The sequence below is a fragment of the Oryza glaberrima genome, chromosome 1 (assembly GCF_000147395.1).
Source record: "Oryza glaberrima chromosome 1, OglaRS2, whole genome shotgun sequence".
In the NCBI taxonomy this organism is placed as follows: domain Eukaryota; kingdom Viridiplantae; phylum Streptophyta; class Magnoliopsida; order Poales; family Poaceae; genus Oryza; species Oryza glaberrima.
The window spans coordinates 23461009-23600738 of NC_068326.1; the positions used below are offsets into that span (position 1 = coordinate 23461009).

General features: G+C 43.4%; 15 protein-coding genes and 1 pseudogene across 21 annotated transcripts; 10 read left to right on the top strand and 6 right to left on the bottom strand.

Annotated features, from left to right (window-relative positions):
• Positions 1-5604: 5604 nt before the first annotated feature.
• LOC127754658 (uncharacterized) lies at positions 5605-6921 on the top strand. Its single transcript, XM_052280228.1, has one exon. The coding sequence runs from the start codon at positions 5702-5704 to the stop codon at positions 6446-6448; it is 747 nt and encodes a 248-aa protein (XP_052136188.1). The 5' UTR covers positions 5605-5701; the 3' UTR covers positions 6449-6921.
• Positions 6922-16846: 9925 nt separating this feature from the next.
• Positions 16847-29545, top strand: LOC127763679 (carbonic anhydrase, chloroplastic-like). 3 transcript variants are annotated; one of them, XM_052288467.1, is made up of 9 exons: positions 20914-20990; positions 24182-24455; positions 24841-24902; positions 25020-25068; positions 27822-27938; positions 28061-28114; positions 28575-28660; positions 28820-28925; positions 29116-29545. In XM_052288467.1, exons 2-9 carry the CDS (start codon positions 24276-24278, stop codon positions 29248-29250), a joined length of 789 nt encoding a protein of 262 aa, XP_052144427.1. In that variant the 5' UTR covers positions 20914-20990; positions 24182-24275; the 3' UTR covers positions 29251-29545. The 3 variants fall into 3 exon arrangements, with proteins under 3 accessions (XP_052144432.1, XP_052144420.1, XP_052144427.1); XM_052288472.1 differs by lacking the exons at positions 20914-20990; positions 24182-24455 and adding an exon at positions 16847-16865; XM_052288460.1 differs by lacking the exon at positions 24182-24455 and having other exon boundaries at positions 20717-20990.
• Positions 29546-31417: 1872 nt separating this feature from the next.
• On the top strand, positions 31418-35340 carry LOC127763664 (carbonic anhydrase, chloroplastic-like). 2 transcript variants are annotated; one of them, XM_052288441.1, is made up of 9 exons: positions 31418-31865; positions 32075-32323; positions 32416-32477; positions 32565-32613; positions 33301-33417; positions 33530-33583; positions 34463-34548; positions 34769-34874; positions 35071-35340. In XM_052288441.1, the coding sequence occupies exons 2-9, from the start codon at positions 32174-32176 to the stop codon at positions 35296-35298; spliced, it is 852 nt and encodes a 283-aa protein (XP_052144401.1). In that variant the 5' UTR covers positions 31418-31865; positions 32075-32173; the 3' UTR covers positions 35299-35340. The 2 variants fall into 2 exon arrangements, with proteins under 2 accessions (XP_052144401.1, XP_052144409.1); XM_052288449.1 differs by having other exon boundaries at positions 32145-32323.
• Positions 35341-37985: 2645 nt separating this feature from the next.
• On the bottom strand, positions 37986-43305 carry LOC127782172 (E3 ubiquitin-protein ligase WAV3-like). The gene is made up of 3 exons (XM_052309277.1): positions 41593-43305; positions 38662-38800; positions 37986-38150 (listed from the first exon to the last, which is right to left on the bottom strand). Exons 1-3 carry the CDS (start codon positions 43287-43289, stop codon positions 37986-37988), a joined length of 2001 nt encoding a protein of 666 aa, XP_052165237.1. The 5' UTR covers positions 43290-43305.
• Positions 43306-50150: 6845 nt separating this feature from the next.
• Positions 50151-53332, top strand: LOC127762170 (probable glycosyltransferase At5g03795). The gene is made up of 4 exons (XM_052286558.1): positions 50151-50525; positions 50633-50763; positions 52072-52420; positions 52512-53332. The coding sequence occupies exons 1-4, from the start codon at positions 50193-50195 to the stop codon at positions 53196-53198; spliced, it is 1500 nt and encodes a 499-aa protein (XP_052142518.1). The 5' UTR covers positions 50151-50192; the 3' UTR covers positions 53199-53332.
• A 169-nt stretch (positions 53333-53501) lies between these two features.
• Positions 53502-56184, bottom strand: LOC127762175 (CASP-like protein 4U1). Its single transcript, XM_052286574.1, has 3 exons — positions 54947-56184; positions 54144-54279; positions 53502-54036 (listed from the first exon to the last, which is right to left on the bottom strand). The coding sequence occupies exons 1-3, from the start codon at positions 55885-55887 to the stop codon at positions 53848-53850; spliced, it is 1266 nt and encodes a 421-aa protein (XP_052142534.1). The 5' UTR covers positions 55888-56184; the 3' UTR covers positions 53502-53847.
• Positions 56185-56787: 603 nt separating this feature from the next.
• LOC127765032 (uncharacterized) lies at positions 56788-61215 on the bottom strand. The gene is made up of 8 exons (XM_052289832.1): positions 61006-61215; positions 60806-60908; positions 59887-59984; positions 59682-59812; positions 59478-59586; positions 58793-58984; positions 58567-58703; positions 56788-58254 (listed from the first exon to the last, which is right to left on the bottom strand). Exons 1-8 carry the CDS (start codon positions 61177-61179, stop codon positions 57978-57980), a joined length of 1221 nt encoding a protein of 406 aa, XP_052145792.1. The 5' UTR covers positions 61180-61215; the 3' UTR covers positions 56788-57977.
• A 2031-nt stretch (positions 61216-63246) lies between these two features.
• Positions 63247-67522, top strand: LOC127756219 (serine/threonine-protein kinase STY13-like). The gene is made up of 6 exons (XM_052281619.1): positions 63247-63839; positions 65264-65385; positions 66087-66283; positions 66384-66558; positions 66869-67003; positions 67118-67522. Exons 1-6 carry the CDS (start codon positions 63512-63514, stop codon positions 67325-67327), a joined length of 1167 nt encoding a protein of 388 aa, XP_052137579.1. The 5' UTR covers positions 63247-63511; the 3' UTR covers positions 67328-67522.
• Positions 67523-67896: 374 nt separating this feature from the next.
• On the top strand, positions 67897-71908 carry LOC127756229 (uncharacterized). Its single transcript, XM_052281629.1, has 8 exons — positions 67897-68318; positions 68722-68846; positions 69021-69058; positions 69246-69356; positions 69448-69527; positions 70939-70975; positions 71382-71423; positions 71507-71908. The coding sequence occupies exons 1-8, from the start codon at positions 68037-68039 to the stop codon at positions 71587-71589; spliced, it is 798 nt and encodes a 265-aa protein (XP_052137589.1). The 5' UTR covers positions 67897-68036; the 3' UTR covers positions 71590-71908.
• A 529-nt stretch (positions 71909-72437) lies between these two features.
• On the top strand, positions 72438-81765 carry LOC127756240 (polyubiquitin 11-like; annotated as a pseudogene).
• A 1348-nt stretch (positions 81766-83113) lies between these two features.
• LOC127760247 (uncharacterized) lies at positions 83114-88006 on the bottom strand. Of its 2 annotated transcripts, none has more exons than XM_052284470.1 (9): positions 87619-88006; positions 86252-86372; positions 86057-86139; positions 85386-85511; positions 85190-85307; positions 85013-85097; positions 84280-84393; positions 84149-84188; positions 83114-83556 (listed from the first exon to the last, which is right to left on the bottom strand). In XM_052284470.1, the coding sequence occupies exons 2-9, from the start codon at positions 86340-86342 to the stop codon at positions 83404-83406; spliced, it is 810 nt and encodes a 269-aa protein (XP_052140430.1). In that variant the 5' UTR covers positions 86343-86372; positions 87619-88006; the 3' UTR covers positions 83114-83403. The 2 variants fall into 2 exon arrangements, with proteins under 2 accessions (XP_052140430.1, XP_052140431.1); XM_052284471.1 differs by lacking the exon at positions 87619-88006 and adding an exon at positions 87119-87576.
• A 6225-nt stretch (positions 88007-94231) lies between these two features.
• LOC127767725 (AAA-ATPase At3g50940-like) lies at positions 94232-96789 on the top strand. Its single transcript, XM_052293162.1, has 2 exons — positions 94232-95305; positions 96068-96789. Exons 1-2 carry the CDS (start codon positions 94331-94333, stop codon positions 96632-96634), a joined length of 1542 nt encoding a protein of 513 aa, XP_052149122.1. The 5' UTR covers positions 94232-94330; the 3' UTR covers positions 96635-96789.
• Positions 96790-98232: 1443 nt separating this feature from the next.
• Positions 98233-106110, top strand: LOC127756662 (probable isoprenylcysteine alpha-carbonyl methylesterase ICMEL2). Of its 3 annotated transcripts, none has more exons than XM_052282033.1 (13): positions 98432-98693; positions 99980-100056; positions 100538-100607; positions 100688-100768; positions 100848-100922; positions 101030-101131; positions 101571-101708; positions 101865-101969; positions 102600-102665; positions 102746-102886; positions 103677-103767; positions 104406-104566; positions 105620-106110. In XM_052282033.1, coding segments are annotated over exons 1-13 (1335 nt in total). In that variant the 5' UTR covers positions 98432-98466; the 3' UTR covers positions 105621-106110. The 3 variants fall into 3 exon arrangements, with proteins under 3 accessions (XP_052138001.1, XP_052137993.1, XP_052137985.1); XM_052282025.1 differs by having other exon boundaries at positions 98434-98693; positions 104406-104570; XM_052282041.1 differs by lacking the exon at positions 101865-101969 and having other exon boundaries at positions 98233-98693; positions 104406-104570.
• An 11437-nt stretch (positions 106111-117547) lies between these two features.
• On the bottom strand, positions 117548-119376 carry LOC127769902 (protein MIZU-KUSSEI 1-like). The gene has a single exon (XM_052295565.1). The coding sequence runs from the start codon at positions 119253-119255 to the stop codon at positions 118341-118343; it is 915 nt and encodes a 304-aa protein (XP_052151525.1). The 5' UTR covers positions 119256-119376; the 3' UTR covers positions 117548-118340.
• An 11102-nt stretch (positions 119377-130478) lies between these two features.
• On the top strand, positions 130479-133468 carry LOC127782243 (G-type lectin S-receptor-like serine/threonine-protein kinase At2g19130). The gene is made up of 2 exons (XM_052309397.1): positions 130479-130486; positions 130582-133468. Exons 1-2 carry the CDS (start codon positions 130479-130481, stop codon positions 132842-132844), a joined length of 2271 nt encoding a protein of 756 aa, XP_052165357.1. The 3' UTR covers positions 132845-133468.
• Positions 133469-134563: 1095 nt separating this feature from the next.
• Positions 134564-136422, bottom strand: LOC127760430 (single-stranded DNA-binding protein, mitochondrial). The gene is made up of 4 exons (XM_052284687.1): positions 136102-136422; positions 135776-136002; positions 135157-135257; positions 134564-134866 (listed from the first exon to the last, which is right to left on the bottom strand). Exons 1-4 carry the CDS (start codon positions 136378-136380, stop codon positions 134793-134795), a joined length of 681 nt encoding a protein of 226 aa, XP_052140647.1. The 5' UTR covers positions 136381-136422; the 3' UTR covers positions 134564-134792.
• Between the last annotated feature and the right edge of the window lie 3308 nt (positions 136423-139730).

Consider the following 139730-nt stretch of genomic DNA (forward strand, 5'->3'; position numbering starts at 1 on the left):
TCGTCTCAGCGGAGTGTCAATCCTCTTACACACACCATTAAGAGTAACACCCAGAGTATCATCTAAAACCACAACTCCAAGAAGAAAAGAACAACAGACATACCACAACGAACAGAACATACCATAGTTGTGAACACCTCCTACAAGGAGCGTTCTTTTCCCGGCCTTTTAAAAAATAAAAAGGGACACCACAACAGAACAGAAGTCCTTGACATTCTTTGTTATTCCAACCTTCTGGTTATCAATTTTTTTTCTTTGAAATGAACAGCACAAGATAGTTCGAGTTTCACGTATTGATACAACAGGAGAAAAATATAAATATGTAGTTCTAGAAGACCATAGACAGGGAAAAAAAGAGAAAAGAACAACCACACCGCGCGTCTATAACACCCGCTATGAGAGCGAAACTGGAGGTCTTCGAGACGACACCTCCAAGAGATGACACCTCCAAGAAGAGAATGACACCACAAGGTTTTTACCTGAAGAAAGTAATTGGGAGCAACAAGAAAATGCAACAACACCCCAAGAGAAAAGCAGCACCCGCAGGCGTCGTCGCCCAAATTTTCGTCCCCCCCAAGAACTAAAGTCCTGCACACTCCGCAGCCACCACCATCGAAAACCTTCAACGCATGGCTACCGCATCGGCGCCACGACGCCGGCCGACCATTAAGGGGGAGCTCGACTCTCGACACGCTCCGGCTCCATCCGCGCAGTTGGGTTGGATGGGGAGAGGGTGAGAGAGAAGAAAGGATCCCCTCTCCCCCACACTAGCCTGCCCGACGCGGCCATCTTTTGTCGGCAAAGGCGACGTCGCAAGAGGACAAAAGCCTGGATTAGGGCCCATGAAGGACCGCGGCTCCCCCTTAACAGAACAAGCGCCGACTCCGCCATGATCCTGTTGTCTGCGTCACCTCGGGCCACTAGACCGTTTCGCTGGCGCCTTGCCACCCTCCGTCACAGTGCTCCCGCCATCCAAAACGTCGCGGAACTGGAACGTCCACCGAAGCACGATGCTCTTACCCCTGATCCGGTGGAGGGGATAGGGTCTTGTCCGGGGAGAGGCCGAACACCCAACACGCGCCAAAATTACCATGTCCAGCGCCAGCATATATTTGATAATCCTGGTATCCATGATAGTTAATAGTTAAAAAAACAATAAAAAATTACTCAAAAATATTTTTTTAATTTATCTGAACTTGGTGGGATTACTAGGCATTTATCATTATCTCACCCCAGTAAGCCAGAGTGCTGTGCAGAACCAGCGTTAAAGAAAAGCACGCTGATTACACACCTGATCTAGCCATATCTTGATCCATAACATTCATTCATATTTTTTTCCTTTGGTCTATGTAAAACACAGAGCGAGAGAGAGAGTGTGTGTGGATTATATCAATGTAAGACATATTAACCACTTAGATTATGAAATAAGGACTGTTAAACAAAGGGATTATACTGACTAGTTTAGAGTGTGAAACATGTGTGTGTGTGGTACTACTATCTTTGAGTTAATTAATTTTAAGGATCTGCTCTGATTGGAGGATTGGGACAATAGTCAATATTTAAGATATGGTAGCATGTTACCAAATTAATCAAGCTGGTGCATAGTCAATGTATACGATTTAACATGAAAGCGATACTAATAGCTGGGAGGTGTACTTCTGGAATAGCCCTCCGGAATCTTACTATTTAAGAGTATTAAACGTAGATTACTGACAAAACCGATTCCATAACCCCCAATATACCTCGTTAGATTCGTCTCGCAAAATAGCCTAGGGGTTATGGAATCGGTTTTATCAGTAATCTACGTTTAATAATCCTAAATAGTAAGATTCTGGAGGACTATTTAATAGACCGGAGGATCCAAACAAGGCCATAACAGTAACACCAATCCGAATGACACGGCGAGAGAGCTAGGGAACCTTCCATCACGTGAATTTGGATGCTAGACTGCTAGAGTGTGAGAGGCAGAATTTGCCTTACAGTTCAATATTAGTGCTGATGCAAATCCCTCTCGCTGCATATTAAACTGTTTTATTTACAAAATAAGGACCACACCTATGCATGGAACATGAAGTATACAGACAGATCTAGAATGCGAAGCCCACATGTAGGGCCCCTTTGAATCGCAAGATTGAAAAAATATAGGAATAGGAAAAACGTAGGATTTTGATAGGAATGTAAGTATAAAACAGAGGATTGCAAAACGCAGGAAAAACACAGAAATTGGATGAGAGAGATAGACTCAAAGGAAAGTTAGTAAGAGGTCGAAGCTCTTGCTAAATTTTCTCCAAAATCTCTATAGGATTGTCCATTCCATAGGAATTTCAAAGGATTGGATAGGATTCAATCCTTTGTTTCAAAGGACTTGATAGGAAATTTTCCTATAGAATTGAAATCCTCTAAAATTTCTATGTTTTTCCTCCAAATCAAAGGAGCCTGTAGTAGTATCGCGTAGTAGAGGATTTGCTGGATCGGGGGATTAGGACAAGATTCAATATTTTAATTGGATTGCAATGCGTTACCAAATTAATTAATCAGTGGTCAGTGTACAAATTTAACAACATGAAAGTGATACTACTGTTTTGCACCGAGATACATATACAATCATAACACGATGATAGCCATGAGACGTACCTGACATAATAGCTACCGATCGAGCGACATAGGCTGTGTGTTTAGATCCAAAGTTTGGATTTAAACTTCAGTACTTTTCCATCATAACAACCTGTCATATACATATAACTTTTCAGTCACATCATCTCCAATTTCAACCAAAATCCAAACTTTGCGCTAAACTAAACGCAGCCATATACGGGAAGCTACCTGGCAACTCGCATAACGCCAACACGTAAATTTGAATGCTACAGCACTCTCTCCGTCTCAAAATAATTTTATTTTTATCTACTTCACACATAACAATACAAAACTAAAAAAATAAAATATTCTTATTTTATCAAACTCCGATGCAATTCTTTCTCACTTTATCTATTTTCAATGTATTTATCCTATATATTTATAAACTCCAATACAATGATTACTCACCAATAAAATTATTCAGGAACAAACAAAAGAGATAATGAAATAAATTTATTCTGGACGGAGGGAGTAGTAGAGTAATAAGAAGAATTGATTGTTACGACAGGAGCTATATATATACATTTTGCTCTTTCATTATCTATAAAAGAACACACGATTGACAAAACATCGACGCGACCGTCACGGCAAGCCACAGGCGAAGCGGCACGATGTAGAGGTGCCGAAGCAGAACGCGCTCCCTTCTCTCAGAAGCTTTCTACAGATTTACGCGGCTTAACCCTCAAATAAAGCGAGATCAGAGGCGTGATTTCCTCCTTTAATAGCCTTCCAATGAAACTGAACCATTTCTAATCAAGAGTCTTTTCCAAGTTTTGTCTCTACTGTACAGTGATGTACAGATGTGATAGATAGCTTAGCTGGGGCTTTAACGCGGTGAGACTTTGATATATACTCCTTTCATCCTAAAATGACGAAATTAGACTCATCTTAGGCAGTTGTCTGGTCTCATTCTAGATTATACTCTCTATATTTTATATTATAAGACTTTCTAGTATTATCCACATTTATATAGATTTTAATGAATCTATACACATATATGTCTAGATTCATTAACATATGTATAAATGTGAGCAATGCTAGAAAGTATTATAATATGAAACGGAGGGAGTAATATTTTAGGACGGAGGAATCATCTAGCAATTGAACGGAGCTCTCGTCGACTCGTTCCTCTTTCAATCGATTACATCGAATTAAGTTTTACGAAATGGGTGTACAGGATTCAGTGCTACCACTCATGCAGACGACAACAAGGGGGTGAGACACACCCTCACTACGCCCAATTAGGCGTGAACCAAATGAACGAACAACGCTGCTTCAGCCCCACATCTGTAAATGTCGTCGTCACCATCAACTTCATCACACAATTGCCGAAAATGATTCTGATGAAGCATGCTAGAAGAGGTCGGCTTAGGCAGCTAGTATTAGGGGTAGACAAAAAGCCTCAAAACTCGGGACTTGGATAGGCTTGTAGTCAGCTTGGATCGGATGAATTGGCTTGGAGTCATAGTTTTAATTAGTTAGCCTTTTAGCTGTAAGCTTAACGAGCTACCTCGCTAGCTGCTCGTTTAGCTCGTTAGTACAAGATATCACTATACCTTTATATACTTAATACTTTCTCCGTTTCATATTACTTCCTCCGTTTCACAATATAAGTCATTCTAGCATTTTCCATATTCATATTGATGCTAATGAATCTAGACATATATATATATCTATCTAGATTCATTAATATCAATATAAATGTGGGAAATGGTAGAATGACTTACATTGTGAAACGGAGGAAGTATAAGACTTTCTAGCATTGTCCACATTCATATATATATATTAATGAATCTAGACATATATGTATACCTATATTTATTAACATCTATATGAATATGGGCTAGAGCTTAGTCTAGTAATTACATTAAAACTATTTATATTTAGTGTATTCTTTATTATTTGATGTTTATTATTATGGTAATATGTAATAAAATGATAAATTTGAAATTATCAATATATAATAAGCAAGATAAATAGCTCGGTAACGAGTCTAACGAGCCAGCTTTTGAGCCGAGCAAGATAGCCTTTTAGCTCGTTAACGTTAAAATAACGAGCTTGAACAAGTCAAGCTGGCTCGTTAATCCACCCCTTAAGCAAGATTTAGGGTCTGTTTAGGGAGTTTCTAGCTGCTGCACCTTCTCCTAGAATCTCCAGGTCCCCAAACAGTCCACCCAGATTTTGAGAATCTGTAGTTGTAGAATCCAGAAAGTGAACTAGAGTCCAGAAGCTGAAAAACCCAGCTTTCTAGATTCTCAGAAGTTAGCTACCAACCAGCGGATTCTCAAAATCTTCCCCAACCTAGGCCTTAGAGGCATCGAGGATGATTGCATTTTGGAGTTGTTCCAGAATTTCGAGACGCGGGTCGAATGGAATATGAACTTGAAATGATCATGACCATAGCTACTCGCAGAATTCTTTTGCCCCGATTCGGAGAATGGCCACGCGTCCCTCGCCACGTCCGATTTCCTGCTGGCCACGAAACCAAATAATCCCCCCCCCCCCCCCCCCCCCCCCCCACGAGATGCGTATTCCGAAACCGTACAAACGCCGGCCTGCCGCCCTGTGTGATCCTACGAACCGACCGAATTAACTCCCCAGCAGCTTCCAGCTTGCTTGACAAGCAACCACGTCGATCGACCGTCCGTCGTCACGTCTCGTTGTAGGCAACCGCCAAGCCTCTTCCAGAAATATCGTACTAGTAGCAAAACATGTGTAAAACCGAAAAAAAAAAACAAATAACCCCCGTTCACACGGAAACGGGAACCTTGCCAACGGCACACCGCGTGCCTCACGAGTGACGTGTTCCGTCGCCACCTCGAAGCCCAAACAGCGCAGCGCAGGCAGGGGATCGAGATAAAAGCAGCGAAGTGATGAAGGCGACCTTCGAGAAGGTCGCGTCCCCCCTCGATCGATCGCCTATATAAACGCCACGCACCGTTGGCTGACTAGTTATTAGTTGGTGATCGCTTGGGGCAGCTTCCTTCCCTCCCAAAATCCACCTCACAACCACACGAGACGAGAGCCAACCGCGACGCATCGTCACATCACAGAGGAGGCGGTGGCCATGGAAGAGAGACCTCGCGATCGCACCGTCGAGGAGGCCGCGGCGTTCTCCGGCGATGAGTCCGATGGGGAATTCGAGTTCCCGTTCGTGAGCAGGGAGACGGACGCCGGGGGCGTGGCCGACGAGCTCTTCGCGGACGGCCGCATCAGGGCGTTCTACCCGGTGTTTGGCCGCGTGCTCGACGACGTGGCGGTGACGCCTGCGGCGGCGGCGGCGGAGGACCGGAGGCCGCCGCTCGGGAGGCTGTTCCTCGAGGAGGGGCGGAACTCGTCCGTCGGGTCGACGTCGTCGTCGTCGTCGTCCACGGACATCGCCGAGCTGGACGGCGTGTCGCCCGACAGCTACTGCGTCTGGGTGCCCGGGTCGTCGCCGGCGTCCTCGCCGTCGCGCCCCCCGCGGAAGAGCGGGTCGACGGGGTCCATCGCGCGGTGGCGCCGCATCAGCGAGCTCGTCGTCGGCCGCAGCCACAGCGACGGCAAGGAGAAGTTCCGCTTCCTCTCCGCGCCGTCGTCCCCGGCCAGGGATCACCCCAAACCGAAGCCCACGACGAAGGGCGGCGCCGCCGCCGCCACCAAGCTCCACACCGAGCTCGACACCATCGCCGCCGGCCACCGGCTGTCCTACTCCCCCAACCACAAGGCGCACGGCGGCGCGACGCGGCGGACGTTCCTGCCGTACCGCCAGGATCTCATGGGCATCTTCGCCAACGTGAACGGCCTCAGCCGGACTCACCACCGCCCCTTCTGATCGCCGGACACAAGCCGTCACCGTCAGGGCGAATGACCACTTCAACTCAAAAAAGTGAGAGAGAGATATCGAGTTTGAATTCTCCGGGATTTGAAGTTTCGAACCTTTGACTTGAAGCCTACTGCAATTTGAAGTTTGTGTGATTAGCGTAATCTATAGCTTTGCTATTGCACGGGGGATTAATGAAGTCAAAATTGGAGGCGTGAAGTCAGAACAGGCGAAATGTGGGGGATTCGCTGAGGAATACAGCTCTGCAAGTCGGTTTATTGCGAACGACATGTGAAGTTGTGAACGTGGTAGGGAATCACACACGGGGAAGTTGTGAGAGAAAAAAAAGAAGAGCTTCCATGTGATTATTTGTACTTGTACATATGTGTATGTGTATTATTGGATATGTAGATTGACAGGAGTCGTTTTTTTCCCCCTTGTTTGCACAATCTAACTACTGGAGTAGTAGTGTTGCTTTTTCTGCATACTTTGTTTGCCCTGTATTTCTTTCTCTGTTGGGTTTCCGACAATGATTGGGCGTGCGATTAGAATAACTTGTGAATTTTCGCCTAATGAAATGGTATGAAGAGCTACATGCGACTATACGAGTAATTGATTGCATGGAAGGTGAACCGCATTCATGCCACCAATTGTTTCAATCTTCTCGTGATCATCTAGAACATTGACCTTTTTCCCTTTGGAATTGACAGAACTAAAAAAATCAGGCGATATTTTGTTTGCTAAGAGCAATTTCAATAGTATAGCCAACTGCTGACTAGGGCCTGTTTGGTCCAGCTCCAACTCTTAAAATTAACTTCAGGAGTTGAGTATGGAGTGGAGTTGTTGAGCTGCCTAAACCCAGCTCCACAACTCTAGTATATTTTGTGAGAGAGCTCCACCCAACTCTACTCCCAGTTTTGGTGGAGCTGAAACTGTTTGGCTGAGCTCCAGCTCCAGGAGGGGTGGAGCTGGAGCTGGAGCTGTGCCAAACAGGCCCGTAACAAATCATCTGTAGCTAATCTAATAGCTCATTCATTCAATAGTTACGTATAAAAATATACTACACCATTAATACCAGGTCCTACCTCTCATACACACATAACGTCTTGGAGTCCGTGTTGCAGCCGGCTACAAATCTGTAGCCTGCTTTCTTCTCTCTCTTCTCTTTTCTTCTCGATACGTGGTTATAGCTTGCTTATAGTTTGCTATTGTACCTGCTCTAAGATTCAACAGGCACGTACTTTTATTTTATTTTTTTTTCTTCTTTTGCTCTTTTCAAAGAACCCACTTAAAGTACTGTCATTCAATTATATACCGACATCTTTGGCTCAATTTGCAGGCCTGGTTTAGTTTCTAACTTTTTCTTTAAATTTTTAACTTTTTTATCACATCAAAACTTTTCTACACATATAAACTTCCAACTTTTTTCTTCAAACTTTCAATTTTAGTCAAACTTCTAATTTTGACATGAAACTAAACACAGCCAGTTGTTTTCCCCGAGTGTAATTGCTCTCTCTCCAGATGTAAATATGCTTCAACATTTCCTTATCTTCTCTTTCAAGTAGATAATAAATTATTTTTATTCTTAATTCTCTTATACATTGTATATTAGAAAAATAATATATTTTTTCGAAAAGAAGAAAATACAATGTAAATTTTGAAACTTACCATGTAACTGCAGAGTAAGTTTTGAACGTTATATAGTATAATTCTAATATAAGTGGATCTTCAAGAGTGGCTATTTTTCTATCAGAATGCACAAATTACATAGCCATATTTATGTTTCACTACGACAGTATCTATAATCTCTACATTAAACTGTTCAATCGAACAATAGATCCCATTTGTTAGACTCTCTTTATTTATTCTTCCTCTCTCTCCATCTAGATCTTTCCCCTCGCCAACCACTCCACCCCGCCTCACTAGTGAGACGTACGCTGGATCGAAGGCCGACGGCCGCGATGCTGATAGCATCATTGCAAGATATGCTGCAGATCATGGTCCCCATCGGTTGATCTAGTCTTATTATAAGCCATAAGGCTTCTTAGCGATTACAAAATGATACGTGAGTAAAACTTTTGTATATATGTTTTTAGTGATTGAAAAGCCAAAGTTGAAAAAAACTATGTTGAAAAAAAATCAAATTCAAATTCAAGTTTTAAAATTTAAATTTTGGTTTTGGCTTATAAGCCATAAGGCAAACGATGAGGCCCCATGCTGACGGCGGTGCTTGGCAGATGGGTGAACGGCCGGATATGAAAAGCGTTGGCGAGGAACCGAAGCTGCCTCAGGTCGTGGCACCCACCTTTTGGCAAAGCCGGAATAGATAGCAAGCTAGGGGGAGTGGTTTGGCTATCAAAATAGCATGTTGCTTGGAGACATGTTTCTCTATAGACTATATGTTTGCCAAATTTTGACATGGAGAGTCAAACAACAACTCTCCTGGAGTTACTTAAAAACTAGCAAATGCTAGCTTGAAAAAAAGTTACTTAAACATGTCACCGATAACCCATACCTCCATTAGCTTTTCAGAAATGACCAGAGGAGCCTCTTTTGTTCAACCCTCAAGTATAATCCACCTCTAGGAAAAAGCAACAAAGAGTACGGCAGTTTGTGATGCTTACAGATCACAAACTATGAGTCCTATCTATTCCTAACAGTTCCATTAATCTAGGCGCATGATTAATTTGAAAAGTTGGGTTCTAAGCATGTGAATGTTGTACCCAAAATATTTCACATTTCGTGGCATGTGAATTAACCACTTGATTGGGCACCCTCATTTCCAACTCTCCATTACTACGGGGAGACGGGACACCTGACCTCCCCGGAAAAGCGGAGCCCCTCGTCCTATCAGACGGAGCCTGGACGCAGCCCGGACTCTAATCCGTCGCCTGTTGCTTGCTCCCGACTTCTGCTGCAAAACGAGCGCTGCTGCATCGCGGCATGCGTCGATGCATATCTGAGCGCCTGGTCAGGCAGGTTCCACGGCTGCTACGGCATCATCCAGATGATGCAAACAGCCTCTCAATCCAGGGAGGAAAACACAGAGCGTCCCGATGTTACAGCCTGAAGAAAGAAAAACAGAGAAGTGGATACTCTTGCAGTTTTCCCCAAATCGGACGCAACCTGCACTCAATCACGAGTTGTTTGATCAGTGTAGTGCTAGTAACGCTCAGCTGTAGAGTCCGAACTGATCAATGCCATCTCCACGACGACATGATCAGTGAGAATTGATGGGTGTCAAACGTATTTGTCAGTTCAGTTTTCAGGTCAGGTGTGCGTCTGTCTACGTTCAGTGATCAGGGTGTTCAGGCAGGTATTTTCCATCACCTGTGTCCGAATGGTGGTACATCACTACATCAGCAGCAGCCAAATTAATTCCGAAAGCCATTATGCACGGGTTTGATGTAAATCTCTCGCAATCACATGCTCTGATAATTACTCTCCATCGTCATGTGTAATTTCAGGGTTTGCCTAACACCCAAGCACCTAACAGTTAGGCGCATATACACTGACCCTGCAGCTAGCTTGTTTAACCCGAGGAGATGACACACGTTAGCCGTAATCCTCGCCTCATCCCAAGCTCACGAAATCAACTGCTGCAAGAAAGCACCATCTCATTACCTCTGAAACTGCTCCTGACCTGAGCTGCTCGAACAGAGAGCAGTGACTAGCTGGTATGAAATGTCAATGAGTATCCGTTGCCGTTTCAGCGTCATTCTTTTTCTTCAGTTCATTTATCCCGAAATTAAGCATGCCTGTTTGCTTACGGATATACATGTATGCGGACATGTGGATTCAGTGGATATATGCACGTACGTCATCTTGGACTGGTCAGTTTATTGACACGCCGATAATGCATGCCTTAGCTCACTAGCTAGATTGTGGTTGGTGTGATCCAGGTTAGGTTGGTTATTGGTAAGTACTAGTAGTACGTACTAGCTTACGCTAGGTTTGTGGCTAATATAGATCAGAGCTTCATGAAAAGGCAGAAAAGGACATGTGCTAACACATATATTTCTCACAAGATATTGCAAGAAAGAACATGTCAAAGTGAACAGCTGGAAGCTAGTAACTGCCGGATTACAACATCAGCAGCGGGTTTCTTGCGATCTACGCGCTCGAGATCTTGATCGATCTCGCGGATAAATTCAACGGCAGATTAACTACAGAGAGTCGTGTGATCCATGCGTTCGCACACTGCGCATAGTGATTATCCCACGGGAGAGGAGGAAAGCATCGTCATCTCGTGCGATTATTACATGGAGCCGCACGTAAATGAACACGAAAAAGAATGTTATTCTAATCCATAGACAATTTTGTTCTGGTGCAGTGCGTTTTGCGTAAGTACGTGCGTGATATCAGAGATGAGAAATGTTCAGCATCCGGAGAGAGTTCAGACATGTTTTTTTTTTATTTTCCTTTTTAGCATGACTGTTCTTTGTTTGGTGGTGATTAATTGTTAATGTCCTATGTAGGTCAGTATGCACTACAAATCTATCTATCTATCTATTATATTATTAAAACAGCTTTGAAAGAAGGCACCACGTTCACTGTGGAGGCTAGAAAAAATTACCACATTGATCGTAGAAAAAGAAAAGTAAATTAACCATTGGATTGTGATAATTGGATTGTGATAAGTCTAGATTTTAATGTCTAAGATTTATTGGAGGTATGTTGGATCAGAATCGTACAGAGAAATACCGCTAATAATATATGAGGAGTTAGAGTAGGCTGATGAGTTAGGAATGGATACGGACGTCATTAAACAGTACGGACTTAAAGCACGGATTAGAGTAGAACTTGAAGATGGATACATCCAATTCAAAACAGTATGCGCATGTAGGCGAAGGCAAAGACCAAGACAACTCATGCGTTCCTCAGCCAAAAATCGAATATACCATGCATGAAAAAGAAAAAAAAATGACTAACAATGTGGAAAAAAAATCATTCAATGAAGAAGATCATTTGCAGATACACTGTAACTAATTAAAATGTACAGCGGTATAAATAGATCATGGATATATATAAAATATTGTTATATTTATTAATAAAAATATACAATGACGTAGAAAGGTTGTCAGGATCAGGATACTAGGTAGTATCGTTTTGTTCAAAGTAATATCGTATCGTAGGATCGGGATACTATGAGATTTTTTAAAAAAATTAATTAATATTTATATTAATTATATATAGACATTCTATATAAAAAATATAGTAATGATATATGTCATTCAAATAGAGACATTTATTAAGAGAAACCACGTTGGTTTTGATATATTTAACTGATTTTTATATAAATTTGAGCATATTTATTTATATTATAAAAATAACGAAATTCAGAAAAATGAGAAGAGTTCAAGTAGGAATATAATTTAAAAATAACTGAAATTTGAAGTTTAAAATAAGAAATATTGAAAGAAGAGTCCATACAAGAATCCAATACGAGATTAATTAAAATTCGGAATAAAAAAATAAAAAATCAAAATTAGAAAAAAGGATAATAAAAGAAGAGTTAAAGTAGGAATATAATTTAAAATTAACTAAAATTCGGAATTAAATATAAGCAATATTGAACCAAATAGTAGATTAATTAAAATTTAGAATAAAAATAACATAAAATCCGAAATTGGGCAAATTAAAAAGAGAGTTAAACTAGGAATACAATTGTAAAATAACTGAAGTTGAATATAAAAAATAAAAACATCAAAAGAATATAATACAAAAAATGAAATAAATTTAGAAATTAGAAAAAGAAAAAAAAGATTTCAACGAGAATACAATTTATAAATAACTATAAAATAATTAAGACTATTGAAAGAAAATACCATCTAAAACACATGACGAGATTAATTAAGTAAGAGGCCTATAGAGGAGCAGAGTGGTGGCGGTTGATGAGATATCGAAAAACAATTAATAAAACACCAAGTAGAATCCTAATGATGATTAAAAGGAAAGACGACGGGCATGTCGTGAAGCAATCGGTCAATGCGGTTGGAGAGGACTTCTAGAAAGTAAAAAAATAAACCCCAATGATAAACATATTTAATTTTTAAAATCTCAATTACAATAAAAAAGAGAGGCTGTGGGCGGGTCGTATAGGAATAAAATGGCAGAGCCACCGATGGTTGGTGGGTCTTCTAGAAAGTAAAAAATGATTCCAATGTTAGTTATGTTCGATTTTTAAAATTCCAATGACAATAAAGATGACAATAAAGAGTATGCGGCGAACGGGTCGTAGAGGAGTACAGTGGCAGCGTTTGACGATATTTCTAAAAATTATAAAAAACATGAAACTCAACGAGACAATAAACTCAAAAACTATAAGGTCCAATTTTTAAATGTTCGTGCTTCTAAAAAGTAAAAAAAATAAACCACAATGATAATCATGTTTGATTTTAAAATCTCAATAACAATAGAGAAGGACGGCAGCGGGCGAGCCATAGAGAAGTACAGAGACAAATCGCTGGCGTTTTGGCGAAACTTCTAGAAAGTAGAAAAATGAACATAAACGATAATTATGTTTGATTTTTAAAAATATAGAGAAGATGCAGTGGACGGTCATAGAGAAGTATAATGACAGCGTTTGACAGGACTTCTATAAATTATAAATAAGAAGCCCAACGTGATAATAAACTCTAAAAACTTACTATAAGTTTTTAGATCCAATTTTTAAAGGTTTCAAGGAGAATGAATAGAAACAGTACGGTAGATTGGGTAAGCTAATAAAGAATAATATGACAGAAGTAAAGGGTAGCAACTGGTGTGACTTTTAAAAACTATAAAATTAATTAGAAACACAACGATGATAAGGTTTGATCTTTTAAATCTTAAGACAACGAGATAACTATTTAATAAATTTTAAGTAAAAATATATTAAAAATATATAATTTTATATGGGTGCTAGCCGCGTAATTACGCGGGCCACCCAGCTAGTTGATGTAAAAGTAGAGGTTATTTGGTCAGTTTTGGGTTTGACGGATCAATGTCAAACCGTTCTTATTGGTTAAGAAGCTTGTGATGACACGGAAATGGAACACAGCGCCTACAAAATTGCCGGGGAAAGGCAAGCTGAGAGTCGTCCTAGTAAATAAATTACGCTCCGACCTCTTCAAATATTTGACGTGATGGTCCATGTTTGCATTCGTGTTAGATAAAGAGCAGAGTGTGCTTTTACCTACTTCCTTTGAGATACACTAGGGAGTGCAATGGGTGTAAGGTTTCAACTCCAAAATCCAGTTGTTCAACATGAGATTAACTGAGCACTGTAAGATTTGGTCCCGTTTTCTCTTTAAAATGTAATATCTTCTTCTTATTATAAAGGCAAAATTTGCTACAGGACACCCAAAAAACACGTAATTAGCTGAGGGACACCGAGAAAACGTGGAACTGCTCCAGGACATTACAAATTTTGTAAAATTTGCCGTAGGACACCGAGCTTATTATTTTATCATTTCCCGACTGACAGTGGCGAGTATTTTTTTCAAAATACCTAGATTGCCCCCGTGTCCCAAACTCGGTCGCCACACACCACTCGGCGGACTGCATCACGTAGCTCGCCGCCGGGGAGTCCGCACCAACGTGCTCTTCTTCGGCTGCCAGGACGCCCACAGGACAAGCGGCACCACCGCGGCATCACCGCCGCCGTTTCGCCACAGTAGTCGGGACACAGCCGAACTTACACACAACAACCGCCGTACGCCGCCTTCCTCCCTCTCTCCCTCTCTCCTTCCTCTCTCCTTGTAAAAATACTTGCTCCAAACGCCATCCATCCATCCATCCACCCACCCACACACAGCCGCAATCGCCACCTCATTCTCCGCACGCAAAGCCGTCACGTCCCACCACATCGGCATTTCGGCGAACACCTCACGCGTGCGCTCCTCTGGTGTCGGTCGTCTGCCTCGCGGCGGGCTGCAACGTCGTGACACACTCCTCCTCCCATGGCCGGTGCCAGCGGCGAGCGGCCGGCGAGCAACTGGGACTGGTCAGACTATGACGCCGCATTCACCGAGGAGGCCGACGGGGCGATTGCCGCGCTGCAGGACACAGGCGGAGACGGGCTCGCCACCAAGCAGCTCCTCGAGAGGTACCACGCCTCGCCGCTTGCCCACACCATCCTCGCGCAATGGTACTTCGCGCGCGCGGATCAGCAAAAGCCGACGAATCACCTCAGGAGAGCGGCATGGATGGCCCCGCGCTGCCTGCACATCGCCTTTGCGCTCGCCTTGGTGCTCATCGAGATGGGCTCCTTCGACGAGGCAGACATGGTGTGTGCCCACAGCCTCCTCGTGCCGGATCTCACCGACCCGGTGCACAACTTCATCTCCCCGAAAGAGCAGGTTGATGCCATTATCACCTCCAAAGCTCCAGAGTATAGATTGGGACGCGGGGCAATCTGGGCATTTTGAAAAAATACTCGCCACTTTCAGCCGGGAAATGATAAAATAATGAGCTCGGTGTCCTACGGCAAATTTCACAAAATTTGTAGTGTCCTGGAGCAGTTCCATGTTTTCTCGATGTCCCTTAGCTAATTACGTGTTTTTTGGGTGTCCTGTAACAAATTTTGCCTATTATAAAACGTCGGCAACAGCCTGGCCGTTCGAAAAAAAAAATCTCATGTTCAACTTCTAACACACTCACAATTTTTTCTTAAAAATTATTTGGAGGATGTCTCTCCCCCTCTAAATCACCTTGGAAAGGTTAATTGTTCTTTCTTAAATCAAGTTCGGTGGAATATTCCGACCACAGAAATACGACATTTTGTGCCAAATCTTGATCCAATTTTGGTCAAATTGCATTGTTTTGAATTTGAATTCTCGAAACCAATCTAAATTTCATTCGGTATTAACATTCTTCCTGCCTCTAGCTTAAAATTTTGCAGTTAAAACCATGCGGTGCATACCCAATTACAGATGATAAATATATTGCTCCGATCTAGCAAAAAATATCCCGATGTACCAGTACCTCACTATACTAAATCGTTTCCTATAGTTGGATTTAACTCCAAATCGTTTCCTATCGTTGAATCTAACTAGGCAGAATGGCCATTGTTAGATCCTAATGATCGAAAATAATCTTGGTACCAAGAGGTACTGTACCTCGAGCTATTTTTTATTGGATAGAAACAAATCTTAAATATCAATGTTTAATGTTTCTTAACAATATCTGGGCTGCAAATGAGTCGAAATGACGACTGAACTAGAACCTTTCGACCCATATCCCCGCCAAAATGTAATAGAGCCGGACAGCCGGTAGGGATTGGGCCTGGATAGGCGCCAAAACGAGGCATGAATTGGGCCTGATTCATACACACATTGGTAACAGAATAAGGCCCAGGTGTTGATAAGCCACACATCCTCATCTGGTACTCCATCGTAGTAGGCTGTAGACTTGTGGTGTACCAAACCAAGAAAACAAGAAAAAAATGTTGTATTTTAAAAGAGTGATTTTACAATGCTTGAAGAGGTACCGGGATTATAATTTGGGACCTCACGATATCTTCGGCACTATAAGTTCCGAAATTTGCATTAAAATTTTGGTAAATCTAAGTACTTATTAAGGACTATAAAATTACTTTTCAAAAAGATAAAGTACTTTAGCAAATTCTCATCACTCCCAGCGTATTCAACGGATTCGGCTATATCCATTTGGCCCTGCTGCAGTTCAGAATAAGGGTTGAATTTATTCAAATATCATAATATATAAGTAGAGACTATTTTTAGGGCATATACAATAGTCTTTATTAGTGATCTCTCTCTATTGTTATGTAAATAAATTTGATGACATAAAAGAAAGAGAAATGAATATGGTTATTATGCATGACAACTGCTCAGAGTTGACTCTTAGCATTTATTAGAGCAAATTTTGTTGCATGGTGATGAAAGAAAGGAAAGAAGAGTAAGAAAAAGTATTTTTTATACATTAATGATTATAGACCATATTGTCTCTAACTGTTGTAGGATGCTAGTATCTAGATAATATAAATCTCATATCTAACTGTACCTTTGTACATGCACTTAGGTCGTCAAAATTGGGTTACATTGAATGAGACGGCCGAGTTACGGTGATGCCATCTTGGCTATTTCCCATGGCTTCTCCGCTCTACTCTTGTCCCTGTTTGGATGACGCCGTCCAGACCAAGACATCAAAACGGGGCGACACTGTGAGGTTACGGTGTCGCCATTCGCCACAATGAGCTCACCATGTCACCTTGTCGACATTTCGCAACATACAAGTCGCTGTGCGACCGCCAGGTGGGCCCCACTGTGAGCAGCACGAGTGTGGCGCGTATATAAATTTGTCGGATGGAGAGGCAGCTGAAGGTTTTTCGCCATGGCAACTGCGTCCTTCGACATCTGCGCGAAGGTTGGGCTCGGAATTTCGACAGGATACTCACAGCGAAATCAATACTCTGCTATGGCAAATGGTACGCACTCGTTTCGATTGTTCTGCCTTCTTCTGTTTTATTTTTTTTCCCGTATGTAGCTGTAGCTGCTGATAAACGTGCCATGTATTCCATCTCGTTCTTGCAAGCAGTTTCTTAGATGAGTTAAAATATGTATTCCATGTCAACTGTTCACTTTAGTTAGGTAGAACTTTCTTACATTATGATTAATTATCTAGTTACTCCCTCTGTCCGATAATAATTATCGCATTGATTTTTTTATAATGTTTGATCATTCGTCTTATTAAAAAAAATTATAGAATTTTTTTATTTTAGTTGTGACTTGCTTTATTATAAAAAAATAATTTAAATATGACATATCTTTTTTTATATTTACACTAATTTTTCAAAAAAGATGAATGGTCAAACGTTACACGAAAAAATCAAAGCGACCACTATTTTAGGATGGAAGTAGTACCTGTAGAGAAAAATTAAATATTAGTTCTTAAGTGAGTGTGGACCGAAAAAATTCCTTATTTATCATGAACACGTTTTCCAAACTTTTAAATGATATGTTTTTTTAAATATATAAATGAACATGTTCTTTCAAAAATCAAATAAATCACTTTTTCAAGTTTGTACTGATTAATACTAGACTAATCATTTGCTAATTGTTTATATTGTTTTACTTGCCATCATAACTCATGCCAAATTGCTTTTCCAAACCCACCATTAGCCGCTGTGGCAAGCTCAGTTGCTAGCTTGAGGAGGACTATACAAAGTTGCACACACGCCATGGTACTAACGAGAACTGGAAAATATGTTGACTGGAAAAATTGTATCAGTTCATATTAGAAACAAATTACTGTCAGAATGAGGAAAAACTCAGTCCATGCCACTAAAGGCATCAGATGCGAATTGGCACTCCTTTCTCCTTTCAAGGAGTAGGCATAAACATAGGCTCTGCAGTAGTTTCATCTGAAATTTTAAGATCAGCTGAGGTCTTCCAAGAACCCATGTTCTTGGAAATCACATGTTCAAGCTTTAAAATGCATTGATAAAAGGCGGATATCATGGTAGCGACCATTTTAAAATGCATTGATAAAAGGTGGAAAGAAAAAAAAAAACATCTCCAAGTGTACCTTGGATTGTGAGAACGATAAATATTCTAACAAAAAATTTGAATGCTAGAACGACAAGTAAACTGAAACAAAGGGAGTATTAGTGAAGATTCAAAGCAGTAGTAAGTAACTAATTTGAATGTTCATAATGATGATATTGTAACATAAACAATGATAGAATATAAGGTTTAAGGTTAAGTTTTCATAACACACTATACCATTTATATTTCATTTCCGGAGTCCAAACATTACCGAATCGGAATAAAATGGTCCTTACAAAACGGGGACAACCTATACGGTCAAAAATCTCAATATGGTTTTCATTCATGTTTTAGGTTGTGTTCTTTTGGCAGTTGAGAACATTTTCCTAGCACGCAAAACGAAGCAATGGACAAACGTATGATTAATTAAATATTAGCTAAAAAACTTAAAAAAATATATCAATATAATTTTCTTAAACAACTATCTTATATAATTATTTTTTAAAAAAAACACATCGTTTAACTGTTCAGAAAACATGCGCACGACTAATGAATATAGAACTTGGGAAGAGGGAGTATAGAACACACCTCTGCTACCGTACGTAAAAGTGGCGTAGTGGTAGAGGCACTACTACAGAAAGTGTTTTTCCAGTACAAGGGGGTTATTAGTTTACATGCGGGCGGCTTAAACCTTATAAATTTCTGTACGAGGGGGTCATACTAGGGTGGCCAAAATCTATCTATTAACTTATAAAAGTAATAGAAAAAGGAGGCTCCAAGTTCGCTCTTATAACTTAGAAATTCTCACATTAATTAGAGAAAAATAAAAAAAAGAGTCCATATTAAAATACATTTTATAAATAATTAAAATTTAGAACTAAAAAAATAAGAAATATGGAAGAGAAGACTAGAGTCCATGTAGATATACAATTTAGAACTAATTAAAATTTAGAATTAAAAATAAGAGATTAAAACTAGAGTTTAGAGTCTATATACAAATATAATTTGTAAATATCTAAAATTCTAAATTAAAAATAAATAATATTGTAAGAAGAGTCTAGAGTTCATGTATATAAAAAAATTAAAATGGCTAAAATTTGAAACAAAAAAGAAAATATTAAAAGATGGGTTTAGAGTCCTTAAAGAAATATATTTTACAAATGAAATAAAAAAAGAGTCCATATTAAAATACATTTTATAAATAATTAAAATTTAGAAAAAAAAAAGAAATATGGAAGAGAAGACTAGAGTCGATGTAGATATACAATTTAGAACTAATTAAAATTTAGAATTAAAAATAAGAGATTAAAACTAGAGTTTAGAGTCTATATACAAATATAATTTGTAAATATCTAAAATTCGAAATTAAAAATAAATAATATTGTAAGAAGAGTCTAGAATTCATATATATAAAAAATTAAAATAGCTAAAATTCGAAACAAAAAAAGAAAATATTAAAAGATGGGCTTAGAGTCCTTAAAGAAATATATTTTACAAATGATTGAAATTCGAAATGAAAAATAAGGAATATTAAAAGAAAAGACTAGAGTCTAGGTATGCAATTTAGAACTAATTAAAATTCTGAGATAATAAAAGAAAAATAAAAGTAGAGTTTAGAATCCATAAAAAATACAATTTTTTAAATACTAAAACTCAAAATTTAAAAGTAATTAATATTGGAAAAAGAGTTTAGAGTCCATACAATAATAGAATTTAGGAATAGCTGAAATTCAAAATTTAAAAAGTAAAAATATTGAAAAAGGGGTTTAGAGTCCATATGTCAGTGTTACGGTCCACCTTAGGATTTAGGAACATAAACTGACACATCACAGGTGGCCATCTTAAGCTAATGGGCCAGCCGCCCAGCTCGTTTCTATCTGCAACATAAGGCAGAAAACCAAGGCCTTGACATTTCTTTTAGGACACACGGGCTGGAACGGCCCCGGCCCAATTAATTAAATCCTGCTATTGAAAAAGGGTTCTGTAATTAGAGTTCCTACTACTATACATACTTCCGCAAGGTAATCTAGCACCCAAATCAAACTACAGCCAACGTGTATCATCAGTAGATTCCACCCCAAGATCGTGTGCCCGCTCCGATCGGCAGAACCTAATCACGACCAATCCGTCGCCAACACAGCCACAAACCCACAATTACGCGGCGGTGCATTCTCGTTGCTTTGACGGCTTCGCTAAACGAAAGATATTTACCGTGGCTAAGCTAGGCTAAGCAAGCCCTGATCACACGTTCCACACCTCGCAGCGCCACCACATCCGAGCCGATCGACCGGCCCAACCCCCCCGTGAGACAGACTCCAGAGGCCGCGAGCGGTGGCATCGTCATCGCAATATCAAATCCACATCCACATCGCCATCGAGCGATCCACCCACAACCTGCAACGGCGCGACCCAACCGCAAAGCCGCTCGCATTGAAACCCGCGTAGGTTGCCTTCGTTTTCCGCCCCGCGGCGGCCCATCATCCGCGCGCGTGTGGACCAGGACGCGCGGGCGGGGAACCGTTGGCCACGGCGCCGCGGCGCGTTATCGCGAGCCTATCCGCGCGCGTGTGGCGCGCTGGGTGGGTGAGGCGCCGAGTGGCCCGGATCCACCCGCCCAGCCGGGCCGCACGCCCCCCCTCGCCCCAGCCACCCGGCGCCGCGAACGACCCATCACCAGTCACGTACGCACCGCTCGGCGCTCGCTAGCTGCCACCCTCTCCCTCCCGCTGTCCGGGGGCGCTGGTTGTCGGCACGCGGGGGCGCGGGCGTCTATTTGTTGCGCGCGCGGGCGCGGCGGCGAGACGCGTGTGTAGCTACTGCTATAAGGAGCGCGCCGTGCACCGCCTCTCACAATGTCGACCGCCGCCGCCGCCGCCGCTGCCCAGAGCTGGTGCTTCGCCACTGTCACCCCGCGCTCCCGCGCCACAGTCGTCGCCAGCCTCGCCTCCCCATCACCGTCCTCCTCCTCCTCCTCCTCCTCCAACAGCAGCAACCTCCCGGCCCCCTTCCGCCCCCGCCTCATCCGCAACACCCCCGTCTTCGCCGCCCCCGTCGCCCCCGCCGCGGTACGTGCATTATGCATGGTCACGCCACCCCTGCAGCTAGCTGCATGCATATATACACGCCGCCCGGCACCCTTCGATATCTCAAGCTTTTTTGACACGTTCGGTCTCATGCTAATTTAGCTATAACAAGGCTGCATATACATACACGATACGTGCATGCACGCGCCTCGTGCTGCATTAGGCCCGACACATGCACGGGTCGTACGTAGCTTGCATTCCTGCCGCTCTCTCTAGCTCTACGTACACACAACATGTCATTTGGTTTCATCCATACCTGCAAACTGTGCAAGAATGGCTACATGCATGCATGCACTGCAGTGTTATATCTAAGACTAATAGTCTAATACTGTGTGTCTAATTGTCCATACCTCGAAACATAGTTGTTTATCCGTCAATCCCACGTACCATCATCACACACACCCCGCAACTCGGCAAATTGTCCAACTAAGCACTGTTCCGTGACCACCGACTCTCTTAGTTTTTTAAGCAATCATTGAACAGTGTACAGCAAAAGAAAATGTATGTTCAATTTTTAATCAACACTCTGACAACATATAGGAGTATATATTGCATATTGCCCTTCTTATGCATTTTTCCCAATTTGTTTTCTGTCAATCAACGTGCACGTCAACAAACTCTAAATAGAATATTCGGGAGGAGAAAAGGTTCCCAAACAGTTGGCCAATTATATTGTTCATTAGAGATAAGAAAGCGCTTTGGATATAAAAGATACCCCCAAAAGTCTTGAGTGGAATGAACAAAGCTCCAAGTACATTAAAAAATCAAACATCTAGGCGGCTTTTCCCTCAAACGATAAGGTAAAGTTCTAGCAGGGACAGATAGTGTTCGTTTTCTACTTTGTTTCTTTTTCGCTTGAGGAGAAGCGTCCATGATTTAGCTTTAGTAATGGACTGTCGAGTCACTATCAACTTCGTTATTTTAACAATTATATATTTTCCATTTTATTTTGAAAAATGATACGGAGTATTGTCTTTAGTTTCTCAAGCCATATAAAGATCATAGTATCTAGTATATACAGAAATGCTAGAAAGGTCAAGTTTGCTGTTTTTCTAGGCAATTTTTTATTTCTCCAAACATTAAAAAGGGAATTTCACTGTAAATGGTTGAACTCAAAATATTTTTTTATATTAATTTTATTTCGTACGTGGTGATCTGACTTGTTGGGGTAACCAGTACAAGCCCTGATTTTTGTTGCAGTCAAGGTCAGGCTGAGCTTGACGTTGACCCTCACCAAAAATTGAGTGGTACAAAACCATTCAAGACCATTAACTGATGTTAGATGCACAGATGAGATGTCAACAAGAAAATCCACCGGTTATCAAAACCGGTTTGAAATGTTTCCTTAATATTTAGGGAAATTGAGCTTTCATTAATCAATACCGGCGAGGGTACATCCAACATGAAAATATATTTTTTTTATTTAAAGAGTCATATTGGGAATTAATTTCTATCAATTAAGCTCTACCAAAATTTGCCTAACAGTACTGAAATTCCTGGTTCATGTATACAAGACAAGCCCCAACATTAAAACTAGCTTGCAATACTGATTTGTCAACCTATACAGTCATACAGACGCATACCCGAAAGAAACACCTACTCTGTAGGAATATGCCTGTGGTTGCAGTTAACGGATTAGGGACCAAAACCTTCCCATCTTGTGGCGAAAAGCTAATTGTACCTTGCATGATGTACTACTAGTAGGGGACCTCTATGCCATTTGTGTTTAGTCAAGTAATATGGGCGCAAAGATAAGGAAGATTCCGCGAAAGAGTAGTTGGCCGATTGGCTCTTCCAGCTTGCAAAGCGACCTCTCGCCTTGCCGAAAACTTACTGTTCCTTTTCAGATCAGCCTAAGTGCCTAACTCTCCCGTTAACTGGGATGGCTGCATACTGATGCATGCAGAGTAGTTAGCAGTTGTTTTTGTCTAAGTACTGCAGATAGATGGATAAACAGAAAAACTAACTGCTGAGTAGTGACAAGATCAGTTCCGGATTAACGCGCCAGATTGCGCAAATCCAGCATAGATTGTGTAGCTTGCTCCCGTACTACTGGTACTGATATAGTAGTTATTCAGGCATATGGGATACTATGAAATGGTTCTTGGTCTCGTTTGGAGCTATTGTTTCTTGGATCACGGAGCCAGTAGCTGCTCCATGTACTTTGGTCACCTGATGCACCAGGCAAAACGGCTCTTGAGATGTGAGGATGCAGTAGAAAACTGCTCAACCTGGCAGGCATCCTGCTGACGCTTCCGAGGCCCAAACAGCGAAAACAACTTGTAGCACTTGGATCACCCCAGAATCCCAGATAAATCTTGCTGCTGGGTTCATGCATGGTGAAATCTGCATCTGATTTAGATAATCTTGTATTTGTCTTGCAAACAAATCCACTTTCAAGATTTGTCTGATGCGTGACATAAGTATAGTAGTAAGAGGTTGTCAATGTCTGCAAAGTAAGAGAGGAGGAGAGCTGATGATCGAATCAGAATTTTGTGAGGTCGTGAAGTTGCTTCAGCTTTAACTTCAACTATCAACAATCAGATACTCCACAAAAGAAGTGCCTAACGAGGCAACCCTACTGCTAAGTACTAGCACACACAAACACTAGATCAACCTGAACCTTTTTCCTTAGCGCGCACATGATATAATCAAAACAACTGCCATTCTTCCACAATAAGAAAGCCGTGCACGCACACATGCTAGTTAGCTAGTAGTTTCATTTCTGGGATCAATAGTATAGCCGTCACGAGTCAAATTCAAAAAGAAAAATAAAGGACGATCCACACGACCGTTTATATGTGTATACACACTAGCCAGGAGTTGTTGATCATCTGGATGCATCGACTTAAGGAAAAAGGCATATGACCATTTCGTGTGACTAATCATACTCCCTTAAAATTAATCGATCTCCATTTTTGTAATCATAATCCTGCATCATGCAACCCCATTTCTTACTTGCTCTGCCAAAGGAAGGAAATTAAACAAAACCCGCAAAATTATGTTTGGCTGAACAGCATACCAAAACAGGGGGAGGGCTCTTGCCATTCCGATCGGCCATTTATTTTGGCCACAAAACCAGCCCCTCCATCCATCCATCGCTGCTATATTTTTACCTCTTTGCTAGCTGCTCCAACTCACCGCGTTCCACGTGGCGCATGCATGTTTGCTAGTGATCCGGGAGGCCGCGACGACCGCCAGCGAACGGAAGGGAAAAAAAAAGTCAAAAACTAGAGCCGATCGTTTGATCCATTCGATATAGGCAAGATGAGTGGATGCCTCTGCCTCCCCCGCTATAAAAAGGCCCCAAACGGGACGCCATCGCCACCACCACCAGCATCAGCGGCCGAAGCGGAAGCAGCAGCAGCAGCAGCGGCGACGAAGCCGTCCATAGATTCTTCTTCCTCCCCGTCACTCCTCACCAACAACCATCCCCCACCCTCCAAGGTCCGTCCCCCTGTCTCCTCCTCCTCCCGCACCATCCGTCATTACAGTTACTGCTCTCATCATCATCCATCCATCCTCTTCTCCTCTCTCTCTCCCTTTCTTGATTCATCCGTCGATCGATTCGCGCGGGCGTGGCTTCCTTTTTTGTTGGGCAAAGAGAAAAAAAAGGGAGATCCTTTGCATCCGCTTTAGATCGCCTTTTGTGCATGCCTCGCGTGGGCGCAGGGAACCCACAACGACGGCGATATCCTCCTCTCTCGCATATTTTCATGATGCATATGGGTGTATTAAAAATTTTCACGCGTTTTTGTGTGCGTGTGTTTTTTGGTTTGGGATTGGGATGGCATGAGAGCTGATCGGTGTGATTAATTATTTTTGCTTGCAGATGGACGCCGCCGTCGACCGCCTCAAGGATGGGTTCGCCAAGTTCAAGACCGAGTTCTATGAGTAAGCCCCCCTTGCCTATAGATGGTTAATTTGAGAAGAATTTGGGTAGCCGCGCGCGCGGCGTGAGATGAAACTGGCATGATCACCTTGCTGTTTGTCTTTTTGTCTCCTCCGCAGCAAGAAGCCGGAGCTCTTCGAGCCGCTCAAGGCCGGCCAGGCACCCAAGGTACGCTGCTCCGTCCATTTCCTGCTCAAAATTTGTTCTTCTTTGTCTACTAGTGAGCCAACCCAGCCAGCTGGAGTTTTACGGTTACTCCTCCATGGCCGCTACACCGTCCATCCCTCAGCTCGCAAACCTCGTCAGCAAAAGAAAAGCCCCAACCTTTTACCCCCGATCTCTGCGGTTGATTTGGGGATTCGTGAACACACCTTGGCCCACAGATTCCTACCGGTCTAGATACTACTGCTACTCCCAGTCCCAGGTAGAAAGTACACGCATGCTTGCAACCTGCAAGCAAGGCAACCAGGCAAAGCATATAGCCTTGTGTTTGCCCATCCGGTGTACACTGTTTACGGTGCCCACAGCATATATGGCCATCAAGGTCAAAGTGGACAAAAGTTAGCAGCAACTGGCCTGTTCAAGTTGCCTGGCCAAAGTTATATAAGAGGATGAACAGCTTGTCGCCGGCCTGTTAGGCCGGGGCTGGCTGATCAGTTATATACGAGGATATGATAAGTACAACCAAGATTATAAAAAGAGAGAGGGAGATTAGATTAGATTAGATTAGAATGCTCCATTTGGCAGGCGTACGCAGCGCAATCTTAATTAGTAGCTCGGGTATTGGTAGGCCAGGCAAAGAAGCTGCTGTAGTAGTGGAAATCCTTCCTCATAATGCACGCACCCACCACCGAAGAAGACGAGGCTCGCACCTAGTAACATGCAGGATTTCTTCACCGTCCCCCATGTGCTTGCCCATGTTGTGTTTCCGCCGAGATGTCGCCTTCCTCGTATAGGGTTTAGCATCCATCATCACTACTGTTTTCCTTTTGATTTCTTCGTTGCGTCCAGCTTAATTTTAGAATAGCAAGAGCAAGTTTAATATTACAGCCAACTACTAACTCCAATTCATATATAGCTAATCTAGAAGCTCATTTATACAATAGTTACATACTACACTATTAATATCTGATCCCACCTGTCATACACACACTGTGTCTTGGAGTCCGTGTTAGAGCTGGCTACAAATTTATAGCCCGCTGCTTTTCTCTCTTTTTATTTAGCTTCTTAAAATATATTTACAGCTAGCTTATAGCATGCTATTGTACATGCTCTAATAAGCTAATTAGGTCGTCGATCGAGGCTAGGGTCTCCTGGCAGCGCCTCGGTCTAAATTGGCGTACGTCGTCCTAACAATTTGGGTACAAAAATTTGGACCGGCCGGCAACCTCGCTGTACGTGTTGATGAATTTCAAAGTTCATTTGGACACGGCCATTCTCATGGGGATACTGCAATGATGCCCAAATTAATTTGGGCGATATCATCGTCTTTGCTGACCCCACACAAGCTAGAACGTACCGTGAACCACAAGTTCTCTTTTGTTTATAGCAACGGAGAAGAAAGAAACAGTGGATAAAGCCTTGCAGCTTGATATACTCCATACTATGGCAACATATCCTATGCACACATGCCCTCACGTGTACACACGTGCACACCAACTAAAAAATGTCACCAAAAAATCTAGAAAAAATCATACACATACTTTCAATTGTATTACACCTAGGGTTAAAATCTTAACGTCAAATTCATTATATTTTAGCCGTAACAAAAAAAACAAAAAATCTGACAGTTTTAAGGTTGCAATTTTGTCAGAATTTTATCTTTTTTGTTATTCTCTATGTAGAATGAATTTGAAGATGCGACTTTGCACGTAGATGTAATACTATTGAAAGTACATGTATAAATTTTCCTAGAATTTTTTGTGATAATTTTTAGTTGGTGTACATGGTGTGTACACGCGAGGGCCTGTGTGCATAGGATACGCTCCCCCATACTATAGCTGTAGCTAAGCAAAAGCATTTCCTGTACGACATGGCCCGGAGGACATCACATAATTGTGGTCCCAGCAATCACGCATTTGTTTGCACGTCCAACTCAACAGCCTTTAACGAAAGTTTAGGCGCATATCCAACCTTTTGCTTACACTAGCATTTTGGCATCTGCCTCGCTATACAGTAACTTGGATTGGCCAGCCACACGCATTGATGAGCAGGTGCAAAAGTCCAGCAGTTTGCATTACAACATGCGTACATATATACTTTATTAATATCAAATCTCCTCTCCCGGAAAATGATGGCCCCCATCCAAAAACATTAATCTACGCCGCAACTGACTGCCTGCTGCTGCTGCTGCCGTAAGCCCGTAATCGATCGGCCCCGGCAATTTGCTAAAGGGTGGGGCCTGATCGCCATGAGCATGCTTTGGATGCGTCAGCTCGCGTCTTAATCTAATGCTCGGTTATTTGGCCGTTTTTGTCTCAGTCGGCGTTGTCGCCAGTGGGATCGTTAGTTCATTAGGATTAGTACTAATCAGCGCAACAGTTATATGCCCCCCATGGGCCATGAACTCATACTCGTCCGTTTCGTGGGTTATCCTTGCGTATCCGTTCTGTTTTCTGGGTGGAAAAAGTGGTCAGGGAAAACAGAGCAGACAGGTCAAAAGCTGGCAGCTTTTGGGGCAAGAGAACGGGAAAAAAATGTCAGATTCCTGTGGGGGTTGTGGGCACTCGGATACGCCTATCAGCATCTGCTGCCTCCTTATCGATAAGAGCAGTAGTGGTAGTACTAGTAGAACGGATGCTAATCGCCTAATCCTAATATGCTTATTGATCTCCTGATATGGCTGTGTAATCGCAAAATTACTACTCCGCTACTAGTTAGTGTGGAGTAATGAACTGAGCTGATTGTTGGGACAAATGCAGTACATGGTGTTCTCGTGCGCCGACTCTCGCGTGTGCCCGTCGGTGACCATGGGCCTGGAGCCCGGCGAGGCCTTCACCGTCCGCAACATCGCCAACATGGTCCCAGCTTACTGCAAGGTAACCAACTTCATCGTACGCGTTTTCGTCGCCGGCCGGTCGATTGGTAAGCTAGCTATTCCGGTCGGTCGCCGCGGTTTGCATTGATTTTGACCCCCCTCGTGTGTGTGCGTCAACTGCAGATCAAGCACGCTGGCGTCGGGTCGGCCATCGAGTACGCCGTCTGCGCCCTCAAGGTCAACTCTCTCTCTCTCTCTCTCTCTCTCTCAGATAGTGCTCTATTATGTCAACTATATAGTACCCGTTGCTCTAATTGTGCCGGCAACTTCACACACCGGATCAGAGAAAAATATTTTCGTACAGGCTGAGAAAAATGGGTCGTGTCTGACGCCAGATGGTGTGTGAATTATTTTATTGATCAAGAAGAATCTTCCCTTCCCCACATAATCCATCCAGCTTAGGTTTATGTAGGGTGTGTAACATTCATGGTGAAGGTGGTACTTGCGTTACATATGAATCTTGTCAAATCAAGCAGGGAGCATAATTAGCGCCTTTGTTTAGTATATTTGGACGGTGTTAGTAGGAAAGCACCGTACTTTCGTGAAATCTATTTTATGCTCATACAGCACATGTATGCGTAAAGTGTGCGTGCACGATTTGATTGTGGGGTATTGACCTGGATCGAATAATCTGCAGGTCGAACTCATCGTGGTGATTGGCCACAGCCGCTGCGGTGGAATCAAGGCCCTCCTCTCACTCAAGGATGGAGCACCAGACTCCTTGTAAGTTGCTGAACAAAAGAAAACTTAGTGATAGTACTATAGTATTGGCAACTTGGGCATAACTGTATGCAGACAAACAAAGGGTTGAAGAAATAAAAATGTTAGCGTGTCTTGATCATCGTTTGTTTCTGACTCGGGTTTGCACTTTGATTGGTTCAGCCACTTCGTCGAGGACTGGGTCAGGACCGGTTTCCCCGCCAAGAAGAAGGTTCAGACCGAGCACGCCTCGCTGCCTTTCGATGACCAATGCGCCATCTTGGAGAAGGTAACGCACGTACTAGTAGCATGACAACCACTATGCATAAATCAAAATGTTAAATGAAATTGGAACATCAGAATTAATTACATTCATAGGAAGGACAATCGAACTGTCTGAAACTTGCGTTGTCTATTCAATTCAGCACTGACTGAATTTCTGCGTCCCTGATCAAAACAATTGATCTGATGATCTGCAGGAGGCCGTGAACCAATCCCTGGAGAACCTCAAGACCTACCCGTTCGTCAAGGAGGGGATCGCCAACGGCACCCTCAAGCTCGTCGGCGGCCACTACGACTTCGTCTCCGGCAACTTGGACTTATGGGAGCCCTAAATCCGACCGTCCGTCCGTTCAGTTCGTCAGTTTACGCCAACGCTTTTGCATAAGTACTACCTGAGGATATCGTCCCCGATCATCGATGTGAACGCGTGGAGTACTACTACGTACGTACCGGATGGTTCGATATATGTGAATGCTGTATTAAGTAATAACAAGAAATATATCTCCTCTACTTTTTCCTGACGCGGAGTTGTACTGCCTATGATGCATAATTTGATCGCAGTGTGATCAAAAGACATCAGCTATAATGTCTTAATAATATTATTATGAAGAGTTTACCTTTTTACTACCTTTTACTCTGGTATTTCTCGCTGGCGCCAGCATTTTCTTTTGGTGTGCAAGATTGTCAAGAAGCTAGATATCGTGCAATTTTTTTTCTCATAAAAAAATAATACCAACCATCATCCACATGCACAATAAGGTTGTGTTCTTTCATGGGTGATCTGGTGATTGTGAGTGAGTTTTGTTTCGTTTTTCGCGCGCACGCTTCCCGAACTACAAAACGGTGCGTTTTTTGTAAAAAAAAAACTATAGGAAAGTTGCTTTAAAAAATCATATTAATCCATTTTTAAAGTTTAAAATACTTAATAGTCAATTAATCATGTGCTAATGGCTCACCTCGTTTTGCGTATCTTTCTAATCTCCTAAATAGACATTGATGCATGCATCCATGCACACAAATTTATTAATCACATACAATATCTTGATTTGTTATTGACTAGGAAATAGTGGGGATGGCGCATACATTAAGTTTGTTGCTAGAGCCTAGAGTAAATATAGTATGAGAGAGTTATTAGTTTTTCTTGATCTTAGTGTACCTATGAAATATGTAGATCAATTTGGAATGGAGGGAGTACTATCAAATTCTCCACGTTGGATTGTTGGTAGGAGCTAAGTGGGTCTTTTACAAGTGCCTAGTTGAAACACATTGAATTGCACGATGGTACTACCTCCGTTCCTAACAGTTTTTAAATGTTCTAAGATAAACAAAAAGTTTACTGCTTATATATATATTTAAAATGCAACATACACCTTACTCCCTCCGATTCTATAATAATTGATGTTTTGGACAAGATTGAGGTCAAACTTTTATAACTTTGACCATTAATAACTTCAAAAGTATTTAGTTTAAAGAAACTAGAACAACATATATAGATTTGTCTTTCAAAACACTATAATAAAAGTTAACATGCATTTATTTATTGTGTATATTATAATAGAAAAATAAGATCAAAGGTATATTTTGTAGACCGTGTCATTGTCCAAAACGTCAATTAAAATAAAACTGGAGGGAGTATGAGTTATGACACGGTATCTCCTTAGGTATATAATTTTTCTTTTAGAAATATAAAGTGATTAAAGTTTAAATATAAATAGTAGCCGAAAACAAGAATATGTATGTGGGAACAGAGAGAGAGAGCAACATAGCTTCAAACCATTGTGCTATGCTGGCTAAATTTAGGGAATGGGAGATTTAGCTGCAAATTCAGATGGAGTGCCATATATACCTTTTTCTTCCTAGACTGTGGGCTACCACCTCAAAGGTCTCATGCATTTACTTCAAAATACTTAAAATTAAATAATTAAATTGAATCTGAAAAGGCATCACCTACAAGTGCCAATTGGAACCAGAACATCGAGTATTTTTTTTTCTAATAAAAGGATAATATAATAGTAATTTGCTTATGAGTTTCATAATTATAGAGGCCCCTTTCTAAACACTACTAAGTACTACCGTCGTCTCAAAATAAGTTCATTTTTGGTTTCTGTGTCCAACATTTGATATCTATCTTAATTAAAAAAATTAAAAAACAAATTAATCACAAATAAAGTACTTTTATGTTTTATCATCTAATAACAATAAAAACATTAATCATAATTTTTTTAATAAAATAAAGAGTAAAACGTTGTATCAAAAACTGAAAAATGAATTTTTTTTATGAGACGGAGATAGTAAGGCTTCAAACCAAAGTATCCTAAAACTAGTACAATTTGATAATAAAAAGAGTGACAAAATTTAGCTTTAGTATGGGTTGAAAGCCTTAACAAAATGTGCCAAAATTTAATATTACTATATTCTGTTAGTGTTAATAGTGGCAACATAACCTTTTATGCCTCTTTTGCCGTAACAATTTACTGAAGAAAAAAAAGGGGAGAAATTTGATAGGCTCAGCAAAACCCCTGTCCGATTCCCGTTCCGCACCCGTCGGAATCCACAGTAGCACTCGTCGCCATGTCCGGCTGCCGCCGCCGCCGCCCCAGCCAACCCTATCCCGGCCCCTCGTTACTCTTCCTCGGCCGCCGCCGGCCGTAGCTCTGCGCCTCTGCCGCACTAACCCTCAACCCCACTTCCCTTCGGAAACTGATCTCCTCCTACTCCCCGGCCGCCGCGGCGCCGTCCACCTCCAGACTCCCCGCATGGCATGCCGGAGTTACATTTGGGGGGGAATACCAAATAGGCGAAGCCCCAACCTCTTTGGGAGCCAGTCTGGCTGGGAATGTGTTCTCGATTGATGTGGACGACGGCGGCCACCGACTCCCTGACCGCCTCCACCCCGCAGCCACGGCGGCGGCGGCGGCAGCGCCACATATACGCACGACGAAATAAGGTACTCGATTTTCCTTCTTGCGTAATCCTGCAGATTGATCCTGAAATTTATCCGCAACCTATTTAAATCCTCTGAAACCTATACGGTTTTCGTTATAAATGCCGTAAATTAAGTCAAGTTAACGTATCTGTTGCAATTGCAAACGAAGAGGTAGAGTCCAAGTGATTTTCTGATTTCACCCACGGGCCTATCTGTTTCATGGCTACTAGGTTCAGAGTTTGCCTCCTCATTAGTGCGCGCTTCTTCTTCGTTTGTCGCCGATCGTTTTTGTTCGTGTAGCGACTCGCGGTCGCGGGGACGCATCGAAGATGGGTGCCTGCTGCTGCTGCTTCCCGGTCTACAAACCCGCGAGGGAGAACCCGATGCGGTCGACCAGAGAGTCACTCATCCAGCACAAGCCGAGGCCTACCACGCCGTACCATCCACCACCACCCCCGTTTATCACCTACACTGACAAGGTCGATTTCCCTTTCTCATTGTCGGTATGATCCTCCTGTTGTTGTCGCCGATGGGCCGCCCTTATGTCGTGTTGGCTGCTTGATTCTTGCAGGGCATGAACGCTGTCGAGCGCTTCAAGACTGGGTTCGAGAATTTCAGGAATACTATATACGAGTATTTTTCTGATGCCCTGAGAGTTCGTCGGTTTGTTTAATATGATTTTGTGCTAAATCGAATCTATTTGTTTTTGTCGGTTTTCAGCAAGAGGCCGGAGCTGTTTGAGCGGCTCAAGACTGGCCAGTCACCAAAGGTATAGTGCTGCCATCAGATTAATAGTTTTATACATAGATTATGAAACCTATAATTTGTTCTTTCCAGCACACATAGAATGCGCCGGCATAATTTGCTGTCTCTACTAAGAATTATGCCATTTGGAGGGTGCATGCCTCACATTACGCTCTTTTGGTTTGTTTGTGGACTGAAGTCAAACTCGACTAAGGAATTCTGATGGGAACAGCTCATTACTATTGTGACCATTGAGCAATATATATTGATAAAAAAAATAGTTGACAAAATTTTCATCTTCAGTACAAAGTACTAGTGGAATTTCTTCAAAATTCTACATTAGAGGAACTAACATGAACAAAAGCACAGAGCGGCTTACTATAGATGACCAATGACATGGTTCCTGCATATGTTAACTTTTTTTTTTTGAAGGACAGACCCGTCTAAATAAATGAATATTTTTGTTTTCTTATTCTATTAGCTTGCTTAGGTTCTAAGTTTTTTCCTTTATGACTTGCGTGAGAAGGGCTAGAGATGTGATTTATAGTGCTGTAGAGTAGGTCTCCACAAAAAAAAAGGCCCAAAATCGGCACCACATTTTTTGAGAAATGTTTACTCATAAGTCATAACTGAGTGATTTGCCGATCCATGATTTATTTGGTATGATTGTCTCCGTTTTGATTTGGCCTGGATTAATTGTTCTTTCTTGCAGTACATGGTTTTCTCGTGTGCTGACTCACGTGTGTGCCCAACACTGACCTTCGGTCTACAACCTGGTGAGGCCTTCACTGTCCGTAATATTGCCAGCATGGTTCCAGCCTATGACAAGGTTCATGTTTATGTGCATTATATCTTGTCTTTCTTCATGTACTAGTCAGTAACTTTGGCCTGTGTATTCCAGGTGTAAATTACTAAGCCCCGTGTTTTCATGTTGATTGCAGAGAGGGCAGTGCAGCATTGGGTCAGCCATTGAGTATGCTGTGGTTGTCCTCAAGGTCACATCTTCCTTGCGAATTATTAATGTCCTTCTAATCTAAGTCGCATGTTTTTTTGGTTTAGGAATAGAACGGCCTCATGATATTTTGCAGTTAACTTGTATTAGTTATAGAAAAGGAGAGCAGTGGATATCGTAGTATCACCTGCAATAAAGGCACATCCCCATTATGTCGAAGTCATAAACCTAACTGGTGCACTTGTAATGTGATAAGTGGATAAATTATTACCCAATTTCGTGATGACATCATACACAAGACCTTTGTTTGGAAAAGGAGATTAATTCCTGTTTCACTTACCCTTCTCTAATTTGTTCTAGAAATTATCCCATAGAAGTAAAGAAGAATCTTGCGTCCCTTCAAGGGCATGTGTAGGCTCTCTCTTTCATTTGGAAAGCATCCTGTCAAATGCAAATGGGTTTACCATTAGGTTTTGTCGGGGCAATGTATACACAAATCAAGTACCCCTGGTATGATTTAGGGAGTGAACTTCTGTTTTGCATTTCGAAACTGTATGTTCTTTGAAAGTTTTAGAAAGAATGTGCATACACATAGCAGTGCTAGATATTTGTGCGACAACCATCGTACAGTCCACTTACTTCCATATTATGAATAATAGAGTCTGTAACATTCATCATGTGTTAAATGATTCTAGCATGGACGAGTTAGCTTTCAGATTATAGCTGTAATTCGGAGTTCTGTAGAGCACTATAGCTGAACTCCGTTAGCTGTATTTATTCTCATTTAAAGTGCCCAAATGGATATGGAAGAATTCCACTCTAGAATAAATTTGGTGAACTCACACATTCGCCCCTTCAACAGTTAACAAGGATCTTATTATTCTCCATGAAAGGCACATGTTGACAGACATCCATTTGGCAGGTTGAATGTATCATTGTGATTGGTCACAGCTGCTGTGGTGGAATCAAGGAACTCCTCTCTCTGAAGGAAGATAGACCTAACACCTTGTAAGTGAACATATCCATACTCGGTTCAAGTTTTTTATATGCTGAAAGCAGTCAAAGGATTCAGATAAGACCATACTTACATGTCCAGGAAGAATCTGTCCCACCCAAACAAGGCCAAGAAGGAAGAAACATTTTAAAATTTAAAATAAAATTACTGTTGTATAAATACGCTTCTTTCACCTATCCCTTTTTGCAATCTCATTTTTGTTTGATTACCTAGCCACTTCGTTGATGACTGGGTCAAGATTGGTCTGGCTGCGAAGAAGAAGGTCGAGAGAGAAAACATGTTACTGCCTTTTGACGACCAATGCACCGTGCTGGAAAAGGTATTATTGCTTGGAACAACATTATATTATTTCTAGTAGAATTGAATTGTGAGTCTTGGACTAAGGGTTCACTGCTTTGACCCACTGGCTGATTGCCTTATTGGTACCACCTTTTGAAACTTTTCATATGTGGTTAATTAATTGTAACCAATATAGCACTCATCTAACATTTTTTGCATTTCTGAATGGTGTGCAGGAAGCCGTCAATGTGTCCCTCAGAAATCTGCAGTCCTATCCGTTTGTCAAGGAAAGACTACAGAAGGGAACACTGAAGTTGCTCGGTGCCCGCTACGACTTTGTCTACGGCAGCTTCGAGATGTGGGATCTCCGAAGTGGGCGTTTGTACTTTCATACTTTCCTACGCATAGTTGTATTAGCCGCACAAAAACGTTCCAAGTATTTATGCTTTTGGGCCTTTGAGTAACCAAGAATTTGGATCGGAATGTACATATCTATATATACGCTATCGGCCCAATCCTCAAGGACGGACATTGAGCAAAGCGGGCTAAAATTCCCTCACGCCGATATTTGCTTATCTGAATAATGTTAGGTTTGCAAGTTAACTCCCATGGAACTGAGCTTTACTGTGTGGATGTAACTTTTTTAAGATAATGGAAATGGTTTACATTTTCGGGTCTTCCGTGTTCGTCGATAGCGACACATCCAATAAGTGTTTGGGTGAGCTACAGAGTGACAATAGATTTTAAGTTGAATATTAGCATGCTAAATATTAATAAAGTGAATTGCATATTGGGCTATTTATTTTTTATCATGATTTTAGATTGGACCACCCTTAATCCAATGCTTTCGCATTAAACCAGATTTTCTTACCAAAAGATTGCAGTTAGGACCAGTGGCTCACTTGTCAATATTGCCTCTCTCTCATCTCTCTGGTCTCCATTGATGGCTCGTGGTCAAGGTTGAGGTCAAGCTAATGCCGGTGTACAGGAGCAGAACCTCGAGCGCAAGGTTGATGTCAATGAAGCTTGAGTGGAAGGGGACCTTAAGCTCGACCTACATCCACACCGTGTCACGCAAGCTTGACCTTCGTCATCGTCACGTTTGGCATGGGCTCAATCACGACCTCCATCCACACAGTCCCTGGGCTTGAGATCCTCTTCGCCTGTCACCCCGACTTTCGCCCCGCCGTCTCCTGGCTCGCGATCCTCTCCACCATTGTCTTCCTCTCCTTCTCTCTAGCTCACCCTCGATCTCCTCGCACGCCATCCCTAGATTCGATTCCTCTCCGCCAACATTGGCCCCAAGCTTGACATTGACTTCTGCTTGTGCAATCCTTGGGCTCGTACTTCTACGCGCCTGCCTTGGAGTCATGAGGACTTGCCAAAGTGATAGAAGAGGAGGTCGATATGCTCTCTCAAGCTCCCATCACGATGCTTCGTTTTTTAGTCCCTATTTAACCTCACTGACAGGTGGGTCCTGGGCGGCCATGATTTTAGGACGATGGTGTCATTCGTCGGCTCTAATTGACGATCATGGTTTAAGTGAAACAGAAATACATATGAAAATACAAAAAATTCCTCGCAATAGTGGTTGCTCAACCTATGTTTCACCAAATCACTCAAGAAAACTTATGATGCACGAACTTTATTTAGACATTGTGCATAGTCTTGTTGAATTAGCCGTTGTGTATGGTCAAATAACTATAAATTATAGTTTGCTAGCAGTTATTTTGTTGATGCTGTCAAGTTGTCCATGTCCACATAAGCTAAATTGTCTAATGAAAGTGCAAAATTATTCACACGTTGGTGTCACAAATCAAAATTTACTAGTGTCATTCATTGAAAAATTAGAAGGATACCTTAACTAATAGATGGGTCATTGTTGTCCGGTGACACCACTGCTTGTATGCCAGCTCCACCCCTGGGTGGGTCGTTAGTCCAAAGTGTAACCTTTTGGCAACAAAGTATGGTGTAAAATGGAAACGTTAAGGGAAGAATGGTTCAATGTAAATCTAAGGTAAAATAATATAACCCAATATGCAATTTACTATATATTAATAATAATACACACCTTATTCGTCTTAATAAAAAACTAAAAATTGACTATGAACGATCAAGATCGAACCGACAATTTTTTTTATAAATATCTAATTATGTGTTATGATTAGATTTCTAATGATAAAAGAATACTTTATTAATATCCTATCGGGAGATATCTATTACTAAACTGTATTGAGGGTTGAAACATAGTCATCACATTTGCCTCTAAAGTCTAAAGAACTAGAAATTACTGAGTATATTAAGAGAGGTTGAAATGGAGTCATCACATTCACCGTGCGTCTAAAGATCTAGAAATTATTACCAAGTTATAAATTGAAGAAAATGATATATATATATATATATATATATATATATATATATATATATATATATATATATGTATGTATGTATGTATGTATGTATGTATGCATCATTTGATCATGGTGGGTCTAAATTATGGTTCTTAAGATTCATAAATAGAGTTGTCTGCCAAAAATATAGAGATTATATTTATGAAAATAGAAGCAACAAAATTGTATACAAAATAGTATAATTTATTTATGGAAGCATATTATGTAGGATCAGGAGAGCGTCGATGAGATGAGGCTAAATGATCGCATATGTTTCCTGAAACAATTAGCCATTTTAATGGTTACAAGTTACAACAAACAATACCTTTGAGACACATATATGATATATAGCCACTCTAGCCTTACAAACTAGAAATGTGCTCTTAAGAGAGTGCAATTGAGTTTTCAAAAGAGAGAGAGAGAGAGAGAGAGAGAGAGAGAGAGAGAGAGAGAGAGAGAGAGAGAGAGAGAGAGTGCAATTGGGCCCACAACTAAGACATGCCATACTCACACCATCATATACGTGTGTATCCTCTACAGACGCCTGAAGTATCAAATGCCCTCATGACGTGGGCATCTGCATATATACCCTACAAATGCCCCAATGTGTACTCCTAATTAGAAAAGAAAGAATGTTTTTTTTTACGACAAGAACAACGTATATCTCATACGCGTCCCACTTATTTGCACAAATATATGTAATTAAAAGTTTGCATGAGGATCGGAGAAGCATGTGAGTAGATTGTCGACGGCCTGGTCAATCAGAGCATGCGGCGGAAGAGATTGTCCATGGAGATGAGCGCGCTGGCGGCCAGCGCAAGGAACCCAAGGAACGATAGCCAAACTGCGTTGTTGATTTTTGTGTTGAGTGGCTCCTTGCCGAACGCGGCCGTCGACGAGGCTGACATTAGGAGGTACGCCAACACCTGCAGCCAAATGAAACCAATTAGCCGCGCGCGCGTGTGCGCTGAAAAACTTCTGCTTCTCCAACACGTATGTTGTGTTTAGTTGGTGTGCCAAATTTTTTTTAAAGTATACGGACATACATTTAAAATATTAAACGTAGACTAATAATAAAATAAATTACAGATTTCATGTGTAAACTGCGAGACGAATCTATTAAGTCTAATTAATCCGTCATTAGCAAATGTTTAATGTAGCACCACATTGTCAAATCATGGCGTAATTAGGCTCAAAAGATTCGTCTCGCGATTTACATGCAAACTGTGTAATTGATTTTTTTTATCCACATTTAATACTTCATGCATGTATCAAAACATTTGATGTGATGGAAAAGTTGAAAGTTTGTAGAAAAAAGTTTGAATATAAATACGGCCGTAGCTTTGCAATGGCGCATTTTGAGCAGAAGAATTGATGGGTCGATAGATGTTTCAAAAGAAAAATGAAGAACCGATGTATTGTGTGTATTGGGCTTGCCTGATCCAGGAAGAGGCTGACGCAGTAGGTTATCGGGTTCAGAGAAGCAGCAAACCTCGGCGAAATGAGGCGCCCGATTTCGACCACTGCTTGCGCGGTCGAGTAGACGCAGACTATCAGATTCACACCGAGGGCATACCTGTCATAGTACATTGGCGGAGAAGAGAGAATATTTTTAACTAAAAAGGATAATAGATGAAATGAGAAGGGTGAATAGCCAAACTGACCCTTCAAGTTTTATCCAAGGCTTAGTTTGATTTTTAAAACTACTTAGATGATCTATGTGGATAAAATAAAATCTGAAGAACCAAATTAAACACCTTTGGTGAAACTTAAAGGGCTAGATTAGTTATTCACCTAAATGAAAAAGGAGAAGCTGATCACTTTGTAGTGAAGGTAGGAACTGGCTAGTTCCTTTGGGGATCACACCGCTAGATCCACCGTTATTCGACTCCTAACCAATCTACTTCTCTCTCTACTGTGGTCAAGGGCAGCGGTGCCTTGCCTTCCATGGTCATCCTCTAAAGCTGCCCCTCCATTGACCACCCTTACACATCAACCTCTAACCCTGATAAATCTATTCCGTTGTGTTTGCTGGATTTCGGACCATCACTGTTGTTGCACCATCGCCGGAACAAGTTGTCGATGAGTTCTTCTACTTGCTCTTCTGCTTCTTCATCTATTCTATCTAGAGGTTGAAGAAGACCCTCTGCTCCCTGGACCTTAGTCATTAATGAATGTGATGGCCAGGAAAACATTTGGGTGGCTGTGTTTAGATCTAGGGATGAAAAGTTTTAGCGTGTCACATCAGATATACGGACACACATTTGAAGTACTAAACGTAGACTAATAAAAAAGGGACAAGTGCTTATTTGACCTCGTTTTGAAGTCTAACTACCAATTTGACCCTACTTTTTTTTAGTTTGCTTATTTGACCCTGCTTTTCAAAAACGAACCTTCCGTCTGACCCTGTTTTCTTAACACCGTTAAGATTTGATTTAAAAAAAAGAACGAAATATAATTAAAATTCATAATGCCCAAAATACCCTTGAGGAAACCATACCCATCTCTAACCCTATCCACATGTCTCTCCATGTCTCTCTCTCCTGCCAGCGAGTTGCAGCGGCGGCGTCGGCAGCGTCGCGCGCAGTGGGGAGGGAGGCGGAGGCCGGCGCGCAGCGCGGGGAGAAAGGGGAGCCGGGCCTGGCGGTGGAGGCGGTGGCGGCGGCGTCTGCATCGGTGCGCAGGGAGGGAGGCGGAGGCCGGCGCCGACGAAGGGAGGGAGGGGAGCCGGGCCTGGCGACGGAGACGGCGGCGGCGGCATCTGCATCGGTGCGTAGGGAGGGAGGCGGAGGCCGGCGCCGGCGAAGGGAGGGAGGGAAGCCGGGCCTGGCGGCGGCGGCGGCGTTTGTATCTGCGCGCAAAGAGGGAGGCGGAGGCTGGCACCGGCGAAAGGAAGGAGGGGAGCCAGGCCTGGCGGCGGCGGCGTCTGCATCGGCGTGCGGGGAGGGAGGCGGAGACCGGTGCCGGCGAAAGGAGGGAGGGGAGCCGGGCCTGGCGGCGGCGGCTCTCGGTGGCATCGGCGTCTGCGGAGGTGGTGGAGGTGGTGGTGGCGTTGGCATCTGCGCGCGCAGCGGGGAGGGAGGCGGAGGTTGGCGCGCGAAGAAGGGAGGGAGGGGCGGCAGCGACGGCAACCGGCGCCGGAGGGAAGAAGCGACGCGGAGGAATGAAGGAGGCGGCGTCGGAAGAAGAAGAGAGAAGAGAGGAGAGGAGAAGAGAGAACTGACAGGTGGGTCCCACATGTAATAGGGTCAAATGAGTAAGGGCAAAAGGGACCTTTTGTGCTTTAGTTAACACCGTTAGAAGCCCTTAACAGAATAGGGTCATACCGTATCTTCAATTCTGAAAATAAGGGTCAAATAAGCAAAGTTGAAAAAAGGGGGTCAAATTGGTAGTTAGTTTTCAAAAGAGGGTCAAATGCGCAATTGCCCCAATAAAAAAACTAATTACAGACAGTAAACCGCGAGATGAATTTATTAAGCCAAATTAATCCGTCATTAGCAAATATTTACTATAGCACCACATTGTTAAATCATAGAGCAATTAGTCTTAAAAGATTCGTCTCGCAAATTAGTCGTAATCTGTGCAATTAGTTATTTTTTAGCCTATATTTAATACTTCATACAGGTGTTCAAACGTTTGATTTGACACGGCGTAAAATTTTAGGGTGGGATCTAAACACCCCCTAACTTTTATTGTAGAATATTTACAAAACCTACTAACAATGCTTGGTCAAGGAAACTCCTGACCTACCGACTCTCATTTCCAAGTTCTACCGGTCGTAACCAACATAGATGAAAATTAAAACAGTAAAAAATATAAATAAAAAATGGAAACGATTTTGCTATTTCCAAATTTTACCTTATTATTGAGGAAATTATCCTTTTTATAATATAAGTAATTACTGTATTTTAAATACCCAATACCATGATTGAGGTCTCTATTTAATCCAAATTTTAGAGTACCATCAATTTCTCAATGAAATTCCAAACTTGGGTGCAAGGCTAAAAGAGAGACAATTTGTAAAAATATGATTTTACAAATTAATGTTTTTGACGTTATTACTAGTTTCCGATCAATTATAACATGTTTTCGTTCGTACAGTTCCATTTTTCAATTTTCCCGATATTTCGGATACAATTTTAATTTTAATTTTTATCATGTTTTATCCCATTTCCGAGAAAAAAAATATGATTATGGCAATGGTTGATTTTTGACCGTTTCCATCCCAGGCTATAATATAGAGGAAGTACTTAATTTTGAGATAAATCTACATACAACTATACAAGGGAGTATTGCTAGCATCAAGACTTGTTGCATGTTAAGAATGCATGATGTTTAGACGCAACAGGCAAGTGATCATGCAATAACCTGTAGTACTGTTCGTAGAGGTCGTAGCGGTCGCTGTCCCACCCGGACGTCCGGACACTGGCCATGAGCACGAACGCCGCCAGGCTCAGCACCGCCGCCGCCACCCGCAGCGCCGCCGACAGCGTCCTCCTGTCCCCCGCCGCCATGTCTCGCGGCACGTCCGGGACGACGTCGGCCTCGGCGGGCGGCGCCGGCGGCTCTTGATCGACCACCTGATCCGGCTCCGGGACGTGCTTCGTGGCGGGCGGCGGCGCCTCGTCGGGGTTCTTCTCGAACTGCTCGGCCTGCTTGAGGTAGGTGTCCATGTGCGGCGTGGTGTAGAGCCGGACGCCGTCGGCTTGGCCCCTGGTGGCGACGCGCTGGCGGTCGTGGGAGGCGAGCGAGGAGGCGGCGTAGGGGCGGCCCTCCTTGTTGTAGAGGTCCTGCCTCTCCATGAGCCCCCGCAGCTGCCGCAGCTCCTCCAGGAGCATGGCCACCGTCGGGTTCGCCGCCTGGTTGAAATTCTCCTCCAGTGCCTTCCGCGCCTCCTCCAGCTTGTTCCGCGCGTCCTCCATCTTGTTGGCCTCGGCCATGTCCCTGGCTGCCCTGATCATGTCGGCGTGCTGCCGCCGGGCCAGCTCGTTCTCCACCGGCTGTGGCTTCCTCGCCGCGCCTGGTGCGGCACTCGGTCTGCGTTTTATGGTGATGAGATCGGGGTTGGAGGTCACCTGCTGGGCCTGGAAGGTGAATCTGTACTGTGCCAAGCAGACATTGGCGTCGTACGGAGGGGAGGCGGTCTTGTCAGCAAGCGCGAGGTAGACGATGACCCTGCGCGCCTCTGCGCTGTAGAGGGTGCCGAAGCTGACTGTGACGGAGGAGCCGTCGCTGGCGGTGGTCTGCGGGTAGGTCCCCGCGTCCACCCAGACCACCCTCTTGATGGTGGCCTCGCCATGGAACCGCGTGACGGTGAGCTCGAGGTCCTGGGCGATGATGGTGAGGAGGCCGCCAAGGAGCTGGGAGAAGGGCCCCGTGAGGTTGGCGCTGTCGGCGACGTAGTTGAACGTCCCGCCAAGGCTCTTGCGCGCGATCGCTTCCAGCAGGTTGGAGTCGTGGCTCGCGCCGAAGCCGAAGGTGTAGACGGGGACGTTCTTGAGATGGACGTCCCTGGCGTCGCCGCCGTGGTTCTGGTAGCCGTCGGACATGAGCATGACGCTGACGGCGCGGCCGGCGGCCAGCCTGCGGCCGTCGACAACGCTCATGCCGGTCTCGAGGCCGCCCTTCATGTTGGTGATGCCGTAGGCCTTGAGGCCGTCGACGAGGGCCTTGAGCTCGGCCTGCGCGGCCGCCGTGACGAAGCGCAGCGGGCAGAGGCGGGTGGCGTTGGTGGAGAAGGTGACGATGCAGAGGCGGTCGAGGTCGCTGAGCTTGCGGATGACGAACTGCAGGGCGGTCTTCGCCTTGTCGATCCCGTCCCCGTCCATGCTGCCGCTGACGTCGATGACGGCGACGAGGTCCAGGCCCGCCCTGTCGGTGGACGAGGAGGAGCCCCTGAGCTCGAGCAGCAGCTCCTGGTCATGGGGTGCCATGGACGCGACGTCGTTGTGGTACTTGTTGAGACGCACTTGCTTCACCAGTTGGCCCGTGATCCCCACCGTCGGCCTCGCCGGCTCGGTGGCGGTGCTCGTCGGAGCAGTCTGCTCGTCGTCGTTGTACGCCATCTCTTCGCGATCACTAGCTAGCTTCTTGGTTGTTGGCAAAAGCAGCTAGCTCTGCGCGATCTCTATATATACAGCACTCCACGGCACTCACACGAGCGTGTAACTTTTACAGCGGATTTGCCAAAAAACTTCCACAAGTTTTTTTCCCCTAAAACTTTCGGATTTATGACCATCGGATCATCTTGAGATTTATACATGAAGGAAAAATATTGCTGGAAAGAAATTTTTATACATGTTACACATAAGATTTCAGTACTAACTAACCAAACCGCAGTTGAATACAAGTTTTATGTAAGTTATACCGTAATTGCAATGTAGTTATAATCAAGGTTGACAATTTCGAATTTGGACTTTATGCCAAGGGTTACCGAAATTTTGGAAATTTCGGAACGAAATTATTTGAAATTTTGATTGATTTTGAATGAATTTGAATAAAATTTGACCAAATTCACAAAAATTTGCAAAAAGCCAAAAATTTCGGATGAGATTTGAGCATGCCGGCGGGGGGCGAGATTACCGAAATTTCGGGCGAGATTTCGGAAATTTCGAACTAAAATTTCAAACCCTGGTTATAGTGCAGCTACATGTAATTACACTTCAATTATACTATAGTTACATCTGAAATTTTTTTACCAGAAAAACTTACGGCAGTTTTTTAGATACTCTCCACCGATAATACAATAAATTTTGGCTTTGTTTCAAGAAAATCCCAACCATGAGCACAAACCATATTCTCCATAAATTAAAGAGCACAAAATGTCACAAGTGTGTTAATAAGCGATGACATGCCCATCAAGTGAATTATTCGTTATATTAGGTGAAAGTATTTTCATCCTTGTAGACAATTATATCTCCTATATAGTCATATAACTTTTGAAAACGTGTTCTTCCATAATAAATATGCAAGTTTGAATTTGACATACACAACTAAAAATAAAAACAACAATTTTCTTGTGAATAATGCACTATTCGCATTCAAATATGTTTTTTCTCCTCGTAAATGTCAAATTTAAAGTTGTATATTTGTAAAGATATATTTTATATTTATCTATCTTGTTGTTTTTTTTAAAAAAAATCTTTTTAGTTACATTTTGGATGACACGTACAAATCACTAGGGAAGACAATAGTTCACCTCAGTTATATTAATTTCCTGTCCCGAAATATAAAATCTAGGAGGGGATCAGACATAACCTAGTACAATAAGGATATCTTGATATATTGTACAAGGTTATGTCCAATATATCTTTTCTTAAGTCACTACTCCTTTCGTCCCAATATACTGCAACCTAGGATATGATGGGATTAGATTTATATGTCCATATTCGTAGTCCTCCTATCCTAGGTTGTTACATATTGGAACGAAGACAGTATATTTTAGGACAAGAAGAGTATGTGAGAAGAGTGGGTGCCTTGAATGAGAATTAAATGAAGCTAGGATGCACTTAATTAGTACTTCCTATGTATTGTACGGTTATTTGTTAAGGAAGAAAAGAATTGATCTAGAGTAGACTTGACATGCAACAAGATCTGTCGCTCATGATCACCATGCAGAGCAAAATTTTAGGAACTATCTCGTATTTTTATAAAAAATAGTTGGCATATATTTATATTATAAATTCCTAAAATTATATATGTAAGTGAATATAAGTAGATGTAAGTACAATCTAACGAACATATATTGTAAAAAACAAGCACATTCACACCTTAAAACGGGCCTGCAAAAACTCCACATGATAGTAACAAATAACATCCCAACCAAATCACATGTAAAAAAAATAATACATATCTTAAAACAGCAAGCGCTGCTATGAACTATGCTTGATATTCCCGGAGAAGGTTTTAATGTAAAGTTAAAAGGTATAATATGCCGCCACGGAAAAAAAAATCAGGCAGACCAAAATAGGCAAACAACTAAAGATCTATACCTATACGTGTGGAGCAAGCGGACACGGATAGGAAACTGACTGAGATTAACAAAATGTCGACATCTTTCTAGCAAACCAGAAAGTCTTTTGCTACTGCTAAAACTGCTGATCAGATCATCATGTATCTATATGATCTGAAATGTGTCCAAATCTGTGTCCCCACTAAAGCAAGGTGTGTGGAGATGTGTAGACTCCCAGGCCCGTATATGTGTAGCAGTACAATGGATTTTCCTTCAGAAACAAGCATTGCATGCATACTCTTTCAGCTGGTTGCCTTTGTGCATCATGTGGATGGCCCGAGAGGAGCCCGTTGGCTCCGCCGTGCCACCTTTTTTAGAGTGCAAGGACAAAGTTACATTCGTTATTGTTGGTAACATAGTCAATTTCGTCCTTGAAAGTTTGGTCTTGACGTCACTTTGATTCCGGATGTTTCTCTGTCCAAACCAGCGCCTGAAGTCACTTTTGATTCCGGATGTTTCTTTTATCTTAGAGCGTGTTCAGATTGATGTCATTTTCAAATATACAATTTTTTAAGTAAAATTACTAAAAAAAAATATCTACGTTTAGTTTGTGACTAAATTTGGTAAATGCATAAGAAATCCTGCCAAAATTTTAGCAATATTGCCATCTTGCCCAAATTTTAGGTAAGATTTATTTTGGCTATAATCTGAACAGGCCCTTAGTCTATGAGCCTGCCGAGGGGCGGATCCAAAGGTGGGTGTTGGGGGCCGCCCCATCCTGTTGGTTCCGCATAGAGAGAAGGGAGACAGGGGAGGGGGAAGAAGAGAAGATCATTTTTTTTTATTTTTAAATTTTAAAAATAAACCATTTAAAAACTTATTTGTAGAATCTGAACCTTTTGATCACGCCAGCCCGTTTGGTGTAATAAAATAATACTGACACGCCATACACAACGGGCGTGACAGTTTTGTCCTGTCACATCAGCGAGGGTGGCATAGTCAAATAACACTGCCACACCAGCCAAACCGACGTAAACAAATAACATTGTCACGCTAATCAGACTAGCCTGATGGTGTTGTTTTACCACGCTAGTCCGACTAACGTGGTCAAAAGGATCAGATCTTATAAATAAGTTTTTGAAAGGGTTCATGTTTAAAGATAAAAATAGAAAAGTTCAGAAAAATCAGAAGAGGAAGAGGAAGAAGGTAGGGGGGCTGGAGGAGGAAAAAGATGAACCCGTACAAAGTACTCATGGATCTGCCCTTGAGCCCATCCGATATGTCATATGTAGAAAACAACTCTTCGAAGCTTTGTTGGCAAACCATAATATCTAATTCACATGTTATTATGTTATTAAAGTACACGGATTTTTAGAAATTAATGCTAAAAAATTAAAAATGTTTGACTCAAAACCTAGAATGACAATAATTTGAAATGGAAAACGTAGTAGGCTTTATTTATCTTGAATGAAGACACAAAAGGATGAAAAATAATCTATTCTTAACATTGAGATTGAGATCAACATTAACCTTTTCTTGAGTTATTTTGTTATTAGCATGGCGTGTAAGGTGAGTTCAACGACCACATTCACCTAAAGACATGTTAGAGATCAAGGTCACCCTAAAGCGATGTTGAGGAACCAAATTGATTGTTCTCTCATTATTTATTAATAACAAGGCACCAACAATGCAATTTGGTCAGATTAGTTTCCTCATTGATAAAATTAGATTGATTATTTTCTGTAGTAATAGAAAGGCAAAATTTGTTATAGGACACCTAAAAAATGTGTAATTAGCCGTGGGACACCGTAAAGACACGAATTTGCTCGAGGACACTCTAAAAAATGGTAATTTGCTGCAGGACACTGGACACATTAAAATATAATATCTAGTCAATTGATAAGAGAGAAACCACGTAAAATGACAGTTTTGCCCTTATCTTCTTCTCCCTTCTCTCGTTCTTCTTCTGACTATCCTCTCGCGTGCGTCCCCTGTTGTGAGTGCGGTCGCAGGCCACGCCCGCCGCCACGGACTCCTCATCGCTGTTGTGGACCGCCACGCCGGACATTTCCACTTCTTTTTATAGGCCACTAGCATGGAACGACCGCTATCCGTCGGTGCGCCAGCAGGAGAGGGTAGTGGGGACGGGAAGAACGACTCGCACGCATGGCCGGCTCAACTGCTTATCATAGAGCTGGAGGTTGTCAGCGAAGGACTCCAGCGAGAAGCGTGCGAGCAAGGTGTTGGAGCACCCGTGAGCTTGGCGACGTCGAGCGGGACGGAGCCAGGGAGGGAGAAGAGGTCACATGGGACATCACCGAAGAGGTGGTTGCATCGAAGGGAGAGCACCTAGAGGCGTAGCATCCGATGAGGCTAACGCTAGGTGGGCGGAGACCAAGGATGGTGGTGTTGGCAGCGTCGCAGGTGAAGCCGACCCAGTCGTAGGCCTGTGTGGAGGGGTTCCAGGCAATCGGCCGTTGGTGCATGTGCCCATGCGCGCCCCACACGGGAAGCTGAGGAGGCTCTACTCTATGTTGGGCAAGGTCAAGAGGAAGAAGAAGATAAGGGCAAAATTGCCATTTTACGTGCTTTCTCTCTCATCCATTGACTGGATATTATATTTTAATGCGTTCAGTGTTCTGCAGCAAATTACCACATTTTTGAAGTGTCCTCGGGCAAATTCACGTCTTTGCAGTGTCCCACAGCTAATTACACATTTTTTGGGTGTCCTGTAACAAATTTTGCCTAATAGAAATTAGTACTTATCTTAGGGACAAATCGAGGCACCCCTTTAAAAGGTTTGGTACTATATATATCTTCGTTAATGAAGCAAGAATAATCGATCGATTCCCCTTCCAATGATCTGTGCCCTAGTCTATGTCTATTCCTCTTTTCTAGAACCCTAATCTCCTTCAAGCTATGTCATCTGGCCTTTCTCAACAAGATAGTTATCTTGTTGTGACTCACTTTTCTCACATTAGCCCTAGGCCACTTTTCTCTCTCTAGGTGTTCAAGTGGTTACAAATGACAAGCATACGGACATTAATGGTTAAGATATCTCAAGCAAGGTAGACATTTCAAGGTTCTTGTTAGACACATATAGAGATGGCAATGGTTGTGTTTTAAGAGAGTGTCAATATAAGGTATATATGCAGGGGGCGGATCCAAGGCCCGACGACCCTAGGCAACCCGGGCTCACCGACAGATCGCACCACTAAGACGACTTGTATTTCTAGTGTTCAATAACATTGAAAATTATTCGCATATGTGTTTGCCTAGCTGAATGAGGGTGTACCAAACGATAGTTTAATGCTTCATTTGAGGGAATACAGATAGGTCTATATATCCAAAAGAAGGAAAATGAACACTTTTAAGAGGAGAAAAGACACCATTATTATAATATTCTACTCTTTTACAATTCAACTCCAAGGAATTAATGAAAATAAAATCATAGCATGGTGATTGAGATCAAGGGATAAAATTAAAGAAATTGTACTCGACCAGGGATGGGCATAAACTTGTAAGCTACCGAGGGTAGGGATAATTGTCCATGTTTTTTTTTTAAAAAAAAGCTGAACACTAAACAAACATGCATAACCAAATTTGACATACACCGAGAAAAAAGATACTACTCCCCCTACTTCATATTATAAGTCATTATGACTTTCTTTCTAGCCAAACTTTTTTATATTTGACTAAGTTTATGAAAAAAAATTAACAAGATCTACAACATCAGATTAGTTTTATTAAATATTTCATTAAATATATTTTAATAATCTATTTATTTTGTGTTAAAAATGTTACTATATTTTTTTATAAACTTGGTCAAACTTAAAAAAGTTTTAATAAAAAAAATCAAAGCGATTTATAATATGAAACGAAGGGGGTAAAAAAATCTGCTTGGATTGTGCACGAACTATTCACTGTTAGATTTTGTCATTTTGATTCTCCAGGTGTAAAAAAAGTTATATAATCATATTCTATGATTCCAGTTAGTCTCGATCTCTCAGACCAAATCGGGCTAGAAGCCCAGAATCCTCCCACCCCGTGCCACAGCCCACACACGGCCCATCTGAAGAGATCGAGTGTCGAAGAGAAAAATACAGTGGCAGCCGCGCATCGCGGTGGTTTCTCTGGAAAATGCCTAAAATTGGGCCCCCGATGCTGGCGTGGATGCATCGAGCGCCTGCACTCCTCCGCGGCCCCGCGCACGCGCCGCCCCCGCCACATGTCCCCATCACGCATGCCGTTATAACAAATCATCCATATATTATGGAAACCCTCTATTAAAAAAATTCGTTTCATTTTTTGATAAAAAAAAATGTTTCACTATGTATGGATCAAATGTTGCAATGAATTGGAATATTCTTTTGCAACAAATCACGCATATATTATGGAAACCCTCTATTAAGGGAATCCGTTTCATTTTCTGTTCCATTAAAAATGTTTCACTTAGTATACTCGTAATGTTTCACTATATATGGATCAAATGTTGCAGTGAATTGAAACATCCTTTCGCTATTTGCTGAAACATTGTTTTTACGTAGGGTGAAACAACCCCATTTTTTGAGAAACCGTTGTTTCATACATTGTAGCAAAATATTTCATGAGGTGATTTGGTTTTGTTTCAGTTTTTTTTAAAAAATGAAACATTTGCGATCTACTTAGTGAAACAATTCCGATTTACTTGATTTAACATGCAACATTTAAAAATAATTCAATAATAAGCTAAATATTTTTTTCATCGGATTATATCCATGTATGGTCTTGTTTTAAAGATTTAATTGGAATGGATTTAATGGTGCCATCGGATTATGATTTGGATAAATAATTTAAGAGAAAAAATAGTTTTAAAGTTTGTTTAAGAAGTTTATTTTTCTCAGAAAAAATCGAGCACCTAATCCATAGGCGCCTCGGGTTTCTCTACAAACTCGGCCACGCGCAAGCCTACGCTCGCCAGCCCGCGCGTGCGCGCGCTCTTCCACCCATCCATGCCTCCCGCTTCCTCCTCCACCCAATGCCGCCACCGCGCCTCGCCACCGCCACCGCGCACCACCCCGCCGGCCCGTCCCGCCGCCGGCTCCACCACCGCCGCGGCGCGATGTTCTCCGTCTCCTGCTGGCGCCTCGGGGCCATCGCCTCCCTCGTCGCGGCGGCCGCGGCCACCACCGTGCTCCTCAACTTCTCCCTCCCATCCTCACCCCACGTGCCCGCCACAGACTTCACCGGGAAACTGTCCGCCGCGATCTCCCCGCCGCCACCGCCCTCGTCGCCTCCTCCAGCACCGGCGACGCCGCCTCCTCCTCCTCCCGCGCCACCGCCACCTGCTGCAAGGCCGCGACGAAGAGAGGTACGCGATCGATCGAGCAGAGGCCGATCCAAATCTAATTATTATTTATTCGTGTTAGCATAGTGATCGATCGAGTTTGTTAATTCCTGCGTCGAACTGGTGATCAGCCGTCGTATTGGAGGATGGCGCCGGAGGAGGCACTGCGGTACGCCAAGAAGGAGATAATGGCCGCCGGGCCGGTGATCGACGACCCCGACCTATACGCGCCTCTCTTCAAGAACGTCTCCCAGTTCAAGAGGTATAATATTATTGGTGCATGCGTCGCTTCTTCTTCCGTTCCTCGTTTCACGCACCAGCTACCAAATTAAAGTTCGTCTCATTCTAGCATGTTTTGATAAACAGGATGATCGAGTTGCCGGTTTTTTTTCTATTTCTCTGGAATTCCGGACATGTAGAAGCGTGTATTTTTTTTTACTAGATTTCGATCGTTTTTTACTATGTTGATGGCTATACATCTTATATATGTGTGTAACAACTAACATTCTATCCCTTATGCTCTTTCAAGGAGGTAATAATTTTTTTATATCTTAAATTCTCTTATATAGTGTGTATTGGAAAACATATAGATTAATAATTAAAACTTACAGTGTAATTATATTGTAAGTTTTTAAATTTATAGTGTAATTAAAATGAAAATATAGATATATTACAGTATAATACTGATTTGACTACATTTTAGTGAAAATTAATGTATCATAAATATATCTAGTGTCTTATATTTTTCAACGAAATTGTGATGTCAGATCAGACAAGTCAATGGGCCATGGTTTGTACCCAAGAGGCTCACTATTTCGGAACGGGAAACTTTCAGGGGAACACATATTTAGAAATTTCCATTGAACTTTAGAAATTTTGATCATTTTTTTAGTAATGAAATTCATTCCAGCCTTTTCTTCAAAGAAACTATAGATAATTTTTACATAAGGTTGTAGGACGAATGACTACTATTGCTAAACCTCAAGCTATGGTTAGCGAGAATTTACATAACCATTGTAATTCGAATGAAACATTTTGAAATTTAAATATTTTTCATGAAATTCGAATAAATTTGGGGGGTTATTTTTGCGTCATAGGAAAACATTACCCACCCCAAAATCACAATTCGAAATTGTTTTTGAACAAAAAGAAAATCCGGAATTGTGAACATCTCCATACATGATTGTTAGTGTCTCCCGATTTGCGTTCCTTGCTGCGTATATTACTTCCTCTATCTTAAAATATACGAAGTTGTTAATTTTTTACATAACATTTGATCATTTATCTTATTTAAAAAAGTTATATAACTATTATTTATTTTGTTGTGACTCTTTTTATCATCAGAGAAATTATAATCTTAACTTATATTTTTACATATTTTTTTAATAAATTTTAAGTAAGACGAATGATCAAATGTTAATTGAAAAAGTCAACGACATCGTACATTATGTTGACCACTGATAATGATCAAACCATAATATTTCTGCATTTTGTACAGATTTTTGTACCACTGATAATTCAGTATGGTGACTAAGCTTGTCATAATTGTAGCGAAAATGTGATCATCCAGGAGCTATGAACTGATGGAACGGATACTCAAAGTTTACATTTACCAGGACGGCCGGAGGCCCATCTTCCACACGCCTCCCCTCAGCGGCATCTACGCGTCCGAGGGCTGGTTCATGAAGCTCCTCAAGGAGAGCCGGAGGTTCGCCGTCGCCGACCCCGCCAAGGCGCACCTCTTCTACCTTCCCTACAGCTCCCAGCAGCTCAGGATCTCGCTCTACGTTCCCGACTCCCACAACCTCAGGCCGCTGGCCGCCTACCTCCGCGACTTCGTCAAAGGCCTCGCCGCCAAGTACCCGTTCTGGAATCGCACCAGAGGCGCCGACCATTTCCTCGTCGCCTGCCATGATTGGGTAAACCAACATCTTGATGTTTTTTTTTTCACTCTCTTTTTGTGTTGCAGTTTTGATCGTGTTTGGTTTTGGTTCCTGGCAATGGCTGCAGGGATCTTACACGACGACGGCGCATGGCGACCTGCGCCGGAACACCGTCAAGGCGCTGTGCAACGCGGACAGCTCGGAGGGGATCTTCACCCCGGGCAGGGACGTGTCACTCCCGGAGACGACGATCCGGACGCCGAGGCGGCCGCTCCGGTACGTTGGCGGGCTGCCGGTGTCGCGGCGGGGCATCCTCGCCTTCTTCGCCGGCAACGTGCACGGCAGGGTGAGGCCGGTGCTCCTCAAGCACTGGGGCGACGGCCGCGACGACGACATGCGGGTGTACGGGCCGCTCCCGGCGCGGGTGTCCCGGCGGATGAGCTACATCCAGCACATGAAGAACAGCCGCTTCTGCCTCTGCCCCATGGGGTACGAGGTGAACAGCCCCCGGATCGTGGAGGCGCTCTACTACGAGTGCGTTCCGGTGATCATCGCCGACAACTTCGTGCTGCCGCTGAGCGACGTGCTGGACTGGAGCGCCTTCGCGGTGGTCGTCGCCGAGAAGGACGTACCGGACCTGAAGAAGATACTGCAGGGGATCACGCTCCGGAAGTACGTGGCCATGCACGGCTGCGTCAAGCGGCTGCAGAGGCATTTCCTGTGGCACGCGAGGCCCCTCCGGTACGACCTCTTCCACATGATCCTGCACTCCATCTGGCTGAGCAGAGTGAACCAAATCGAGCTCCACGAGTAGAGACCGCGTCTTGTGTTCGGTCAGAGAAATGTACGTTCTTGGTTCAGCGCAAGATTCTCTGTAAGTTTTGGAGAAGACTGGCCAGAATCTTAAACGATATGCAATTATGAATTATGCATGCATCCATTAAAGAAGTCGTAGGTTGGACGAAATCAACAGAGAACAGCACACTATAGTGGTGTCAGATAGTAGTGTCACCGTCGCTTTTGTTCCTGTTGCCGGACGGGGAATAGTATCCAATTCCAGCAGCTACAGTCTCCAGATATGAAGAGAGTAAGGTGTACCGTACCGTGTACTCTCAGATACTGTGCTATCCTAGATGTTACATATAATCACCACATCTTTACAGATAATTAATTTGTAGCATCTCAACAGCGATTGATTTGCAACAGTAATCCCTAGCAATGCTATGCAAAGAAAGGACTTTGAGACACATCAAGCTTCTTTAATCATGAAACAGTGTAACATATTTTAATCATGAAACAGTGTAACATATTTTATCCTATATTTTATTAGTCGTGTGTGTGCAAATGAATTCCTGATCATGACCCTAGACAGAGAACATATGTGTATATGTGCCACAAAAATTTACACGATGGAAACTAAGTACTCCACATCCCCAAATCAGCTTGAGAGATGGCCGTACGTATCATATCATGCTGAAGAGATTGGCCGTGGAGATGAGAGAGTTGGTGGCGAGTCCGATGAACGCGATGAAGGAAAACCACACCGCGCTGTTGATCTTCTTGTTGAACGGATCCTTGCCGAAGCTCGACATCCACAGATCGTTGCGGGACGCTGCCGCCGACGAGGCCGACATGAGGAGATACGCCAACACCTGCAGCGAGACCAGGAAGATCAGATGGTCAGACACCGGAAACACCTCTGCTTTCCCTGCTTTGGAATGGCGCATTTCAGGTGAAGGATGAGAGGCTGGGGCTTTGCCTGATCCAGGAAGAGGCTGAAGTAGTAGCTCGAGGTGCTCCGGAAAATAAACCTCGGCGAAACCAGGCGGCGAATCTCGCCGAACGCTTGCGCGATCGAGTAGATGCAGACGACGATGTTCACTCCGACGGCGTACCTGCAAGTTTTAGTGTTGTTCAATGGGGAGAAGAGAAAGTTATTAAACCACCAAAAGATGAAGCTATGTTCCTCTGTTTAGTGTAGAGTTGAGCTAGTTTAGAAATTCAGAGAAAACCGTTTGATTATTGTCTTAACCTAAAACTGAAATTGTGTTCTACCTCTAAGCGACCTGAATCAAAACAAGTATCTCTGCATTCACGAGGTGTTTAAATTTTCTTAATCTTCACTCGCAAGTTCTATTTGTACAACAATATTTTTTTTTTCAAAAATCGGTGCACAACATACGTAACATCAACGGATCAACCACGATAAAATCTGAATTTCAAGCAGAGCACGTGAAATACTACTCTGTACTATTGAACAAGAGTACAGAATATAGCTTCCCAGAACCAGTATCCACGTTTGTATACAGCAAAATGACAAAAACCAATGGGGAACAGTAACGAAAATTCTCGAACAATCAATTTAGTAAGAACGACTATAATTTCAATTAACCCCCATAATTGCAAGACAGAAAAATAAATCCAACTCCCAAGAAGTCAGATACTAACTGCTCCTACAAGTACCAACTCCCGTAACCGTCAAAACCCGGACAAATCCGACTAAAACGTGACAAACAAAAGAGAAAAAAAAAAACGAGCATCTAGGCAAAAGTGGTCGCTAACCTGTACTGCTCGTAGCGGCCGTAGTGGTCGCCGGCCCAGCCGGACGTCCGCGCGCTGACCATGAGCGCGAAGGACACCAGGCTGAGCACCGCCGTGGCCACTCGCAGCGCCACCGACGTCGTCCTCCTCTCCCCGACGGCGGCCACGGCCGCCACCTCTGGCGGCACGTCCCCTCCGTTCTCCGCCGCCCCTGCCACGGGCCCGTGCTGGTGGTCGAGCCGCGCGGCCTTGCCGTTGCCGATCCGCAGAGGCGACGTCATGGCCTCCTCGGCCGGGTTGAACGGTATCGCGATCGCCGTCGCGACGGGCGTGGCCGGCGGCTTCAACGCCTCCTTGTGCTTCGGCGTGTTCTGCCCGCTCTTGCTTTTGGCCGTGGGCGTGGGTGCGGGCGCGGTGGTGGCGGGCGCTGGAGTCAGCGGTGACGGCGGCGTAGGCGACGGCGAGGGCGACGACATGGCGAGGGACCCCTGCGACGGCGTCCGGAAGAGGCAGCCCGTCGCGAGGTGAAGTTGCGGGCGTCCCGGACGGCGGCCTTGCGCCGTCCCGGCGGCGCCATCTTCACCGTTGACGGCGGGAGAGCCCGGCGCAGGCGGGAGCAACCGGTGGGGTGAGGGCGACACCTGGAGCCGCACCGGCGAGAGCTGCGGGCTCTTGGCGGCGGCCTCCGATCCCCCGATGACGTCGACGACGCCCTCCTGATGAGGCACCAGCGCCTCGTCACGCGCCTCGTCCAGCGACGGCGGCGGCGTGTGGTACTCCTCGCGCGGCGTCGAAGGCGCCGACTCCGGAAACAACAGCGGCGTCGGCGGATCGGGCGCGGGAGGCGGCGACGGCGACGCCTGCGGCGTCTCGGGCTCGGGCTGGGGCTCTGGCACGGGAACGCGCACCGGCACGGGAGGCGGCGGCCTATCCGGCGCCGGGGTACGCGGGGTCTCGCCCATGGCGCAAACACGGGAGGGAGGCGGATCCGACGGGAGGGATGGGCGCCCGTGTTAAGCACGGGGGTGGAGAGGTTACGTGTTGCTTTCCACGTTGCACCGCACTTCGCTTTTCCTTCCCCCATCCAAGATTTTGCCGTTGGATTTGAGATTATCACGGTTATTTCTCTGTAACGTCACAGATCTTTGGGCGTGTACAACTTCCTGTTCTTCTTCTTTTCTTGTCAGATTTTTTTCCTTTTTTTCAGTTTGCGAGGATTCTTGATAGAATTAGGATACGCGTGTGATGCAAGTTAATCAGATCATGATTCATGATCGGATCTAGGTGGCGACAGAACGCAAGCTTATTCTATACTCTTATTTAAGTTTGGATTTGCTAGCATGATGGAATTATTACCCGTAAATAATTGCCATGTCATCGTCGTGGTAGGCGAATTGGAGCCGTCTTTGACGGCTACAAATTAAGGGTCAAAACGATTGTATGATATTAGGAGCGAAATAGACAGGGAGTTATTTCTGTCCAGGAAAAGACCAGTATACTCCCTAGTAGAGACAGACATCGTGAAGACGTGCGATTGGCAGTAGTAGTTCGCACAAGAGGCCGCTAATCCATCCGGTTTGAGATGATTTTGTGGGCCCTGTAGTGAACATGAGTTGCTGTCAGTTTTTATGTTTTGCTGCCTTGACATGTACGTCATGGACCTCGTAAACCATATTTGTCCAAATAAATGATCTCTGAGGATGTATAATCGCTGTAAAACAAATGCAGCAGATCGAACAGGACCACTCTTTAATAATTGCCTCCGCTATAAACAATAACAGATAGTGTTTTAGTGATGGCATGTAGAATGATTCTTTTTTAGACAGAGGGAGGGATTCCTGGAGGGCAAGTACTCCTGCTAGGTGCCTTGAGCAGCTGAAACCAGAATTTAATAGAGGATGTTTCACAAGGGGGGCCCATGAAAAGGTTGTGCTTTTATTTAACATGGAAGAAAAGAATTAGTTCAAAGTGGACTTGACAACAGCAAATGTCACAACCCTTGTCGCCAAGGCTCCCCAGCAGATGTCGGTCCTGCTAAAACTGGTGAGCAGGTGAGGAGATGAACACTTAGTCCGTATATTAAAGCTTGTGTCAAATATCAAGAATCCAGTGCCGAAAATATACTTGAAAGAAGAGCCACTCGCAGAAGAGAACAGACGTGGTGTGTTTAGTTCACGCTAAAATTAAAAGTTTAGTTGAAATTGGAACGATGTGATGAAAAATTGAAAGTTTATGTGTGTAGAAAAGTTTTGATGTGATAGAAAAATTAGAAGTTTGAAGAAAAAGTTGGTAACTGAACTAGGCCATATACAAAATCAGCAACTGTCAAAATCTATGCCTCTGCTAAAGCAACGAGTAGACGTGTAGACTGCCAGTTCGGCAGCAGATTAGTGCTAAAGACGCCCAATATGTGCAGCATAATAGAGTTGCTTTTGGAAAGAAGTGACTTTTACTGGTGGGGTTTGCGCTAGATTGGCTTTTCCTTTCCTTCCGTATGGTGGTCAGGTCGTGGCAATGGCATGCACACCTTAATGGTTAAGGTATCTCAAGCAAGGCACAATCTTGTAAAACCTTTTGGAGATGCCTGTCATACCTGCACTAACCAAAGAATTAACTTTGACGACTTAGGCCGAATCAGGAACTATGCAAAGTGCCTAAATGCCATGAACTTGAAAGTTGCATGATTTAGGTTTATCTCCTTGTATTGCACAGTGGAAGCATTAATGCAGACATATATTGCTAAAATCCAATGGCAATTCGGATAGGGAGAGATGAAGTGTCACACATCCATGGAAAATACTGGATTTTGGTACTTAGCAGATTAGCGGCACTATGCCTAAATGTTCTTTTACATGCCATAAGCCAGCTGAAGACACTGTCTTGTTGTAGTAACAACAAAAATTTTCCTTAAAGAAAGTAACAAAAATATTCCGTCAGTCGTCAGGTTGGCCCAGAGAATGACCTCTAAGAACCGCATGAAAGTTACATGTCTTTTGTCAAAGCTATTCTACAATATCTATGAGGATTGTAGTACCGTACTTACTGTTTAGAGTCACAAAGCGACCTGGAATTTCTCAGGTACACGGAGCAGGGGTAGCTGGTAGTCCCCAGGCTCTCCTAGCTGTCCACAGGCAGCCATTTGATCATCCCCTCTGCTGAGCCGAACAAATACAACAAGGCCATCTTGAATTAAAATGTTACGAAACTCAATAATTTTCTCATCAGGAGTGGGCTTGAATTGTGACCCGCTATGGGGATTGAAAGAGATGAGGTTGATCTTGCAAGGGATCCCGCGAACTAAATCTACTAGTCTCTTCGCGTCATCCACACTGTAAGCATAGTAATCCACAGAAATATTAATGATACAATCATACAAGGGCCAAGGGGTAACTTATTTTATTGCAAGGACAAAAAAGGTTATTTCCAAGACATACAAGTAATTCCCTATGAACAGATGATTACAATAAGAGTAGCAATTATAGTCTAAATTATTCTGGCCTATATGTAAAATACCTCCAAATAAGAAAAAAGAACAGTTTTACGCAAGTATTAAGAAATAATATTCAAGACAACTTCATAACATAATTGCCACAAGCCAACAACAATCAGGGAATTTTTTGTATAATCCAAAGGTTCCTCACCTGTCGTTCACTCCAGCAAGCATGACGTATTCAAAAAACACTTTATACTTCTTTTTCAAACGAATTTCCTCCCTTAATGTGCCAAGAAGCAAGCTGAGATTGTATTTTCTATTAATAGGCATTATCCAGTTTCTCACCTGAGAAGAAAAAGATAGTATAGACTTATAGAAACAACAGAACAATGCCAAACCACTTTTGCAACACAACAACCAAAACTGGATTTCACCTCATCAGTTGTTGCATTAAGACTCACAGCCAGCGCACAATTGGATTCCTGTAGGAAGCGTTTTATCTGTGGGACAAGACCGCTTGTGGAGACAGTGACCTTGCGAGGACTAAACTGAAGGCCCTGCTCATCAACCATAATAGCTGAGGCTTTTAGTACATTGTCAATGTTGTGCAACGGCTCACCCATGCCCTGTAAAAGTTTGATATTAATGAAAGGTTGTAGAAGTATCTGCAAGCATCATATGAATAAATGCAAGGCAGACAATCAATTAACTGTTATATGCCAGTGAATATTACAAACCTAAACACCCATGAGTCCATGATGAGACTAATAGTTAAACTAACACAGTTCTCCAAAACAATGTAACAAGTTAACAAAATTGAATTTTAACAACAGTTAATATTGATACCATTGAGATGAAATACAGACAGAAGCAGGGGGATGTTGTAAGAAAACAGAGTGCATAAAAACATATCTATATGATTATCTTGACAGTTGTGGCACAAGATATCACATTAAGGATATGTTCGACAGTTCAAAAATATTGGCATGTTAAAGATAGATATATACAGATTCAAGATGTAAACTACAAAGTGAATTATGTTAATTAACTATACAGTCAGCTGCTCAGTCAACGACCATAAAAGCTAGAGACATTAGTTACCATGAGGAGGATGCTTACCATAAATACAACATTTGTGATGGATCCAAATTCATCTGAAAACAGTCTACGAGCAAACACAGCCTGCTCAACAATCTCAGCTGTAGACAAATGCTTTCTCAAGCCCATCCTACAGATATAGCATGAAAATATAAGCAACGCTGTAAAATTATCACCAACACAATCATTGAAAAGTTAAGTGTTATTCAAAAGAAGTAAACGAACCTTCCAGTGAAGCAAAACTGACAATTCATGGCACAACCCACTTGACTTGAAACACAGACAGTTGTCCTGCCACTAGTGCAAGGAATGACAACTGTTTCAATCACTGATCCATCTTCAAGAGAGAACAGTATCTGTAGCATTCTGTGTTCCATAATCAATGATCTGAAGATAGTACAGAAGATATAAGTAACACAGAAGAAACTACCTTTCGGGTCCCATCTGACGCGTTAAGAATGTCTTTCACAGTTAATGCCTTAAGATCAGCATGATCTGTTAGCATTTTCCTGAAGTCCTTGTTTAAACCTGGATGAAATTAGATGCAAACGATCAGATTCATTCAACCAAAATTACAAAGGGAAAAAGAAACACAAGATAATTGCTAAATCCACTTGTAGGTTCCAATTGGCTGGATCACTGGAATACACCCTTACACAAAAACAAGAAAGACAAAATGGTGCAATATAAATCCATCACAGCTAATCTTAAAACTTGTAAAGCTTTGGTAAAGTTACTGGTTTTGCTTGTCGAAAATAAATTCTACTTGATATTTGATAGCAAAATCAATCTACATTTATGTGGGGATTCAGAAAATAACACTAATGGAACATGACTTTCTGAAACGCTAATACCATTGTTAAGTTAGATCAAATGCCGCTGGTTTTCAATCCGCCCCTAAAAATACTACTGTTATGAATTATGACGAATTTTTAGATTTTGCTGCTTACATAATGTAGCAAGAGATAAAGTATATATGCTGAACTGATCTGTAACGAAGGTAGTAAGGTTGCAGAAAATGCACATCTGAACATAATGCAACAAGTACATGCAGACTAAAAGGAGTAGCATGTTTTTTTACTTTCGAATAGAACCACTAACCTACTTCTAATTTAGCAGTTTTCATGTATAAACAACTTTGCTGACACATCAAAACTTCAGAAATCCTATGAGTAGATTTTATCTCCTTGGCAGTTGACAATTTGGCATTCATTTCCTTCAGGATAGACACCATTGTAGATTTGTAGTATATATGTGCTCTCAAGGTTACTAATAGAGGAATTAACCTGTAGACTGCAAAATTATAGCGAATATAGTCCGTGGCATAACAACTAAACACTGAAACCTACCAGCCAGCTCGTCATAGCAATGCGCCCATACGTTGTTCCCGTAGAGGCATTTCCACAGCATCATGGCCTGCCCTGGCCGGAAGCCCTGCGACCGCACCCAATTCTGCGGAAGAGCGCGCCAGATAAGCTTAACGGAAACCTCCGACCAACAACTCGCAAACGGATCCACGGAACTCGTACGCCGAGAGGAGTACTCTTACCTCGAGCTCAGGGTAGTCCATCCCCTTGAGCATGACCCTCGAGCCGGGCTCGCAGCGGGCGGCGGCGGGAGGTCGGCGGAGCGCGGAGAAGAGGCGGCTCGAAGGCGGAGCGGAGGAGTGGCCTCCTCGGAGGGAGGAAGCGCCCCACCGGAGGAGAGGCAGCGCCGCCGCCATGGGAAGGGAACAGTTCGTGAGCTCTCCCGCTGGGGATTTTTCTCGCGATTAAATTAGTAGTAACAGGATAGAATTGAACTGGGCTGCTTTATTTCCTGGGCTTGTATGGCTCGATGCGGCCCAAGACTGCTGTCTAGGCCTTCTGTTCTGCAGGCGCTGTAACGGGCCAGAATTGTCGCCTTCGTGGGCTCTAATTTTACGTAGAAAGTTGTTACAGGACTAGAAAGGGAATAAGTTCACTTCATGACCCTCAAATGTGATCGAAATCTAAACCATAACCCTAAACTACAAAACCAGATATCTCGACCCCCAAACTCCTAAAACCGGTGCAATTTGACTCCCTGAGCGGTCTTGGGAGGCAGTTTTGTTGACGTGGCGCCACGTGGCGCTTACGTGCAATATTGACCGAGTCTTTGTTACACGTGGCGTTGACGTGGCACCTACGTGGCGGTAGAAATAAAAAGTATGCGTGGGACCCATTAGTCATTCACACGAAAAGAAATGTGGGCCCACAGGGGCCCACATGTCAAACCTTCTTCCTCCTCCCTCTCTCCCTTCTCTCTCTTTCTCTCCCCTTCTTCCCCTTTGCCGCCGCTCCCTACCACCGGCAAGCTCCAGCCCCTCCCCCGCTCGCGGGCAGCTGGCGAGCCCCTCCCCATGCGCAGACGGCCGGCGAGTTCCTCCCCCGCGCGCCGACGGCCGGCGAGTTCCTCCGCCGTGCGCTATCGTCGTCACCGCCGCCACGACGCCTCGGCGCATCTCCCACTACCTCGCGCACCATCCGAGAGCGACAGTGGAGGCGCTCTCCGCCGCCTTCCCCGCTGCCGATCATGTCGATGCCGTCCTCCTCTCCTCGCCAAGCACTGCCACTTCTCCTCCTCGGAGCTCGTCGCCAGGAACGCGCTCACCTTCTTCTACTGGGCCGCCTCCTCATCGCCGTCGTCGTCGACCCCCCACTCCCTCCGCGCCTACTGCCTCCTCGTCCACCTCCTCTCCCGCACCGCCGCCGCTGCCGCCCGATGCCGACGCCGCTCGCTCTCGCTGTCCCCGCGCGCCACCGGCCGAAGGGGAAGAAGGGGAGAGAAAGAGAGAGAAGGGAGAGAGGGAGGAGGAAGAAGGTCTGACATGTGGGCCCCACATGTCAGTGGGCCCACATTTCTTTTTGTGTGAATGACTAATGGGTCCCACGCATACTTTTTATTTCTACAGCCACGTAGGTGCCACTATCAATGCCACGTGTAACAAAGACTTGGTCAATATTGCACGTAGGCGCCACGTGGCGCCACGTCAGCAAAACCGCCCCCCAAAACCGCTCAGGGATTCTAATTACACCAGTTTTAGGAGTTTGGAGATCGAGATATCTGGTTTTGTAGTTTAGAGTTATGATTTAGATTTCGTTCACATTTGAGGGTAATGAAGTGAACTTATTCCGACTAGAAAGCCTGACGTTTCTCTCTTTGGAACGTTTTAGAATAAAACTACGGTTCTAGGACCACTTTCAAGCGATTGTTTTAATAAAAAAAATTACTCATTTTTTTCCAATTTTTCTACTGTCATTTCAGTTCTGTGTAGATTTTCGTGGGAGGCAATTTTTCTACAGGTTTTAACAGTACTAACACAGCTACGTAACGATAATAATATTGCAATTTGCAAACATTACACTTGTACAGGTATAGTAGTATAGTACTACGTAGTAGTGCACCCGCTACTAGTTCAACAAAATACTCCTATATATTATGTAGACTGGAAAAGATTTGAAGGGAGCAAAACATTCGGAAAAAACGGCCGCACCGTTTTGCGCGCAGGCGCGAGACTCACGCCATCACAACTCACACGTGATACTACTTCACAGTTCACACGGTATGCGGAATCAGATGCTAATGGGCCAATGGCCCGGCCGAAAAAGATGCCAAATGAGCCCAATGACACAAACGAAACCTCCTGAGCTCTGACTTTCCGACTCCCTGACGACCCCCCCTCCAGTCGGGCCCCACCCCCGCGACACGAGTCTCCTTCGGTCACCACTTGTCAAGTTGTCATCATCACTGGCCTACTCCTAGTGCGCCTAGTACTTCGCCTTCCCCCCACACCCCAATGCGCTCTCACATGGAGTCGTCGTCGTCTCCCCAAACACGACGACCTCGAACCGCCTCCGTCCCCGCCTCGCCAACCCGTCCCCTTCCCCTGTAGCCACCGCGACCACCACCACCACCACGTCGCGGCATCCACAACGCCACCAGAGTACAGAGACGTTCCACCCACCCCGGCCACCGAACCCAACCCCCCCAGCTCGCTCGATCGATCGCTAGCTCCGACGACAGGTTTGAGCGCGATGAGGCATCCCGGCGCGGGCGGCGGGAGCGGGGACGCCGGGTTCGTCCGGGCGGACCAGATCGACCTCAAGAGCCTCGACGAGCAGCTGGAGCGCCACCTCGGCCGCCCCGCGGAGCGGGCCGCGTCGCAGCACGGGGGCAGCGGGAGCCGCCGCGGCGAGTCCGCCAGGCTCGGGCTCGGGGAGGAGCCGCCGCAGGCGCCGCACCATCAGCGGCGCCGGGAGGACTGGGAGATCGACCCCGCCAAGCTCGTCATCAGAGGCGTCATCGCCCGCGGCACGTTCGGCACCGTCCACCGCGGCGTCTACGACGGCCAGGACGTCGCTGGTATTTTTTTTTTCTTTCGCCCCTCTGCTATAAACAGCTGATTGCTTTGCAGATATACTCGTCCACTCGGCGCTGACCAAGTTTTTTTTGCTGTCCATGACCATGAGCTATTCGATGAAATGGCCTGTTGCTTACTAGTACTCGTTAGTGGCTTCTTCTGCCTGCGTTAGCTTCTGGTTCCGATCGATTCCTCTCCAAGTTTTTAGGAAAGTTTGATGCGTGATTTAATTATTTTCATCGGTATGTTCTTCTTCCTGGATTAGGATATGGATTATGGAGTAGAGCCGATCGATTGATAGATGGCAAACGTCATTTACCATAGGTGCGGTTGTTTCGGGTGCTTTTGGAAGTTGTTTTCGCTCGTCGTGTCATTAGTGCTTTTCCTTGTCAGCAAAGTGCTAAAGGTGATACCTCTGCTTTTCTTGATTCCATGGTGTATTCCGTGACTTCTGGGTAGATAAGCCTGCTTTTGGCGTGCAACCCTTCTCATGTGATTGAACCAACCAACAGTTAAAAGTTTTAATAGGCATGATTCATGTGTTTTGTCTTATGATGAGCACCTGGAAGTTGAAGATTACATATTAAAGCAGCGGATATTTCAGATCAAAAAGTTGCAAGTTGCAACTAGGCACAGTACTTTTCAGGGACCAGGAAAATTCAAAAGCATCTGAACCAAATTCGGGTTGATAAAAGGTCCGGATTAGCAATTTTGCACTGTATCACCAGCTATAATCACATGACAGAAGGCAAAAGCAGATGCAGTGGTTTTTTCTGTCCAGAACTTTATCACCTATTGCATGCCGTCCTTTCAATATATTGGTTCACCAGGAAATTGAGTACAATGTCTTGAAATGGAAAGTATCAGTTAGATTCATAAGAGGTCATTAGAATCCTAAATCACTTGGTGATGCTCATGTAACCTGGTAGCACAAGGTAGCGGTGGTTTTAGTCAGGGTTCAAGTCCCCATCAGCTTCCTTTAAATGGCAGTGTTCCTCCAGCATGTTCTTTTTTTTATTTTTCAAAGTATTTGCTAACTCACTGGAGTTTTTTATTGGCTTGCCTTTCTCTACCACTTTAGTTTGTATGACAAAACCAGCTTCCTCACTGCTTTTGCATGAATAATTCATCACTTGTCACATTATATTCCCCCAGATAGATTCAAACTTGGCAATTAACAGCTAATTGCTAAATACACTTTTAGGAAAACAGAGACATGCACAGTTCACCAAGATTTTGTTACCCTCATCAAGAATGTGCTATTGATTTACATTAAAAAAAGAATGTGTATTGATGTAGTAATATGCAGCATTACTACTTCAATATAACTTTGTCTTCGAATCAATTGCTAAATGCAAAAAAGACTTTTTATTTCTACTTGTAGTTTCATTGTCGAAGTAACTGATATATCTTCTCTATCATCCAGTCAAAATGCTTGACTGGGGGGAGGATGGCCATAGATCAGAACAAGAAATTTCTTCACTAAGAGCAGCATTTGCACAAGAGGTCGCTGTCTGGCATAAGCTTGATCATCCAAATGTTACCAAGGTAATCTTTGACTGGAGAAGACTTTTTTTTTTCATCCCTTCAAATTTCATAGGCTAAATCGTTTCACTGATAAATATATAGACCAATTTACATTATCTCTGGTTTACAGAACACTTGGGAAATTTACATTTATTAACCCTGGTTTACAAAACCAATTTGTATTCAATATTGTCCGGCACAACCACATGGACAAACTTGTTTTATCATGATGTATCTCTGGCATTATAATCTATTAAGGAAACCATTGGTTGTGGTGCAATAATATTTTCATGGCTAGAGATATCAGATGACAGTAGGAGGACTGGCAGTCATGTTCAAACTCAGTGGTGCTAGCTATATAATACACCCAGTATCGTGTCTAAAATTGGATTCCATGTTTTCCTCTTCTGTATAAAATAGTTATTAAGGTGTTTAGCCATGCACTGCTAAAGAGCATTAGAATCTTGTATAATTGGACAATATTTTTTTTCTGATAATAGTAGCGAAGGTGCGTACTCCTATTTGGTATGGCATAATTACAATGGAATTGATCTTAGAACATGGTGCCGAATTTACCAAGCAATAAATATTAGTATCTGCCATCTACACAGTTCATTTTGAGCTATCAACAATTATCATTATTTTTTTCATTCACTTGGTGAACATAGTTGTCTTCTGCTTCTCAACTGGGTCCTGACAATATCTTGAAATTTAACTGACAGTTTATTGGGGCTATAATGGGTGCAAGAGATTTAAATATACAGACAGAACATGGACATTTTGGCATGCCAAGTAATATTTGCTGCGTTGTTGTCGAGTACCTTGCCGGAGGTGCACTGAAAAATTTTCTGATAAAGAACAGGAGAAGGAAGCTAGCCTATAAAGTTGTGGTCCAATTGGCTCTTGACCTTGCTAGGGGGTAAGTAATAATATAAGTTTCTCTTGGTCCTTTTTCTGGATTTACATCTATTATTCCGTTTTAATCTCAGAAGATTTTGTTGTGGGATTTGCACTGACAGATTAAGCTATCTTCACTCAAAGAAGATAGTTCATCGTGATGTGAAGACTGAAAATATGCTCCTTGACAAAACAAGAACAGTGAAAATCGCTGATTTTGGTGTTGCACGAATTGAGGCTTCAAATCCTAGTGATATGACGGGTGAAACAGGCACACTTGGTTACATGGCACCCGAGGTATTTTCCTTCAACCATACGGAAATCTTATGCTGATCATGTATCATTTATGCTGATAGGTCTTTACTTATACCAAACTATCGAATTAAGAAGGGAAAAGTGACTATATGTCACTGAAAATTTCCTTGCTGGTATCGTTCAAAAAACTTCTTGCTTGGCGAATTGAAAATCTTAACTCTGCATCCCCTCAATCATCTTATTCATTGTCATGTTGTGTTTCTGCGATCTTCCAAAATTGCACGTACCATTCTTCCGTAATTCTAGTCTACTGTTATTGTCCTTACTGTCATACGTTGGCATCATTGTGCAGGTTCTCAACGGCCATCCTTACAACAGGAAGTGTGATGTATATAGCTTTGGAATCTGCCTATGGGAGATATACTGCTGCGATATGCCGTATCCTGATCTGAGTTTCTCAGAGGTCACTTCAGCTGTTGTTCGTCAGGTAAATAAAAAAAAAACGCCGTCCTATCCCGTTTTCCCCACTTCACCTCTCTGATTCCTGAACTCTGAAGCACTGAAAAGAAAATCGCCATCCTTGATTGATGATGTACTACAGAACTTGAGGCCTGAGATACCGCGCTGCTGCCCTAGCTCCTTGGCCAACGTGATGAAGCGCTGCTGGGACGCGAACCCGGACAAGCGGCCGGAGATGGCGGAGGTGGTGTCCATGCTGGAGGCGATCGACACGTCCAAGGGCGGTGGCATGATCCCGACCGACCAGCCACAGGGATGCTTCTCGTGCTTCGGTCGGCACCGAGGCCCCTGACGAACTTGATCTAATGGCGTCACTGATAATTTGTTATCACTATATCTCAGTGTAATCTAATCGCATTCGCTATGGCTAATTTGAGGAGCTGTGTGATTGATGTAAATGCCTTTACGGTCCAGCACCTCAGCTTCATCGTCGTATGATCGCTGCGAATCCTAATGCTTGGCCTATGATAAGATCGAGCTTAGAAGAGATTATTGTGACAGAGCTGCCGACGAAGTTTACAATCTCATCATATATGGTCATGAAGTAGACCCACTGTACTATTGCAGTGTAATCGACATCTTTGCAGAATGTTAATAAAAGAACAAAATCAGGATGTATAATTCCGAGTACTCGATTCCAGATGCTGTTTAGAGCACGAATCAAGATGATGCGCAAGCAAAATTGGCTTGTCCCTATAGCACTAGCACCATGTGCTGCTTCTGCGTAATGAACGGCGAACGATTAAAATGGACGGAATGGACGGCCGGATGATCACGAGGCGTTACGGCATGTTCGAGCGGATGCACCCTGCCCGTCCGATCGGACGCCTTCGTCTCGTGCGGTCGTGATCCTACCTACCCCGAGCCGAGGCAAAGGAGAGGAGAGGAGACCCGCCGCCGCCGCCTATTCCTCCGGCGATCCCATCCCATTGATCCGTAGCCTTACGCCTCCGCCACCACCACAAGCTCCGATCCACAGCGCACCTCGAGCCCTACCTCCGATGGGCGTGACCACGCGGCTGCCGGCCCCTCCAGGGGGCGGCCTCCAGCGCCGCGCGCCGCGGGGCATCCTCCCGGCCTCGCTCCCCGTGGAGCGCCCGGCGCGGCGCCGCCTCGCGCCCGGCGTCCGCGCCGCCTCCGGGATCCCTGGACCCGGCGGATCGCCCGTCCCTAGGCGGACGACGCCTGCGCCGGCCGACGCGGCCTCCGCGGCTCCGCCCTCCGCCGCGGCGTCGTCTGCCTCCTCGGCCATCGATTTCCTCACCCTCTGCCATCGCCTTAAGGTACGCCAACGGGATGTTCCTCGTGATCCGATCGCCTCTGGATACGTCGCTCCGAAGGCATATGCCTGTCCTTCGCTGACCGCGTGTGTACAACCGGGCTGGTGATACCCCCTTAATTTCTAGAGTAACAGCTTGGGGAATGTGGAACAGCTATGAGGGGTTTCATAATCGCCATTTTGTATTGTGAATTGATTACCATGATTCCATGAAGTCTCTCGCATCATGGGTACCTTGCTTACGATGTCATAAGTAGGTGGGATGTGTGACCAGCAACAAGCATATGAACAAGCGTCTGGATCCTGTTCAATTGTTCATCTCTCCATGCATGTGTTGCCTAGGTCTATTATACTCGTTATTATTCTCCGATCTATTGAGTTGTGCATGTTTCTGTTCTGTTATACAGACCACTAAAAGGAAAGGCTGGATAAACCATAGCATAAAGGGTCCTGAGTCTATTGCTGATCACATGTACCGTATGGCCCTTATGGCTTTGATTGCCGGTGACCTACCTGCTGTAGATCGAGAAAGGTCCGTGTTTTTCTTATTCAAATTTCCATAGCATTAAAAAATGCCCTTTCGTCTGTTCTTTGTTCATCTAGTTAATTGATTACAACAAAATACCAGATGTTTCAGGCTTCCTTTCTAAATTAGTCATTAGTTATTTACTTGTTTGTGATGACATATTTATTTTACCTAAAACAGATGCATCAAAATTGCTATCGTGCATGACATTGCTGAAGGTATGCCAAAGAACACCCTATCAGCTGTTTTTAGCTTAATTTTCTATTGTATGCACTTGTTGATAATATGTTATTGCACTTCATCTGCCAATATTTATCATCCTTATTCTAGGACTGTATAATCTGTATGTTCCCACTTTTCTTAGCATCCTTTTATATTCAGGTTTTTATCCTTTTTGTTTGACAGCTATTGTTGGTGACATTACTCCATCCGACGGTATACCTAAAGCGGAAAAAAGCCGCCGTGAACAAAAGGCTCTAAATGAAATGTGTGAAGTTCTCGGTGGAGGACCAATAGGTTTGTGTCCATTTGGGATGTGACGTCCGAGTTCATGAAGGATGATGTTTGACATCAATCTTCACTAATTTTAGTGTTCTGTTTTTTGTAGCTGATGAGATCAAGGAGCTCTGGGAAGAATATGAAAATAATTCATCCATTGAAGCCAACCTTGTAAAGGATTTTGATAAAGTAAGCGTGCCTTTTATTTTCTGAACTGTCTACTTGTTCCTTTTCTTTTTCTTAGTTCTTAACTTGGTGCCTTTTATAATGTTGATTTTAATTTTCTCAACCTGGAGTCTAATTTGAAATGTACACCAGAATTATCATTTTCGTTAATATACTAGCTTTCTTTTTGTTTGGAATTGGTACAAATTCAGCACAATTCTACAATTTCAAGCTTGCTAGAGTAACGCTTTATGAAACCATGTCCAAGTTCCTGAAACAACTCACTCATAGATAAATATTTTATATTTAGTTCATATGAACTGGAAAATTCTTGCTTTTCTTCATTAATATAGACAAAATAAACAAGAATATAACATTTGTTTTGATGAATGGTTTCAGTAGTTCATTGAACTTTTTGGGCTTGTGCAAAATGCAAAATATTTTTAATTTCCAATACTTTAACGCATGCATGTTTGCTTGTAAGAATATTCTTTATTACATAAGAGGGGTGTCATGCAAACCAGGGTTCAATCTATCGGGAAAGGGAAAATTTTCGGAGGTCAGCAAAATAACGAAATTTCGGAAATCTTTCGGAAATTTCGAACGAAATTTTCAAACAAAATTTGAATTTGAACAACAAAAATTACAGAAATTTGACATATATCAGAATATAGACATGCATCAAGTCCATCCAATCCAAAGCAGGGGGACAGGATAGGAGAATGAAACGCAAGGATTGTGTCGTCGTGTCTCTCCCGTCTCTCCGGCTTGTGTGCCTTGTGTCGTTGTCGCGGTCGCGGTCGCGCCCGACAGCCGTGGAGCCGCTGCTGGCCACTCCAGCCAAACACAAGGATGCGAGGTCCACGGCTTGTGTCGCCGTCGAGCCGGAGCCGCGGAGCCGTCGCTGGCACTCCAGCACGAGGATGCGAGGCCCGCGCCGCCTTGCCACTTGTGTCATCGTCGTCACTCCGGAGAGCCGCGGAACCACCGCTGGCCACTCCAGCCACCCCTCTGCCTCCAGTTCCAGCAACCGCTGCCGGTGTTGCTCGCTAGTGCTGGGAGGATGGGAGGAGATGTTGGGGGAGGACGGGGGGAGAAAGGTGAGTGAGAAGGGGATTGGAAATTGGGGATTTGGACCATGAACAGTGTTTTGCCGAAATTTTTCACCGGAGCTCACTGTCTATTGGGACCCACTGATAGACCTGAAATTTGTTCCGGAATTTTAAACCCTGCATGCAACATATTGTTCATTTTGTATTCTTAACTCTTTAAGGTGTAATATTTATATTGTATTTTGGTGTGTTGTGGCACATATTGGTCATTTGCAGTTTCACTCTCGGGCACATCTCATTTGTCCTTTTCTTTGTTTTCATTCTCTATTTATTCACTATGGTTCAGGGGATTTTACCATTTCTTGTATTTACTTGTTTTGCAGGTGGAAATGATACTTCAAGCACTAGAATATGAGAAAGGTATTACTTTTCTGTAATTTTAAATTTGTGTACATTCAACTAGCTGCTTACTCATTTTAACAAACTGTGAAGTCTACCAGGCGGTAGATTGGGTCCTTCCTCTGAAACAATTTGCTGTTACAGTAATATGCAGGATACATCATATTTTTTATCGCACCATTCTGATGCGTGCATTGATGCTTGGTTTTACAAAGCAAGAACTTTGAATAGTCTGCTGCCGTGTTGACAATCATACCAAACCGCTTTCTTCATGCCACCATCTTCTTCTTTTGTTTGTTCAGGGCACTGTACAATATAATTCCAGCTGCCTGCCTATGTTGTCATCCTACTCAAGTAGTACATATCTGATGTACATTGTGGATTATAATCCGTTTGTAACACTAACTCTTCCCATCTTATTCTACAGAGCATGGCAAAGTGTTAGATGAGTTCTTCCTCTCTACCGCTGGTAATGTCATTGTTGCAGGCTATTTAAAAATTTGTAAACATGTCCTCTGTTGTTAAACATATCTGTAAATCTTGTTACTGCAGGCAAGTTCCAGACAGAGATTGGCAAGAGCTGGGCTGCTGAAGTGAATGCGAGGAGAGAACAGAGATGCGGAAAACAGAAGTAGAAGTGGCTAGCTCTACGTTTGATTGCTTTAGCCTTGCTGAAATGTGCTGTCATGACGGGGTGATCTGACGAGTTGCAAGGTCCAGAGTCAACTTCAATATAAACTTGACTTGTTGGAGACTTGGTAGGAAATAGTGTTGTCCAAAACTCAGGATCTGAGCCCGTCCAGAGTTAGTTCTTGGGCTGCGCTCAGGCTCGCAGTACGTACTGAGCAATTGCTATATACTCCTAATAGTTAGGGATCTAAGGAGACATGCGTTTTCATGAACTCAGGTAATAATAAAATAATAGTAACATTTTCTGTTTTACGTTTTACATTTGATGGACTGGAGCATGTTCAACCATTCATTGTTTTCTCTATTGCATAAAATGGCTGCACGAGCCACTTGTATTACGTTGTCATTCCTTTTTGCCATTGGTTTTCATCGTTAGCTAAAAATATTGCTATAGAAATCAATGATGGGAATCGCTATGAGCTGGTGGTCTCATCAGAACTAGCTCCGTGCTGTATCTGTTCATCTGGACCATTGCAATCGGTTACGTCTACTGGGCATCGTAGTCGTACCCGATAAGCCACGTATCTGGCCTATACGATGCAAGTCCTATTTTGAATACGTATGCACAGCAGTAGTCTGTAGATCACACTGTACGGTAGTCAGTACGTCCGTATACTAGACATACTGGGCGTCGGGGCCGGCCTGGAGCTGGAAGCCGAGACGAACTGTACTTTGGCATCGCGGCCGGATCGGAGCGGGAAGCCGACCCCGAACACTAGTAGGCCGCTACCTCTACCACCAATAAAACCACACGCCCGGAGAGCCGCATAGCCACACACATCCATCGATCCAAGTCTCGACACAAGCCCAACGCCCACGACATCGAAGCAAAGCCCCGCGGTTTACGTGCTTCTCCAGCTTCCGGCAGCCGTCGTAAACCTTCCACAAGCAAGCCGAATCCGTCGAGATGCAGATCTTCGTGAAGACCCTGACGGGGAAGACCATCACGCTGGAGGTGGAGAGCAGCGACACGATCCAGAACGTCAAGGCGAAGGTGCAGGACAAGGAGGGGATCCCGCCGGACCAGCAGCGGCTCATCTTCGCCGGCAAGCAGCTGGAGGACGGGCGCACGCTGGCCGACTACAACATCCAGAAGGAGTCGACGCTGCACCTGGTGCTCCGCCTCCGCGGCGGCCTGAACGTCAAGGTGAGGACGCTCACCGGCAAGGAGATCGACATCGACATCGAGATGACGGACACGGTGGACAGGATCAAGGAGCGCGTCGAGGAGAGGGAGGGCATCCCGCCCGTGCAGCAGAGGCTCATCTACGGCGGGAAGCAGCTTGCCGACGACAAGACGGCGCACGACTACAAGATCGAGGCTGGCTCCGTCCTCCACCTCGTCCTCGCTCTCCGAGGCGGGAACTTCTGAGCGCGCTCCAACTAGTAGACGGAGGCATCGAGTTACTCTAGACTCTAGCTAGGGCTTTAGGTTATTTTTGGAACAATATAAGCTAATAGTATTTTTTGGGTAAGAAGTTTCTTTGCATTATCGATCTACAGAGATTTTATGAAGTTTCTTTTGTGGAGTAATAATTTTAGTTAAGACGTTTTTTTTTTGCCGATTCAAAATTAATAAATACTGATCAGTCTCAAATCTCAATTATATTATTTATAAATTACCTATTTTAAAAAAATTAAAGTTGACCCTCTTTTCGTCATCCCTACACCGATATACTCTTACCTTCTATAGGCATAACATGGTCCATGGTGCTCTTACCTCCCGACCTCCACAACATATGTACAGATCATGGTTGTCTGTTTCCAATCGCTTCGTCCCTTGTCACAATCTCTCATATCCCCATTAGGCGCTAGCTCCTTGTCATCATGCATCACTGTTCATGGGCATAGCACTTCAGCGTCGATTGAGAAGGATCTGCCACTGAAAATATAATGGCTAATTCACGAATCTATTTACGAGTCACAGTAAACGGAGCCACTTACTCCTTTAGAGCAAGGGTCAATAATACAACCCATTGTTGGCTTAAAAAATAATCATGTCATCTATAATAAATGTTGTAGCTAATGTATAACAATAGAAAATACTGTAATACAAATATTTTATCTTTATGGGACCCACCATCTTTCCATGTCTCTTCCTCTCTCCTTCCTCTCACCTCTTCTCTTCCGATGGGGATTGGATGCAGTGGACAATGACGGTGGCAGCTGTGGCGGAAGAGGACAGCGGCGGCAGCGCCTACGGTGAACGAGCTGCGGCGAAAGAACGCGGCGTGGCGCCTGCGGTGGGCGGCCGCCGTGGATGAGGGCCGAGGTGGACATAGGCGGCCGGGGTGGACGAGGGCCGCAACAGCGGCAGAAGAGGGCGACGGCAACTCGGCAAGGGTCTAAAAGGGCGGCGGCCATGGCGGATGTAGGTGGCGGCGGCTATGGCGGACGAGAGCGGTGACCCGGTGAAGCACGACGAAGACGACGGTCATGGTGGACAAGGACGGTGGCGGCGGTGGTGACAGACGAGGGTGGCGACCCAGTGGAGTGCGATGGCGGGCATGGTGGACTAGGCCAGCGGCGGCGACGACGATGGACGAGGACAGCGACTCAGTGGAGTGTAACGGCGGCCATGGTGGTGACGGACGAGGCTGCTGGCGGCCGCAACGGCGAACGAGGACGGCGACTCAGTGGAGTGCAACGGCTACGGTGACGGACGAGGCTGCTGATGGTGGCGGCGCTGGCAATGACGACGGACGAGGGCGGCGACCCGGTGAAGCACGAGACGACGACGGCAATGGAGAGCGATGGCAACGGTGGTGGACACAGTCAACAGCGTACCGGACGCAGATGGCGAACCCATCGCTCTTGGTGGTCCCCGCGACCTCGGGCCGAGCGTGCAGCCGGACGGCTAAGGGCAAGTACTATAAGAGCAAGTATAATAGAAGGCTATAAGAAGGTTGAATGCATGCTGAGATGGATGAGAGAGGAGAGGAGAGAGAGAGAGGGAAAGCGGGTGGTAGGCTTATAACCGACTTAGGCACATGAACTAAGAAAATACGTGAGAGTCGATACAGGTGGACCATATATTAATAGTTAAGAGCTAACCACTATATGAGTTGGCTGAGAGGTAGCCTATAAATATCTATTCAGTAAGCAGCTGGCTATATTATTAGCCTTGCTCTAATGCTCCATGTGTTGCCCCCTAAAAGTGCCATATTCGATTGAGTGATAAGGTAGAGGAGAGAAGTGATGAGAGAGATGATGAGACACCCTTAAACCAAGAGGCAACCTCCACACAAACTTCAAGAAGAATGTGAGAGTATTAGAAATATTGGTATTTGTGTATTAGAGGTGATATATTGTATGGTTTGTCTCATAGTGAGTGAATAATATAGATAAATTTAAATGTGGTAGTCACATCTACCATAGCACTTGCCCTAATTAGTCACCGGCTTCTCCTCTCTCTCCTTTAGCTTAAAAAAAAAAAATCCTACGTGGACCACCATGAGGCTACCCGCGTCGTCTTGGCTGGAACAGTGGAAAGCCGCGCCTCAATGCGGAGCTCGTCTAGGTCCAGCCACAGCGCAAGCAGCGAGGACTGAACCCTTTCGATCGATTCCTCTTTTCAAGAAGCATATGAGTGACAATGTCGGTTAACTGATGAGTTCATCCTTGTGCTTGTGAAAGATGCATACAAATTTGCAAAGCACATACGAACGTCAAGTTGCGTGTCATCGAGGGTGAAAATAACTACTACCGAGTGACCAGACAAATAAATCAACATATGTAGAACGTCCTCTCTCCAACCACAAGAAAGACCTATTTCATATTTTACTGTTTTTTTCAAATAAGTTATTGTTATTTACAGTGTCTATACATCCAAGACTTAAATGGTGGATAGGTAAATTAAATGTTTAATGAGAACCTAATTAATCATCTTAATATTCATTAGTTGCATGCGTACGTATACTTGTTGATCTTTGTTATATGCAAAATGAATTAATTTCTCCTAGTTTTGGTGATAAAAAGTATTCCCTCTGTTCCACTCATTAATGCACACACACATTTTAAGATTAAACTCTTTAAATATTTGATCAATTAATAGTTTATTATAAATTAAATTTTATTTGATGAAAATATTATCATTGTATTATCACTTAAATTTACTTTCATATATTATGATTTTTTTGCTACAAATATTATAGTCTATGAGAAATTTAAAGTCAAAGATTATTCTTAAAGATTATGCCAAGTTTGACCACGTCTTAATAAGTGGGACGGAGGGAGTAATAGGTCTAATTTTTATGGAAGGTGAGAGTACTATTATAAGGATCGGATCTATTTTGCCCATAAAACCAACGTAAAAATTCTAAACCTAGTCAAAAATAATGGTTACATAGATTTTCGTCGATGAAAGTTTAGTAATAGATATGTCACTCCTTTTAGGCTGATGTTCGGAATTTTTTTATTTTCAATTAAGCTGTGATTAACCATTGTCGACTTAATTGCAAATTCTGTAGTAAATTGTTTGTAGTTTGTTTCTATAAGCAAAGGCCAAAATAAATTACATTTTCTTAAAAAACTGGGTCAGACGGTCAAATCTAATAACTTTTTTCCTTGTTTTATTACATTGACAAAATTCATTTTCATTCTGATGTAGCTCAATTGATACCTACCCGAGTTTAAATTTTAGATTTGATATGTGTGCTCATATTTACAACTATTTATTCTTTTAGTGGTAGGCGACATGCTCGTCGACAGTGAGGTGTCCATGGTGACTTTGTCCATCTCAAAATATATTGGTCTAATCTTTCGAAGGTGGTTATAGAGGTAGAGTATATGTGTATGTATTAATAGAAATGAATGTACACGAATTGTGAGTGTTAACATGTTTTTTGTAAAAAAAATTCGATCCGGCGGTCGGCCCCAATCATGCTAGCCAACCTCAACCGGGACTCCGGCCGGAGAGAGAGCAGTGGCGTCAGCACCAAACTTCGTTGGCCATGGTAGCTGCCTGCCTTGGCCCTTGGTGCGTCCGAGCCAGCCTGTGTTGTTTGTGCGGGCTGGTTCCGGACCTTCCGGTACGGTTTACTCCGGGCAATACGTATCGGACAACGATGTTCTGCCCCTGCTGGTATCGGAAAATGAAGCCGATTCGAACGCGACCCAAGCCCGCCGATCGCACGATAAAACGGCACGATGAGAGCTGCAACTGCAATGCTTATCGATCCCCAAGGCTTCACCACGCAAACCAACGTCCACGAGAGAAGCAAACGAAGCAAACTAAGGCCTCGCCGTCGCCGCGCGGTCTTCTCTTGTCCCAGTTTTCCGGCCGTCGCACAGCAAATCGCCGCAGGCATCGATCACCAGCTGAGACGACCGTCAACGAAGAAAGATGCAGATATTCGTGAAGACCCTGAACGGGAGGACCATCACGCTCGTGGTCGACAGCTGCGACTCGGTCGAGAACGTCAAGGCGAGGATCCACGACAGGGAGGGCGTCCCGCCGCACCAGCAGCGGCTCATCTTCGCCGGCAAGCAGCTGGAGGACGGGCGCACGCTGGCCGACTACAACATCCAGAAGGAGTCGACGCTGCACCTCGTGCTCCGCCTCCGCCGCGGCATGAACGACATCAAGGTTAAGATGCTCACTGGCAAGGAGATTGACGTGGACATCGAGCCGACGGACACTATGGGCAGGATCAAGGAGCGCATCGATGAGAGGGAGGGCAGGCTCGTCTACGGCGGGAAGCAACTTGCCGACGATAAGACAGTGCACGAGTACGATATCGAGGCCGGATCCGTGCTCCTCCTCGATCGTCCTTGCTCTCAGGGGCTAGAGATGACTCGTTAGAGCCCGCGGGTTTCATGATATGATATTGTTGCAATTCGATTTTTTTTAACATTGCTCATTTAAGTATATTATTTTGCCGGTTTTTAATAGCCCTGCTTAGGAGGGAGTATTGACAACAATTGTTGATATACTGCAGCAATGCATTTTTCTATAATGTTGTGAAACTTGGCTTTGAATATACACTAGTATATATAGCATCTGATTGGGCTTGATATTGACTTATAGAACCGGAAATTGTTGGTACTTGACCCATAACCTAAAGTCAGTTATTCCCTCCATCCTAAAATATAACTTCTGTTATTTAAAAGTTATTGTAAAATATATCAATTTTATCACCCATATTCTCTTCTCAACTACTGCCTCTACTTTCATAATTCTTGATGTTTTATCCAATGACATAGTCTTCAAAATATATCTTTGACTATATTTTTCTATTATAATATGTACAATAAATAAATATATTTTTATTTTTATTACTTTATAAGATAAATCTACATATGTTGTTCTAGTGTCTTTAAACTAATATTTTAAAAGTTACTGAAAGGCAAAGTTATAAAAAATTTGATTTCAACCTTATCCAAAACATTAAGAATAATAAAACCAATAAGAGTAATTACAACCTTACCTTACACTATTTAATTTCTCTACTTACTTTCTATTCTCAACCAATTATAACCTTTGTCACATTTAATTTGCCTACGTTCATCATCAACCGTATGCACCATTCATACATTTTGCTGGTCTGTAGCTACTATTGATCTATGCGTTTCTATAAATGAAAGATCATTTTTTATAATAATATCTAAATCAGTTCGAACCATTGCATAGTAGTCATACCTGACAAGCCGTGTTCTCCGGCACCGTAGTCGTATGAACGTACACGATGATGAGCCCTATTGGACAAAGAGAAGCAGGATAGTCTCATCCGGAAAAAAATTGGTGGAGACCGGGTGTAAACCGGTTCCCGTGCAGCCCCGACCCCGATGATTGCCGCGTGGACAATCGTAGGATCGAACATCTCGCTGTGTATGGCTCCAGGCGCAGCGCAAACAGGACGGAGGAGCCGACTCGCTCGATTGCTCCGGGCCCATCGGCTCACCGCCTCACCGGCTCACATCGCATCATCGACATCTCTTCTCAGCAGCAGCCACTGCCACCGACGCAGCCTATCTCATCCGTCGTCCGCATGGCGGGGCGGCGATAGCGAGTGGCCGCGCCCCCACAACCCATCCCTCTCGTCGACTGCAACGTTAACGACGAGTTCGCCTGTTTGCCGGCGGCTAGCGCAGAGATGTACTCCATCTTCCCGTGGGCAGTAGCTGCTATCTCTCGATCGGGCTCACGGGCTTCTTTCTTACCATGGTGCAGGATTGATTTGATTAGTTAGTTTGATCTGGGCTTCTGCATTCAAACTTTAATATAGTTGTTAATTGCTACATTTCAATGTATGTAGTCTGAACGTTTGCAGATTCTAATTAGATTTGATAAAGTACTAATATTCATTTTGGTCCTTTACCATTTAGATTTGATATATACTGAAGATTTTGGAGATTTGAGCATTTCATTTCTTCATGGTCACTTGGTCAGTGCATATATTTCAGTAAAAGAGTGTCAAGTTCAGTTGAACAAATTAACATGCATATCATACGGTTTTCCGGCCATAGTAAATGGCAGATCGACTTTTGTTTTTTTTCCGGGAGATCGACTTTTGTTTAACAACAGTGCTTTACTAACATTATCTACTACCTTTCTGTCTCTGAACAAATTTGCTCCAAATTCACGCTACATTTCTTGGGCTTCATCTATATGAATTGAGAATCTGCATCTATATCCGAAATTTTGACAATCTAACCCTTTAAGAAAACTTATTTGAAGAGTAAACCATGCCAAAAACTTATTTTAAAAATGAACCGTGACCTCATCATCATCGGGATTGGCGCTGAGATCCAAAAACGCGAAGCCATTGGCAGCTGCGATAGGGGTCAGCGCCATGCATTTTGGCGCTGACCCCATATATATGTTACATGCAAAACATGGCTAACACAGTTATGAACCGAAGTATAGCACAACGGTGAATGTGTCCACTGTCAGGCAAAAGACTAGGGTTCAATCCCTGGTGAAGGTCTCCACTATCAGGCAAAAGACTAGGGTTCGATCCCTACGTCCTGCTTTTTTTTTTTTCTTTTCGTGTGATTAAAGCAAGCAAAAAAATGAGCAATGAGGGGTCGAACCTGGGACCATAGGAAGTTAAACAACCAAGGCACATCATAGAAAGTGACAAGAATTAACACAAACCCACTTTATCACTACATAAGGGGTCAGCGCCAAAACCCATGGCTGATCCCATCCAACCCTCCATAGTGCCCCGCCAAGGTGTGCTTAGCGTCATGATCGTTGGCGTTTAATCGTTAACCTCAGCGTCCATCCCAATGACGCTGAGGTCACGGTTCATTTTTGAAATAAGTTTTTGATACGGTTTACTTTTCAAATAAGTTTTCTAAAAGGGTTAAATTATCAAAATTTCGGCATCTATATACCTAATACTGATAGTGCCACTAACATTTTCTGATGGCGTAATGTGCAGTTCAAAAAAATGAGTGACAAGACCGATGTGTACAACCTCCGCGTCATCACCCTCAACCTCAATCTCCTTACCGGTAATTAAATTTCTTGCCGAAAGACCAACCATGCATGGAGTTGCCGCAGTGGGTGTCGGCGATTGTGAGCCGGTTGCCCTCGCCATCACCGCCGAGTGGACGATGTCCGAGAGAGGGAGCGGTGGTGGACGAGAGACAGTAGATGAGAGAGACGCCGCTGGCCGACGGCGGCGGCGGCGGCTGCTGCGGACGAATGAGGCCGATACGAGAGGGATATGAGCCCACGACCCGACGGGCCCGGGAGCCGAGTCGAGCGAGGCTCCTCTGCCATATTTGCGCTGGGCCTGAAGCCGCAACGAACTAGACGTCCGATTCTGAGATTGTCCATGCGGCAATCATTGGGGTCGGGGCTGCACGGGAGCCGGTTTACACAATTACACCCGGTCTCCACCAATTTTTTTTTCGTCTCATCCTGGCACGCCGGCCAGCTTCAAATTATGCATGTACTCCTACCGTGTGAGAGTGGACTCTGTGTTTTTCTCGTATCCACAATGACAGAACTTTTACGCCCTTTCGACATCAAAATCGTACCGTACCCGACTGGGATGCACTTCGTCGCTTACAATACAAGAATCACACTAGTCCTGAGTTAGATCGGGCTGCATCTTTTCGGCACATCGTATAATCGTACCCGAGAAAGCCGTGTACTCCGGCATCGTAGTCGTAGAAACGTACACGATGACGAGTCCCATTCCGAGAACTACTACATGATCTCAAGGAAAAATCCCAACCGGCAACAGTACGTCTTTTGTATCTTCAGAGTCCAGATACAGGCCCGAGTTGGATAATCCGCCGAACCGGAGATGGAGCCCGACGCGAACGCTGGGCGTCGCGGCCGTATCGGAACTGGAAACCAACCCGAACGGCCAAAGCTTGCCTCTACCACCAATAAAAACCACAGGACCGGAGCCGCATAACACAACACCAGTCCTACGTCGATCGATTCAAGTCTCGACGCAAAGCCAATACGCCCACAGCATCGAAGCAAAGCCCCGCGGTTTTGTCGTACGTCGTAAATCTTCCACAAACCAGCAGCCGAATCCGTCGTCGATCGACGTCCGTCGAGACACGAAGATGCAGATCGTCGTGGAGACCCAGATGGGGAAGCTCATCACGCTCGAGGTGGAGAGCAGCGACACGATCTGTCAAGGAGAAGGTCCAGGAGAAGGAGGGCATCCCGATCCCGCCGGACCAGCAGCTGCTCTTCTTCGACCACAAGTTGCTGGAGAACGGCTGCACGGTGGCTGGCTACAACATCCAGGACGGCTCGACGCTGAGCCTCTATCTCCGCCTCCTTCCAGGCAGCATGAACATCAAGGTGAAGCCTCTCAGCGGCAAGGTGTTTGGCCTGGGCATCGAGCCGACGGACACCGGGGCCATGATCAGGGCGCGCATCGAGGAGGAGGAGGGCACCCCGTCCAGGCAAATAGGGCAGCTCATCTACAAAGGGGTGCTGGTCACCGACGACAAGGCGGCCCACGAGTACAATATCGAGGCCGGATCCGTGCTCCACCTCACACTTAATCTCAGGGCCTAGGGATGGTTCGCATGAACTCTCATTGGAGCCTGGGAGTTTCATGAAATAAATATTATCGCATTTCAATTTTCTTTGTAATAGTACTGATTTACTGATTTTTTTTAATAGTCCTGCTTCGAATAGAGTGTTGGCAACAATTCTTGATATATTGCGGCACTGCATTTTCATGTACTGTTGCAAAAATTGCCCCTGGAATATGCACTAGTCATCTTAGCGTGTGTTTGGTTTCGGGACTAGCTGGGATGGGATGAAACCATTCCTGATTTTGGGGTTGGGATGATTCCATTTACGTGTTTGGTTTGTAGGATGGGACAATCCTAATTTTTTGTTTGGTTGAAGGGATGAACTAGAGATGGGATGGGCGCCGTTTGCTATCACCGTCAGCGAGAAAGAGGAGAGCGAGCGGAGGTGCGACGATGGCTGGCAGCGAGGAGGAGGAGCGGCGCAATATTGCGAGTAGGCGGACGAACAGAGGAGGAGCACGGACGGGCGAGCAGGGGTGCGGTTGGAGGAGCAGGCCGGCGGCGAGCAGGCAGAGGATGCGGATCCGCCTCCACCGCCCTCCCCACCACTAGATCCGCCGTCACCGTCGCTGAGCCCCCCGCGGTCACTGTCGCTAAGCCCCCGCCGGTCGCCGTCGTCCAGTCCCCCGCGGTCACCGAGCCGAGCCACCCCACGGCCGCGGTCGCCGTCGTCGAGCCTCCACGGTCGCCGTCGCCGAGCCCCCCGCGGTCGCCGAACCGAGCCCCTGTGGCCGCGGTCGTCGTCGCCGAGCCCGTCGGCCGCCATCGCTGAGCCCCCGCCGGTCGCCGTCGTCCAGCCCCCCGCGGTCACCGTCGTCCAGTCCCCCGCAGTCACCGAGACAAGCCCCCCCACGGCCGCGGTCGCCGAGCCGAGCCCCCCGCGGTCGCCGTCGCCGAGCCGAGCCCCCCGCGGTCACCGTCGTCAAGCCTCCACGGTCGCCGTCGTTGAGCCCCCGCGGTCGCCGAGCCGAGCCCCCGCAGCCGCGGTCGCCGTCGCCGAGCCCGCCGGTGTTTACCGCTGCTCCTAAGGGCGAGTAGGGCGAGCGCGCAGGCTGGCCTCGAGCTCGAGCGGGTCACGCCGTTCGCTCGTCCCAACTGGGACGAGTTCGTCCGCCAGAATTTGCCCGATCGGTTGGTCCCGGATCTGAGAGGAATATTCCTCTCCAGGGACCATCCCATCCCACTCACCCCTCAACCAAACAACCTCAAAAGTGGGTTCGTCCCATCCCATCCCATTCCATTCTTGCAACCAAACGCATCTACATGGCCCAGGGCCTGAAACCAGCTGATCTCTTCGTCCCAAAATTTAATAACTTATAGCATTTAAAAGTTATCTTAAGATATAAACAATTTATCCACATACATTTTTCCATTTAATTTCGTGTGTAACCTTCTTAATGCCCATATCCTACCCAAAACTTATATTTTGGGATGGTACATGAAGTGGTCTGATACAAATCAGTAGCAGAATCCAGTTGCATCATAATAATAAATTGCTTTTCCATTTTTCACTTCATGGTATTGGCCATATTACTAAGGTCTAAACTAGTTCTACAGTCAAGGTAAAGTTACAAGAATTACTTGTCAGTAACTAAAAGTAATATCAGCGCAACATCGCAAAAAGAAAAGTTACTAAACATGTCGCTCGCAAACTACAACATACTGAAAAGATCCTCCATGTGTTAACTGTGAACTGTAACCAAAAACACCTTTACATGATTAATTGAGCCATATCCATGCTACCTGAACCACCATCTCATGCCAGCATTTATCGGGTCATGAAGAAAAGGAGTGTAGCGATGGATATAGGGATTAACTGTACGGCCAATTTTAAGCCAGATAGCTCTGTGATAACCGGCAGTGAAAGGAGAGTGATACATGAGCTTCAGTAGCTGCAATAGCGGGTAAACAGAGTGAGATAGTGATTTGCTAGAAATTTTCTGTGACTATAACATTAATAAATAATAAATTTTCTCTACAACCCGACAAGCATTCATTTAAATGCAGGGGCGCGGTTTGCGGTTTACAACTGAGAGCAGAAGTAACTAAAATTGCCCAAATTATCTTTTAAATGCAAATATTGCATACACTTAATTGGTAATTTTGTTCAGCCATGGGAGCACCTTTTCCCTTGGCTGGCATCCTGAGATTATTGAAATATAGCTATTCGCATTTGGACGAGCTCGTCACCAGCATTTTAGCCAGCATGTGCGGTGCAAAATTAAGCGTCATTTGGTACTTATTCTGTTTGATGTACAACTAAAGAAGCACTTGTTTATAGTGGATAAGATGATATCCACGCAAGAAAAATAAAAGTATATTATACTAGATATAAAAAGAACACTCCAAATTCCTAATTGTGATGACAAATGATATCATAGAAAAACCTGAAAGATAAGTCTTGTTGCAGCATTGTAGTCAACAAAAAAAAAAGAGAAATATGTCATTTGGAGAAATTAATCAGTGTTTATGTAAAAAACTAACCTGCCAGTACATGAACGTTTGCATAGGATTGCGTTGTCGCCTACACAACAGAAGTAAAAAGTAATAAGAGATTAAGATGAATGGTTAATGGGAATGGGGGAATTAAAACTGAAGGGTAGGACTCTACTGACGAGAACAGAGACAAAATCAAAAGAAATCCCAACAAAATCTCCGCATTTGAACTCAGGAATTTGACTGCAGTTGTGTTTGTCTCAACCCATGTGCAAGGTTTCTCCAGATATGTCCTACAAATTCACAATGCGTTCAAATGTTATAACACATTTACCAGTATGTTCGGCAGGCAAAGTATTGCAGGGTTGTTTTGTTTTTTATCAACTTATTGCCATGCAGATTTCCTGCACATAAAGTATTTATGTTTTTTTGTTTATATGGTAGTTAGAGTCATATTAGGATAGGATTGGTTTGTATGGTTCCTTCCTTATCTGTAATCATTCCTTATCTCCTCACTATGTACTCCTATATATACCTAGCCCTCCGAGGCTCAATATAGAATGTCCAATATTCGTAGTATATCTTCCCTTCTTCCTATACTATTCAACATTTATGACAGTTTCCTGCACATATTGATTTACAACTGATGGACTAGGGCATGTACAGCCATATTGTTTTCTTCATTGCATTGTGATGGTTTTACAGGTATTGCACACCCAGAGAGATGAAGTAGTAAAAGCCATGTAATCAAAATGTTTAGTCAATATAGCAGCATAAACCAAGAATGGGAAGATAATGCCTCAACTGCCTTATCCTAAATATGTGAATGATAGCACAACAGCATATGCATAGAAGGCAAGACAAACATACTCTTCATCGATTTTGTGCTTATAATCTGTTGAGTTCATTTACCTGTATAGAGAGGAATTAGTAAAATGGCGCCGTAGAAATCTGGCCACATGTTCAAGTGCCCAGCAAATCACTGGTACCAAAACAACTGTCAAAAAATATTATCGTGTCAAGTACTAGGAAAGGTGTTTAGGTGGAAATATGAAGAATACATTATGTCAGTAAACAAGCCATGCTTACGCTTCAAGTGCAGTTTAGACATGACAAACATAAGACAGTACATGAATGGTATAAAATCCTTTGACGAAGCTACATGGTGAAAGATCTGAGCGGCATGCATGTTTCCTGCTCTTGGTAGCTGAACAAAAGGAAAAATGGTAAAAGTTGTGCAAGGTATCTAAGAAGGGAAGAATAAAACAGATGACATGTTACTAACCCGATAAAAAGCAAACAAAGCATAGCCTGTGGTGCAGGTTGTGCCGAGAAGTGACAAACGATATCCCTTGTATTGCAGTTGTCGTGGTGTCAGTGGAAGGATTCCAATCAATGCAACAATAAGAACCTATAAAAAACAGAGGAAACAAATGTGTTGTGTGTGTGATAAAGATAATCTGACAATCAGCTAAAGTAATTTAAACATGTTAACTAAAAGCTGTGTAAATTTGTGCTCATGATTAATACATGGAAGCTAAAACAAGGCATACAAATTAATCCCCAAACTAAAGTTGAAATTTTGTACTGGCGAGCACTTAAAAAGTATACTAAATATTGTTCCTATGGAACTAAAGAGCAAATAATCATTAAGGAGGGAAATAAATAAATGGCTACACCAATCTCATCTGGTATTCTGATATAATATATGCTCATCAGTCTATTATGTGATAATATATCTAATGAATTCTGAACATTAACTCACTTGTGAAGAATTCTAAAACTGACCTTTTTTAGGCCAATGAGGGTGCCCTAGAAAAAGTATTCTTATATAGACACCAATGGGATTTTGAGACAAGAGCGTGATCTTCAGCATTGAATTGATTTCAGAGAATAGAAAATATGTGCAATGCAATAATTGCTGAAAGTTCTAGTTGTTGTGCTTAATCCATTTACCCAAGCAGTAACAGAAAAATGCAATGACCGCTGATCCAACTGCAGTGCAATTCTGCTTCTTGCGGGTCCAGCAGAATTCGTGCCTGCAAAATCCATGAAGGATAAATTGGAAGATAAGAAAGGGAATAATAATGTATGTAGTGCAGTCATGTAGAGAGAATGAGAGATCATATAAGAAAATGATATGCTGCTTACCATCTGAATCAGGAGATGTTGCATTATCACTGGCTGGTGTAGATTCTCTATCTGACGATGCTGGTGGCTGTGAAGAACTGGTTGAGGACATACCTCAAGAACAAAATCAGGATCCTACACCCTAAGTCAATCAAGAAAGAGCTTAAGTTCATATCCAACCATGTTCACATATCCAAATACAAATAGATACACAGAAAATATAAAGCTATACATCAAGTCATTTAACAATCGCATTATAAAAGGCAGCTTCTGTAAACAACAAACAAACTCAACGGTTCAATGGAAAACGGTGTACATAGAAAACAGTATAGTAATTTCATGTCAGAGTTTTTCTTCCAAAACGAGGAGTTCACACATTGTTTTAAAGCCCGAAAGACAAACAAGACAATTTCTTGATAGCTATAAATTATTTGACCCAGCTCACTGTTTACGATTCAAATATGTTACTCTGTTCCTTTCTTCCGCATTGCATTTTTTTCATATATATAGGGAACCTTCTAACTTTAACAATGCAAGGAAACAGACACAACCTATTGTGCTGAAAAGTCTGTAAAATGAGCATTACTAAGGCCTGTAGATATCAAATATCCCACTCTGTTGCTGAAATGCTTGCTTTCCCAAAACGACCACTGACCGCATTACAGAAGGGATCGCACGCAGAATGTGACATCTTTCAGATCACTACAGAACGGGCAAATAGTTTCAACAATGCACAGCAAGGATGTACCAACTTCTGCTCTTCTATGTGTGGAGTTAATCAAATAGGTGGACCAACTAGGAACTTGAGGCATTAAACATCCTAAACAGAGCCAAAACCAATTTTGAGAATCTCAAATGGATGGAATATATAACATCTGAAACATTCACCAGCAATTTTCGTTGCAGACAAACTCGACGCTACAGGTAAGCTCTGAAACATATCCACAGAGAGGCCAGAACACAGGCGATTACTTCTGCGAAAGGAAAAGAGAGCTTCAATCCTTCAACCTCCCCATCCTCGAGGTGGCTAATTCAGCAGAACAGAGCCCATCGCCTCCTTCGTTAAAAGCTCAAACCGGCAAAAAGCAGAGACTCTTGAGCCTCACAAACCAGGCGCTTTCAGAAATCAGGTTCAAAACCCTCGATCCTACACACACGCTCAAGATCCCCCCTCAAGCATAATCATCCCCATCTCTCCCGCATAAAAAAAAAGCGAAAACTTTGTTCATGGCCAGGCTGATGTGGCAAGCGCACCAGGAAGAGGTTGCCGCCGCGCGCAATGCGGGGGAGCCAAATCAGATTTGGGGATTAGCAAAGTCAACAAATGAGGCACACTTGAGAAGGGAGAGAGACAGACAAGCGGCAGCGGGGCGGCGGCAAGACCTAACCTTTGTAAAATAATCCTCGTCTTGGACTGTTGGAACGGAGCCAATCGCCTGCTCCGACACGCCGCAGAGGGAGGGGAGAGCTCTTCTCTTCTCTTCTCTTCCCTTCTCCTCCTCGAATCTAAACTTGGCGGACTCCGAAGCAAAGGCGCAGGCACGGAGGCAGAGGGAGAAGACTGACTCCCCTGTCTCCCTTCTCCTTTTCTTCTTCTTCTTTTTTTTTACTCCTCTCCCTCTCTCTGATTTTTTTTCCTTCCTCTTCTCTTCTTGGTGATGCAGGAGAGGCCATTGATTATTCGTTGTGACGCCCACACGGCACGACAGCAACCACAGCAGCGACGGGGAGGGGAGGGCCCCGCGATTAACGACGGACAGTTGAGGGGTGAGGCTGCAAAACGGGCCGCGGGCTCCAAGATTCCCCTTTTCTTTCTTTTTATCTGTTTTTTCTTTTCCGCGGCTGAGAAAAAAAAGGAGGGGGAGAATTCGAGTGGGGGATGATCAGATCAGGGAGAGCGAAAGCAACCGCGGCGGATCTCGAGGTATGCGAGAGCATGGGCTATGGCGACGACGCAGCCGGCCGGTGGCGCCGTCTGAGCTCGAAAATTTATTTAAGCGGTGAAAAATTAATGCTGGTGATGACATTAAAAATGCGTACGGCGAAGCGGAGGTAGGAGGAGCTGCGTTGGAGGTGGGCGCTCGGGACGTACGGCGGGGTGGGAGGGAGGGCGAGGTGAGGCGGCACGGCGGAGCTAGCGCGGTTACGCCGCCCACCGCGGTCGCGGTCGTGGTCGTGCGCCGCGGCTGGTGACGACGATGGCGCCTCCGTGCCTATCCTGCTGCAGCCTGCAAGTGCAACGAAGCATTTTTGGGGGGCTGTTTGGTAGTCCCTCCGTCCCTAAACCGCTGATATTTTTCTATCGTTCATCTTGTTAAAAACTTTATGAAATATGTAAAACTATATAACCGTTGATTTTAATCATTCGTCTTATTAAAAAACTTCTGTGAAATATGTAAAACTATAAGTATATTTAACAATAAATCAAATGATATGAAAAAATTAAAAATTATTTAAAATTTTTTAATAAAACGAACGATCAAATATATTAAAAAAATCAACGGTATCATATATTTAGAGATATTTAGGGACATATGGAGTAATTTGTTGGCTTCCAAAGATGGATTCACCTGGCCGGAGACCAATCTGAGACCCTGTTTATATGGGACTAAAACTTTTAAGTCCCTATCATATTAGATGTTTGGACACTAATTATAAATATTAAATGTAGACTATTAATAAAAACCCATACATAATCTTAGACTAATTCGCGAGATGAATCTATTAAGCCTAATTAATCAATGATTAGCCTATGTGATGCTACATTAAACATTATCTAATTATGGATTAATTAGGCTTGAAAAACTTGTCTCGCGAAATAGCTTTTATTTATATAATTAGTTTTGTAAGTAGTCTATATTTAATACACTAAATTAGTATTTAAATATAGGGACTAAAGTTAAGTCCCTCGATCCAAACACCACCTCCTGAAGCAACCACCAAACCTGCATGATACGCGCTCTTCTGCTCGCCTGGGCTGGTGCCATGGAGCGGATCCACGGTCGCCTGAGCTCCAGGCGACGAAAGCAATCGCATCTAATCCAAACATGATTAATGTGTCAATCCCCCGGGCAAAACAAGAAACGAGCTATTAGGTCATTTCCAATCCGATAACCATGATAATGTCCATAGCATTAAATAAGCTGTCACCTAGGATAAAAAATGATGTGACAAGTGAATAAATGAGGAAAGAGAGGGAAACCAGACATGGTTTCTACACAACATCCAAAACGTCATGAGAGATAAGTAGCATTAAATTGAAGTATGTAATAATAGTGTTTGTATTGGAAGAGTAGTGTCTAGTACTAGTTTCTTGATGATGTGGAGTTTATGGAAACTATGGCTAGTGTCTTGGGTTGGGAATGCCCTTAGCAAGTAACTGGAGTACTTGAAGAGATATATTTGTTCTCCTGTATAACCCGGTTCCCGGTACTTCGAAGTACGTTTATCCATGTGAATACGTGATGACTGATGACCTACCATCAGTGCACTAAGAGTAAGGTCAATAGTGCAGCTGGCAGCTAGCTCTAAAATTTTGTCATATTAAGTAGAGCTAACTTAAAAGCTAACTCATACAACAAGCTAGCTATAAGTTAGCTATAAGATGTCTTGGTTAAAGCATAAAAATATTAAATACTTGTGTGGGTATATCAGCTGTTGTGATCAGTACTAACCTCTATCTTTGTGGCTATTTTGGTACACCACAAATACACACAACATGATTTTCAGTAAGGTATTTGTGAAACTAAAAACTTTATTTGTGAAAGAAGTGCATCATTATTCAGTGGACAAAAGAGCACATATGTTCCTGAAACAAAACAGATACATCATTCAGTTTGTTCCTTTGTAATTAGTTGTTGTATTCACTTATCTTGCCGGATTAGTCCAACAGGCAAGTCAATCCAAGCAAGAATATTCAGCAAATATGTCTATGTATGTTGTATGTATACGAAAGTTGATCGATACTAATCAACTTGAGAATCCACATTACATAATAGCAGCAGCAACCTCACATATGAGCACCAATGCGACCACCAGTCAGATCAGCGGATGAGCCAGGAGCATGAGCGGAAGTGGAGGAAGAACAGGAGGCGTCGCCGGCGATTTCGCATGCACAGACGGAGGGGATTTTGCACGTAGGGGTGGAAGAGGGAGAGGAACACCAAGTATCGCTGGCGATTTCACGCCCAAGGCTGGAGGTGATTTCGCGCGTAGGGGCGGAAGAGGAAGAGTAACGTGAGCGTCGACGCCGATTTGGGCAGTTGGATGAGATGCGATGAGAGCTGGAGGATGGGATCAGGCGGGTTCCTTGTGGGGCCCATATAACGCGTTTTTAATCGCCTTCACGGGCTGCATGCAGGCTATACGGCGTGGGAGGCTGCGCTACCGCCCGACGCTAGATTAAGCGCTCGCTCGTTTCTCTCGCTTCAATTCTTCCCCCTTAATATAGGATTAAGGTGGTGTGAGAAATTTTGGAGCCAACCTAATTATCTTATTGTACCTGCTCTAAGACCTTATTTTTTTCAGTTTGGGATTATATAATCTAGATTATTAAGAGTAAACTGAAAGAAACAGACAACTTATTGAAGTAGTTTTTTATAATCCGAAGCCAGCTTATTATAATTTGATAAGCTCATTTATGTGAGCTTTTTTCAGATTATTGGATGAAAAATTACCCACCATGCCACCCACTCCCTCTTTAGACTTGCAAACCCAATAATCTAGGCTCTAATAATCTAGGAAAGAAACAAACTAACCGCTTATTCTACTACAGATTATAACAATCTAGCTTATAGTAATCTGACTCAATAATCTAGATTATAATAATCCCAAATTGAAAGAAACAGGGCCTAAGTGCCTGTTTGGAAAGTTTATGTTTTGAGAAATAGCTGGGAATCTAGAAAAGTTAAGTTTTTCAGCTTCTGACTTCTAACTTCTAGTTTATTTTCTGGATTCTACAAATAATTTAACCAAAAGCTGGTATGCTTAGAAGAGCATTTGATTCTGAGAGAAGCTGCAGCAACTAGAAGCTCCCACACACAAATTAGCCCTAAGTGGCGGAACCAAAATTTTTTTTTGGGCCCAGATAAACTTCAATGTAACTAATATTTACTGTACAAATTTCATAACAATTCACACATCAATATTAAAATTAAATGGAGTTTTCACTGGCAAACCTGTGAAGCTGCCTATACTAGCCGGGAGCCACTGGTGACATTTAATGTAATCTATCATCAGGCTATGATCAATAACCAAATATAATAGTAGAGCCAGCTATTAGTTATAATTTTATATTAGAGCTAATATGTATAATAGATGAGCTATAAAATTGTCTCTATTTTTTTCTCATATTTTTTTCACCGGTACATTTAATGTATTTATCTTGAAATATATAAGAAGCTAGCTCTTGTAAAGAAATCAACACTCTTTGTTTATATAAGTTCTCTCACCTCCACATAAAGCTTTGTGTTGAGTTCAAAGTGACAACCAAACAAGCCCCTTTTTTTAAGAATACAGTACAAACACAAGAGTTCACAACACGCACACACTCACATCTTACCCCTATTAAGAAGACCCCTATTCACTACAGACGCCTCGCTGTAAACATGTACGCCATCTACCATCGAAAGAGTAAATAACCGTAAATTCAAGTACCGTGTTAAGTCTAAATTTAAATTTTAGTGGGCTGGTTCCACCAAAATTCCATTAAAAGTGTAAATGTATTTTTTTATGAGCATAATGGTAAGTATTACTACCTCCATCCCAATATAAGTGTAGTTGTGAGTTTTTCCGTTTGACTATCTATGTTATTTTAAAAAAAAAATATGATTACTACTTTTATGTTATTAGATGATAAAACATGAATAGTATTTTATGTGTGATTATTTTATTTTAATTTTTTTATAATTTTTTTAAATATGACGGAAGGTTAAAAGTTAGATAAAACTCACGACTGCACTTGTATTAGCACGGAGGTAGATAGTGGGATTTAAGCCTTGAAAAGTGCGATGATGTATCCAAGTCTTCACTTGTTCCACCACCATGTCTCTAGTGATTCTTCTTGCAGTTTGCCAGACAATGTTCACCTATATTTGTACACCTGCCACTTATTTCGATTCAATTGTTCGTACACCTGCCACTTATTTTCATTCAATTACTTTAATGCCATTAATTTCATACAGAAGTCATAAAAACGCCAATGTGGTTTTACTAACCGCGTCCAATCATTCTTGGACTATACATTCACAAAATGCTCCTTAAAACGGGACGATTAAAATTTTTAAATAAGACGGACGATTAAAATTTGGCACAAAAAATCATCACTGCACTTAAAATGAGACGAATGGAGTAATTAGTATTTTTGTTGTTATGAGACAATAAAACATGAATATTACTTTATGCGTGACTTATGTTTTTAAATTTATTAAAATTGAGCACGGAAAAACGTGGCTCACTTAAAAATGTGCGTTGTGATGGACATCAACTTCGCCTGCTGGCTGCTGTCAGCTTTTGTGTCATTTTCAACGTGCACTATAGAGATCTTCTCATTCTACTGCCACCATGCCTGTCAGTCTGTAACCCGCTATGCTAGGCCACTCCCCTCCTTGAGCTCAGGGGTGGTTTAGTTCACATTAAAACTAAAAATTTGATTAAAATTAAAATGATGTGATGCAAAAGTTGAAAGTTTGTGTGTAGAAAAGTTTTGATATGATAGAAAAGTTAAAAGTTTAAAGAAAAAATTTGAAACTAAACCAAGCCTCAAATGCATTTGCCTCCATGTGTTAGGGTTCTACGATACAGCTCTGCTCCATTTGCCTCCATGTGTTAGGGTTCTAGTGGGTGGGCTCTACTGGTCAGAAGATTATTGTGCCACCGGTCAGGATGGCTCAACATTGCCGACACTGGAGGTAGAGACAAAAACAGAGAAACGAGGCGAGAACGATCGTGGATTTGTGGTGCGTCTTTGTTGTTGATTGGACTGACTGGCAATACCTATGTGCAATGAAAAGTGATGTGGTGGTCAAGCCACTAGCTAGATCAACTTTTGCTAGTCTAGGAGGGGGTAATAATAGTTCGCGGAAAGAAAATTTTAGGTGTCACATTCGACGTTTGACCGGATATCGAAAAGGTTTTTTGGACACGAATAAAAAAACTAATTTCATAACTTGTCTGGAAACAGCGAGATGAATTTATTAAGCCTAATTCCAGATATCGAAAAGGGTTTTCGGACATGAATAAAAAAACTAATTTCATAACTTGTCTGAAAACAACGAGATGAATTTATTAAGCTTAATTAATCCATCATTAGCACATGTGAGTTACTGTAGCACTTATGGCTAATCATGGACTAATTAGGCTCAAAATATTTGTCTCACTATTTCCATACAAACTTTACAATTAGTTTTTCTATTTATCTATATTTAATACTCTATACATGTGTCCAAAGATTTAATTCGATGTTTTTAGAAAAAAAATTTTGGAACCTAAACAAGCCATAATTTGACCGATATGGATAGTTTTTATGGGTGTAAAGTGTAACATGGAGTGTTAGTTACAGTATGAAAACTGCCAACACAAGTAATTTAGAGGGGGTATAAGATACATTTATTTGAAATTTCACATATAAATCAATGTACTATGTGGACAAAAGGCTATCTCAGAGTGATTACCAAACGTTAAAGAAAGACCCCAAGCCGCACAACCAATTAAATCGCAGTTTTTGAAATGTACGTTCGAAATTTCCGGGTGTTTTCCTTGGCAAACTCAGAGGGCACCTGTTGACTGACTGAAGTGCTTTACACGGTAGACCGAACTGTTAGCTAGTCAGCACCCACTAATCTCCTTCCTAAGCAAACATTAATCACAACCTACACAACAAACATTAGTATACGGTGGTTAATTACATGACAGAGTGATCAAACACCAACCAATTAAACCGACCTTTACAATGTTTATAATAAGGTATTCCCTTTCGGCAACCACTCCAAAAGCTCTCCTCACCTGCTGAATGCTAATCTCTGTTACTGAAACCACTCAAACACTTGATTAGATCGAAAACCTTAATCAGAGCCTCCCACTGCAGCTGCAGCGAGGACAGCCATGGCGTCTCCGAACAGCGAAGCTCTGGAACGGTACAAGAACGCCATCACGGCGGCCTCCTCCGTCGTGGGCGCTGCCATGCTGCTGCGCCGGATCGTCGCCGACGTCCTCCCGGACACGGCCCTGGGCGCGCTGCTCCTCCTGCCGCCACCCTCGTCCCGCCGCCACTGCGTGGTCATCGAGGAGTTCGACGGCGCCTTCTACAACCGCGTCTTCCTCGCGGCCAAGGCGTACGTCTCCACCCTCCTCGCCGCGGCGCCCGTGCCGCTGATGAAGGCGAGCCTGCCGCGCGGCGCCGGCGCGGAGCAGATCACGCTCGCCATGCGCCCCGGCACGGCGGTCGTGGACGTGTTCGACGGGGCGGAGCTGACGTGGCGCCTGAGCAGCCACGGCGGCGGCGGCGGCGGCAGGCGGCGGGGCGGGGACGACGCGCGGGAGGTGTTCAAGCTGAGCTTCGACGGGCGGCACAAGGACATGGTGCTCGGCGCGTACCTCCCGGCCGTCATGGCCCGCGTCGCGGCCATGTCCCAGGGGCAGAGGCAGGCGAAGCTGTACAGCAACGAGTGGGGCAAGTGGCGGCCCGTGAGGCTCCGCAACGCCTCGACGTTCGCGACGCTGGCCATGGACGCCGCGCTGCGGGAGGCGGTGGTGGACGACCTGGACAGGTTCCTGGGCAGGAAGGAGTACTACGAGCGGACGGGGAGGGCGTGGAAGAGGGGGTACCTCATCCACGGCCCCCCCGGCACCGGCAAGTCCAGCCTGGTCGCCGCGATCTCCAACCACCTCCGCTTCGACGTCTACGACCTCGAGCTCGGCGGCGTCCGCTCCAACACCGAGCTGCGGAAGCTGCTGATCCGGATGAAGAACAGGTCCATATTGTTGATCGAGGATGTCGACTGCGCCGTCGTCGCGGCGCCGCGGAGGGAACCGCATGGAGGCCCTGACGGAAGCAACACGCCTTCCGTGAATCGTAAGGTCAGTATTAGTAGTGCTTAGTAGTACTAATTAATACACCTCATTAGCTCTGTAACTGTAAATTGTGCATGGTAAGCGAAACAAAAGGCTTAAACTTTGAACTAGCCAAACGACAGGCTAAATTCCTTGTTCTTGTGAGATTCGAAGCGTAAATTCCTGATTCTAAATCAGGACAGGCTAGCAGGGTAAAATCTTTGTTCGGGAAAACAATCATGGTTAAAACTTATATTAAAGATGTAATAACTAAAGCTTTTCTAAAATCTAGTGCGTACACATGCACATGCACATGCACATGCACTTGTAGATTACAAATCTTCCTTTCTAAAAAGCACACAAATTTTATACTCGTTCTCATAATATCTTACTACTACTAGTTGTTTTACCGTTTCACAACTTTAAGAGAGCGCATAATTTTTGTTTGGTTTGTCTCGCGTGCGTTGTCAACTTTGCCATTTTGTGAGGTACAACAAGGATACAATCATACGTACACCATCGGCCATGACCCCGCACTAAAAATGAACACACACACGCATCAGTCACGTCTTGAAAACAAACAAATTTGGTGATAAGCTCAATCGTTTTCACAGTCTCAGCACCATTGCAAAGGAAGATCAGATTAAGAGACATCCAAAAAGAGAAATCCCAACCATCAATTCAATCTCAAACTTAGGTTAGCAAAACTGATCAGATGCTACCGTGTCGCTTACAAAGCTGTGCGTTTTTTTTTTTTTTTGTGTTGCCATGTACCGCGCGACGTCGCAGGTGACTTTGTCTGGGCTGCTCAACATGGTGGACGGCCTCTGGTCCAGCAGCGGCCACGAGCGGATCCTCATCTTCACGACGACGCACGTGGACCGGCTCGACCAGGCGCTGCTCCGCCCAGGCCGGATGGACATGCACGTGCACATGGGCTACCTCGGCTTCGGCGCGTTCAGGGAGCTCGCCGCCACCTACCACGGCGTCGCCGGCGACGACCACCCGCTCTTCCCGGAGATCGAGGCGCTGCTGCGGGAGGTGGAGGTGGCGCCGGCCGAGGTCGCGGAGAGGCTGCTGATGACCGACGACGCCGGCGCAGCCATCGAGATGGTCGCGAAACTTTTGAGGGACAGGAAGGCCGGGACCGAGGAGGATGGCGGCGGGTACGTCAGCCAGAAGCTTCACGCGGGCACGGGGCGTAGGCACCCGCGGCCGTCTCGTCGAGGAGGAGGAGGAGGCGCCGTGGTTGCGACGACGACGAGGCGGGGAGTGTTCGGCGATGAAATTGGGATGGAGATCTCGCACGGACAGGGACGGCGTGGAGTCCGCGGCCGAGGACGAGGACGGCGATAGGGGAATTCCGGCAACTCGCGAAACGGTGATGCTAAACTAGTGGCAACTGGCAAAAAAGCAGAGAGTTTATTACGTGCACGGACACTTTCTGTAATTTTTGCTTTGCCTTCCTACTCTACTCGTGAGAGAGCTATAGCACTTACATTGAGTTTTTTCAAGACAACGTTTTGAATCCACCATGTCCAATTTGAAATTATTTATGTAAAACAAGAAATAGTAGCATTCTGAATAGCACACATTTTGAAAGGTTAACAGCTAATATGCACGTTATGTGATCTTAGCATATGCCTTTGGCACATTACGATCCAGAGCGGAACAGCCGAAGTATATATATAAAACGAAAAAGAGCAGCGTAACAACTTTCCCCAGTCCAGCCTAGCTCGGCCTGGTGGTGAGGGTACGAGGCCAGCCCATCCAAGCTGGCACGGGCTGTTCAGGCCAGCCCGGCTCGGCGAGCTCAGCGGGTCGCCCCTCGAAACGTTTTTTTTTTTTTTCCCATGGCCCGACGGCCGCAAACGCCTCGGTGGCCTTCTCCTGCCACGTGGCGCGGCGGCACGGGGCAGGAAGGCGCGCGTCGCGGCCACCCGCATGCGGTAGGCTGGCCAGTGGCCGGCCACAGGCCACCAGCAGCTAGAGCCGAGAGCCAGCTACGCCGCACAGCGCAGGCTGCCGGCTCTAGAACCTGCAAGATTCTCTCGCACCGCACGCAGCTTTGGCGCCGTCTGCGGCTGGTGTGCGGCCCCGCCACCACCAACCCATTTATGCCCATACTCCGTCACCGAGACGATTAGGTTGTTACACTCTTTCGAGTTCCGTCCATGAAATTCCCTATTTCGTGGACAGGTTCGGAATACTCCCTCTTTATAATATGTTCGTTTTAACTCATCCTATTTATATTTTTCTTTAAATAATTATTGTATTGAAGTTTATAAAAGTGAGAAACGCGTAAGGGTCTTCCAGCTAGCTCTACAAGGTGGTTGGCTAGACGACCTAAGTTTGAAACCTCACCCCTTTTAATTATTTGATATTACGTTCTTCTCTAATATTCGCGTCTTTTAGTTTATAAAAGTAATAAATAATTGTATTGAAAATAGATAAAATGAGAAATTGTTATATTAAAATTTGATAAAATAAAGGTATTCTAATGTTGGGATGAGTAAAAGATGAATTTATTTTGAGGTTAAAGAAGTGTATCGGAATTGTGGCACCGGTTGAGCGCCGCGGTCATTGCGTGCACTTTCGGTCGAGCTTGGTCCATCATTTTTTTTTCTAAAAATGAAAATAGAATCTGGTTCCGCTATATATTTTTATGGCCGGTGAAACACGAGAGACACCGATGAAATCTCATGCTCCTCTGCCTGCCATGTGTCTGCACGATACAGATTTAACGTTTGCCCCGTAGCGTGAGTTGGGAGTAAAATAGGAGTAATTTTTTTCAGGAGGAAAACGCTGACATCACTGTCTGTACTGCAATATCAAATTTTACTCGGAACAATCCGACAAAATCCTCTCTTTCTCTCTCTTTAGGCGTACGCAAGCGCCGAAAGAGGCAAGCTGCGATACTACGCCGGAAGGAAGGATGCCGAGGCGAGGAGGAAACGGAAGATTTCGCCATGTTTTGCCCGCCTCCGCCCACGCGTCCCTTGTTGCCACGCACTACCCGAGTACTCCGCCTATTTAGGCCCCACCACCACCACCACCCCCCAACTCTCCCCCTCCGACGGCGTCCACCACCCGACCACCTCCCGCACCGTTGCGAGTTGCGACCCACCCACCCACCCGAACCGATTCGAATATCCCGCACACCGCCCCAGCGCCGCGCGCCGCCCGCAATGCGGCCCGTCTCCAGCGCCGAGGAGGTCGGCGCGCTCCTCTCGCGGAGCGACTCCTCCGGCCGCCGCCGCCGCTCGTCGCCGGTGCAGTCCGCGTCCCCGCGACCCGCCGGATGCGGCTGCGGCGGCCCGAGGCGGCAGTCCTCGTTCCGCGACGATGTCGGGCACGCGGCCTCCGAGACGTACCTCGTCACGCGCCTCACCTTCAGCCTCCTGCAGTACCTCGGGTAATTATTCGCTGTTTAGTTTGTTTTTTTCCCCTCTACCCTTGTTAGCCCTTGCGTTGCGTTTGCCCGAATCGATCATGGACTAGCTCACGAGCCAATCGCGGACGCCTCGATGCGATACGTGAGCTGGCGATTTGTTTCCATGCTATTTCCGATGGCGAAGCTTCTGTTTTCTTGGAGTTCCTTCCGTGTGGTGGATTCGAACGCAGCTTTCATGGAGAAGCTAACGATAAGTCGATAATCCACTAGGGAAGTAGGGAGTGTTTTGACTAGGTTGCTGATGCAATTGCGTGTGGAACTTCGAGGACAGGTGAGAGTTGAGACGTACTGGGAATTAAGCTACGGGGTCCACACGAGTGTTTTAACGTTTAGAGGTTTCCCTGGCGTGCAGACTTTTGTTGTTGCTAACACGCACTTTGTCCGTTTTATAAATTAAATTAGCGTATTGGACTATTGGTGTACATGCAGATTCAGTCATTCTGTATTACTCGTGTACTGTACCGCTGTCAGTTAGTCACATGGCCCACTATGTCTTCGTGCAAATTGTGCTCTTGCTTTGGACTTACTGATCAATTAACTGACCAGTATGTATATAAAGTAGTAGCACCATGGAACAGTGTGGCAGCATGATGCACGGCTGCTTCTATTTTACCTGATTATTAGTCATGAATTTTGTTGATGTGATTCTTTCTTGTTGCCTCAGAAATTCTGTTCTACATCTTGTTTAGAATTGAACAGCTGCTGCAGTTAAGATTGTTTACAAGACATGTATACAGCTATAGATGTTCTCATAAGCACAACCAAAGCATAAATATGCTTTTAAGATACTTGTAAGACAGCTAAGTTCACAAGTATATAATGTTTGAGAAGCTTTAATATTGGAATCTTTGAGCGCTATATTCAGGTCTGGGCCTTGCATTTTCAAGTGCCAGTATTTATTTCCAACTCTGCATTCAATGTAGCAAAAGATTCTATCCAGCTAGCGTAACATTACATTAGGCCGTGTTTAGTTCCAAAATAATTCTTCAAACTTCCAACTTTTCCATCACATCAAAACTTTCCTACACACACAAACTTCCAACTTTTCCATCACATCAAAACTTTCCTACACACACAAACTTCCAACTTTTCTGTCACATCGTTCCAATTTCAACCAAACTTCCAATTTTGGTGTGAACTAAACACAGCCTTAGTGACAATTTTCATCCTTTTGCCAAAAAATATCTCGATGAATATAATTGTGTTGGTTTTTTTACATATTCCTTACTATCTTAATTGTTTTGCAGGTTAGGTTACCGGTGGATGTCACAACTACTTGCCCTGACAATCTATGCAATTTTACTTATGCCAGGTTTTTTGCAAGGTATGCTGCAGATAACATGCAGTTCTATTGACTCAATTGTTCAAGTCAGTTGTGTTGCGCATGAAGAGTATGATGCCTTAGGGTTTTATGCAAAAAAAAAAAAAGAAGAAAATTACGGTGGTGATGCCTGCAGGAGGGGGGGGGGGGGAAGACGGATGGACATAGTTCCAAATATTCAGAACTTTGTTTGAACTTCCGAACAAAATTTTTGCTTGGTTTGAGCGTGATTCGGGGCAATATTGTCTAGCATAAGGGGAAGGAAGAGTTCAGATGAGAGGAACAGGAAAGGGTAAAAGGGACTTTTGACCTATTTTGACCAATTTTTACTGGAGACACTTCCTACCAGGACCAACTGGCAAATAATTTTTTTTCAGAATTTCACACCTGACCCTAACACAGTTTCAGAAAAGAATATGGCATGTCTGATTTCTCTTCCTAATTACCCTACAACGTTCTAAAACAGTCCTTTCTTGGTTCACAGTTGGATATTACTATTTCTTCTCAAGTCAGGTTCGTAGAAGTATAGTCTATGGAGAACAACCAAGAAACAGGTAACATCATCATCAATAAAATAAAATAAGAACACTGTTTCCTGTATGTTATTGAAACTGATAAATATTACATTGAACAGGCTAGATTTGTACATACCCAAAGATATCAACAGACCCTGCCCAGTGGTGGCCTTTGTAACTGGTGGGGCTTGGATTATTGGGTAAGTGTTAAGTTTGCAACAAGGCGCCACGGTATTCATTGGCTTTTCTTTGTTGATGACCTTGCACAAAATATTTTAGTTACAAGGCATGGGGTTCCCTTCTTGGGAGGCGGTTGGCTGAGAGAGGAATCATAGTTGCTTGCATTGATTACAGGTGCTGATGACTCCACTGAATCAATACTATATCATTTTATTACTAATGAGGAATTGTACTGTTGGCAATATTTATTTGTTTAATACAACGTTGTACATTTATATCAGAAATTTCCCTCAAGGAACAATAGGTGACATGGTTAGCGATGCTTCCCAGGGTATTTCTTATGTGTGCAACAACATTGCTAGTTATGGAGGTGATCCTAATCGGTAAGATAACAACTATTTCAGTTTCTATTAAGGTTATTATGAAAGGTTCTTACAGAACTGTTATTAAAATTTTGAAGTCAAGTTTGCATGTGAATTTTTTGGCATTTACATAGCAATGTCTGTTGATAGCCTCCTTGAAATTCCTAGAATTATTATTAGAAAAAGAAAGTTGATTTATGGCATTGGTTGCTTACCCTTAAACTCTTCATGCTAGGTAAAGTAGCAAATATCACATGTTCATGTAGATATTTTCTTTCTTCATATTTGTGTAGATATTGTCAAGCCATATATTGATATAATTCTGTTTATTATCTGTCCTTGCTCCTTCAATTCATTAGTCCTTCATAAGTAACTTCCTCCAGAATAACCTTTTGCTATATAAAAACAGCAAATTCTAGCTCCTTCATGACATACTTATGGATTTATGTTAAACCTGTAGGATCTACTTGGTGGGTCAGTCAGCAGGAGCACATATTGCTGCATGTGCCCTCATCGAGCAGGCAGTGAAAGAATCTAGTGGGCAGTTCATTTCTTGGAGTGTTACACAAATCAAAGCATATTTTGGTTTATCTGGAGGGTGAGCTTGCAGTTCGTTTTTATTAGCTTTTTTTTTGCGTGAATATTCCTATTACTGCAACACTGGTATATGCATTGAGTTGGCAGCAAGCAACAAAAAGTCTGCCAACTTCTTATTTAATTTTTGCTATCCTTAAAATTTACACTTGGATGTCAGATATTCTGTTTTCGGGCATATTGGCCGTTTTCTCTGGAAGATATTGTCCTCGGCATATTTGATCAAACACTGGAAGCATGTTATTTTCTTCCAATCTTCAAACAAGTAATTGCATTTATTTGTTTTGGCACGTGAATCAATGGGAGTGCATCCAAATGGGAACTAATCTTAAATAAGAAATAAATTAATAGTCTTCATCATTTCACATCATCTGGGTTAGTTGTATTTGTTACTAACATGTAAATAGAAACCCTATGAATTCTCCCCCAAGTTATTCTTTGTTCCATTCTCTTCATTTGCTGGTGCTTCCATGTGTGCCAATATGAAAGTGGTTCGACCAAACTGCTTAACTCAGTTTCAATTTGACATTCAGGATTTGTAAATAAAACTATCAATGATTCATTGTGCATATTTATGATTTATTATATCAACCTCCTTTTACCCTGATTTTAGTTGACCATCAATTCAATGTGATTACATATAAATCTCTAATGGAGTAAATTGTTTCTCCTAGTCAAACAAATAAATCATTTCTCAATGTGCTGTGGAGTTTGATAGACACTTCAAAAGTTATCTCCTGAAGATGAATTATGATGATTGTTATCACCATATTACGAATAAGCACCAGCCTCCAATATTCAATTGTTTTCTTTTCTCTTTCGGATTATTCTGATAGAATACTAAGCATACATTGGAATTTGGAAGCACTAACAACATTTTTTTTTTGGGGAGCAGATACAACATGCATAGTTTGGTTGACCATTTTCATGAACGTGGTCTTAATCGTTCAATATTTTTCAGGTAGTAATATGTCTATGCTTGGAAAGTGGTTTGTTTTGTTTAAACAGCAGTTAAGGAAAATTTTTGAATAACTGTTTCAGCATAATGGAAGGAGAGGAGTCATTGTCACGTTATTCTCCGGAAATTGTTGTCAAGCAGTCAAGTTCCCAGACAATAGCTCTTCTGCCTCCCATTGTTCTTATGCATGGAACTGAAGATTATTCAATACCATCATCTGCCAGGTTTCTTCTTATGCCTTCTGCAGATGTCCATTTAAGATGACACAAGACAAACTTGAGCAAATGCACACTTCACCTATACCTATCTACCCTCCATTTTTTTTATGGCATGACATGCAGGTGTTACTAAAGGAAATTTTATTTACTAAGTCCAGTTTCACTTGAATTTAGGAAGCAATGCCAATCTAAGTTGAAAAAAAGCTGGATTGATGAAGGCATAAACCAAGATGTAGCATGCCTAACATCTCTAATGCCCCAATTCTTCCCTTATACTCTCCATCCTTTTCCAGTGTTGTCTATTAGAAGCTTAAATGTAGCATATCATGAATATGAAGTCTTTTTACATCTTGGCTATTACAAGCCTAAATGTGGATATACAGAGCAGAGAATTGAAGAAAAGCATTTGCAGTTTTTCTAGATAGAACCGGAGCATAAGTTCTTATATTGCATTTTTCATTAAATCTGGAGTTCAAAGGACAGTAGATTTATCAAAGTACTTGTAAATAGGAGATTGATTGTATAGAATGCCAAGTTTATTGAGACCATTATTTGTCTTCCCATATTCAACACTAGTACAAAATAGTTCAGAGTTAAACTGTTAGAACAAATATTACTGTGTTGTGCTACTTGTTTTTCTATTATAAACATGCTTTCAGCTATATTGGTTCTTGTTGCCATGTACTGTAAGATTGTTCTGTGTAGTGGATGGATCATTTGTTGATTGACCCCTTGTTGAACTGGCATAATGTTTTCCATTTTCATGATACCAGTTACTCTGTTTTTTTGTATGCAGTCAAACTTTTGCTGACGTCCTTCAACAAGCTGGTGCTCAAGCCAAGTTACAGTTGTACGAAGGCAAAACACATACAGATATATTTATACAGGTAATATACGCGGAATGGCTATAATGAATTTATTTTTTCTGGTCTCAAGCTCTATTAGTATCGGCAGCACTTAGATGTGTAAAGTTAAAGTTACGTGCAATGTTTTATGGCAAGGGTCATGATCTTTTTTGCCGTATCTCACCGATTTCTGACTTCTAAGTTCTAACTGAATTAGGCTAAGTAGTGTTAAGTTTTGTACTCACGTTACCACTGTTAGGAGATTTTAAAATAGTTAAAATGAAAAAAGCATCAGGGAAATTTTGATGAAGTTACCAGTTTCCAGTCGATTGCTGACCATTTTGAACTACCAGTGTTGGTGTATCCCAGCTGTCCTGGATTATCACACACTAACGAGGAACTGGTATTGACCAATCATTTGGAATCTGGTTTGAGTTAGATGTTAAGATCTTGCAAAAGATATACTTAGGTATTATATTGCCGCGTTCTTTTTTGATATATAATAAAAGCACGTTGCTATCTTTTTTTTGTCTTAAACCTTTTTTTATAATACAGTCTTTTGAAAGTATATAGATTTTTTTTTTTGCTGTGGGACTATAATATCATTTACTTATGAGTTCTTATAGTTGTTCAATTAAACTTCCTTTGATTATAACCTGTTTCTTTACATCTTTCCATAGGATCCTCTTCGGGGTGGAAGAGATCCATTGGTTGAAGATGTATTGTCTATTATTCATGTTGATGATGAAATTACACAAGAAAAGATTGCTCTGGCACCAGCTCCAAGGCGCCTGGTGTTTGAGTGGCAATTACAGCTGGCCCGTCGAATTAGTCCATTCTAGTAGGTAATCACTATTATTTTTTGTGTAGTTGTGATTTTGTATTTATTCTAATAAAATTATAAGGTATAAGTGGCGCTTAAGTTTCAAATGTCAGTATTTTGGTGTTTCTAAGTTGTATATCTTCTGTTAAGGGACTCTGATAAGATATTTTGTTTTAAAAGACAGAACTATTCTCAATGACAATACAACCGACTTGTAAACCATTGGTTATTTATTACTTATCTAAAATAGAAACCGAACTTGCATGTAGAGTTGAAATCTGAAACTATGATCCTGTGGCCTGTGGGACTATGGCTGTTTGGTTTGAGGAATCAGACCATCTAGGATGGGTCATCCATCATGGGATTATCCTACAAGTTTGGTGCAATTACTCACACAGTTCCAGATCCATCAATTTTTAGAGCTGGGTAGAAAATCCATGGGTCTGGATCTGTGATTATATTAGCATTTGGATGAATCATTTTGTTTGTATTTTATAGGAAATATAAAATTTCAAACCACTATTGTTTAACTAACAAACTCTAAATCCAGAAAGGATCTAAGATCTGGTGTTGTGCCAAACAGGGCCTAAATATGTACTTTTGGGGATGAGATGATGGTCCAATTTCATTCGTTAAACCAAACAACCCATTGTCAAGTGGTCAATCGATCTCCTCATTCCTCAAATCAAACAGGCCATTAGAACTGGAATATCATTTTCCACGATATGCTTAGAAAAGTCTTTGTGCCACCTTCTATGTAATCAAACAGGCCAGATGCTTTTTTTCCCTATTTGAGTGGTGATATTATGGTGAACTTATTTAAAAGACCACCATATGTGCAATGGCAGTTTGAGAATTTAGTTGTTGAGGGATTTGAGGTTGGTTCTACATTTGTTTGTGAATATTATATTTAAAATACATTATTTGCTAGTCCAAACTGTTTTAGTAACAGTTTGCAATTTCTATGTTCACTACTCGTTTGTCCATTAATTCGTTGAAGTATTTATGCCAACTATTGGATTATTTGCATATTAATGAAATTTATACTTATTTGGAAATGTTTGGATGCAGATTTTTGCAGAGGAATTTGTACATTAAATATCTAACTAATGCAAAGTACATATGTGCATTTTCTGCCTTAATGAGGAAAGGATTATTGGCGAAGCCATTGTAGATGGGATCAGGCAAGCTAAACCTCCTTTCATGGGCATTTGGCACTTTAGAACTCTGCGGAACTTGTAGATGGTATTGAATAGAAGTGGAAGCTACATGATTGGAAACCACATCTTTTTTCTCTTCTTGTACATAGTGTTGTATATTATATCAGTATATCACTCAAGGCTTGTAACCATGCTTATATTCTACTGTAGAACCTTGTAATCATGGGTAATTTTAGTAAAGCAGATAATATTACTATCTAGCTAATCTAGAAGCTCATGCTGTAGTTAGATTGATATAGCAAGACACTTTTGCAGTGTTCCCGACAGCAATCGGTATATTGTAGCAACTGCCCAGTCCTTAAGTTCTGTTCCAAGTTACACAAAATTCATTTCTTTTGTACTCGCATATATGCTGCCAGTTATTTTGTAGTTCTTTTTGTAGTGAATTTTCAGTTTTGCTGTTAGCTAGGCCAGTTGTGCTTTGCTTGATCTTTACTATTTTTTCCCCATACGTGTTTGTTCATAGTTGCTCTTTCTTACATGATGGGTTTATTTTCTCGAGTTTTTTTTTTTCAGGCGAAACCTTCAGTGTTTTTTTTTCTCAGTGATGGAATCCAAACAGAATTAACACCAAGTGAAAAAATATGAAGCGGATGTCACAACTGTACCATCTTATTTGTAATATTCATCACATGGGCTGCACACACCGTCAAGACCAGCTTGACTAAGGTTGCTGCTACATGATCAAGACATCACGGGGTGACGAGAGGAAGGGACAGACGGGATTCATAATCCGATAGCATAGCGTAAGATGGAGACCCTCGTACTATCTCCATCTCTCCTGTTGCCACTATCAGTTTTTGGCTGCCGCCGGCTTGCTGCTCTTCACCTGATTTCACATGAAAATAGCCAAATGACTAAATCAACACGAAGAAGAGACGCTGCCAAGAAAACAACAGCAAGATTACCAACATCAAGTTGGATTTGGATCAGCTGCAGTACTATACCTTCTTCTTGGGCTCCCGGGGCTTCTGCTCAGCCTTCTTGACGCCGCCCTTGGCGGCCGCGGGCTTCGTCGCCGTCTCACTGAGCTTGGCAGCCGGCTCCTTGGCAAGTCCGGCAGGTTTCACGGCCTTCAGAGAAGCCATTCTTCTGATGCTTCTCTGCTCTGTTCTGTCCTGACCCTGGGATAAGGCTCAGAAGCTCTTAAGCAGCTGTGTTGTTGATGATGAACTGGAAACGGATGGCAACAAGGTATTTATAGGCCTTCGTGCTAGATATGCAAGATCTCTCTCAAAGTGTGCAGAGTACAAATCCTAGATGTGCAGGAATAAAGGCGCCCTGTATTATTGTTGCTTGTCCAGGCAAGTGATGGCACGATGCAACGGGGGAGCTTTTACAGAATTGGATGCTTGCTAGGTTTGCAGAGTTACCGGACGTGAGTTTGCTATTGGAAATAGTTGAGTTCCATTATTCGTCGAGTCAGATACGCACACTTCGGAGAATATGGATGCTAACACATGAGAAAACCATGCGAGTATGAGTGCGTTTTGCGGCAGATGATCTTGTTTTTTCGTAGTGGTTGCTTCATGCCTGCATGTAGTATTTCCTGGTGAACAACAGGGCCAAACCACGCCAATGCAGCTCATCAGGACAAGCCCAACTGCAGCCCATTTTCTTAAACGATTAAGGTGGGCTGTGCCAGTTGTAACAAAATTGGTGTCGCTTTTATTCCTATGTATAACAAGCTGGGTGTGCATAATGTGGTTTCAGATTTCTTGGGTTGGAACCTCTTATCTATATAGCTTGCGTGCCATAAGATTATGATCAAGTGAAAGAAATGAGTAGAACTTCACAAAAACTAATCTACTTTCTCTGTCTCTGTCCCAAATTATAAGGCCTATAATTTTTTACATGGTTTTTCAATGATATACTTTAACCATTAATTTATTATATTTTATATTTTCAATGAATATGAAATTACCATCACGTGAAAATACTTTAAAATTTGAATCTAGTAATATAACATGCATAATACTTAACATAAATATATGGTTAGTATAATCATTAGTAAAAAATAAACCGAGTTTGATTTTTCTAAAAAAAAGGGCATCTTATAATTTGGGACTGGGGAGTATCGTAGTTCGGCGTTGTACAAATCCACATATGTTTAGCACTGAGTTACACAAAACCACACCATTAATCAATTTAACTACTACTATTGAAAAAAAAATTAAAAACAATTAAGTTAGATGATTAAAACTCTCATATTGTAGATGTTTTGGATTAATTTCATAAATCATAAGCATGGTGGGATAAGAAAAACATTTGATTATACGGTGTAGTTTGTAAAAACCTTAGGACCATAATACGCTTATTTGCCATGTGTTAAAATCTTGGTAGTTTTGTAGTACTTGATCATAATTGAAGTTAGCTGAAATCAAAAGTACTCAAAGAATGGTAGACCAAAGGCCTTACTAGTATTTGACCTTGAATATATGTTTGTACAGGTTGCTGGTCGTAGTACCTTTTTTTCTTTGACAAGTTCTCATGTTTTTAACTTTGCTTTAGTGGGTGTTTATGAGATGACTATAATGATACGCAGATTTCTTGTACATCTGAAGGGAAAAAAAAGAGGAAAATTACTCGGAATAAAATTGTAGTTACACATTGAGGGTTTGATTTGGAGCCTTCCAGTCCACTTCGGAAATTTTGGCGCACACGAACATCGAACAGAATAATAATATATCCTTATTCACCCTAGATGCAACTTCCTGATCGAATTATATATTCCTAATTAACTTCCGTGAGATTCAGATGCCGTCCACACAAAACGAACAAATTGCTTTCTGGTTCGATTTGTCTTACGTGTTTTGAGCAAGAGTCCAATGAACACAAAGGCCGTGTTTAGATGTAAAGTTTTTCTTCAAACTTTCAATTTTTTCATCATATCAAAATTTTCCTACACACACAAACTTACAACTTTTTCATCATATGTTCCAATTTCAACCAAACTTTAAATTTTAGCATGAACAAACACAGCTAAAGTGGAGAGTCCATATGAACACAAAGTGGAGACTCTCCAGCTTGTCTAGGAACTTGGAACGTACTGTCGAGATTCGATTCCGTTCACGCGTTAGTCGAAATTGGCGATTTACGTTGGTGATTTTGGTCGATAGCACAAAACTAATTCAAATTCTATGCAAGCTGCCGAGGCAAGCTAGTTTAGCTCATTGTCGTTCTACGTGTTGATGCAAAACTTGCACGCAACGAGAAAGGCGAGCAAACTTAGAAAGAGAGCGTGCATACTCCGTAATATTTAGAGAGCACGCACAAGTTAGTCGATTCTATCTTGGAATTAAATTCTTACATACAGTACTCCGTAATATTTAGAGTGAATTTCACAAAACCTCAGGTTTTGAGGAATTATTGTTAAGGTTAATTATGTAAAGAATGGCACCCTTTTTTAAAATAAAAACACAAGTTCTAACAGCACAATTCCCGTTTCAAGTTTTAGTGCAAAATAACGGCTATGACCATAGCTATTTCATGATTCCGATAGGTGTACATCCGTTGCTATCTCACTTCCACGGTTCCACTTCCACCAGCTCGCGGGATGGACCCTCCAATCCGCATCCACACCTGGTCAGGCCACCTCCTCATTACGCGAAGGAAAAAAAGTACACCGAAGATCTCTGAACTTGTAATCGAGTTACAAAATCGTCCCCTAACCGTGAAACCCGATACAATACATCCCCCAACTTACAAAACCAGTTCAAACTAGATCCCTCGGCGATTTTAACCCTGGTTTTGTCCGACGTGGCGATTGAGTTAGCGTGGGGCCCATGTGAGCTCCACATGTCAGGATGCCATGTCAGCAGGCCAGCCTCTCCCTTCCTCTCCTTTCCTCCCCTCCCCCTCCCCTCTCTCTCTCTCTCTCTCTCTCTCTCACTCTTCTCTCTGCACTGGGCAGGTCGCCCGACGATAGGGAGGAGGTCGACGGCCGGCCGGTGATACAGCGGCAGGGACACGGTGGCGGAGACACGGGAGAAAGGGAGGGCGGCGGTAGAGCAAGGCGGCATTGGCAGGCGAGCGTGATGGCGGAGAGGCGACGGCGGCGGCAGCTGTGACGCGGGAGGGGAGGCCGGCACCAACCCAGAAGCGGAAGCCAAAGGCGACAGCGTGGGCGAGTGTGGAGACAGAGGGGCTCTTCGCCGTTGGACGCCGCACTGGACGTCGTCATCGCCGATCGGTGCCCTGGAGGGCCTTGCCGCTGGAGCCGGGTGCTTGTGCCCGTCGCCAGCCGGGGCGCCAGCCATCCTCCGTGAGCCAGATGGCACGGGCTCTGCCCCACTTCCTCCATGCATCGGCCACCACCGCCTCCACGGAGACCTCGTCGTGGGCGGCCGTCATCGTCCGATGGCCGATGCGCTGCTCCTCCGACCTCACCCTCTTGCCTCGTCCAGCGGCGACGGTGGCGGCAGGGATAGGGCGACGTCGATAGTGACCTTGTTGGGGAAGTGGTGCAGGCGACGGCGAGGAAGGTGGAGGCCGAGGCAGAGTTATGACAGGGAGTGCCGTTGGCGAGTCTGCACATGCGGCGGCTCGTGTGGTCGCTAACGACACCTGCTCCTGCATCGTTGCCGCCACCAAAAGGCCCTTCCTAGCCCCCGTGTTCCCCTGCCGCGCCTCTTCTTCCCCTCCCCTCTCCACCTCTCTTCCTCTCTCCTCCCCTCTCCATGGGTGGCACTCGGCAGAGAGCAGCTAGGCGTGGGCGGCCGGGAGAGGAGCTGCATGGTGGTAGCGGGCGACGTGGGCGTTCTTGGCGTGTAGAACGCCTTAGATGCATGCGAGCGGCGGGCGGCGGGGAGCAGCTGGGCTGGGCGGCGAGGAAGGAGCGGCGCTCGAGGGGCAGGGAGCAGCTGGGCGCGGGGCGGGGGAAGGAGCTGCTTTGCCGCTGGCCGCGCCCACGCAGAGCCACTCCCCCGCCGGCTACTTGTGGAGAGAAGAGGAGAGGAGAGAGTAAGAGAGGTGGAGAGGGGGAGGGGAAGAAGAGGCTGACGTGTGGGGCCCACGCTGAGTTAGCTGCCGCGTCGGACAAAATCAAAGTCAAAACCATCGAGGGACATAGTTTGCACTGGTTTTTCTAAGTTTGGAGATGTGTTGTATAAGGTTTTACGATTTTGGAACTCGATGACAAGCTGGGGACCTTTGGTGTACTTTTTCCTTACGTGAATACAGCGCCTCCCCAATATTTCGGCTCGTATGCCTCTGCGACGATAGTAGTTTGTGGGCCGTTGCCCGACGTTACTCCGCATTGCTGCTCGGTTTCGTCCGGCCACGGGTATAGGTTAGCCTACAACTAAGAGCATCATTTGTGGCTGTGCTACCGAGCTGTTTTTTCATCGTATGAACAATAGCACTGCAGCAGTGCGTACGATATAACTATACCATTACACAAAAACTTACACCACCCATCCATCTGCTGAGCAGAGTGCCATTTGTCGGATCTGGGTTATTCCGAAAATCCAGCGAGGAAATGGATTAGTGCCCCCCTATCTTTTCCTTGTTAGAGCAGGTTCAATAGCAGGCTATAAGCCAGCTATAAATATATTTTAAGAAATTAAATGAGGAGAGAGAAGAGCAGCGGGCTACAGATTTGTAGCCAGCTGTAGCACAGACTCCAAGACGCAGTGTGTGTATGACAGGTGGGACCAGATATTAATAGTGTAGTATGTAACTATTATATAAATAAGCTATTAGATTGGCTATAGATGAATTGGAGCTAGTAGTTGGCTATATTATTGAACTTGCTCTTACGGCGATGAAACCTCACACGATGCTTGTGCCTCGCGTCATTAAGGAGTACTTCATCCATCCCAAAATAAAATAACCTTCTAGTATAAATTTGGGGATATGTTAGATATACATATATCTAGATTTTTAATACTAAAATATATTACTCTATATTCTTAAAATTAGTTTATTTTGACGCGGATTGAATACTAGAGTACACAGAAGAGTAGATCTCGTATCTTTTCTCCTCTCCTCTCCGGCCCGACGAACAAAAGACCGAAAGAGAGGCGAGCAGGAGTAGTCATGTGTACATTGGCCATCACATCAATCGTGCCGCTCGACGGCTCGACTCACAGGACACAAGTGACTGCAATAATAATACTATAATCATGACGGGTCCATCAATTTCTGCATCTCCGTCCCCCAAAAAAGCAAGTGACAGACAGCACAGCTCCACTCCATGGCTGCCGTAGAAATTTTTACTACAGTCATCAGGAGTAAAAGCACGGTCCCGGTGCCGTCGCCATCGCCACCCGCGGAAGCGCCATCGCCACCCGCGGAAGCAACAGCATCGCAGCTATGCGCAGCGGAAGATTGCACGCGCCAACGCCAGGCGGAGGCCGATTGGCCGCCGCCTCCGCTGCTGCCGCCGCCGGTGGCACCGCGGAAGCACGAGTATACTTCTCTTCGTTCCCCTGTGAGCCAAATCTCCTCTTCTGGCTTGGCTTTCCAAGTTCCCATGCTTGATCTGTAATTTTTTTTCTTATTTTCTTGCTACAAGTAGTCAAGTGCTATCATGGATTTTGGATCTGGAAGTTCAGGCTAGTGCATGTGCATCTAGCAATACTAGTGCTAGCGCCGCTGCTCATGCAGCTGCTGATTTATCAAGAGAAAGCAAGGGCAAGTAACATCTTGATATTGGTAGTGGTCGATCGGTAGGTGTTGGGTCCTACTTGCCTAGTCGGCACTTTACTTGATGTTGTAAGCACGATGTATCAATTTATTTGTCTTTCATGTATGTGTTGATTTTTGTCTGAATTCGTCAACTTGAATTATCTAGAAAAGATGGTGAGTGATTGCATTTAATTGATATAATGCTTGTGTCAAATATGAATTGATCACTTTCTGCTAAAAAAAATGTCAAATTTTGATCGTAAAGCATTGGTACTGGACCATTTCATGATTCAAAGTTGTAGCATCTTTCAGATCAGATACTATTATGCAATACCCTTTTTTTCTTCTCATGCCATTGACGAGTAGGTTCAGGCCCAATGTGCCAATGATTCGAGTGCATTGAGGTGGGGATCAACTCGTGAACACCGTAAAAAGCTTACAATGAGCTTTGCCTACATCGTTTCTCCCTTTCCAATTCGTTGCCCGGCCTGTAATCAGAGCACCAGGTTCATCGGCGCACAATTCAATTCAGACTCTCGTACATTCAGCACGTGTGAGCCACGCAGTGCTAATACTAGAGTTGGCGTGGTGCTCTTTACATGATTACTGCTGCTGTTTCGTGCGAACAAGCCCCCCCGAGCTTTTCCGTTGAAAAGGCGCTAATTAGCTCTGTCCTATCTGATAATATTCCTCTCAGCTTTGTGCTGATTGAATGGATTGAGATGCAGTCTGTCGAGCCGAGCCGGGCAGGAGTTCATGGGTAGGCGCCGCATGCTGTCCTGGGCGAGCCCCCATCGAATGATAGCATGAGGCCATCATCACTTGCGTGCTTAGTTAATAGAGGCTTAATCGCTTTTAGTGGGTATAAGCTGCAGGGAATGTCGCCTTGTCTTACCTAGCCGAAAAGACCAAGAGCTTACTAGCTTTAGCACGAATCCACGCGAGGAAGAAGTAGGCACAGCGCCCTGTTAGACTGACAGAGAAGAATAGAAAACCACTGTATATACTGTCAGAAGTTCCAAACTGTTAGTGAGTGTTGCTGTTTTGAACCATATGAGTTCAGAAGTTGAGTTTAGCGGCAGCTCTGCAACTGCAACGATTCTGGGAGCAGTAGCTGGGAGCTTGAGAATTGAGATGCATTCTGAAATCAAGCGTCTTGCTTTGTTGTGTAAAACTGCTTGGCATGACCCGTCGGAACAAAACGTGATTACAGTGAAAAGAGAAGGATAAGCCAACGTACGTGGAGAGAAGAGGTAAACAGTGAGGATCTGATGATATACAGCACGAAGTACCGGCCCGATAAACGAGAAGGGAATCCATATCTGTGGAGTCGCTTGTGCCGAATCCACCATCTGACATTCATGAAGACATCAATCACCTTGCGAGAGGCAGAAAGGGGAGGAGGCCGAGGAAAAAGATATCTCTCCAAGCACAAGCAGGTCACACCAGAGTACGGAGTACCAATCAGGTTTTAAAGAGAGCTGTCCTTCCATGCGCCATGATTCGACCCATCGGGTCTTACCAGAGCAGAGAAGCAGGATCCTTCGAAGACGACGACCCCGGTCACCTCTCACAAGTCACACCCCTTCCGACTGTTCCATGCTCCAATATGCACTACAGGTATTGCATCAATGGTTTAAGGGGCCTCTAGTTCTAGCCAGGGTTTAGGATTCCGACAGGACCTTCCGTTTCGGGCACCGGCAAAATTTGGAATTTCGTGAAATCCGGTGGAAAACCGGTAAATTCTGAATAAATTTCATAAAACAAAATTTGAATACAAATCCCTGAGTTTGCCGACAAGTTCTCGAAAACCGGTCGGTTTTGGCGAAATTCTGATCGAAATCATCGAAATTCCGATCGGTAATTTGTTTCTTTTTTTAATTCTTTATTCTTTTCTTTCCTGATGTAGCTTTTAGTAAATACACACAATACATCATTTTTTTTTTGAAAATTTATATCTCAATAGGTTCTATAAATATCATAGTATTTATAAGATTTTTTTATCAATTCAAATTTAAATTTGGATGAAACTCCTTGAAATCTCAGATGGTTTCTACTTTCGAGCCTCGTCGAAACGTCGAAATTTCGCGAAATCCGATCGGATTTCGTCGGAATCGTAAACCCTGGTTCTAGCCACGCAGCTTCCAGATTTCTCACCAGATATTCAGCCTTGTTCGGATTGTAGCCAAATAAACCTGACCAAATTTAACAATATTGCTAAGTTTTGGCTGGATTTCTTATGTGTTTACAAGAGTTTGGTAAGAAACTAAATGCCTTTTTTTAATAATTTGGTCCTTTTTAAAAACTTATTTCAAAACTAACCCTCGCCAAAAACTTCAACTAAAAATAGGCCGTGGACTCAGCACCAATCCTGTTGGTGCTAAGGTCCAACGTCTCAGCACCAAATAGTACAGCGCTAAAATTTGCCACGCTAGCATAGTTGGTTGTGGACGTGGCATGGGTCAGCGCTAAAGTGTTTGGTGCTAACCCCATATACGTAATAATTAGACATTGTGCTATTCTTTGTCATGATTTCTTCATAGTTCAGCGTTTAACCGCTTTTTTTGGTTTTTCTCTGTTACCCATAGAAAAGTGAAAAAAAAAAGGTGCAAGCTCAAGGTTCGAACCTAGGTCACCAAGTCAAGGGATGGGCTTCACCACTGCACTACATGATATCAAAATATACTTCACGTACTTAACAGGTATACGGGAGTCAACGCCAAATGCATTGGCGCTGACCCCACGCCATTTGTGGATCCACGTGGGCAAGGGTTCAACGCCAAAGGCACTAGCGCTGAGCCCACGGCCTATTTTTTGTTAAAGTTTTTGGCGAGGGTTAGTTTCAAAATAAGTTTTCTAAAAGGACTAAATTGTCAAAAAAGGAACTAAATGGATGCACAATTTTGGTAACTTTACCAAAGGATGGTATGGTTTGAGATGACATCGATCTGAACAACCCCATAGATTTTGTAGTTATAGAATGTGAGCAAAGTACATTTTGCACCCCTAAATTCTTATATTTGTCAAAAATACACTCCCCAACTACAAACCCAAGCATAATACACCTCTCAACTTTCAATGTTGAATACTTATTTCTACTCGAGTTGTTTTATCGTGGTTTTTGTACACGTGGGATGCTGCGTCACCCTTCATCACGTTAACGCATAGGAAAATATAGGCCAAGCCCATATTGCTTGGTTGGTTCGTTTTGACCTAGCTTTTTCACAAGCAGCGATAACGGCGGCGTGGAGCTTCGAAGGCATCAGCGCTATGAACGTAGGGGATAGCAGGAGGCCTACTGGAAACGGTGCACGGCGGCGGGGAAGGAGCATCTCCAACAGGTTGTGGCTGTAGTCGGCGGAGGAGGTGTCATGGGGAAGGAGCAGATCCAAGACGTTGCACACGGTCGCCAACCGAAGCAGCTGTATGCGGTCGCTAATAGAGAGGGCTGAGCACATAACAAGAATCTCCACACAGGGAGGAAACAAGGGCAAGTAGGTGGAATCCGTGAACGACGGAACAAGTAGATCGAGGGACATGACCAGCTTTGGAAATGGCAGCACGGGAAGGACTTTATGATCTGCATCGTAGTTCTCCAGACAAGGTAGAAGCAAGCCACCTCCAATTCGATACAGAGAGGGGACATTTGATTATTCTCTAGCTGTTATATGCGAGTGTGGTAGAAAGGTGGCAAGATGGATTTCATAGTGTGAATAATCAACATGGAAATACCTAACATGCGTAGCTTAGGTAAGTTGGTAGAACAGGGAGGCCTCCTTTCAGCTGCGCCGGTCTCAGGCACCACCTATGCCGGCGGCGAGAACCCTACCGTCATTGCCGTGTGTCATCTCCTTGTCCACTTTACAGAACCATAAACAGGGAGAGAGAAAGAGAGAATGCATGTGACGGTGTGAGAGAGAAGGCAGGCCTACACGCTGTATTAAACTATTAATGTATTATTATATTTCATCCAATGTTGCAAAGGGCTAACGTGGCATCCCACGTGTAAAAAACCATAGCAAAACAACTCAAAGAGGGTTAAGTGTCCAACATCGATAGTTGGGGGTGTATTATACTAGTTTTTTTTTTAGGGTGTCAAATTTTCAGTATTAATATATTTCAAATATATATCCTAAGTATATGGAGTCATGTAAGCATGACTGCATGAGTCCATCGTTACCGGTGCTTCCTCTTAACCCTGAGTATTATGATCAAAACATACCACTAAACAATGTGGACCAATTTGACTAGCTACTATCAGAAGATACCAAACTTAGATGATTACAATATATTTTTAAATATATAACATTGTTAACTTTTACACATGACACTTAACCACTCATATTATTTAAAAAAACAATAAATACTAATAACCATTTGTTTTATTGTGATGTGTTTTTATTAATTATTAAAGATATTTTGAACATGACCTATATTCCTTCATATTTGCACTAAATTTGTAATAACATGAATTATTAAATGTCATGTTAAAAATCAACAAAATAGAAAAAAAATAATATGTACTATGATTTTATTATAAAAGTTCTATTCATTAACTTGTACATTAGCATTGGGCATTCGCGGCCATTGGCTAGCTACCTGCGCCGCAATCTCAAGCGGTCACTGATCACAACTCAACAAAACACAAATTAAACAAACTTAAGTTGTGAAAATGCTAGCTGTGCATACGATTGTTATGCACGATTCTCGTACGATTACGATTGTTATGTACGATTACTAACGGATGGTGAACCTTACTTGTTGCATCGCTAGGAAACGGCTGGACAACATCGTACTAGCTTCGTATGTGACATATCGTATGTATAGTAGCTCTCAATATTTACTAGGTATATACCTATATAGACAGACCCATATTCAGATTCATAAACATAATTTTTCATTGACTGGGTGTAATTGAGCTGTTTGGTGCACTCATTTAAAATGGAACATATAGCTAAGTGTTTCTTTATGAATTTAGTCTTTCCTTGCTCTATCTTGTTTTAACACTCCACGGGTTTCATATTTATACCCCCAATCTTGACAGTAAAATACAGGAAAATTAAGCTTACGAATAAATAAAGTGATTTACATAATAAATAAATAAAGTGATTAGAAAAACAACTTCGGAAAACAGATGTACTCCGGCAGTCCGGCATTCTGTCGGTCCCACATTATCGCAGAGACAAATGCATGAGAACAAAGACAATTGATGCAGTTCGATAATAATCATTACTATCACATAATCTTTCTGGATAATACAACACTGTTCACCGGTCATCCCTGCTCCTTCCTGATATCTGGATCTCCCTTCTTTCACTGGAGCCTGGAGGAGAAGGACCATCTGCCTCTAAGTCACCTGACTCTAGGTTCACTGACTCTAGGTTTGTAGCAAAAAGAACCTATATGTTAGTAACTCAAAATCACATAACTTATATGTTAGTAACTCAAAATCACATAACTTAAGTTAAAAGATCTTAATCATCTTTCGCTAGTACAATACCAATTGAGATCACCCATCACTGGATTAGGAAAATGACGTCCTAGACCTTCTTGAGTACTGTTTACTAAAGAACTTACCATACTTTCTCTGTATATAGGAGTGATATCTTTAGATTAAGATCGTTCGACTTAAATTATACGACTTTCAGTTACTGATATGTGAATCCTCTTTGCTATAGACCCATACGTCAGTGACACTAAACTCACATGATCGAACACCTCAGTCCAATAACTCCTAGGCACCAAACAAAGTGCCCAAAAAAACATAAAAGAAAGAAAAAATAATTCCATTTCAATCCCAGTTTCCATATGCATATTATTCCAGAACCACTCATACCGTCACACTACCTACTAAAGTACTACTAGCCTACAACAGGAAACAACAAAGCATGCAAGAACTGACACGATACAAGAAAACGTGAGAATGGGAGACGCTCGAGTGATCAAACTCTAAGGAGGTAGACGCTGAGCTCCGGGCCGCCATTGTTGTTGCTGCCGCTGCCGCCGCAGTCCGGGTTCATCATGTAGAACGCCTCGGAGTCACGGGAGCCAACGACGCGCTCGAACCGCGCGCGCATGTACATGACGTCGCCCTCCCCGCCGCCGCACGCCGCCGGTATGACACCCGCGCCCATGGACACGGGCTCCAGCGCGCGCAGCACGCGCCAGTCCGCGGCGCCGCACTCGCGCCGCACCGCGTACCCGCAGCTCCTGCCGTTGCAGTACGCGCGCCACACCGTCTCCTCCACCAGCTTCCTGCCGCCGGCGCTGGAGGAGGAGGAGGAGGGGGCCGCGGCGGTGGTGGGGAACGCGCAGGCGCCGCCGCCCTTGGCGCGCTCGCACTCGAGCGCGATGCGCACGAGGCCCGAGGCCATCTCGCGCACCAGCGACGCCGTGAGCGCGGCCAGCTCCAGGAGCAGCGCGGGGCACGCGCGCGGGTCCACCTGGAACGCGAGGTGGACGTGGCCGCGGCGGTGCCCGTAGAGCGTGCCGGTGAGCCGGGCGCCGAGCCCGACCTGGCGGTGCCGGCCGGCGAGGGCCGCGGCCAGCGCCGTGCGCAGGCGGGACACGGCCGTGCGTCCCTTCCTGCGCTGCTGCTGCGGCTGCTGCTGCTGCTGCTGCTGCTGCTTGAGCGGCTTGCAGGGCGGAGGGGACACGAAGTCCTCGGAGTGGAACGACGGGCAGGTGGAGGAGAAGGCCATGGTGGCCTCCTCGTCGTCCTCTGCCTTGATGAAGTCGTCCTCCCCTGCATTGCTGGCGCCATGGCTGCTGCTCTTGCCAAGAACTGGCCACTTGAAGTGCCTCCTGGAGAAGGAGAAGGATGACTCGTGAGGGCTCCTCGCCATGATGGTCCTCATCGTTTGTTGCTGAAGAGAGTGTGTGTGACCGCGGTGTGTTCTTTTCTACTACCCGTTTCCGAGTGGAAGAGGAGGCGGCGAGGAATGGAGGTTTTGTACTGCGGGGGGAGACTGGTGAGCAGAACCCACCAAACTGAGCAGACAGGAGAGGAGAGAAGAGAAGAGAAGAGAAGCGATGGGAGGAGTGTGAGAAACTCTTGGCTTTGTCTGCTACCTGGTCTGCTTCTGTTCTGTTTTGTTGTGTTTTGATGAGGAAATGGAAGACAGGGTGCAGATTATAGCAGAGAGGGCATGGGCCAGGCACTCGTGCAGGAGAAATGTGGCTCTACCATTCTTTTTTTTTTCAACTTCTGTACAATTCCATTTGATAAATGTTCAGTCAGTTGCTCACAGCTAGCTATACCTTCATCCCAAAATACACCTATGAAAATTCTTTTGCTATACAACCGAATAGGTTTAGTCTGTCGTAAACAGTAATATATTTGTTCATTTTAAGATCAAAAAGTAATAGTCAAGAAATATTTATGTTTCAAAATGAAGGTGGTTTTCTTGAAACCAAAATGGAGGTGGTAGGATATAGGATGGCGTGCTTGGCGCCATGGCCTGATGGTTGCCAAGTGACTTAAATTTTGGATATAATGTTTTTCATTAATATGGGAAAAAATAGTTCAGGCATGAAGTACCTTTAACTATAAAACAAACCACAACAAAATAAATAAGTTGTACTCATTTTTTTTTAAAAAAAGATGAATAGTAACATCATGACCAAAAGTCAATAACTTGTATATTTAAATTCGTAATTATTACTCCTTCAGTAAACTTTTGAATTTAGGGTCGCCAATTTTTATATATCAATTTTTACATCTACTTCATCCTTTCAAGCAATCGCAATCATCGCATGTTCAATTTCTTCACTTATTCTCTCATCTCAACCAATCATAACCATTTCCCATTTAATTTCACATATTTTTTTTAATATAGTTGTGACATTATATAAAACATACTATTATATTTTGCAATAATAAGTTTATGAAATCTAGTAAATTTTGCTATTATGTTACTTTTTGAGGCAAATATATGCACATAATTCTTTTTAAACCGAGTATTTGATAAGTCTGATGGAATTGGTAGTCGTAGACTCGTAAGCTCACTTATCTCTTACTATCATAATAATTGTATTTCTACAATTCAAATTTATCCCAAAATAGTTATCACAATAGAGTACTAGTTGTCCCATCAATTACTTCTCATTCAAATTTCTTTCTATTCTACCCTCAACCACTCTTCCACTCTTACTTATACACCATTTAATGAGGGACATTATAGTCTTTCTTTTCAAACCTTATGAGGGAGGCTAAACAACCTAGAATTACAATTATTTTGGGAGGGATGCAGTATTAGTTTTTCTTTGCGATGACCTGTCCTTATTGAACATCCATCCTATATCTATTCCTCAGTAAGCGGACCGTAGAAGCTTGGGGGTATCCACTTGGGAGATGAGACCGATAATAATTTTTTTTTACTAAATACTACTCCCTCCATTCCAAAATATAGTAAGTTTTAGCCTTTGACACGATTATTAAGGAGAGAGGTAAAAAAAACTTGGTTAGTCCCTCGGAGTGTATGAGGTGCATGCTTGGACTAGCTGGGGCTATAATAAAGCTAAATGATACTCCCTCTGGCCCATAATACAAGGGATTTTGATATTTTGCTTGCACTGTTTGACCACTCGTCTTATTTAAAAAAATTGTGCAAATATAAAATCCAAAAGTTGTGCTTAAAATACTTTGGATAATAAAGTAGGTCACAAATAAAATAAATAATAATTTTAAATTTTTTTGAATAAGATGAGTGGTCAAACAGTGCAAGCAAAATGTCAAAATCCCTTATATTATGGGCGGAAGGAGTAGTAGATGAATATGGGTAGTTTATAGTGGTAAAACTCACCTTTTATGAGTACTAGCTTGGTATATTTAGGACCAAATTTAAAATCTACATGTTGTTATATTTGAGACAGATTGAATAGCTAAATGCCCAAAAAATATTTAGTTTTTGTAAAATGTTTAATCACGTGTTTGTTTATTTAATTATATGATATTCATTTAACTTGTTTGAATCAAATAGTGAGACATTCTCTAAATATTAGAGAATAGTATGACCAATTTGAAAAAACTGTAAAGCCGAACAATGGAGGATGGGATGTTAGATTTACTGTCACCAGTCTTTTGAAGTTGTATAGATATTGCAATAACATAAATATTAAATATTTATGACTGGAGGGAATAATATATTATGAGTCGAAGTGCTAAGTTTAGTGATATCTTATAGGACTTTCCAGGCATTTCGACGATGTATATAAACGGACATCCCATGGAAGGTATTAACGGATCGATTTTGTCGTGAGCATATATATATATATATATGTCGCCTAATGTCATGGGATGAACTCATGAATATGCAGTGACTAGGAATTAAATTTAAAATTATACTGTTCATTCAATTTTTTTTCAAGAATATTCGGGATGTAAAAACTTGTGCAGAAATATACCATCGGTGTCACACTTACGTTGCGCGAAAATGATATGGCGATGACGTTGCGGGCGGTATCGCGCGGCGAAAGCGCGTGCGGTCTCGCGGAATGGAAGAGCGAGACCGTTCGGTCTCGCAGAAGCAATCAGCGACACTGTCCAATAAGATCCATTTGATTAGTAATTAATTACTTAATTAACAATTAACTAATAATAATTAGTAATTAATTATTCTGATTAGTGATTAATCGCTAACTAGGATAATTAGCCGCTAATTAAATCGGCAAGGCACGGTATCGCTATTTGTTTGAGCGATAGCATTGATTGCTTGCGGTATCCTGTTTGCTTGAGCGACTTTCACTGTGCGATACAAGTCACGACGTCATTTTTACGTTATTTTCGTGCAATGGTTGTGTGAGACCGATAGTATATTTGTGCAAAAGATTTTGTATTCCGAATATTCTTTTTAAAAAAAATTGAATGGACAATATATTTTCATATTTAATTCGTGAAAATGCCTAGTGCCCCGGGCTACGAATGGGAATAACCGTAAAATCTTTGAGCTCCAGATAGTTCATTTGCCTCGCATAATTGATTTGACTAATCGGACCCACTATTTTAGTTGGAGTGTTGAATCTGAATAGGCTGTTTTTTTTTCCTGTATCGCGCACTCGTGCTGTATTGCTGTCCCCTTCTGCAGAAAGTGGTTTTTTTTTTCATATGTTTATCCTACTTTACTTTAATAAGTTACAACATACTCCGTAGTATAAATTCTAAAGCTTAGTATATAAAAATATCACATTATCATCCATTAATAATTATTATATCTTAAATATTATGTAAGCATGCTAGTATAATTTTATTACAGTAACGTCGTCAGTGACGAGTAATATATTAAGTCAGTGATGAGTAGTGAGCGAATGCTACAGATTGTGATTTGTGAGTACCGTGTCGCCAGGTTGACTGCTCGTTAATCTGTGGACACCACACACGAAACATGGCAACAACCAATGAACCGGGCAAGAATTTAGGTGAATTCCAGGTGAGCATCGAGTGACTAAACTCAATTAGTTGGTGGATCACTGCTGACTTCGATTAGAATAGTTGCTTCTCACCGGTAGCTAATTCTGCATGTGGTGTCTTGAAGTGGACTGAAAGTCTGAAACTATAGTACTCTACCAGATACTCCTACCAAATATCGTTCTCAGCAAAGGCTTAAACTAAAGTGATCCCCCTTGGAATTTCAAAGGCATGCGCATGCATGCTGAGTTCTACCTACCCGTGTCTCAAGGCCCAAATGCCTCCAAGCTGCCTCCTTGAGACCTTGAATACCTTGATAGTCTTGAGAATAGGATAAGCAGGGAAAGTACAATAGGACAGAGCTTTTGTCCCCACAATGACGAATTGACGATCAAATTGTGATTGCAAGGCAGCTGACGTCGATTGCTAGCACAATTTTGCACAGGTAAAGGCGTAAAATGCCATGAAAAACATGGATTGCTCGGGACACCCTGTTGGGTAGAGATTGGAGTAGAATGAAGAAGGAAGAACCACGTAGACGACGATGATAAGGATGGAGAATGAAGTTAGGCAAGGAGAGGGACAGAGGCCGGTGTGATTTTCAACCCTCGGGATTGGTACGGTGGACAGTATAGGACGCGAGGGTAAACAAAGCTAAAGTTGGAGCTTTGACCATGGAGGCACCGGAGGTTTTCTGGTTTGGGAGAGGAGGCGATGACTCAACAACTGTACCAGTAACCCTCTACAGTACATTTAGTATATTTGATACGATGTAATAGAAAAGTTGTGTGTATGAAAGGTTTGATGTGATGGAAAGTTTAGAAGTTTGTAAAAAAAAAACTTTGAAACTAAAGAGGGCCATTGCTGCATTGCTAGTGGAGGTCTCCCTACTCCCTAGCCCACTGCTCCTCTGTCACTCTGCCCACTGGAGGAGTAGTAGTATACTGTAGCAGGTGTAGCACTGATATGACAGCTGATGGCTGCTTCCTGGGAGCCGGAGGCCGGAGCCATTGAGGAAGCGAGTCTTTGCCCGTTGTGTAATCTGCGCTCTCACCTTGACCTCAATCCTCATCCTCACGGACACAGGAAGCGAGTATAGGTACATCAACGGGGGATTCATCGGAGACGGGAGGCGTATCGTGTGATACCCACAGACCACAATACTACAGTACTAGGTATGGCAGGATTAAATTGTTCTGCAGTTGCGGTACAATGGGATCGTTTGCTACTAGGTTAATTGAGTGCAGTTAGCTCAAGGACGGGCGAGGTTTACCGTGGCCTCGCCGGGGGGATTAAATTCTCCTGTTCCAAACAGGACAATAAAACTACTCTCGTGATTTATTTTGGTTAGGACAATAAAAATCCTGAAAAAATCAACATCAAGTTACCTCTCTCTCCGTCCTATAATAAATTCATTTTAGCTCCTCCTATAGGGGTGGAAACGATCGGAAATGGTAGAAATCGGTAGCATCTCTTCAGAAACGATGCTCGATCAGCCGGTAATTGACTATATTTATCATTTAAACTACTCAGTATCGACATTAATACGATGCAGAAAGAAATTAGAAAAAACAAAATTTAAAAATAGCCAAAAACGGTACGGTCGGAAACGGTACCCCTTAAACGGAAACGGTGCCCGATCGATCGGTAATTTCCGTGACCGTTTTCACCCCTACTCCTATATATTCCAAATAAGTTTATTTTCAAGTAATCATCACATCAGAGTTTATGAAAATAGAGAATAATTATATCAAGTGTAAATAAAAATGAGAAATCATTATATCGGGAGTTGATAAAATAGGGATATTCTAGTCTTTTTGAGTTTGTATCGGTATGTGTAGGATAGATGAAAGCTAAACTTATTTTAGGATGAATAGAATATAAAGTAAAGGGATAAGATTCACTACAGATCCCTTCAATTGAGTTTCATTCACATCATTTTACGGATACAGAGCATCTCATCCTCAACTAATAATATCAGTGCGATTTGGATCACTTGTGGCAGTTTGACGTGGTCTTTTAGGTGATGGAACACTTACAAGGCATTTTAGTTTCAAAAATAAAGAAAACAATTAAAAATAGGAAGGACCTACACTCAAATATATATTTTTTAAGTAATCACTATATCGGAATTTGTGAAATTAGAAAATAAATACTCTGCGAGTAGATAAAATAGAAAATAACTACATTGAGGTTTGGTAAAACAGAGGTATTATAGTTTTTTCGATTTCATAGTAATATGTGTGAAATGGATAAGAATAAACTTATTTTAGGAAAAAGGAACTGGAGTACTATGTAAGAGCTCACTTATCAGTGACGACTATATAATATTCCTCCTTCACTCTTCTCTCTTTCCCACCTTTCCCAACTCACATCTCTCGTCTTCCGGCGCACACTTTTCAAACTACTAAATGGTGTTATTTTTTAAAAAGGTTTCTATATGAAAGTTACGTTAAAAATCATATTAATCTATTTTCTAAAAATATTAATAAGTATCTAATTAATCATAAGAAAATATGTCACTCCTTTTTATGTGCGCAGGAGGTGAGTTCCAACCTCACCTCCCGAACACGGCTATTCTTTGACCTTGTTTAGTTCCAAACTTTTTCTTCAAACTTTCAATTTTTCCATCACATCAAAATTTTCCTACACACATAAACTTTCAACTTTTCTATCACATCGTTCCAATTTCAACCAAATTTCTAATTTTAGCGTGATCTAAACACACCATTTATCCTCTCTCTCCGTTGAGCTCGATCTTACGGCGATGATGACGACCACGACCAGTGAGACCAGCGGTTGGTGCCCCCGCCACCGGTGAGGAGGCAGCTGCTCGCTCTCACCATGTCAGCTCCGGCCTCCTGCTCGTCACCACGACCGTGCGGCCACGGTAACCTCGCGCGGCATCAGCAGCAGCACAGGCTCTAGCCAATTCTCCGCATGTTCAGTGTACATAAACTGAGCGGTGCGGTACATTGACGTCAGAACTGCCTGAATAATACCTCTGTTCTAATTTAATTGCAGTTGTGGGTTTTAGTGTTTAATGTTTATCCGTCTTATTTAAATTATTTTATAATTACTATTTATATTGTTATTAGATGATAAAATATGAATATTACTCATGCATGAATCAAGTTTTTAATTTTTTATAATTTCTTTAAATAAGACAGACGGTTAAACGTTTGGTACGGAAACCCATAACTGTACTAAAAATAGGACGGAGGGAGAATTTCTTCTCTTAAATATCCCAGAAGCTATACGTAAGTCACAGTGCACAGTACTTCGGGCTTACACCCTCTTTGTTTAGACTTATGCTTATTGGCTTACACTTTTAAATCAGCATATTAGCATAATAATTTATAAGCCAGTGGATTTAATAACCTAAGTCTAGTGTTGGAGACATACATCTATCTCATATAAGTAAAAAAAAAAGCTTCTCCAACCTAACTTTTGGCTTAGGCCCTCTTTGTTTAGGCTTAGGCTTATTGGCCTAGACTTTTAAATCAGCTTATTGGCTTATATGATTTATAAGCCAGTGGATTTAATGTCCTAAGTTTAGTGGTAGAGTCATACATCTATCTCATATAAGCCAAAAAAGCTTCTCCAACCTAGCTTTTGGCTTAACAGTGTTAGAGTGGCTTATGGCTTCAAAAAAGCCAAATGAAAAAGCTGCTTATTTGTTTTGGCTTAGACTTTTCGACTTATAAGTTAACTTATAAGCCTAAACAAAGAGGGCCTTAATAGTGTTAGAGTGGCTTATGGCTTCAAAAAAGCCAAACGAAAAATCTGCTTGTTTGTTTAGGCTTAGACTTTTCAGCTTATAAGTTGGCTTATAAGCCTAAACAAAGAGGGTCTTGGTTCTGTTTTTCGGTTTATCGGGGTAATCAAGAAGCCCTTTATTTTCTTGGAGGCGGCTTAGGGCCTGTTTAGTTGATGAAATGAAAATTGGGTGTCACATCGGACGTTTGACCAGATGTCGGAAGGGGTTTTCAGACACGAATGAAAAAACTAATTTCATAACTCGCATGGAAACCGCGAGACGAATCTTTTGAACTTAATTAATCCGTCATTAGCACATGTGGGTTACTGTAGCACTTATGGCTAAATCATGGACTAATTAGTCTCGAAAGATTTGTCTCGCGATTTCCTCCCTAACTGTACAATTAGTTTTTTTAATCTATATTTTAATGTTCCATGCATATATCCAAAGATTCGATGTGATGCTTTTTGAAAAAAGTTTTTTTTAACTAAACAACCCCTTAAGGAGAGAATACTTCTGCACTTCAGTCGGACATACTCCCTCCATTCCATAATATAAAAATTATACCGTTTAAATTTATTTCAGTCGTATATACTCCCTCCATCGCGTGACCCGTTCACGCACGACATCCCAGCTCTAAAGTCGGACTATGGACGGAAATAAGGATGAGTACGGAATCATCTTTAAGTTTTATAATAAATAGAGATAAAGATATACGTAGAAAATAATAATAACATGTTAATTAATGAATCGTTGCACCGTTGGTTCTTTGTCAAGCTATCAATCTGCTGCTAGGGGATAGTAGAGTTTTTCTTTGGATGATCCGGAAGCGAGAGTGCGTCATGCCGTCATGGTTGAGAGAATCATGGCTGCGAGCCTCTGAATCTGTGATAGTCACCAAACAACCAGTTGCCGGAGTTGACAAAAGGTGCCCGGCCCGCTACGGTGAAAACTGAGAACTGACCGCCACTAACAAATGTACATGTACGACACTAGAAGTCTCTGCCGGCGACGACCCACCTCGTAGGAAACACAATGATCCAAAAGAAGAAACAACAGCTGCAATAAATTCTGGTTTAATTAATTTAGTTAAGCTTTTTTTTATCTCCTTGATATATATTTTTTCTGCGTTGAATAAGAATATTCGTATTCCCATTTGAAATTTTGTCGAATGATTCTATTTTTGTATTACCGAGTTCTTCCAGAGGTACAGAGCAGAGGAACTCCAAACTCCGGAGTCCGGACGCTTTTTACAGCACACTTTTACTAATAATGGTAATAGTGTTAAATCATACTCCACCTGTTTCATAATGTAAGTCATTCTAGCATTTTCCATATTTATATTGATGTTAATGAATCTAGATATATATATCATTAAAATCAATATGAATATGAGAAATGTTAGAATGAATTACATTGTGAAACGGAGGAAGTACCATTGATTTATATAGGTATTTTAGATCTTTGGTTAAAGTAATAATTAATTTATTTATTAAATCTAATAATTCCGTGAGGATCTCTCTTTCCATCTCGCATGGCCCCCAACTTAACGAGCGCTGGCACTGTCGCCGCCAGCCGCCATCTCTCTCAAATTAACAACAGTAACAGCCTAGCTTGTTCTAAAAAAAGAAAAAAAAAACCTAGCTTGCAGCATAAAAAGTCCTTATTAGAGCCCGGGTTTGCATGCAAGCATGAAAGAATGAACAGGCATGCATGCAACCTTCTTGTTTAATTTGAGGATTAATTACTGATCATAGATTGTACGTGCTTTTGCAAAATCCTGTTCAATCGAATAGAGAAGAAGGAAAAGAAAAAAAAAACGAAGATGCTGTTCATGGCTATCTGCCGGTGCAATAATTTGGATATCTTCTCTCCAAATATGAAACAATAATCAAGAGATAATTAAGCCAAGAAGTGCGTGGATTATGAGCAACGGAAGTCCGCGTATGACGAATTCTGACGCGTTGGATCAAACTAAATGGACGGCCTATATATATATCTAGGGTATCTTAAAAAAAACCTCAAAGTCCATAACTACACGAGCAACCAAACAGGGAATACTCTTTTGTAGGTGGTGTTCGGATATGAGGAGACTAATTTTAATCCTTGTCATATGCGCTAATTAGGAGTATTAAATATAGACTAATAAAACTAATTGTATAAATGAGAGCTAATTCGTGAGAAATTTTTTAAACCTAATTAATCTATAATTAGCACATGTTTACTGTAGCATCACATATGCTAATCCTCGTGAATTAGTCTAGAGTTATGAAATGGTTTTTATCATTAATTTCTGTTTAACACTTTTAATTAGTGTCGTAACGTCCGATGTGCCATCTATCCATTCCAAACACCACCGTAGTCTCGCCTTTTACTATTCTGGCACAGTAGCACCAGTCAAGGCTGAACTATATAATTGCATTCCTCCCAGCAAAAGAAGCCAATCACTAATGGAGGCCTCCTTGGGCGCGTTGATATTTCCGTGTTTTCTTCTGCTGATATGCGCGCGGGCAGACGACACCGTCTCCCGGAATCGGCCGCTCTCCGGCGGCCAAAGGCTTATCTCGTCCGGCGGACTTTTCGCGCTGGGGTTCTTCCAGCCTGGTACGTGGATATACATGAGCTAATAATTCAGCCCTATCATCCACTTCAAAAACTTCAGCTTATTTCGTTTGTATTTTTTATAGCAACTACTGTAGCAAGTAACAAGTGATATAGAGATTAGAGACATATTGTAAACTTCAGCTATTAGTTTATCTTGCCTCTGCTGTATATTCCAATTCTCATCGGGTTTCATTAAGTACAAAAGGTTTCAGAAAGCTTTCACCCACATTTCTGCATGTTTCGTCATAGTTCTATGCTTCTTCCAGTCCTTCAAGAAACCTTTTTTCCCCGGAAATACCAAAATTTTATATGTATAATTGCAGTAAGGACAATATGGTTTGATCAAAAACCAAAACAAAAAATAAAACGAGGTACATATAGTTTTGTTAGGCGTATGCATGTTTCAGTGAGTCTTAATTTAAATAGTTCAATCAATTTCCATGCATGTTTTGGCTATATGCCTATATATCCTGGATGTAGAGGCTAGATTGACTTCTACTATCGAAAAAATGTTTTATGCAAGTTCCGTACAAGATTTCATGGGGTAATGTTTTATAGGGGATACAAGATGGGATATCGTAAGGATGATATTCCATTCTGTCGTTAGCATATATCTTGTATAATGTTTTACAGACTTAACACGATTAATATATGTTTTTTTTCAAAAGTACCTTTCATGGCAATTTTATAGTTTTACAGTGTGCCATCCTTGTATTGCAATAGTAATTACAAACCAAATTGATGTTTTGAACATGTTATGTGCAAAGCTTATTGCACCACAAGATAGTACAATACTCCCTTCGTCCCAAAATATAAATGATTTTGGAGAGATGTGACACTATCGATATTGTGTTACATCCCTTCAAAACCCTATGTCTAGATTTGTAGTACTATGTTGTATTACATCCCTCCAAAATCCCTTATATTATGGGATGAAGGAAATATTTTATATTGATATAATAGAAAAAGAATAGTATAAAACTATAGCCTTGGGGGGCTATAATTAGGGGAAAAAAAGAAACTACAAGCCACGCCACATGTTTCCTTTTATTTTACTTGATACTTTCAGGTTGGAGGTGAATATCTGGCTAGTACCCTAGTAGGCATATTTTTGTGAGAAAGAAATAGGTGAGTTCTTGAAATCCACAAGGAAGGCTTCCGAAATATGCTCGTTTCATGGCATAATTCTTTTCCTTCTTTTTGTTACTTTCCCACAAGCTTTAAATTTTAACTTATATGAAAGATGGAAATATAAGAGAGAAAATATTATAATTTGTAGAAGAAGATATTTCCATGTACAACAAATGAATCATGCAGCAGTTAGCATTTGTTGAAGATGTGAAGCAAGCCCTATTTTCGTTATTTCTTTCTAGATACACATACTAGTCTCTAAGCTCTAGAAGTCTTTGTCTAGTGCATTCTTGAAAACTATTATAATCTCAGTGGTTAACAATTCAGATGATAGAGCGCCTAACAGATGGTACCTTGCTATTTGGTACAACAAGATCTCAAAGACCACACCCGTCTGGATAGCAAATCGGGCGACTCCAATCTCTGATCCAAACTTATCACAGTTGACAGCATCAGAAGATGGCAATTTGGCATTGTTCGACCAGGCCAGGTCTTTGATCTGGGCCACAAATATCACTAATAACGTCAACTCCACAGTTGGAGTTATCCTTGATTCAGGCAACTTAGTGTTAGCTCCTGCCTCCAATACCTCCAATTTCCTATGGCAGAGTTTTGATGAACCGACCAATGTGTGGCTCCCTGGGGCCAAGCTTGGACGGAACAAAATTACTGGCCAAATCACAAGATTTATCTCATGGAAAAGCTCTGTTGATCCATCACCTGGGTATTATACGCTTGAGATTGACCCGAATGGTGGCGACCAGTTCATCCATCTATGGAACAATTCTGCCATCTACTGGGAAACGGGCAAATGGATTGGTAATATGTTTACTGGAATTCCTGAGATGGCATTGTATCCTAAAGAAGTTTTAAGCTACAAATTTACCGTTAACAACCAAGAGAGCTACTTTGTGTACCGAACTAATGCATCCATTGCCACAGCGATGTTTATTATGGAAATTTCAGGCCAGGTAAAAACAGTAGTATGGATGGAGAGCAAAAAAGACTGGGTGCCCTTCTTGGCACTGCCAAAAGCACAGTGCGCCGTGTACTTCCTTTGTGGTTCTTTTGCCATGTGCACTGAGAACGCCGTCACTTTCTGCAGTTGTCTCAGGGGTTTCAGCAAGCAGTACAACGGCGAGTGGCGATATGGTAATCCCAGTGGAGGTTGCATGAGAAACACTAAGCTACAATATGATGGCAATAGCTCTAGCAAGACAACAGCTGATGAATTCTATGCACTAGCTGTTGCTAAGTTGCCTGACAAAGCCTGGGGTTTGGCAACTGGTACAGATGGATGTAAGCAGGCTTGTCTGAACAATTGCTCTTGTACCGCTTATTCCTACGCTGGTGGTTGTTCTTTGTGGTATGGAGATTTAATCAATCTAGTGGCTCCTGCTGATGGTTCAGTGGGGCATAGCATCCATATCCGGCTCGCTGCATCAGAGTTCTCCAGCTCAACGAAAACGAGGAAGGCAACTGTTATTGGGGCTTCAACTGCTGGAGCTATCCTTGTCACCCTCATTGTGATCATTGGCATACTTCTGATTCTCAGGAAGAGGAATTTGACTGAAGCGAACAAAGTGGAGGGTTCGTTGGTCGTATTCAGGTATAGGTTCCTACAGCATGTGACAAAAAACTTCTCTGACAGGTTGGGCAAAGGTTCTTTTGGTCCTGTATTTAAGGGAACGTTACCTGATGGGACACTAATTGCTGTAAAAAAACTTGATGGTGTTTCTCAGGGAGAAAAGCAGTTCCGAGCTGAAGTCAGCACAATTGGCACAATTCAGCATGTGAATTTAATCCGGTTGCTGGGATTTTGCTCAGAGAGGTCCATGAAGATGCTAGTCTATGAGTTCATGCCAAATGGGTCGTTGGATCGTTACCTATTTGGAAGCACTCCATTGACTTTGAGCTGGAAGACAAGATATCAGATTGCTCTTGGAATTGCCAAGGGATTAGCTTACTTGCATGAGAAATGCAGGAGCCTCATCATACACTGTGATATAAAGCCAGAGAATGTACTCCTAGGTGCTGATTTCATGCCAAAGATCGCGGATTTTGGACTTGCCAAGCTCCTCGGAAGGGATTTCAGCAGAGTTTTGACAACCATGAGAGGCACTATAGGGTATCTTGCCCCAGAATGGATAAGCGGCACAGCTATCACCACAAAGGCAGATGTTTTCAGCTATGGGATGATGCTTTTCGAGATCATATCAGGAAACAGAAATGCAGATTGGCATCGGCAAGGTGAGCAAGGTGCAGGGACATTCTTCCCAGTGCTAGTGGCAATGAGACTCCCTGAAGGAAAGATTCAAGACTTGCTAGGTTCAGAACTAAGTGCAGATGCTAACTTAGAAGAGGTGGAGAGGGCTTGCAAGGTGGCTTGCTGGTGCATACAAGATGATGAGAACACAAGGCCAACGATGGGAGAGATTGTCCAGATTCTAGAAGGATTGGTCGATGTCAGCTTTCCTCCTGTCCCTTGGTATCTACATGTTCTTGCCCAGCGCTCCAACTTCTCCACCGAGGAAACGTCACATTAGGCAAGTCTGAGAAGATTGCTCTGTTACAAGAATAATGTGCTCATCTTCAGTGAGAATTGGCTGTTTCGAGCATAGTGTATTCACCTTTTGTTTATTAGACAGACATAAGAATATTGTTCTGTTTCAAGCATAATGTGTTCGTCTTCTGTTTATCTTTTAGAATGGCTGGTGGGCTTTTTGTCTATCTTAGAATGTCCGGTTTGATCTTCAGAATCAGTTACATTGCCCTAAACCTTTTAGCTCACAAAGTAACTATATATACCCTTCGAGCTTATATTACATTTAACTGATGTGCAAAGCAGATGATATCTGGATATGCGATGGTGAGACAGAAAAGGCGTGTTCAGCAGGTGAGAGTAAAGTTTTGGGGTGTTAGCATGCAGGTTTGATAACTTGTTTATCCCTCAAACTCTACAGATCTTAGAGCATCTCCAACAGCTTCTCTATCCCACTCTCCAAGCCAAAATTTAGCCATTTTGAACAAAAATCCCACTCCAACAGCCTCGCCGTCCCACTCTCCAAGCCATCCGGATGGCCAAATTTCTTCCCTCACTAGCCAAACTTGGCCAGCCTACTCCACTTGCCATTCACTGGCCATCCATGGGTCCCACCGCGCTCCTCCTTGTCTTCTTCGTCGTCGCCTCCAAATGGAAGCCGCGGCGCCAGCTTCCCACACCGCCGCCTCCAGTCGCGCAGCCGCCTCCAGTCGCGCGGCCGCCTCCGGCCCGCACCGCCTCGGCGAGCCCGGTGGCCACCTCGCCGACCGCGCCGACCTCCGCCGCCTCCTCGTCACCGCCATGTTTGCCGTGGGCCACCTCGCCGACTGCGCTGACCTCCGCCGCCTCCTCGGTGCCGCCATGGTCGCCTCCGGGGCCACGCCGGCGGCGCGGCGCAGCCTACTTCCTCGGCGTGCACAGCCTCGCCTTCTTCCTCGCCGCCGAGGTCGCCAGCGGAGTCGTCCAGTCCGCCTGGTGGCCATGCGTCGTCGCCGTCGTCAGGAACTGGTTCGATCACGAGTCGCCGCCGCCATCGCCTCGCGCACCTGCGCCTTGCGTGCACGCGAGTCGCCGCCGCCGTCGCCTTGCGCGCCCACGAGTCGCCGCCGCCATCCGCCGTCGCCTCGCGCATCCGCGCCTTGCGCGCACGCGAGTTGCCGTGGCCGTCGTCATCCGCCGTCGCCGCATCCAAGGTAAAGGCGAGGGGAGGAGGCAGTAAGTAGTACTGGAGGTGGTAGAAGGGGTGGCCGGGTGGGGAAAAGAGAGTGGAAGAAGGGTAGTAGAGGCTGACGTATGGGTCCCATTTGTCATAGACTTGTAATGGAGATGGTAGATGGAGAGGCTGTTGGAGTAAACAACGAGTTTGGCTTGTCAAATTAGATGGAGAGTTGGCCAAATAGACATTTGGAGAGTGAGATTTCGAGAGACTGTTGGAGATGCTCTTACGATGGACACGTGAGATAAGACAAGAAAAAAGCATACTTCAGAAAGATATGTGGTAACTCCCGTAGTTGTTCAAATATTTTTGTTTACTGTCAGATGCCAAAAAAAAAGTGATAGGCTTTATCATCCGCATTTGGTATTAAGGGGGTTATCAGATTAGACTGGAAGCATCATAGAACAACTACTGAGTAAACAGATCCATTTTATTGTAGAAAAGCTCAATTCACAAACTTCTCTGACCCAAAAGGTCAAAAGAAATTTTGGGAGAACAAAATAAATAGCACAGCCACATATGTTGTTTTGTCAAAATCAAGTTATACAGTACAATCAGTTGTTCAATTATTAGAGGGTTTCGACAATGATGTCCAACTGTATTTGTTCCATAAAGCTGGTCCACTACTGAGATCTTCACCATACGTTGAACGCTTAAAGCTAAGCACAGTTGAGATACCTCTAATTTAAATCAATTTTATCAACTGATATACCTTGATGTCGAGTGGACCTCAGTTTCAGAAGTAGCCAACGCCCTTGGCTTCACCTAACTTGGGCGCATTACAGTCATTCCCAAGAAACAAGAGACGGCCTGTTCGTATGGAAAAAAAAAGTATCATACTCCGACTAAACAACATCGATAGAAATATTGAACAGTATCGCTGAATGCTCATATGCAACATGACATTACTTTGTAGTTTGTATGTGAAAAATAAAAGGAAACAGCGAAAAGTCTACTTAACGTACTGTAGTGGTATGAGCATTGCTTTTTGAGAACTAGACAGAACTTGTTAAAAGAACATGAGGTATGGGCAACACACTAGTACATGTTTTCAAGAAAATATTTGCCACAAGTCAAAATCAATGGTGCAATAAACATACCATTTGAGCGCACAGCTATTTCTCTTATGCGCCGAACCAGTCCAGTTATAGGATCAGAAAACACTTTCGTCTCAAGATTCCCTTCCAGATAAAGAACAGAACTGAAATGTTGAAATGGTACAATTTACTTGTGTTAGTGGAGTTAATCAACCAAAGAATTAAAAAAAGGAACTGTACAAAGCTAAAACCTTAAAACATTATTGCCATGTCACTTATATGCAAATTGACAACTGCGAAAGATAGACTAATATATTTAGCTTCTTACTAATTGAGTAATACAGTAGAACAGTGATGTAATCACAAATGAGAGGTAGAGTAAGTTCAAGTCAATAGATCGACACAAAAGAAAAAGGCATCTACCAATCCCCACTCATGCAGAGCTAAAGGAATATACCAAATTCTACCCCAAGGAAACCAAGTACCAATCATATCAAGTATAATCATAACAGATGCTTTACTCACCAACAAATCAATTGCAACAGAGCTATGCAGTTGAACCATTGTAGTTAAGAATCTAATCCAACATACGAAATCAGGGGTTGTCACGCTCAAACATCAGGAATTGGCCCTTCACTACGTTTACGTGACAGCTCGTCTGCAGAGGCAACAGAGGGCTCACCCGGTCTTGACGTGCTTGAGCGCGAGGCTGCCGAGCCGTTCCGGGTAGATGCAGACGCGGTGCCACTGCACGGAGCATCGTTCAGCGTACTGGTGCGGCTCCTCGCGGTCCAGCGGGCGGCGGTTGTTGCGGATGCCGCCGGTGCCGAGCGAGAACAGCACGACCGTTCTCCCGCTCCTCAGCCGCTTCTGTATCGGCTCCTGCCCCACCTTCCCCACCATTATCGCCTTCGCGATTCTCACCCACACACACAAAAAAATAAAATCCCCAATCAGGCTGTCAGCTCGCACCGAATCAAAACCCAGAGGGGATCAAGGAGTTCCAACCTTGTAGATTCCGGGGTCAAGGCCGTTCTCGAGGGGACGGGTGTCGCCGGCGCGCGGCCGGGCGGCGGCCTGCTGATCCTGGCCCGCTGGTGGCGGCTGCTGCTGCTCAGGGTCGGGTCCCGCATCAGATCCCGCACGGGAGTCGTCGGAGGAAGAGGAGGAGGAGGAGGAGGAGGATGAGGAGGAGTCAATGGTGGAGAAGGGGCGGAGGGGGGAGGAAAGGACGCGGCGGGTGAGGAGGAAGCGGCGGGCGAGGAAGGAGGAGGCCGTGGCCGCCATGGTTGCACGGCGCTTGAGAGCAAGGGACGGAATGACGGTTGACTGAACGGGGTCGCGGCTAAACCCTCCGCAAAGCCCTAGCTTTCGAGGGTTCTTTGGGCCGACATAGCAAGATATGGGCCGTTTGCCGGACGGGCCGATGATGATGCACGTTTGGGCCTCCATGCGAGGTTCTTCGTTGAGAGCCTTTCTTTCCATGCGCTTGCTAATCCGGCCCGGTTTTGCTATAAATATGTCCATAAATTTTCTTGAAAATATTTGTCTGACGTAAATATGGTAAATTTTGGTGTAACTTGTTTGTAATTTTCACAAAAATATTTAACAATTAATTTTTGTTCAAGATACGTGCAAGCAGAAAGGATAAAAAAACGCAGGCACGGGTGAGGGAATTTGACCTGTGACCACCACTTCGGATTTTTAAAAGTTACATATAAGTAATACTATATAAGTTATACTACAATCATAATATATTTACATCTGATAAATTTTTAGAAGATCTTTTTATCGACATATGTATATAGAGTCCCATCCAGCCATCATTTTCATATTCAGACTTTCGGAGCCAATTCCAGGCATTATTGATGAATCATTGCGCTAGGAAATCGACATTCAGTTAGTCCAATCATTATGAGTTTTGTGACACGCGATCCAGTTTTTCGGTTTCAACCACGCCGTGGACGTGTAAATGTAATTCCATTTCATTCCATCCAACCATGCGTCGGATGCGGTGATGGGCGATAGATTAGCTGAAACGATCCGGTTCAAAGAGATGCCTTTCTTCCGCTGCTCCATGTTCCGCCAATACTTCCCTGCTCCTTGCAGAGTGGGCGCGCGCATATCACCGTAACTTGCTTGAAGAACTTGTTCATCAGCAGCGCAGTGGCATGATCGATAAACACGGACGCATGAGGCGTGTGTGCGTGAGGACAAAGCGAAACAGTTTCCTCGTTATTCTTTTTCCTCCCTTCTGATCTCCCGATCATGAGGCCTTCTTTGTTTCCGTGAAGCTTCGCGAGGGCCGACCGAACAGACCGGAGCGCTGTACGTACGTACGCACGACGATCACCTTTTGGAGTTTAGGTTAAGTGATCGGCCGATTAATATACTACGCACGCGATTCCCTATTCCGCTATTCGCCAAATGCAAATCAGCATATGCATTGCACCATGTAGAGTTTCATCAGGCCAGTGAGATCTCAGAGACAGCCACAGCTCATATCATAGCCCCAGGCATGCAGGGACATCTTCTGCAGCTGCCTCTCGTGCCATTGTCTCACGGAATACAGTTCCCTCCCGCCCCGTGCCGTGGACTTGTTGGAGGCGCCAGCTCGGTCGACACGGCAGCGCGCGAGCTACTCTCGGTATGGACTTCGGGGCTTCGGGCACGACCCGCTGGCCGCTGCCGTGGTGAGCTGCCACGTTGTTGTTCGATGATTCAACGTTGTGGTCGTATCACATGCAAGTAAGGGCTTTCTTAGTTGGCAAAAAATTTTATCCCTTAGACCATCCCCAACCCTCTATGTCATCTAGTTTTCATAGTATTAAATACATTGCCATATAAGCAAAAATCCTATGTGGCAATAGAATCAATGAGGAGAGAGTTAAAAAGATGAAGAAATCATTTCTCATACAAGAAACCATCTCTACACAAGTACCAAGAATAAAAACAAGAGCATAGGTAGATAAAGGAGAGAGAAGAGAGGTGATTGGATGAGAATTTAATTTGAAGACACCATCCATTGTATACATAGTTTCTACACACAGTGTCTATATGACATGGTAAGTATGGAAACTACTTGATAGTTTCTGGGTTGGGGATACCCTTATATCATATCGGATATACAAACGCAGATTTGAAGTATTAAACGTAGTCCAATAACAAAAACAAATTACATATTCCGTTAGTAAAATGCGAGATAAATTTATTAAGCCCAATTAATCCGTTATTAGCAAATGTTTACTATAGCACCACATTGTCAAATCATGGCGCAATTAGACTTAAAAAATTCATCTCGTAATTTTCTAACGAACTGTGTAATTGTTTTTTTATCTACATTTAATACTCAATACGTGTATCCAAACATTCGATGTGACAGCACGAAAAATTTTGTTTGGGAACTAAACAAGCCCTAAGGGCTGGTTTGGTTTGAGATCTAAATTAGGCTTACCAATATTTGTTAATTTCAATAGTGTTTAGTGTCTATTTGGTTTAAAGCCAAATTTTAGCATGCCTAAGAAAATATGCCATTTCAATAGTGAACTTAGGCTATTTTGGCTTCAATCCAAATACAACTTTGCTTTACCAAAATTAGTCGTACCAAAACTTACTAAAATTTGGCATTGATAAAATTTGATAAGGCCTATTTTAGACCACAAACAAAACCAACCCTAAGTAACTCTCCTAAGTAACTCTGATGAGTGCCAGAACTTGGGCCTATGCCTGAGATGCGATGCATGTAGCGTTCTCCTACGTACCATGGATGGCATGGTGGCGTAGCTCAAGAGATCGAAGACTAGAGAGAGAAGCTAGCGAGACCACACATGACATCATGGCGCGAAAGCGCAGAAAAGACCCCGGGTGGGCCTGTCGCTACACGATCAGACGGACGCCGAAGCATGCCACGTGATGCGATTTTCGTGGGCGCGCGCGACAAATCACCCCCGCGGACTTTTCCCGAGAACCTTTTAGACGACGCCCGCCACCGCCAAGCCTCTCCTCGCCTCGCCTCGGCGGCCGGACGGACGGACCACGCGACGCATCAAGGCATGCGCGGCTGCACGGCTCGTGCCATCGTGTGGGCGTGGTTTTTCTTTGGTCCCGGACCGGTGTCCAGTCCAGTGGCCCGCAATCCATTGCCCTGTTCTTGATGGACGCTACCCGCTTCGCCTCCTTCACTTATGGCCTACGTTTTCTTCTTGTCCCCTGAACTGGCACATTGGTCACGCGGCCTCTGTAGTCTGTACCAGGGGATGGATATCATCTCAGCTCGATCCGTTGATCAACCACAGTAGCCTACCAGGCTACCGGTCGGCGACTACCGATGCTGCATTGCTGCGTGACAGTTAACTAAGTTAGGCGTCGGATGGACAGCTACAAGCTAGGTTCAGCCGTGCGAGAATTGGGTAGCAGTGACGGGGTCGAAGCAGTGACTTGACGAGACGCACAAAATTTGGATCGAAGTGAGCACGAGATCAAAGCACCGAACTCGCCAGCCGGCCGGTCAGGAAGACCGGAACTCTAGACGGCAATTCTAAGACCAGCCTTTTATATGTGTGTCAATCCAACCCGTCCTGGATTCTGTAGGAGTTGGCCGGACTTGACCTGATATGTATAGTTAAGGATAAAAACGG

Coding starts and splice junctions, on each gene's coding strand:
- LOC127754658 (XM_052280228.1), top strand. CDS start 5,702: ATGGAAGAGAGACCTCGCGATCGCACCGTCGAGGAGGCCGCGGCGTTC.
- LOC127763679 (XM_052288460.1), top strand. CDS start 20,778: ATGTCGACCGCCGCCGCCGCCGCCGCTGCCCAGAGCTGGTGCTTCGCC. Junction 20,991..24,840: donor CCCCCGTCGCCCCCGCCGCG/GTACGTGCATTA, acceptor TTTTGCTTGCAG/ATGGACGCCGCCGTCGACCG. Junction 27,939..28,060: donor TGGTCCCAGCTTACTGCAAG/GTAACCAACTTC, acceptor CGTCAACTGCAG/ATCAAGCACGCTGGCGTCGG.
- LOC127763664 (XM_052288441.1), top strand. CDS start 32,174: ATGGGTGCCTGCTGCTGCTGCTTCCCGGTCTACAAACCCGCGAGGGAG. Junction 32,614..33,300: donor AGACTGGCCAGTCACCAAAG/GTATAGTGCTGC, acceptor TCTTTCTTGCAG/TACATGGTTTTCTCGTGTGC. Junction 34,549..34,768: donor GAAGATAGACCTAACACCTT/GTAAGTGAACAT, acceptor TTGATTACCTAG/CCACTTCGTTGATGACTGGG.
- LOC127782172 (XM_052309277.1), bottom strand. CDS start 43,289: ATGGCGTACAACGACGACGAGCAGACTGCTCCGACGAGCACCGCCACC. Junction 38,801..41,592: donor CTCTACGAACAGTACTACAG/GTTATTGCATGA, acceptor GTACTATGACAG/GTATGCCCTCGGTGTGAATC. Junction 38,151..38,661: donor TCAGCCTCTTCCTGGATCAG/GCAAGCCCAATA, acceptor ATTTGGCTGCAG/GTGTTGGCGTACCTCCTAAT.
- LOC127762170 (XM_052286558.1), top strand. CDS start 50,193: ATGCCGCCACCGCGCCTCGCCACCGCCACCGCGCACCACCCCGCCGGC. Junction 50,526..50,632: donor CAAGGCCGCGACGAAGAGAG/GTACGCGATCGA, acceptor ACTGGTGATCAG/CCGTCGTATTGGAGGATGGC. Junction 52,421..52,511: donor TCGTCGCCTGCCATGATTGG/GTAAACCAACAT, acceptor CAATGGCTGCAG/GGATCTTACACGACGACGGC.
- LOC127762175 (XM_052286574.1), bottom strand. CDS start 55,887: ATGGGCGAGACCCCGCGTACCCCGGCGCCGGATAGGCCGCCGCCTCCC. Junction 54,280..54,946: donor GGCCGCTACGAGCAGTACAG/GTTAGCGACCAC, acceptor TAAAACTTGCAG/GTACGCCGTCGGAGTGAACA. Junction 54,037..54,143: donor TCAGCCTCTTCCTGGATCAG/GCAAAGCCCCAG, acceptor GTCTCGCTGCAG/GTGTTGGCGTATCTCCTCAT.
- LOC127765032 (XM_052289832.1), bottom strand. CDS start 61,179: ATGGCGGCGGCGCTGCCTCTCCTCCGGTGGGGCGCTTCCTCCCTCCGA. Junction 59,587..59,681: donor CAGTTTTGCTTCACTGGAAG/GTTCGTTTACTT, acceptor CTATATCTGTAG/GATGGGCTTGAGAAAGCATT. Junction 58,704..58,792: donor TTAATGCAACAACTGATGAG/GTGAAATCCAGT, acceptor TTTTCTTCTCAG/GTGAGAAACTGGATAATGCC.
- LOC127756219 (XM_052281619.1), top strand. CDS start 63,512: ATGAGGCATCCCGGCGCGGGCGGCGGGAGCGGGGACGCCGGGTTCGTC. Junction 66,559..66,868: donor TTGGTTACATGGCACCCGAG/GTATTTTCCTTC, acceptor ATCATTGTGCAG/GTTCTCAACGGCCATCCTTA. Junction 67,004..67,117: donor CTTCAGCTGTTGTTCGTCAG/GTAAATAAAAAA, acceptor GATGTACTACAG/AACTTGAGGCCTGAGATACC.
- LOC127756229 (XM_052281629.1), top strand. CDS start 68,037: ATGGGCGTGACCACGCGGCTGCCGGCCCCTCCAGGGGGCGGCCTCCAG. Junction 69,357..69,447: donor TCTCGGTGGAGGACCAATAG/GTTTGTGTCCAT, acceptor TGTTTTTTGTAG/CTGATGAGATCAAGGAGCTC. Junction 71,424..71,506: donor GTTCTTCCTCTCTACCGCTG/GTAATGTCATTG, acceptor TTGTTACTGCAG/GCAAGTTCCAGACAGAGATT.
- LOC127760247 (XM_052284470.1), bottom strand. CDS start 86,342: ATGTCCTCAACCAGTTCTTCACAGCCACCAGCATCGTCAGATAGAGAA. Junction 86,140..86,251: donor AACATCTCCTGATTCAGATG/GTAAGCAGCATA, acceptor TGGATTTTGCAG/GCACGAATTCTGCTGGACCC. Junction 84,189..84,279: donor TTGATTTTGTCTCTGTTCTC/GTCAGTAGAGTC, acceptor TCTGTTGTGTAG/GCGACAACGCAATCCTATGC.
- LOC127767725 (XM_052293162.1), top strand. CDS start 94,331: ATGGCGTCTCCGAACAGCGAAGCTCTGGAACGGTACAAGAACGCCATC. Junction 95,306..96,067: donor CGCCTTCCGTGAATCGTAAG/GTCAGTATTAGT, acceptor GCGACGTCGCAG/GTGACTTTGTCTGGGCTGCT.
- LOC127756662 (XM_052282041.1), top strand. CDS start 98,248: ATGTTTTGCCCGCCTCCGCCCACGCGTCCCTTGTTGCCACGCACTACC. Junction 98,694..99,979: donor AGCCTCCTGCAGTACCTCGG/GTAATTATTCGC, acceptor ATTGTTTTGCAG/GTTAGGTTACCGGTGGATGT. Junction 100,923..101,029: donor GTTGCTTGCATTGATTACAG/GTGCTGATGACT, acceptor CATTTATATCAG/AAATTTCCCTCAAGGAACAA.
- LOC127769902 (XM_052295565.1), bottom strand. CDS start 119,255: ATGAGGACCATCATGGCGAGGAGCCCTCACGAGTCATCCTTCTCCTTC.
- LOC127760430 (XM_052284687.1), bottom strand. CDS start 136,380: ATGGCGGCCACGGCCTCCTCCTTCCTCGCCCGCCGCTTCCTCCTCACC. Junction 135,258..135,775: donor CTCAAGCACGTCAAGACCGG/GTGAGCCCTCTG, acceptor TCAACATTTCAG/TTCTGTTCTTTATCTGGAAG. Junction 134,867..135,156: donor AATAGCTGTGCGCTCAAATG/GTATGTTTATTG, acceptor CCATACGAACAG/GCCGTCTCTTGTTTCTTGGG.